The following is a 141,511-nucleotide window of genomic DNA, read 5'->3' on the forward strand; positions in this document are numbered from 1 at the left end:
TGGACTTTCCCCCCACCACACACACGCTGTTTCTGGCGATGCGTAAGCCCGGGGACGGCCATTCGGGGCGGCAGCCCAGGGTCTCCCCCGCCTGCCCTCGCAGCGAGCGCTCCGGTGCGCGGGTCCCCGGGGCGGGCGCTCCGCAGGTGCGGGCCGGGCTGTGCCGGCGCTGGCTCCGCTCAGGAAGTGACAAGCACATTTCCTCCTCCTCCTCCTCCTCCTCCTTCTCCTCCTCCTCCTCGCTCCCTCCCTCCGCCCGCCCCGCCCGCAGCACGGCGGCGGCGGCGGCAGCGGAGCGCGGTCGGAGCGGCGCCCACAGCCGGCCCGGCCGGGCCGCTCCGCCGCCACCGCGGGAAGCGCTCGGTAAGCGATGCCCGGAGCGCAGCGGGGCCGCGCCGCCCCGGGGGGTGCCGGAGGGGAGCGGACAAAGGGCGGCGGTGAGCCCTGCCCGGGGACGGGGCGGCTCGGAGGGGTTGGGGTAGGAGGGTGGTGCCCCCCGCCGCCACCGCATCCCCGCGGAGCGGGCTGGGGATGTCCGCCTTTGTGCCGTCGGGTCTCACCCCGCCCCGGGCTGAGCGGGGGGCACCGCGGAGGAGCCGCCCTGGCGGAGCGGAGAGAGGTGGGATGTGTGGATGTGTGTCCGGAGCGGCGCGGAGGGGGGGGGGGGGTGCGGGATGCTGAGCCCGACGTGCGGGGATGGGCGGCTCTCCGGAGTTTGGCGAGCGGTCCTCACCCGCTCCGAGCCCTCTGCCTTTGCTACTGGAATTATTTCCTGCCAAAGGATCAACACGTGCATTCCTTTCTCCGGGCCGAGAGTGCTGCCCCAGGGGGCTCAAAGTCGGGTGCCGCCGGGCTCGGTGCAGAACGCCCCGGGCTCGGGGTGTCAGGGGGGCTGCAGCCGTGGCTGAGCATCCCCGCAGAGATGCTCTCCAGCTCACCCAGGGCCAGCGCACGCTTCCCACCGTGCCGTGCCTCGGATTTCACTCCTGGCACGTGTGAGGCAGCTCAGGGCGGCAGGAGAGGGGGACAGGCCGCTCCCCGGGTGGGTCTCCAGCGCCCGACGCCGCCGCTGCGGTGGGACACGGCAGCGCCTTGCTGTGTGAAGTGCCCTGGCACTGGGGTTGTCCTAGAAAGCCTGTAAGTCTTGTTTCTCCGTTCAGTGACGTCAGGTTGATCAGGTTCTGAGGTACGTGAAGGTTTCACGTACAGCTCTACGCTGGGATTTCACGGGTAAGGGGTTTTTCCTCAGTAATTTTAATTTACTTGACACAGAGAGAGTTTGCAACAGCGCGGCGCCTGTCACTGAGTTGTGCTGCTGCCTCCCGGTGCCGTGCGGTCTCCACAGACGCTGGTGTACCTTGGCAGCTCATCCCCTCCTTAGGAAATCCTCTGGAGTGAAAAGTAAGCGTAATTTGTTATGAAATAGGCTGATAGACGAAACTTCAGTTGGCGATTGAAACCAGATGTGCATATTTTCCTTTTGAATCCTCGAGCAATACTGAAAGTCTATTTTGACAGATTAAAAACTACTTGCAAATTGCAGAGGTATCAGTGTTTTTTGATAATCCAGTAAAAGCACCGAGGGCTGTGAGCATCTCTGCCCAGTGTTTGGGTACCTCCAAACACAGGAGGTGCTGCTGCCATCACTAAGCCCAGATTCCCTTGGCCTGCCTCTGTCGTGGGCAGAAATATTTACCAGGGCTTGTCTGAGGGCTGGGAGAAGAAATAAAGAAACCCCAAAACGGTGTAGATAATGTTTCTAGAGAAAATATTTGGGGTGGGTCATGAAACAGATTAATTAGAGTGATAGTAAAAAACCTGAATTTCACAGTGGCTTGCTCTGTCCTTACCTCTCGTGGCTCGGTGCAGGTTTGAAGTGAGCTTCTGATTTATTTCTTCATTTTTGAAACTCCTGTGGAGCCTGAGGATGCTTGTGGTGGTGGGTGTGTCACACCCAGCTCTGGCACGGCCCTGCTCAGGGCGGCAGGATAAGGGCTGGAGGCACTTCATCGGGAGAAGCACTCAGCCTCCTTGCTTCCAAAAGCGGGGAGAAAAAAAAAAAAAAACCCAGCCAAAACAACCTGCCGTGGAATTGCTTCCTTCTCTCCACTTCAAGAGGAGGGGAGGACAGCCTGCCAAGCGCAGCCACGTGGAGCACAGCCACGCGTGCCGGAGGTTTTGCTGCTGAATCTCTGCCTCTAGACTTTCTCACTTCCAGCTTCGACCCAGAGCAGGGGGGGGAAACTTCTGCCGCTTCCAGCTCTGCACAGGGCCGAGGTGTCCAGGAAGCACAGTGGTTATAGAAAGCAGATGGCCTTTTGCTGCAAATGCAAAACTTTGCACAGAAAATCTGCGCAAATCGCTTCAGTGGATAATTGATCTGTGCCAGTGGGATCCAGATTTTTGTACACGGAGATCAAGCAGACCGTGGGACAGAGTCAGCACCAATGTAGGTTAATTTTCACCTATGGATACCTGCATAAATAAATACATGTGAATAAATATGCATGCATGCAAATAGGCAAACAAATACCAATATAAATCACCAAATCTGCATTGGTTAATTATATGCAACTTTTTTATTTTTTGTAGTAGTAGTAGCAAAGGCTTGCTTCACTTTCAGCAAAAGTCTAGGCAGAGCAAGATACACAACTTTTTGCCAAAACACCTGTATTTGTGTGCAGAACTGGCACCATGGGCTGTGTCCTGATGGGTGGGGAGGGGAATGAGCTTTGTCCCACTAGTCTGTTTATTATTGCTGGTTGATTTCTGACTTCTCAAATGGCAGCTGCGTGGTTTGAGACTCTTCTTCCTTTTTCCTTTCTCTCTTATAATGTTGCATAGAATTTTTCTTTTATTTGTCAGGATGGAGGGGGTTTGCACTTGCCTTGTAAAATCTCAGATGGAAAAGAGGACAGACAGCCCAAGCTGAAAGGGTGATTTTGGTTTTGTCCCCCTTCCCCCTCCCGTGTCACATGGTTTGTCAAATGATGGTGCTGGGAAATAGTCCTCATGGACATTAATCTGTGGCAGGGCAGACTTTGGACCAACGGGCTGGGACGGGGCGAGGTGCCAGAGATGCTCTTAGCTGTTTGGAGAGCTCAGCCCGGCGGGGTCGAGTCTCCTTCCCACATCCCAGGAGGGGGAGAGGGCAAGCAGAGCCTTCGTGTCACATCTGCACTCACCAAAACTCTCTCCTAGAGTGAAAACACCTTCAGAAAAACAAGTTTTATTCCCGTGGCCGTGGGGGACCAGGGCGGCGGAGGAGCTGGGATGTTGCTCCTGTGCAGCTCCTCCAGCGAGCTCTCTTCTTGGCTGACGTTTTCTGCTCCTTTCTCTCCCAAAACGGGAGGAGGAGGAAGAGGAAGCAAGCCTGCTGACTCGGAGAAACAGAACTAAAAAAAAACAAAGCAGGTCTGCCGAGAAGCAGAGGGCAGTGACTGCCGTGGGTCTCACGTGTGGTGGCAGCCACAGTTCCCATTGCAGGGGTCCCTGCGGGGCTGGGCGAAAAATATCACCAAAACAGCAGTCTGCTCCTCCGAGAGCTAAATATAAACTAATCGGGTGTAGAGGAGGGAATTTTCCACCGTGCTACTCCTCTGTGCCTGCCAGCCTGGCCTGTCATGGAGCCTTTGGGCTGCTCCCCCCTGCTCCCCTCCTGTCCCCGATCCCCAGCCTGTCATGGGATGAGTGCCGCCGCTCTCTTTAGGGATGAGACCTGCTGTAAATTCCTTGGAAGCGGTCAGGACACTGGCAGACCCGAATCCTGGAGCTCTGGTTCTGCCCACAAGTCTCCCTACGAGCAGTGGCCGTGCCGTAGTTGTGGAAAAGGATTTCTCCAAGGTCACACTCCGTGCCAGCCTGGCTGCCTGTGACCCAGCCATTTCTGTAGAGCAGCAATGCAGAACGTGGCTCTGCTGCAGGGAGCTGGAGAGAGCAGATCCACGGGCTGTTTTGTTTTTCCAAACTTTTCTGAGTTGGCTGCCTTTAGAGGGACAAAAATTCTCAAGCAAGAGCCTGTTCCTGAAACCTCGCTGGGATGGTGGATCTCAGTATACAGGCTGTGGATGTGTGGGTCTTTAGTCATCAACAGGTGGGGTGGGGATCGAAAATTGAGAAGTGTGGTGGTGCAGATCACTTCCAGCCCGAATTTCTCCTGGCTTCAGGTGGTTTATCCATGAGTTTTGTAGCCTGTGGCGTTGGGTACGTGTGATACTGCATCTTATGCATCTGACATAGGCTGTGTAAGATAAAAAAGATTTGGTATGTTAGAAGTTCCTTTGAAATGCAGGGAGGAGTAAACTGCTTTAGACTGAGCTGGAGGAGCAGCACCAAACCCTGTGTGCAGCGTGGCTGCTCCCAGCACTGCATGCTGTGGGTCCCTGCATGGATGGGTGGGAAGTACCAGGCGAGTTTGGCTCGGTAATCACTTCATTTGAGTAATATTTTAAGAACTGGTTGAGTGAGTGCAAAAAATCTGTTCTGGTGCATTGAGTTTCTGCACCTCCCTCCCTAAAAGTGTACCCAAGGGAGACTTGGTCATGGTTTTTGCTTTTAGAGGATTAAATATAGCAGCATCATTGGTGTCACTCCTCTGTAGTCCGTTTGAAGCATCCCTTGGGCTACATCATTCCCTATATTTGTGGCTCCTGGCCATGGCTTTTGCTTTCAGCAGCCAGGGCTCAGGGCTGGCTGTGCGGTAGGTACGGGACCGTGGTGAAAGAGGAGTTTGACTCCGCGGCCGCTTCGTGCTTACAAATCCTCACGGTCTCCCAGGGTTTGTAAAAAATGGGATCTGGCAAGCTTTGATCCAGCAGCTGGAAAACCTGCTCTGCCTCTCTCTGCTCGAAACCAGCCCCTGAAAGGAAGGACCAGGAGTCCTTTGCACGGCTGAGGAGAAGCAGGGCTTGGGGAGGTGGTGCAGAAGGATGTGGCTGCTGAGGTGCATCGGTGACTGGCTTTGGTCTCAGCGACTGCCCTGGACAAGGGGGTCAAGAGATTCACCCCTCATCCTGCTCCTAAAGCCAAGGGGATGAGTTAAAAGTGTGTTACTTATTTGTATTTAAGGTATTTTTTTGTCCTTTACCCTATGACCACTCTTGCAGTGACCCCGGACAAGCCTTCGTGTTCGTCTGCCCCAGTTGTACAAGTGCCATCATCACTGCTCTGCACCAATGGGAAATGTTAATTATAAGGAAAAGGAATTAATGCAGACAACTGGTCTTCTCTGCTTAGGACAGCCTGGCAGCACTGTTAGGCCAGGTGGAGCTGGCCATTTCTCGTTTCAAGTGATGTGAGAAAGTCACAATAACTGTGATTTTGTGTTTCAGTGCTTGCCTTAACCTTCCTGAGAACAGCCTTCTGCTGTGCTGGGCAATAGTTGTCAATGCTATGAAATTACTTCAAGTGTATATATTATTATCCCTGTTTCCAAGTGCTTGGGTTTTTGTTTTTTTTTTTGTCCCAGCTGGTACAAATGAATATTGTATAATATTTTTGAAAGGACAAGTTCTAATATTATGAACTAGGTGCCAAAAGCTACAATTGTGTGCCAAAGCTGAAGAGCCATTATAATTAAAAAGATACAGAAAGCATTCAAAATATCCATTTTTGGGTTTGTGGACTCAGAAAAACAGAAAAAAAGAGAAAAGCCTAGAGAAGCTGTGGCTGCCCCAGGATCTCTGGAAATGTTTAAGGCCAGGATGGACAAGGCTTGGAGCAACCTGGTATGGTGGAATGTGTCCCTGCCCATGGCAGGGGGTGGAATGAGATGCTCTTTAAGGTTCCTTCCAGTCCAGGCCATTCTGTGATTACTGGGCTATCAGCTGTGTTATAAATGGAATGCAGTGCAATGGATGGTACTTCTGAGAATGAAAGCATCGTGGTTAAAGAAGACGTGCATTGCCAAAATGGAAATGTTTCATTTAGAAACTCTCACCCACATTTTGGGTTGTTGCATGGTTTGTGTTGTTGGTAGAAATTACTTCTCCCGTGGAGGTTTCGGATGTGCATATTTGAAACTTGATGTGAAGGAAAGGTTGCATCTCTGCAGTGTGATGGGTTGTGCTGTGGATGCCCTCCCTGTGCCTTGTCCTGTGAACCCCACGATACACCACAAAGGTGGCAGCTTCAGGAGGAGCTGGACAAGAGCCAGGCCAGCCTGTGGAGGAGCTGCTCTGTCACTCCACCCTCCTGATCCCTGCACATCCCACGCTGGGGCATGGGGGCTGCTGGGCACAGGGTGCCACAGCTCACCTGGGGTGTAGGGCAGTGAGCCAGGAGAGCCCTGCTTCTGGGACTGCTCTGTGTATCACCATTTTTAGTAATTAATTCTTGCCAGAGCATGGACTCAGGGATCTTAAAGGTCTTTCCCAACCTAATGATTCCATGATTCAGTGTCTGTTAGAAAGGCCCCCAGTGCAGAGATAAAGCTGAGAGCCCCGTGCAGTCATTTGTGGTGCTGGAGTTTATTGCAATGATTATTGTCTGTGTTGTTCAGGAAAAAAAAATTGCACTTTGCCCTTGCTCTGGATCTGCACAGCTCCAGCTTCCTGCCGTGCTGGGAGGTGTCCCACTGCTGGTCTGCTCCCTCCCAGGGACCTGCTCAGCTTCTCCTGCCCTCTCTGAGGCAGCCAGCTCGTGCTCAGCAGTTTCCACTCCACATTCCCACAGTCTTGTACTTGTACCTGTGTCTTGAAGCCCCCCCCAGACCTTGGTCAGAGGTGGGAGGAGGCTCCAGGTGCCCGCAGAGGGCGTGGAGTGCAGAGCACAGAGGCTGTGCCATCCCTTCTCCTCCCGGAGACCCCAAATTTATCCAGCCTGTGGTCATACCTCTGCATGCCTGGGCAATCTTCTGCACCGTGCAGGAGCCTGGGCACATGCCCCTGCCTTTGAGGTGAGTGGCTTTTGAGCAATTTTAGGTTTTTAGGGTGTATCTTAACACCTCTGTAACCAACTGTGCTGGTCGCTTCTCTCTGTTCTGCATGACCACGTTGCTCTCTGTACTTAGCACTTTGCTGGTCTCCAGTCACTTACCGGGCACCGGTTTCCCTGTCTCCTTCCCGATTACTGCCAGAAATATTGCATGGCATGGGGGGGCAGCGTAGTTTCTGTTGCAGCCAGTGTCACCAGTTACTTGCGGGTCTGTTTGAGATGTGCCAGTAAAGCGTTATCAGTAGCTGTCATCCACTGCTGTGCACTTTAATGAGGTGTGTTACACCGGTGTGATACCAGCTCTCCCTTTCACCCGCACAAAGGCTTCAGGTGAGGGGAGAGCTCTTCCCTTGCTGTTGTAATTGTGATTCCTGACTCCCTGACCTTGCACTGAAAGCAGAGCCTTGCTGGGCTCGAGGTCTCACCCACCACATTCACCAGGCTGCCTTGTGCCTGTCTCCAGGGACCATCAGTGGTGATGGCTCGCAAGACTTTTTGGCATGATCTTATAAAATTGAAGGTGTAAATTTATTTGGAGCTGTTGTTTAAGGAGGATCTATATTTAGTGCCTGCTGTTTAATATCATCCCAGGTTACTCCTGACAAATGTGACTCTGTTGTTTTCCTTTCTGCCGAGGACAGTAATGTTTATATTGTCTGTTTCTTCTTTTTCTGCATCCTGACTAATGTTTCCACCATTCTTTCTGTTGCTGTCAGTGTGACTTCTTAGTATCCTTAATATCTATAAAACCCCCTCTCTATCTTGTTTTCTAACAGAACCTGATGTTTAACTCGCAGTCTCATTCATTTAAGGTGCTGGCATTACTTTAGGGACTTCATAATGTTTTACAAATTCCAGCATTCATTAATTCCTTCGCTCATTAGAGTTGCAAGTTGATACATGTTTTTTCCATGTGACGAAGGTGGACGTTTTTGCTGCCCTATTTGTCCTGGGCAATCATTCATGTTTGTGCACTGACAAAATACCTGGCGTGGTTCCCTTCCTGGCAGCTTTGGAGCCAGGATGGGATGCAGCATTTAGGTCACTTCTCCTCGGGATGCTGCTTCAGGAGTGGGCTTTTGTGGTTCACACCATGCTGGTGCTGGGGCCAACCCCTCTGTCCTTTGGGCTTCCTCTTTCTGTGGCACAGGGGAATCTGATTTTCAGGAAAATCCTGATTTGCACCCGTGGCATGAGAGAATGGGATATATGGAGACTCTCCAGAGATGGAGATCTATGGGGTGGAAAACACAGATTTTTAATTTCTTTTTCCCCTTTATTCCTGCTTATTCACACTGTCATAAATGAGCTCGAGGGGTGCAGGGCAGGACTGTGTTCCTGCCAGCCCAAATAAAACCAGGGGCTGTTCCAAATAAACCCAGGGGCTGTTTGCATTTCCACTTGCTTTGTAAAAAATTTTCCTCATCTCCGAGACTGGCTGCAAAATCTGGGCTTTTCTGGCAGCTCAGCTACAGTGGAGCTCATCCTGCCTTGCTCCATGGGAACCAGGGGCATCTCTGGGCACAAGGCATCCCAATTCTGGGAGAATTGTCCTCTGTGGGCATTACCTGTCCTGCTGGGCAATCCCCTGGTGGGGTACCCTGCTTTGGGGCAGTGGTACCTCGGGCTTGCTGGAGCTGCTCCCCATGGGAAGCATCTCACTGCTGGCCCTCAGGGATCCCCTGACGGAGCCAAACCTGCAGAAGGTTTGGGCTCTACGTGCTGCTGACACCTCTCAGGAGCCGGGAGTGTGTTACAGCAACAGATTCTGCATTATTCCAGCCTTGCCAGCGTCTCCCTGCGATATTAAAAACACCAGCTAAAAGCCAAGTCCAAACTCTCCATGAATGACTCTGTGGAAATGCTGTCGGGCACGTTTCAGTGCTGCTTTGGCTTTGATTTAGGCAGGTAAACACGGTGAGTGGGTGTTTGCTTTGACTTCCCTCGTAGCGAAAGACTTCCTTTGAGGGAAGGCGAAGCCTCCAGAGCTGTTCCCCATCGCAGCATCAGCCCGGTCTGCCTGTGGCTGGGTGCTGGCAGTGCCCTCACTGCATGCCTGGGCCAAGCGCTGCCCAGCAGCAGTGGGAACCCCCCAGTTTCCTCAGGATCAGGGATGCCCCATGCCCAGGGCTCTGCTCACGGGTGTGAATAACCCTGGCAGAGCCTGCTTTCTCCATCTGGATGCTGCACATCCACAGCTGGGATGATGCTGCAGGATGACATCCGTGGCTGTTGTAGGCATCTCCTCCTGCTTGTCCCACACTCTGCTCTGTTCCCCTTGGAGCTTCCCAGACTCACCTCCAGGATGGCTCTGACATCAGAGAGAACCTTTGCCACGTGGAGGACGGTGGCTGGGGGAGGCCGGGTGGGTGCAGCCCGTCCTCTCCTTGCCCCGCTGCACCAAGAAGAGCCCCTCCCTCTGCTCCTCACACATTCCCCCATCTCCACCGGAGCCATCAAACCCGGCTCCTTGGCAGCCCCTGCACGTAGGAACCGTCTTCTGGTAACAGATTGTTGTGTATTTAATGAACCCGAGGAAAACAAGAAACGCGAAGGCTGCGGGGCGATGCGAGTTTGCTCTTCAGTCTGCCAAATTCACACTAATTCAGACAACTCACAGATGTTTGGCTGCTCGTTCCTTAGAGAGATTTATGGAAGATGCAGGGCTCGGAAATTCAGGGAGACGCGGAGGTGGCAGTGTGGGCAAAGGTTTCCTGGCCCTGGAGGGCTCCTTCCCTCCCTCCACTGTGCCTTCCCCTTGCCGGTGTTGATGGCAACGGAGGGACAAACAGCAGGGAAAAGTGCCTTTGGGTCGCTAGGAGGATTAATAAAGGCTCCAGGGTCGTCTTTCAGGAGCCCAGGAGCTCTTTGAAAGCCATTTCTCAGCTGAGCAATGAACCCCCAGAGCTTGCCCAAGAGCCAAAGTACTTTGGTCTAACGCAAACAGTGTGGGGGGTGCAGGTGACAGCAGGCACGTGTATCACCCTGTGTGGGCACACGCACTGTCCACTGAAAGCATCTGAAATTCTTTTAGTACTGCCTCCTGAGTTCAGGGAGATCATTTCAATTTTTGGAAGGTTCTAAGTGACCATTTTGCCGGGCTTCACATGAGGGTGGTGCAGACTTATTTCTCCGTAAAGGGGAGGTGGTAGAAGATAATGTGGAGTCTGGCAGTTGATCCATACATCCATACATCCTGCTTTAAATCCAGGCATGGCCATAAGGGCTGTCAGCCTCTACCTGTTCTCCATCTCAGCCTTGCAGAAGGGAGAAGTCTGGCTTACAAGCAGCATCCAAATTGGCTCTGACAGCGATGATGGTGTTGTGGGTCTTGGCAAGTGCTCCCCAATGACGCAGTGAGATGTCCCAGATCCTGCTCCTGCTTCATCTGGGTGGGTTTTCTGTGGTCACTGATGAGCAGCAGCGTTACAGTCGGTGCTGCAGCGCTGAACTTGCTTTGCACCTCCAGGATTTCCTTCTCACAGGGACCCTGAGAGCTCTGGAGCCAGCAAGGAAGCCTGGACTGGCTGAGAATCCCCCTAACTGAAGGTGGGGAGACCCTGGCACAGGCTGCCCAGAGAAGGTGTGGCTGCCCAGTCCCTGAAAGTGTCCAAGGCAAGGTTGGACAGGGCTTGGAGCAACCTGGACACATGTAAGGTGTCCCTGCCCATGGCAGGGGTTTGGAATGAGATGAGATTTACGGTCCCTTCCAACCCAAACCATTCAGTGATTCTGAGCCTGAGAGCATTATTGTGTGTCTGTAAGCACATGGAGGTGGTTTCATACAGACAGGTATTCCGAGGGCTTCATGTGCTATTTGAAGTTGTTTATGCTTGAGAAGTGAGTCAGTAAAAGCAGTGTGGTGGTGCCATTTACTGTCTGCAGCTCAGACATCTCAGGCTGTATGTGGGGAAAGAATACAAGGAAGAAACAAGAATTGGTTTTTTGTGTCTGTTTCCTAGAGCAGCATGCTCTGAGCAGTAATTAAAAGTAAACCCAGACCCTGCTGCCTTGTTCAGCATCCCTAGCTGTTGAGATTAAGCGGCCAAAGCAATTCTCAATTCAGCAATTCCTCAGCTTTTGGGAGCGTGGCCAACACTCACAGCGTCTCACAGACCACTGCAAATTCTTGTAATAAATCTCACAACTGGGGCGGCGGGGGAAACCCACAGAAAGGTGAGATGGTTTGTTGGGCCAGCAGGCGGGACTGCTGCTGCTGCTTCAGCTGCTCTCCTCCAGAGACAACTCTTGGCCCAACACTTCCATGGAGATACTACTCAAAGGTAGAAGCCATCCCCTAATGAGCGGAATAGGCAACGATTACAGGTTTGCTCAGAGAAAACGTGTCATTTCTGTGGTCGTTGGGGCTGGGGTCACGCTGTAGGCTCTGTCTGCACGGCCCACACTTCCAGAGATGGGGCAGCCACAACTTCTCTGGGTAACCTGTGCCAGGGCCTCACCACCCTCACAGGGAAGACTTTTTTCCCAATATCTAATCCAAACCTACTCTCTTTCAGTTTGAGGCCATTCCCCCTTGTCCTGCCTCTTCCCACGGCTCCTCGCTTGCACCTCTCTCTTGCTGGTCGCTGTTTTGCAATGACTAATTTTGCTTTCTTCTTTTCCTTTTCAGTTGCCAGGGAGGAAAAGGCAAAGTCACTGCCAGCACCATTTCCTTCGAGCTAAAGATGTTGAGACAAAGCACCTCTGCCCCTGCCCTGTCCTTTCAGTCCTTCCGCTGCTGGTGTGTACGGGACTCATTCCCCTGCCACTCCCACTCCCTAAGAGCACGGGGGCAATAAACCTTTTACTCAAGTAGATGATGTGTAGTTCTCCTTAATTCCTCTCATTCCTTTCTTTGTGAGAGCTTGCCTGCAGCTGAGGTCCAACCCTGGCATGTAGATCTGGGTATGAGCTTGGACTTTGGGCCCTCCCTAGAGATTGGGGGTGTTTGGATGTGTGGTTTGGGTCTTGGAGGGCAGGGGACCCTCTGCCTCGTGTGACTTTGGTGTCAGGCTGAGGCAGTACCCAGGCATGTGGAGCAGGAGATTGGATTGAAATAACGGAGTTACTTCTAACACTCTATTGAAATGATAGAGTTTTATTGGCTCGGTAATTCATTTGTGGTTGTGGGCAGGACCCTGGTATGCCTGTTGTTCCTGGTAGTGAGGGTTAACCTCAAGGCTCCATGAGCAGGTTGCATGTGGCATTTTTGGTTCCTAACGTGGCCCTGTGGGATGGGGGCTGTCAGGGGAGACCTCGAGCTCCTGCTGGCTGTGGATTTCCTAGCGTGGCTGTAGATGCTGGCTCCATCCAGGCTGTAGATGCTGGCTCCATCCAGGCTGTAGATGCTGGCTCCATCCAGGCTGTAGATGCTGGCTCCATCCAGGCTGTAGATGCTGGCTCCATCCAGGCTGTCCTGCACTGGCAGCACAGGTGTGTTCTGGGCTGTGTTCTGGGTGAGCACCTCTGTTCCTTATGTGTCGGTCATAAGCACTGAGGTGATTTTGGTCCTTGAAGCTGTGCAGACCTAGGGAGCCATGCTCACCTCACACACCTCTTCCCCCTTTGCTGTGTTATGTGCAGGCAAGTCCTTTACTTACTAATTAGTGCTCAAAGTCTGTCTTTGTCCTGTTAGCCCTGGAAAAGTCTAGTCTGGATGCAAGCAGGAGGCAGAGGAAGACATTTCCTTATTCATTTTCTTTGGCTGAGTACCTGGAGCATGGGGCAGCACAAGTTTTTGCCAGGCAGGAGTTGGGCAGGAGTGGAACACTGTGAGAGCCATGGTGTCCTGGATGGTGTTTGCCCTTCCTGCAGCTGGGGGAGAGCCTGTGGAGCAGGAGGAGCTGCCTGCAGGCTCAGGGTGAGATGGGCAGGGCTGCAGCTCTCTCCTCCCAAGGCTGGCCACCCTGGGGCAGCCCATTGCTCTTGACAGAGTCCCAGGGGACAATCCTGAAGCTGCTGCCCCCATGGAAATTTCATCCTTTAAAAGTCACGTGAGCTGACTCACGATCCCGCTTGCTCAGGACTAGTCCATGGGGCATTTCCAGAGTGTAAAGATTTCTTCTCGGGCTCTGAATGGCATCTTTCACATTTATTGGAGGTTTTCACCCCATAAGTAAACTCAGTATTCTCTAATGACATAGACTAATGTTCAAGCAAGGGGAACAAACTGCCCAGAGCTGAGCCTGCTCAGCCCTGTTGCAGAAGAATAATTTTTGCCTAAGTGAGGAAATAACCCCAAACTTAGCTACATGCAAATGGTAGACTTCATGGATTTTTTCTCAATTCATAACACAATAAATCAAGAAATTAAAGATGTATTCCTTGGCATTGTCCAAAGCCCTGAGGGTGAGACAGGCTGTGCAATGGGGAGATTCAGTGTAGCCCCAAATCACTTCTAAGAAGTGGAAGGATGGGGAGAGAGGCATGGTTTTTATTTCAGATGAATATTGCTGAGTTATGCTTGCAGAAAGCCTTAACCACCACAATTTTCAATTACAGTCACCAGTTTTGGCCATTCCCCCAAATTCTTTGCATCCCCCTGTAGGGTTTGGGAGAGGAGGACCAGCTGTGCTGTGCCTGCTCTCCACAGTGGTCTGACTGCACAGAGAAATCAAGATGTGCAGAGTGGAGGGAATTTCTGTCTCGCTGGCAAGAGTGGGATGGTGGTGGAACCCTGGAATCGTGCTCAGAGTTTGGCCCAGAGGGATCAGGTTTGGTTCTTCAGACACAACCTGCATTGAATAACCTCCAGAAATCCCAGTGGCTCCTTGCTCAGCCATTTTCTTCGAGCACAGCACAGGGAATGCTGCTGGGGCAGGGGTAGGGAGTGCGGTCCTGCTTGGGCCATGGCTTCTTCACTTTGACCAGCATTAAAAATCCAGCAGGGGCAGCTGATTTATATTCTGAGAGAATTCACACTGTTCTGCTTGCAAGGTGTATCAGTATGCAAAATACAGCTCCAGCTCCTCGTTCCCATGTGCCCTTTCCACTGTAAACAGGTTTTATGTCAGTGTGAGTGTCTGGAGATGGATTATTGAGCTGGACAGGGGTTGAATGTTTTCTGTGCAGAGGGTGGTGATCCCACAACAATCTGGGTGATGCTGGTCCTCAGTTGTCTTCATGAGGAGTATTTCTGGGGGTCACACCATGGAATTGTGGAGTTGGTAAGGTTGGAAAACACCTCTGAGGTCATGGAGTCCAACTGCTTCCCCATGGGCCAGGGGCAAGGCCCCCACTAAGCCATGTCCCATCCAGAGGGCTTTTAAATCCCTCCAGGGATGGGGACTCCAGGCTTGGTAACCCTTTCTGTGAGGAAGTTTTTCATAACTTGCATGGGGATGTGATACTGGTCACTGCTCATGCTCCCCCCAGCCGTGGCAGAGCATCTGGCAGACAGTTTGCTGAATCTTGAGGTCTTTCCCATGCAGTTCAGTGTAGCAGGTGAGCAGGGCATGGCCGTGAGTGTTACTTGGAGCCTGCTGTGTTAACACCAGTCATGTGTGAGACCTCCCTGCAGGGAAGGGCTGTTTGTCCCCCGTGAGCAGCTCTGAGGCTGTGCTTGTGCCTTGCAAGGAGCAGGTTTGCTCCCCAGAGTTTATCTTCCAAGCCTGTGGATGAGAGCTGGATCATTTCACTTCTTTTTTTTTCCCGAGCCCAACACTCCATAGCTGTGATACCGTCTGGAAAGCAGCTCTGAGAAACCTCTTCCCACCTCTGCCACTGCAAAGATCACATGAGGCTTCTGCTTGGTCTGTTCTGAAGCATGTAGGAAGCAGGGTTTGCTAAAATTTGGGGATTTCTGTGCACTAGAGTTTCTCAGGGGCTTTTCATATAGCTCAGGAGATCGTGTCAATCCCAGTGGCCGCAGCTCGAGTCTAAACTTAACCTTGACATCATGATGAAGATAGTTCCTTTATCTGATTGCAAATGAGGAAATACATTTCTTAAAGTAATTAATGGTCCCCGCAGAGTACCTTTTTATTAGCATGTGAGTGTGTGTGTGAAAGAGTCCAGTCTATAAATACACAGTGGTTTCCTCCTCAGCATCAATAGGGTCCATCCTGGCTCTGCAGTTTGTGTCCCATGGCACTTGTTTGCATGGAGAGGATGTGACAGGGCAGGACTGTGCGTCAGGAGCCCTGAGAGGCAGGATGGGCAGCCAGAGATCACGTTTCACTGGAAAGTTTCCCTTTTTATTGCAGTTTCTCCATGGGGATGGTTCCAAAACCCAGCCAAGCAGTGGGTAAAATTGCTGATAGCGGCAAGTGTGCCTCAGCCCCGACGTCGGGGGGTGGTGGTGGTGGCGGCTGCCAGCTCGCCAGCAGCGTGCTGTGCTGCCTGTCATTAGGGTTGTGTTAATTGCAGGGGATGCAGAGGAGCAGGGAGGTGTGATGGTGTGCCAGGGCAGGGAGCCTCTGCCTGTACTTGCTGCTGCTCCTGCCCGGGTGTGTATCCGAGTCTGCTGCTGCAGCATTAACCATCACCTTAGGGAAGGGTAATTATTCCTGAAGAAATCAGACCCGGTGAGTGTGCTTAGCTGCTTTCATGCTGCTCTGAGCCCTTGTTTGATCTTTGTGGCGGTGTCCTCCCAGCACAGAGAGTTTGTCACTGCAGCAAGCACTCCTATCTCTGTCAGGATCAGGCACAGCTAAGATTGGGATAGATGGAAAGCACAGAATCACAGAATGGTGTGGTTTGGAGTGCACCTTAAAAACCATCTCCTTCCACCCCCTGCCACGGACACCTTCCGCTATCCCAGGCTGCTCCAAGCCCCAGTGTCCAACCTGGCCTTGGACACTGCCGGGGATCCAGGAGCAGCCACAGCCGCTCTGGGCACCCAGTGCCAGGATCTCACCGCCCCTCACAGCCAAGAATTCCTTCCCAGTATCCCATCTAACCCCGCTCACAAATTACGTGTCATTTTGACAGTCTGAGATGTTTACTTTTCTCTTTGACAGTTTTCATTTGGTCACTGGGTTGCCCAGAGGTTTATGATGAAGTTGCCAGTAAAGTGTAAATTATGAGTCCACTGATATCCCACAGAAAGCTGGAGACTGTGCCAGGCACCCTCGGGAACAGTAAATCTTCACAAAATGTATTGATTCCCAATCTTGGCTTTGCACTCTGGATGAACTTTGTCCTCATAAAATAATAGAAGGTGATTTTTCTTTACCAGCCAGCTGGCCTTTAAATGAGCTACTCTTAACACCACTGCAAGCTCTAATCCAAGTAAACACGGACAGGATGGTTTAGGAGCTGGGAAGAGCAGCCGTATCAGTTCAGAATAAGGGTTAATACTCAGTGGAATATTTTCATCTATTGTCATTAAATGTCACAATTGCCTTTGACTGGATGGATGGTACAAGATCAGTGTTTTGTGCTCTCTGGATTGTGCAAGTGGTGGGTTTGGTTGTTTGCATTAACTGCAAAGCAGCGACACAGCGAAACAGGATTAGGGGAGTGATTTGGGGAAAACGCTGATTTCGGTAATCAGATTTGAGTTGCAATCTGTCTGCTTTACAAGGGAATAAGTCTGTTGGGGAGGATGCCAGGAGGTGAGGCAGGGCTGGGCAGTGCTGTGTGAGCTGGCTTGCAGTTTTTGTTTCAAGAGCCTCCTCGTTGTCCAGCCTTAGCTTTCCTTGCCTAAAACTACCTAAGAAATAGGTGAAGATCAAGAGGCAGGGTGTGGCCCTTAGGATTTCAGGGCAAGGAGCTGTCTCTCCTTCCTTGCAGGCAACCTTTTGCCTTGTGCTTTTCCCTAAAGGGCTCTTCATAGATAGGGAATCATGGAGTGACTGGGGTGGGATAGGTGCATGCAGGGGATTTCACAGCCATAATGATGCTGGAGAGGCTTTTTCTGCTGGACATCTGCTCCCAGCTGGTCTGGGGACAAAGGGTTTCTGTGAGATCAACCCTGGAGCTTTAATGAGCTCCTCTTTCAATGTCTTTTGTATCTTCAATATAGGGGATGGGAGTCCCCTTTTCAAACGGAGAATTCAGAGGGAACTTTATAAATTTGACTGAAATACTTGTGTCCCTGTGGATCACCTCGTGTACCTTCCAACAGCTCCCGCGAGTGCCCCATCCTGTGGGGAGCAGAGGGGCACCAACAATGTTTAAGATCCTAAAATAAACGCACCCCTCAAGCAACCATCATCAGGGTTGGTTTTTTTGGGCAGCGCTTGCCCCCCTGCCCAGTGCATCCCCCCTCCAGGGATGTCCCCTGAAGCTGTTCCTCTCTCTCTCTCTTTGTGCAGGGAGCTTTCCACACGCCGAGGCTGTCCCTGCACATCCCCCGAGGAGCCGGCAGGGCCCAGCCTCTCCCGGGGGAACATGGACTGAAAGAGGAGCTTTGCCAGCCCCCAGCTGCCAGCACCCTTTGCCTGGACCCTGATGGACTCCGAGGCAGGACTGCATTACCATGGTGATGATCTTAACCAAAACTCGGGAAAACAAAGGTGCTGACTCCGTAACATGCAGGACTGAGCTGGTAAGCTTTGTGAAACCTCTGTTCAAAACTCTTTTCACCGCCAAGAACTTTGCTGTAGCTCTGTAATCAGGGGTTTCTGTCCTGCAGGGACGGATCTCTAGATGGTTTGTAGCACTGATTTCTACCAAGCTGCATTAATATCCAAGGAGCAGGTGATTAGTAAATGATTGGAGTGCTGTGGCTTTTGCATTTGTAGATTTCAGTGAGCACCCAATGGGATAAACAGTACAAAAACAATCAAATCAATGCTGTGAATAACACAGGTGAGAAGTTGCCTCACCGGCAGCGAACAGATGCTCATCATTAATAGGAGGATGAGCAAGTGGGAAGCAGGATTAAGTGGGAGATGTTGAAGGGCAGTGCTGTGGTACTTAATTTCTCTGGGAGCCTGGAGAGGTGCAAATCCACCACGCTGAACGAGCAGGCAACAACAAAAAAGCAAATGAGGGGTGGCAAACAAATTCAAGGATGCTGCGAGGGCCGAGCGTGCCTTTGGTCGGGGGAAATAAGGGGCAATACAGCTGGAGGCAGGGTCAGAGCAAATGAGGAGGAGGTGCAGGGTGATGGAGAGCCATCAGAGCAGGGTTGTGGTTATTTTCCCCTCTGTTCTCTTGGAGAGATGAGCATGGTCTGAGACGAAACTCCACCAAAAGGCAGGGTGCTCTGAGAGTCTCAGATAAGGGTGTGCAGGGGCACAGCAGGAAGCATCTGGCAGGATGAGCCATAAATGGGCATCGTGAGCATAAAAGAAATACAAACGCCTGAGTTTGCTGAGGATGACAGACCATCCAGCTGGGATCCCCAGGCAGAGAGCACAGTGTGCTGGGGTGAAGGCAGGCTGCCCTGGGAGTGAGAGGAGGAGGAGAAGGTGAGCAAGCCAGAGGCAGTGGAAAATCCTGCCTTAAAAGGGTGAAATTTGGGAAGGATATTGATACATTAAAAAAATACCCTTGCTGTAGTGTTAGCCCCTGCCGGGAAGGCAGCATCTCCCGTGGCTGCTGCTCAGGGTGGGAAGGGGGAAGCCTGAACATTCAGTGCCAGCCGTGCCCTGGGAAGTGTGTGGGGCAGGTGAAGGGGAACCGGCTGCAGAGGGGCAGATGAGAGTTATTTCTTCTACTCCGAAGGGATGGGCTGGGTGCTCAGGGTGTCTGATGGCAGGTGGTAGAGATGCAGAGCTGTAACACAAAACTTTGCCCTCACGTGTTTTCCGAGTGCTCCCCGCAGCTCTGGGGCTGGGTCAGGAGTGCAGGGACAGTCCTGGGCACACAGGGTGAATTGCTGGGTTGCCTGGACTGTTAAATTGGGGCAGGCAATCACAAGAAGGCTGATCCACTAAAGGAAGCGAGAGTTTTTTTGCCGACTTCATGGGGAAAGCCAAAAAGTGAAACCCAAAGGAAATAAATGTCTGAGCACTGGGGCGGTATCACCTGCCAACAGCCAGTGGGCTCCTCTGGTTCATCTCCCAGTTTGGTATAAAGACAAAATTTGTACAAAATGGTAGTTCTACTCGATAAGGGACATACGTCAGACTCCTCTCCCTCCTGCCTTCTCTGGGGCTTGTCCCACTTCCATCTTTGCTCCACTTTGGCTGCTCCTTGGAGACAGCTGCCTGTCCTCTCTACCTCCTCTGATTAATTCTGCTGATGGATCATACGGTGAGGCTTGACAGATGGAGATATCCTTACTTTGCCTAGAAAAGAGGCACATGCTCCAAAGGTGACTGACCCTTATTTACCTTCTCCACATCTACACCCTGCAGTTGTTTTATGCCTCCCTATCCCTCTGTACTCAGTGTTTCCAGCATGCTGTATATGAAGTGGGATCCTTGATTGGATTGCTCAGGTGCCGTCATTTGGTACATTATTGTTGTTGTTATTATTATTGTTGTTGTTGTCCTCATTATGCACTGGAGATGCTGGCACAGAGAAGCTGTGGCTGCCCCATCCCTGGAATTGTCCAAGGCTAGGTTGGACGGGGCTTGGACCAACCTGGACACATGGAATGTGTCCCTGCCCAGGTGGAACTGGATGGCTTTCAGGCTCTTTCCAACCCAAACCACTCTGAGATTCCATAGTTATGTGAGCAGGCAACATGTAAAACATGGATCAGGAAGGAAGGTGTGAGTGCAGTGGCCCAATGCCTGATAAAACACAATTATGGCAGTGCAGATGAACGTGGGGGCCATGCTGGTGCTTCCCTCAGATGATGTAAAGCCTCAGTCAGATGGGATGATGTTGCCAGGATAGACACTTCAGAAGCCAGAATATGGATATTTTTAGGGGTAATAACGGAACAATTAGCATGGAAGTGTGTTTTTGCAGGCATAGCTGAAACGGCATGCAGCTGTGGATAACGTATTGATTTATTATACGTGAACCCATCCATGCTCATTTTTAGAAGTCTGATGGTGTCTCTTACGCTGTCAAGAGGAAAATTCTTGGGAAAAAAAGAGTATGAAAAGCAACCAGGATTATTTTGTACCCATGCAGTGGCATTTCCCCCTATTTTTAGTGCAAATCAGCACAATCTGAGGGCAGACTCCCCAGAAGTGCTGAGGTGTGGACGCCTTGCCTTAGAAACACATTATATGCTTAAAAAAGCTAAATAGCTGCTTTGTACCTAGATGAGAAAGTCTTAATGGACTTGGATGAGGTTCAAGATACCACTTTTGCTCCTTTCTTGCCCAGTCCAGGATTACCACTGAACTGCAGCTCCCATTTTAGTTTTTCCAGGGTTTTGGGTCCCAGGGATGGGGACCTCGCTGCAGCTCTTCCCTGTGGTAAGGGCTGGCTGCAGGACCCTTGATCTGCAAGCTCAGGCCTTGACAAAGACTCTGCACAGAGTTTAATCAAAGTTGATGCCCTTGAGGAAAGGTGACTGGGTCTGTCCCCTGATTCCTGCTGGGACAGGGCCATGGAAAGCTTTGCCCAGGCTGGAGGCAGGGTGGTGTCTGGTGCCCAGGTGGAGTCTGCAAGAAGTGAATAGTTTTTCTGATTGTTTGCAGCACACTCCAAAGATGAGTCAAGGACCTACCCTCTTCTCTTGTGGCGTGATGGGTAAGTAACAGAAACTTCTCTCCGTGTTCCCTCCGCTCCCGCTTCCTCGCAGTGACGGGCGGGAGGATGTCCTGACCTTTAGATGTCTCCAAATCCTCTCCCCTGCAGACTCTGCGGTGGGCCCCCACAGCAGAGGTGGAGGGGCACCCACCCCACCACACCTGGGCCACTCTCCTCCCCAGAGGTGGTTGTTGTGCCCTATTGCCACTGCTGAGTGAACTGCTTATCTCCTTTCCCCTCCCCTTTGATACATCTGCTTATTTTTAGAGCTACTCTTACAGTTGACATTATAAACATTTGGGGTCTGAGGTTGTGTTTGAATGCCCAGCCCAAGATTGCAGTTCTTGACTGTTTGCGTGATGCAGGCAATAAACAACAGCATTATCACTGAGATGTGCTACCACCTGGCACCAAAGTGGTTGGACAGACCTCAAACAATACGGAAAACGTCTCATTTTTGCCGTTGACAGTAACCGTGCTATAATATGTTTGATACCTTTTATGTCAGAGCCTGCTGTCAATTTTTATGCTGAACAGCCACCAAAATGGATGGAGGATTGGTGCCTTGGCCCATGAGCCTGAAAAACTGATAGTGCCAGAGGATGTGCTGTTGTGTTGTGCTGTTTGGCGTTCGTAGCGGGAGGCCAATCACCGGGCAAGGCCTCCAAACCCAATTAAAATTGTAGGTCAAGTTTGAGCCAAGCTCCTTGCTGTGAAAGCCAATCCTCCACAGACAAAGGGGCTGCCCCGTTTCTTCGTGGACACAACTCTCATTAGCGTTAATGAGAGCTGGGCACATGCACTGACAGGAGATGTTTCCCCAGCTCTCTGATAGCTCCAGCCACTGGGAGTGTGGGGACATGGAGAGCATTCATGAGGTTTTTTTCAGATGAAAATCACAAGCTTCAAAGTGAAGAAGGGATAGAGACAGCCCGTTCCCCTCTCTCCTGCCTTTCAAACACGAGTGAGGAACAAAGAACCCAAATCAGATGGTTTTGTCTTGCACTGTGGCACTGGCAGGCTCTTCAGCAGATACGCAGAGTCTCTGCCTAATTGAGGAGCAGCTTGTCTTTAGGAGCCTTTACAGAGCCTTCTGCATTTTCATAGCTCTGCTGGGCTGGTCTTCATGGCTGCCAAATTACCCTCCTTCCGAGGGAACTGAATGTCACCTCCTTGACCTCAGCTTGCCCTGTGGTGGTCTCTGTCACGCCCAGTCAAGAGGAACCCGTCCTTCTCTTGTGTGAGGGCATTGCTTGGCTTGGGTTTCATTTTAGTTATCGTCCCTAAGCGTTCTTCTTGATGTCCCCAAATGCAGGCCACAACCACAGACTAACCCGGCATGAAAACTTGCTTGACTTCTTAAATGAATTACTATTGAAATGTCAAACTTGGGGAATATTCCAGGTCAAAGGGCCAAGTCCCTGTCAGTGGAAAGCACTGAGATAAATAAACACAGTGAAGTTTGGACTGGTAGCACAGACAACATGAGGCAAAGGCTCACAGTCCTAGCTATGCTGGAGGTTTGGAGGAAAATTGGCTGATTTTGGGGGGGGTTAGACAAAAGAGGATCTTAGAAAAGAGTCTTTCTGGAGCCTTTGGGGCAAGTGCCGCTTTGGGCAGGGAGGCAGCTTATTTCTGGACCCCGTGGCCATGGGGCAGCAGGGGAGAGGGAAGCCCAGCCTCTGCCAGGGAGAGCATCATCCAGACCTTGGAGCTTTTTTTGTAAGGTACTGAACACTGCAAGAATCTGAAAATGGATCATAGATTGTAGCCAAACTCAGTATATTGAGTCAACATGATTAAAGTCTTGATATATTGGATGATGCATGGTTAGGTCCAATTCTCAGGGTGACCGAAATAATCTTTTGGGTTTTAGATCTGTGAGAAATATTTCTGCCAGTGAAATAATAATATTAGTAAAAAGATTGGGTTTTATCTTTATATAGCCCTTTGCCTGGAGGAAGATTAAAGGTGAAATGCCTAAAACTATAAATTCAACAACTACTGCTTTCCCTTCTCCTTGATGGGTCCTTGAAACACCCAAGAGTGTAAGAATTGTCCTGTTGATGGATAGTTTCTTGATTTTTTTCCTCCTTTTTTTCCCGTTTTCCTTCCTCAGCAGCCTCTGTGGCTGGTCCCCAGTGAAAATAGCAGGGACTGTGCCAGAAAAAGATGGCATATTAAAAAGTAGTGACATTAGGGGGGTGAGGGCCTGGCACAGAGCAAATGTGACTGCCCTATCCCTGGAAATGTTCAGGATCAGGTGGGATGGGGCTTGGAGCAACCTGGGATAGTGGAAGGTGTCCCTGCCCATGTCTTTTGCTTTCCACCCAAAGACAGAAAAGTTCCAGTATTGGAAGTCAAAAGTAGTAGAATCCCAGAATGGTTTGAATTGAAAGAGACATTAAAGATCATCTCACTCCACCTCCTGCAATGGCAGGGACACCTTCCACTACCCCATGTTGCTCCAAGCCCTGTCCAACCTGGCCCAGTGAGAGAAGCTCAGTAGGTGTGTGCTGACAGCCGTGACCTCCTGTTTTCTGTGTAAGCAAGAAATTATCTCTGAGGGAAGCTGCAGCAGGGTTTTATTGAGGCTGTGACAAGGTGCTTGCGCATGCAGGATCCCAGTCCCGGCCCTGATTGTAAAAGGGAGGAGGAAGAGGAGGAGGATGGCTTTGAGCCCGTCAGGGACAGATCCTGCACTCATTCTCTGGGAAGTACTCTTCTCAAATCAGCCATCATTCCCATTTTTCCCTTGGAGGGCTCTCTCAGAGCTTGTCCTCCTTGAGTGCTGCAGCAGAGCAGGGTGAGGGATGGGGCACACAGGTCAGCTTGTCTGGCCTTTGGCACTCTCACATCACTCCTCCACCACGTTGGGCAACTCCATCACTCCGAGCATGCCAGGGCAGGGTTGCAGCCTTGGGCTCACTGTTGCACAGCTTTTTCTTGGAAGTGGCTTTTCACCATCCTTGGGTGACGGGGGAAAGCCAAGAAACCAGGAGAAAAGCCAGCTCACGGAATCATTAATGTTGGAAAAGACCTTCAAGATCGTCAAGTCCAACCTTGAATCCCTTCATGGGGGTGATGGCCCTTGAGTGCACCCTGAAAGCGCCTTCCAGGCTTGCATGCCTCCTCTTTCTGAGCCAGGGTTTTCTGGAATTACGGGATTCTTTCGGAAAGGCCATTCAGTGTAGGGCATCTTGGTGAACATTCAAACAGTCAAAGAGAAAAAGAGCAAAAGAGCTTCTTGCAAAGAGAAAAAGCTGCTTGGGGAATTCTGGTGAGGTGTGGCTGGAGCAGGGACACCCCATCCAGAGGATCCTGTTGAAGATCTGGGCACGTTTCTCTGTCGAGGTCGGGGATTTCCCTCGCCCATGCAGGCTGTTGGCATAAGGAGCCCACAGCCCACAGGTGTGTTTAATCTCCAGAGCAGATTTTGGGGCTGTTGTTTTTGTTTCCTATTGAAGCATAGCTCTGCCCATCGTATTTTCATCTTATTTCCGCACTAGGAAAGCTCCCTGGCACTGCCATCAGCTAATTACAATCATTAAATATGTTCCACACTTAGAAATTGTCTCCTGAACACGAACAGGGGGCAGTGGAAAATGCAGGCTGCCTTTCCCCCCGTGCACAGGGACTCTGAGACCAAAATTCAACTTGAATAACACGGGACGAAAAAAAGGGAATTGGATGCGCACCTGTGCGCAGACAAATGTTTGGGTTAGGTTCCAAACAGAATTTATCTGCCAAAAAGGATAAGAAAAATTGATTGAAACTCCTAATTGCTTTACAAGTTGCCATAATAAATTATGTATTAATGTAAATTAGTTCATGGGAAAAGAACGTAGAGGAAACTTGAGCAGAAGGATCATGCATTATGTATAAAAAGGAACTGTAAAAATATTATAGCAGCACATTTGTGTCGCTGTAGTTAAAGTTGTGTCAGCGTTTTGGTTTTACACCCTTCTCTGTGGTTATGAGTGGTCATTAAAATTTACTCTGTGTCACCAGAGGAGCACTGCAGTCATTTCCAAAGCCCAGGGCCACCACTGAGCTGCAAAGTGCCTGATGTGTCCCACAAAACCTGGAGCTCAGCCTTTGGACACCTGGCTGTGGTGCTCTGAGGGTGGATCCTGTTCTCCGTGGGGCAGTGCAAAGCTCTCAAGGATGGAGACAACACCCATCTCCTCAACTCTGGGATGTGACTCCAGCCCACGAGCACTACCAGGGATCGTTTGATGTTTTGTGAGAGGACAGCTGGGTTTTGTTAAGGTGTCAGTGTTTCTTTTTGCAGTTTTAAGTCAAAATCCAGAAGTGAGATGCTATTTCGTCCAGGGACACCAACAGCCAAGAAGGACCTGTTTAAGCAGGGCAAGAGCCCTCCAGGCTGCACTTACAGCATGCTCTGGTCGTCCCTTTGTTTTCCAACAGGCAAAGGGGAGTTTTCCTGCCACTTGCAGACCAAGGGGTTCTCGTGGTGGGTTTTATCCTGGAACAAATTTCTGCCTCAGGGTAAACCAGGCTGAGGTTTGCAGCTTAAGAAAATTAATACGTGTTTACCTGCAGCAGAATTAATGGCTCCAGTGCAATTATCGTTATCAATGTGCACAGGATGGGAATCTTAATCTTTAAAAACTGAGCAGAAAACCACCTGCTTTTCCTCAATAAGGCTTTCCAGAGTTCTTTAATTATACCCTTGGCCCTTAGACTACTCCTTTTTCAATTTTTTTCAGGGCAACCTGCTTCCTATTTGCACTGAACGCGCATTTTTTCTGGGCTATCTGGTATTCTGGGACTGGTCAGCGCTGGCTGGGCACTTGGAGGGGCCAGGTTGTGCCAGCTCACATTGTGCAAGGGGAAAAGCAAATCACCCCAAGCTGGGGCTGGGGATAGTGGTGCTTTTACCATTTTCTTTGCCAGGTTTGGAAGATTTATAGCTGTTTGTGCTGAAGCAGGGGTGAAAGAGGAAGGTGTCCCGTATCCTCCTCACCAAGGCCTTTTGTACAGTCTCCGGCCAGAGGATCGTGGCAGCTTGCCATGAAAAATCGGCTTCTATTTCTGTTTCTTTTGTCTGCTGACCTGACCCAAGAAACCTCTCTGCTGGCAGCATAGCACGGAGGAAAAATAATAAAGATCTAAACATAGATGGAGTTGTCTAGCGCAGATTTCTCACTTTTCATTGTGTTTATTAAAATGAGGAGAGCAACAGTTGAAATGCCGTGCGGTTATTGCGGGCAGAGCCAGGCTGTTTGTGGCTGGAGCTGTTATGGCAGCAGCTGGAGGCAGGGAGAAATGGGAAAATCGGCCAGGAGGGGTGCAAGGGGCCCCAAATCTGACCTCCTGACTTGAAACCTTAGTCAGAAGCGTTCTGCACCGTTGCATCTTCCCTACCAGGCTGGTACCTGCAGCTGCGGGCTGGGCACGGCTTTTAATTCATCCTTCAGTTGCCTGAGTGGAAATACCCGAAAAAGCCCCCCAAAATATCGCAGGGTTTAGATACAATCATGTGAAACTTGGCAGCGACGCTTCTCCAGCACGGCTGGGCTCTGTTTGCAGCAGCCAACGACAAAAACAGGCACTGCTGAGAGAGAGGCTGTTGGCTGATGAGTTTTTTCCACTGCAGCAGCCGGTGGGGTTGTCCTGCCATGGTTTTCCTGTTGAGCGTTGAAGGTGTATCTGCAGAGAGCCCCGTCCTTTGCAGGGCAGCCCAGGCCTGAGGGGGCTTTGCTTTCTTCTTTTGCTGTCCGTGGGATGTGTGTGGGAAGGAGATCGCCTTCCTTAATCCTTTCTTCGCTGTCGGTGGGAAGCTGGGGAAGGATCTGGAGCGCAAGGCTGATACAAAAAAACTGAGGGAGCTGAGTGGGCTCAGCCTGGAGAAAAGGAGGCTCAGGGGGCACCTTCTCACTCTCCCCAACTCCCTGACAGGAGGGCGCAGCCAGGTGGGGGTCTCCTTCCAGGTAAAAAAGTAATAAAACAAGAGGAAACTGCCTCAAGTTGCACCAAGGGAGGTTTAGATTAGATTTTAGGGAAAATTTCTTCACGGAAAGGGCTCTCCAGCCCTGGCATAGCAGTCCTAGGGCAGTGGTGGAATCCCCATCCCTGGAGGGATTCAAAAGCCATGTGGATGTGGCCCTTGGGGACACGGGTTAGTGATGGCCTTGGCAGTGCTGGAGGAATGGTTGGACTTGATGACCCAAGAGGGCTCTTCCAGCCTCGGTGATTCTGTGATTTTAAAATGCTTTTTAAATTCAGCTGTAAATTCAGGCAATTGTCAGTTGTGGAGCCCAGGAGAAACCGCACACATCCTGAGACATGATTTAGCACAGAGATAACCAATAGCCACAACATTCTACACCGCCGAATTCCCCTTAGCTAAAGCAACCTGGAATATTCGGAGGCATGTTTTTATCTTCTCCTAGCAGTTTTGCTCCTGCTGGGCCTGTCACTTTGTCTCTCTCTCCATCTCCGCCACACAACCCGCTCTGCTGGCAGTTCAGGAAACCATATTCCAAGAGTTAATTAATTTGTACTGGAAAACGTCCCATATGCTACTCTTTTTTTGTTGTTGTTGTTTACGGACGTAGAAAGCGAGTCGCAGAATTAATTAACGCTAATGCCCGTGCGTGTGCGGTGTCTTTTTTTTTTTTTTTTTTCTTTTTCTCTCTCTCTTTTTTCCCTTTCTCCTTTCTGAACCAGAAAATGACAGATGGAGAGATCTCAGCAGGAAATGTCCGCTGCAGCTCGAGCAGCCGGGCGCCAGCATCTGGGACTGCCTGTCGGACGGGCCCGAGGAGGGCCCGCGCTGGCCGAGGGACGCGGCCGGCACCTGCTCCGTCACCAACCTCATCAAGGAGCTGAGCCTCAGCGACCCGCACGGCCACCCCTCCGCGCCTCCCAGCAAGCGCCAGTGCCGCTCGCTGTCCTTCTCCGACGAGATGTCGGGCTGCGGCACCACCTGGAGACCCCTGGGCTCCAAGGTGTGGACGCCGGTGGAGAAGAGGCGCTGCTACAGCGGCGGCAGCGTCCAGCGCTACTCCAACGGCTTCGCCACCATGCAGAGGAGCTCCAGCTTCAGCCTGCCCGCCCGCTCCAACCCTCTCTGCGGCGAGCACCCCGCCTTGGCCGGCCGTCTGGGGGTGCGGCCCGGGAAATCGGCTGCTGGGGGCCACGGGGGAGACAGGGCGGACATTCAGCGGTCCCTGTCGTGCTCGCAGGAGCGCTTCTCCGAGGGCGGCCCGCCGTCGGCCAGCAGCACGCCCGCCTCCACGCCGGAGCTGGGCCGCCGCGCCGCCGGCCTGTCCCGCAGCCGCTCCCAGCCCTGCGTCCTCAACGACAAAAAGGTCGGCATCAAGCGGAGGAGGCCGGAGGAGGTCCAGGAGCAGCGGCCCTCGCTGGACCTCGCCAAGATGACCCAGGTAAGAGGCGGCGGGGCCGGCGCTGCAAAGGGGCGCGGGTGTTCTCTGCTTTGCTCAAGAGCCTTCGGCCTCCTCCAGGGTGGGTCTGAGGCACGAGGTAATAATAACCCCCATAATGTGGGCGTCATAGGGAGACACATCCTTCTGCCCAGGGAAAAGAACCCATTCCGTTCTAAATGGATTTCTGCGGCAGATTCACGCGTTTCTCTTCCGCGCTGGTTTCTTTGCGCGCCAAGTCCACCGTGTCGTCGTTTCCTTCTGGCGCGGGTTTTGAGCAGGAATGCGTCAAGCCCCACATTTCTGAGCTCGGGGGAGAGGAGCCTTGGGCCTGCCATGGGGAGATGAAGGCAGCACCCCAAGACACCCAGCCCTGGCTCCGTCAGGTGCCGAATTCTTACTGCTACAGGCTTTACTTGCTCTTGGGCTCTGTAATTTTCCACTCTGGAGATGTTATCACGTTTCATTTTCAGTTGCAAACGCAGAGCACAACCTCCCTCTTCGATCTGCTGCACAGAGCCAGATAACAGATCTGGAGCATGAATCAGGGAGGATTTTGCTCCTTGGTCCTCTCCCTGCTGGACCAAGTGGCTGGACATTAGCAAGAGACAGAGCAAGAGGCTGCATTGAAGGACAGCGTTTCCCTTCCACACTCATGAGATTTCCTGCAGTTTCGTGATTTGACATTTCCCACATCAGTAATTTACAGCCACGAAGTCAATGGCACCAGCAGCTCAGTGTGGAATGGAGATAACGGGGGGTGTGAAGGCCCCAGGGCTCTCTCTGTGGGAACAGGGGCACCCTGGCCACCTCCCAGGGTGGGCTGTCACCTGCTGGCCTTCAAATTTCCCCCATGGGAGCCTGCTGTGCTTCATCCCAGAGCCACCTGTGTTGGGAGTGTTTGCCCTAAAGGTTTTTTGTGGTGCTGGGGAAAAGCGAAGCCTGTCTGGTGCAAGGCATCCCCTTGTTGTCTGCAGGGAAACTGCTGGGAGAAATTCACAATATGGGTGAGATCCAACACTGTGTGTGCATTTTCGCCTTACAAGAACATGATATTTTATGGTGTTGTGTGCTTGGCAGTGCAGAGGGTGTTTGAAGGAGTGTAGTGGTATTGGAAGAAAAGATCATCTTCTCCTCCTCCAGAGGAGTTTAGAGGATAAAAAGGGTGAAGGAGTCACATATTTGGGTGAGATCAGGCCAAAAACATGAGGATTGCTCTTGTCTTTCCATAAATCACAGCAACAACGTTTATTATGCCAAGCTTATTTTATTAGATAATAAGCTGGATGGACAGTAAAAACCACGTACGTGCGTTGTTCTATTTTATTAGCCACAGGGCAGAATAGCACAGCCGCCCCGTGATTCCCTCTGTACAAGCAGACAAGCATCATTTCACTTCCCTGGAAGTGTTCAAGGCATGGTTGGATGGGGCTTGGGACAACCCAGTCCAGTGGAAGGTGTCCTGCCCATAGCAGGGGGTGGAATGAGATGGGCTTTAGGGACCCTTTCAGTCCAGATCGTTCTGGGGTTCTCTGGTATGATGGACAGGGAGGGAGGAGACTGTCCAGGCTCTGCCTGGAAAGACCTTTGTTGCCCTCTGAGGTTGTTCTGAGGCAGCTTCTCCATTGCATCAGCCCAAGGTTGGCTGGTTTGAAATAAAGGGCTTGGCCAAGGAGATCCTGAGGGTCAGCAGGAGCTTCCCTTTCCCTCCAGCGGATGCTGAGCCCAGGCACATGTTTATAATTTGGATGGCCATGGCTTTGACATGGGTGGGTGATCCAAATATGACAAAAAAATCTAATCACTTGGATGTCCAAAAGCAGCTCAGTCCATGTTCCTGGAAAACCCTCAGCTTGAGGAATAGTTTTGTTTTCTCTGGCTGCTGTCCCCCACATCAAAACGTCTTCCAGAGTGAGCAAGCAATGCCTGAACCCTCAGCATTGCTCAGTGTTGGGGCGGTTCATCCCCTGGGAGAAGCAATCCCACCAGGAGAGGGTGGGAAGCTCCACACTGTGTGGCACGAGCTCTGTAGGAGTGGGGAAGGGGTTTCCTGGTGTCAGTGGGCACCCCTCTGGCAGCCCCTCCTGTCCCTCTGGCCCAGGCTGGGTGGCCGGAGCTGCTGCACGCCCGGCGGTTGCTACAACCAGCAACCAACAACGGCATCGCTAAGGAACTCCCCAGTGGGATCCAGTCCAAGCAGGTCCCGTGGATATTTTCAGTTTCCAGGCAGCAAACCCAGCCAGGCTCAGGTGCCCGTGGCAGTGGGTGAATTCCCAAGGCAGGGATGTGCTGCTGGGTGTGGGGTGGCAGGCAAGGCTGGAGCAAAGCCCTGCAAGGGCCAGGGTTCCAGAGCTGAAGGGTTGTGGAGAGCAGCGCTGGCAGGCGGCTCTTGGCGTGGGAGGACTGGCACAGAGGGATGAGCAGGATGAGGCAAGTCATGGGGAACATTCTTGCCTTTGGTGGGGCACGGTCAGAGCCCTCCCCGGGACGGGAATGCCAGGAAAACCAAATAATTCCTCGTGGGGAATAAATGTGCTGGAGAAAACCCTGCACGTCCGGGTATCCCCCAGGCTGCTTTTAATGCTCCCAGCCCAGGAGACTGCAAAGTCGGGTGATTTCGGAGGAAGAGCAGAAATAATGGCAAGTGTCTGTGTGGCTGCACATGTGCTCCAGTCTGGGTTTATGTGGGGTAGAAACACCTCGTGTGCAATGGGCAAAGCAGAGGACAGCCAAAGTCTCCAGACTGGACTTTTCCAGTTATCCACAAAAGATTCACTTTTCAGAGGGGGAAACTGAGACATGGGGCTTTCCCTGAGTCCCTGGGTGTCAAAGTGGGAACTGAGCTGTGAGGTGTTGGGTACCGGCTCAGCGTCTGGCTCTGGCAGCAGATCGGTTAATTTTTCACTTGTGCTGGTAACCACATGTGTTTGTAGGCCTGAAACCTGGTACCATAATCAAAATAAAAATAATCTGACCTGAAAGAAATGTTTTCTTCATACCGGGAGGGATATTTAGGCCAGGCAGGAGGGGAGGGAGCCGCTCCTGGAAGCAATTACATGGCTACATAACTGGGCTAATTAAGTGAGAAATCTAAACGTTGAAGTTCGGCCGGGAGTGAAAATACTTAGGAAAATATTGCCTTGCTTTCCTCAAAATCCCGATTGTGTCTCTTCTGTCTGCAACTCCCATAGCCTAGAGAGGGAAGGTGAGCCCATATCCCTCCCTTTATTATTTACTCATATGGCACCAAACCAGACAGGCCTCAGCTCTGGGCAGAAACCAAACCGTGCGCATGGTTGTCATTGAAATAGCAACAATTTTTAAAAGCCACAGGCACCACAACTGTCCTCCTGCTCCTTTTAAGTGCACGTGAACTCTTTGCCTTGTGTCTCTTTGCCTTCAAACTAGGAGTGATCCGGGGGGGCTCAGTCAGGTGAGTGGGTGATGAGGAGGTGTCATTTAATTATCCCGAGTCGTGGAAAGAAGCTGGTTTCTATTCTTCACCCCAGTCAAGGGGAGTTTGGGTACCTGGCCTGGCATCTCTGACCTCCTTAACCCGAGGACATGAACCATTCTCTCATTTCAGTGTAGGGTCTGGGCTTGCTTTCCAGCCTCACCTTTTATTCCTTCTTTCCACGTGAAGCACAAGCCCAAGGAGGACACGTCCCGCCTCCCTGATCCCAGCAGCTGTTCTGCCAGAGTGTTAATGAATCTCCTCACAGCTTTCCATCCCAGGCACAGTGCCCTTGGCCTCACAGCCCCAGGGACTGTGTCTGTACTGGCAGGCCACCATCAGAAATGGCTGGGATCAGATTTTTCCATGAATTGGGAGGCTTTTCAAAGAGCTGGTTTTTCTTTTTCTGATGTGGGTGCATCTAAAATAAATGGGAGATGAGGAGTGTTGCAAAGGTGACAGGAGGTGGCTTAGACCTCAGGAGTCCTTCCAGCTGGGCTGATTTTGGCAGGAATGAGTGGTTTTACCCTTTGGTAGTCACTCGGAGAAGCATCTGTGTGAATTAGGTGAGAACATGGATTTTCTACTATAAAATCACACTCGGCCAGGGATGCTGTGTGGTGGAGAGACACCCGCTGGGTTTTCCTCCCCCGTGGTGTGGTGGATTCTTCTCCAGAGGAACCTGACGTGTTCCACCTCCACATCTGCTGCTCTCTGGCATCCTGGTGTGAACATTTCCTGGGATCTGGGGCGGGGTGTGCCGAAACGTCTCGTGGCAGCACAGACGTTGGGTTTGGTGGCTTGGCTGAGTCACGGACGGGAAGCCGAGCCATAGGCCAGCCCTGATGTTGGTGTGTGCAGATTGCTTTCCTTCACCAGGCTCTGGGCAGCTGCAGGGGACACACGACACGTCCCTCACACCAGTGACTGCCCCCCTCAGTGGGAATTTGCAATAGTCGCCAGCTGTGGCCACGCAAAGCCTCGCTATCTCTTCCCCTTTCTGCTTCCTGCCGTCTGAAATTATGATGTGGTGGTCACTGAGAGATTTCAATTTGTGTTGGGATGGTTCCAAACACAGCTATCCTTTTTACAGACGTGGTTTTTAAATGATTATATATATATATATATATATATGTATGTAAATGTTTAAGGCCAGGTTAGATACACCTTGAAGCAGCCTGGTCTAGTGGGAAGTGTCCCCGCCCAAGTCGCAGGTTGGATCGTGATGGAATTTGAAGTTCCTTCCAACTCAAACCATTCTGTTTTTCTGATTTTTAAGGTATATATGTATTTGTTCAACGCGGCCATGTTCCCTGCAGCGCAAACCCCAAACAGAAGCAGCCCTGGCTAGAAATGGAGGGTGGTCCTGTAGAGTTTGAAAATACAACTTTCCATGAAAAGAAAGGCACGAATATCTCCGTGGCATGTAAGGAATTGTCAGATGTGATGAGGTACTGGTTCCTCCCAGTTGCAGGATCTGCGTGTTGGTAAAATCAAGGCTTGGGGGTGGCTCTTGTGCCCTATTTCTGATGGCTCTTCAAGGTTTTAGTCCCTCTGTGAGCCTTCAGAGAAGTTGCAGTCTGAAGAGCTACGTCTCTCCTAACAAATACTGCACTCCTGGCCTTTTCCTCCTGAGTTTCCTCTAATATCCATTTAATTTTCTACAAAGGTTGTACCTCTGAACACCGAGAATTCCCTGGTAGCTGTCAAAGTATTTCTCCTCTGTGCAGCTCTGTATTATGTCATGTCTTGCAGCATATGAGACAGAGAGTAGCTACTCTAGGATAAATAAAGCAATTAAAATACAATATTCCTCTGCATCTCCATGGCTTATGGAGAGCATCCTGCGGTTATGAGTGGTTATGAGTTCATAAACAGCTTCTTCCCTGTGAGGGATGGGTGCTGGCAGGAATGGGCAGCAGCTGAGGAGGTGCTGAGGGTGAAGCCCTGGGTGTGCCTGATGAGGGTGAGTTATAGAGAGGACTTTGTGCCTGTTGTGGGGAGGGTCTGGGCACAAGGGAACCATTGACGTTGTTCCCTGGCTGCCTGGACAGACGGAGCCTTTCACAGGGTGACTTCACTGCCCTGCGAGGAGCACGTGCCTTCAGAGGATGGGGTCATCTGCACCAGGAGCATCCCCCTGAAATGAAAATGTGTAGTTCTTGTGGTTTTCAGGGTTAAAATCAGCTCCAGCCTGAGCTGGAGATCCAGAGGGTCTGCAGACACAGTGCAGTGTGTAATGCTCATGGTGGTTGGGAGCCTGGCTGGCCCCTCTGCCTTGTTTTCCCTTCCAAACTTAGGGGTAATGGCAGTTTCCAAGAGGATCCATGCACAAAGGAGTCTGTACGCTCCCAGAGCTGAAATAATCAGTCCACCAGTTTGAAATGTTTCAGGTTGGTCTTGGCACTGGGCGGGAAGAAGCTTTAAGCTGCTGGGTGGGAGAAGGGACCTCTCCTCTCTGAACACCCAAGTTTTTCCTTGAGGGGTAAAAGTCTCTAATTTTCTCGTAAGAAAATTTTCTGTTTGAATTTTGGCACCTTTCAGACTTGCTGGAGAGGGCAGGAGAGGTGGCAGTGATCTTGGTTGGCGTCAGCACCCACTTGAGCCCGTGACAAATATTCCTAAACGTAGTGATAGGCAAAAAACTGGAGGTTTTAAATGCCATACGTGTCCCAGGAAATAGTTTGCTATTGATGTAACTTCTGAGAGAGATTCCAGCTTCCAAGCCCCAGTGTTTTTTAAATAAACAGGAATGAGAGTCTGCAAAGGTCAGTTTGTGGCTTGGTGGGAAAGAGCCTTTGGTTGAGGATCAAAAGAAACTGGCTGGTTTGAAGGTGGGAGGGACACCTTCCACTATCCCAGGCTGCTCCAAGCTCCATCCAACCTGGCCTTGGGCACTTCCAGGGATCCAGGGGCAGCCACAGCTTCTTTGGGCACCCTGTGGCACCCTCACCACCCTCCCAGGGAACAACTCCTTCCCAAAATCCCATCTAACTCTGCCCTATGGGAGTATGAAGGCATCCCCCCTTATCCTTGTCTCGAGTCCATCTCCAGCTCTAGTGCAGCACCTTCAGGCACAGGCAGGGGCTCTGAGGTCTCTCCCAGTTCCATCCCATTCCATGCCCTGCTCCGGGCTGTATCTCCTGCTCTTGTGTCCATCCTCCATCCCCTGCTCCCAGCTCCATCCCACCACGAGCCCCAGGGATGCAGGGCTGAGCGTTGCACCCGTTGTTCACACTCACATGGGAGGACAGGGCTGGGAACACAAACAAAGCTTGGCAGTGTCTGTCCCAAACATGGACAAAATCCAATTGTATCCCGAGGATGCACATCTGATTCACCACGTGCTGGTTAACCCTCCTGTCCCCAGCCTTGTATGTTGTGTGACTCTGAAAAAAAAAACCAGCTTTAAAAAGCACAGAGATTCGCCCTTGAAGGAGTCAGCATGCTCAAAAGTGGCATTTTGGCTCAAAAAAAGCCAAAAAGGATTTTTCATGATGGTTTACAAAAAACTCCAGCACTCCAGGAGCTACTGGGTTAGACAGGAGCTACTGGGAGTTACTTGGAACCACTTGCCTTGCAAAAATCTCCCAAAGCAATTCAGGAAGGCAAAGCATTTCAGGAAATGGTGCTTAATTAATAATAAATAGATAAATAAGGGCCCTTCATTTTCCCTTTCCAGAGAAAGCTGCTCAGGGTTAGCCCGAGGTCGAGGCTGTGAAAGGTGAGGTGTATTTCAAGTCTGCATTGGATTTGCAGGAGGTCTTGGTAGGTGGGGGCAGTGGGCGCAGGTGCCACACACTCCGGATTTTTGGTCATCCACAATGTGGTTTTATCCCTTTACTTGCTGGTATTCTCTTTTCAGTGCTGCTGAAACAGTGACATGAGGTTTGGGTTTAATTTTTACAAGGTCCTGCCTTATCATTTAAGGCCTTGAAGTGAGAAGCACAGTGGCTTGACGGAAATGTTACTTCTGTGCTGAAAATGATGAAGTATAGAAATGGAATGGGGCTGAGTAAAAAAGAATAATTCCATATTAGTGATTTCTCATCCTAACTCGGGACAAGTCAAATCACTGAGTTTTCTCAAAGATGAGCAGCTCCAAATCCTGGAGTTTTACCAGCTCTGGGGACGAGCCAGGTTTAGGTTTATCCTAAAAATGGCAAAACCATCAGTGGGAGAGCAGCCCTGCCCCTGTCCCCACTGGGCTCCTGGCAGGGCTGAGTGTGTTGGCATGAGGGCCCTGCAGTGCTCCAGGGATCTGGATCCCAGGAGGATGCAGAGGAGAAGGCAGAGGTGAAAGGCTGGGAAGGACAACCTGTAAATAAATAAACAAATACACAGCGATCACTAATGACCTGTCTGAGCAAATGGATTTTTCCAGCTCATAGCAAAGAGTTCGGTGTCTGTTAGGGAAAATATTTGTTCTTGGCAGGAAATGAGGGTTTCCTCCAGTTATTATTATGAAAAGGAACGGATTGGGAGGCTGTGCTGGGACTGAGTCCCCACGTGTGGAATGTTGCGCTGGGCTGGGACAGTGGAGCCCCAGAGTGGTGTTCACTGCTCTCTGATTCCCTGCCTTGCTGTGCCTGCTGTATTCCTCCATGATTTCTGGGATCCATCTCTGCAGCGTCTCCCTGGGGCTCTGCAGCACCAGAGGGATTCCCACAGGTGGGTCATAAAGAGCTTTTGCACTTGTGGAGTCTCCCTGAACATCCTCACTGTCATTGAGGCAGCTACATACTCCAGGGGCAAGAGCAGAACTGTGAGTAAACCCCAATTATCTCCACAGGCTCCAAAGGCAGCCTCGGTACTAATGACTTAAAGCCTCCTCCTTGCTTTTTTGGTTTTGTTTGTTCAATATTGTGGTGTGAAGTGACTTAGGAGGATAATAGGTATTTCTGAGCCCGCTCATGAAAGCTGGTTTTCACACCAAACAGAATAAAAGCGAAATTGTCTGCTGAAGCTTTTGAATGCACCAAATAAGCACTGGTGCCTGCTGCAAAATGAGGATTGGGAGCTGAGTGAAGGTTGTTCTTCAGGGAGTGAGAAGGGAAAATCTGGGAAGGCAGACCCTGAAGACCAGGGCAGGAATGTGGTACCCCTGGAGCAGGGCGGGGAGCCATCCCCTGCTCTGGGATGCTGCTGCAGGCACGTTCTGCAGCACCTTGGCCTGGTGGAGGCTGTGGGGCTGCCTGTCAACCACTCAATGCCTCCTTAGACAAAATTTTTAAAGGAAATAGGGAGTTTGAGCTCCCTGACATGGCAACGCTGCGTCTAACCCAGCTCTGCCCCGCCCCAGGCACACGGGCCCCTTTTGCTTTTCACACCCCTCCATCACTGCCTCCTGTGTTCTCCTTCCTCGGGTATTCCAGCATTTCTTTCCCAACACTTCATCACTCAGAGGCTCCTTCTGTGGGAGGACAGGGTCGGTGCAAGCCCCCTGACCTTCCCCCAGAGGCAGTGTTGATCTTGGGAGCCACGTGTGGCAGTGGTCACCCGTGCTCCTTGGGGCAGGCTGGCTGTGCCTCCCTCTTTTTGGGAGCAAAGGGGGTGCTGGGGCATCACTGAGCCTGGAATGTGCTTGTGCCAGTGCTGCAGCCTGGACCTGCTGGCAAAGCTGCTGATGCTCCTTTGTTATAAAGAGGAGAATTGGTTATTGGAGGCTCAGGATTAAGCCATGCTCGCTGCAGCTCCCTCCCTGTGTCCCTTCCACTTCCAGGAAACCAGCCTGGACATGGAGCTGGAGAAGATTGTGGGTGCCTTAAAGGCAGTGCAGAGCTTTGAACTCGAGTGATGAGTGTGTGTCTGTGCAGGGCCCAAATCACTGCCGTAATGAAGTTCTGCAGAGCTTAAAAACCAAATCAAACCCATTTTCCAGCCTCAAGCACCCGTCCCTCCTCCTCAGCAGCACGGATGAGCGCTTTCCCTGGCACAAACACCAGGCAGGATTTACCACAATGTGAACAACCGAAGCATTTAGATACAACGATACAAAGACGACAACTCAGGCTGAAGGTGTTTCACGGGAGATGTTTGCCTCGGAGAGTGATTTGAACCTGAGCCAGGCAGAGAATCCCCCAGTGGAGGTGACTTTGCTGGCTCGGGAGGGCTGGCAGAGGCTCACCGTTCCCCCCTTCCCTTCTGGCACCGGCTTATTTTCGGCTTTCTGAAGCAACTGTAGCCCAGTGTGCTAACAGGAGGTGATGACAGCTTGGGAGGTAGGGCCGGCGCTGCCGACAGCTTGTAGCGTTACACCTTTCCCGGGAAAATTGCGGCAATCACCTGGCAGGGTGGAAAAAAAGAAAAAAAAAAAAGGTGTTTGAGCAAAAGCCGTGGTCACCGCAGGGATCCCAGTCCTGCTGATTGTTGTTCTGGTAGAGGCACCGTGTTTGCAGGGAGGTGTTTTGGGGAAGAGCTCGCAGCTGGGTGTTGTACCACGGGAAGAGTCAGACGGAGGAATGCTGCTGAGGGATTTCTCCTGCTCGCTGCCGCCAGCCCCGTCCCTGATGTGCCTAAGGGGAGGGAAAACCTGAGGAAAAGGATGGGTGAGAGGGGTGAGTCAGTTCCTGCCGCCTTCTTCTTCCCTGCACAGTGTGGAGCATCACAAAACCCCGTGGCAAAGAGAAGCAGCCTGAGCTTGGTCACCAGCACGCAAGAAGGGCTTTGCTCTGGAGCAACCCTGCAGCTTATTCCAAGTGACCAAGAATTCCTTATTTATGCATTTTTAGATGATCTTTCAAGTATTTCCATTAGCCATGCCTCGTTTTCTTTCTGAGGGCTTGCTCAGCATGCTGGATTAAGGCAGTTTTGGGGAGGGTTGGGGGAAGAAAAACCAGCACCCCAAATGGTCAAAATGGGTCCTGGTGGTCTGTAAAGGTGGTTTGGGTGTAAGGTGTGTTACAGGTGCTCGCTGGGTGAAGTCAGGATGGCCAGAAACATCTCCCAGAAGCTTTCTGTGTTGGATTCCCACAGTTTCCCTGAGACCAACAGGATTTGAGGTGCCCTTTTTGTCTGGCACTGGAGGCCAAGGTTGTGGAGCATCTCGGAGGGGCCCGGGGCTGCCTGGCCATGGGGAACAAGCAGCACATTGTGCCCCCAAACCTGCTCTTTTCTGACATCAACAGGGGACTTGACTGCCCAGTTTTGCCAGCTCAGCACCTCAGCACGTGCTAAATTCACCCAATAAATTTAAAAAAAATGAGCAAAGAACTCTGGAAGGGCTGCAGACAGACACTGCATTGATGGTGGTGGCTGCTCCACCGCCAGCCCGTGCAATGCTGGCTTGGTGATCGCCGTCCTGGCGGGACCCTCCTGGCCCCAGCCAATGGCAAGGTGAGCTGTGGGATTTTGTGGCAGCCAGTGACTCTGAAAACTTGCTTTCTGAGCTGTCCAACCTGCCTCAGAGGGAGCTCCTCTGCCCAGCACGTGGCCTTCCTCCACCAGCAGCTGCCGCAGCGCCGGCAGAACCGGGACCGTCGGGAGGGGTTTTCCATCCCCTTGCATTCCCTGGAATGACCTAAGGGTTGCAGCGTGTGTGGATTTGAGCAAGGAAAATGAGGCTTGGTTGTCTTGCCAAAGTCCCATCAAACTCAAAATTTCCCTGAAAGTCGAGTAACTTTGTGGCTGTTGCCTGAGACATGTCCGAGCTTGGAAACACTTTTCTTTTGGAAGGGAGGAATGCGCTGTGGACCTGTTGAGTTACTCTGCAGTCTGCATCCTCCTTCGTTCACCACCACAGGTTCACCACCACTCATCTCCTCTGAAGCACTGGAGAGCATCTCCCATCCTCTCAGGATGCTCTACCCCTCCTGTAGCAGCCCAGCATTTCCACACCTGGGTACCAAACCCTGGGAAGTGCCTGATCCACGAGATGAGCTCGATTAAGAAGGAGAAAAAAATTAACATTCCCAAAAATGCCAGAGTTTTGTTTGTGGAAGGGATTTACACTTCTGAGAGGGCTGTTGACTTTCGGGAGACCTAGGCTTTTCAAGTGCCTAAATCACTGTTGGAAATACGCTTGCAAATTTTGTGAAGTGCTTAGAAAATATTTCTGCCATGTCCTGGGGCCTTCTCCAGTGGTAATTACGAGTTGTCCATTAACCACAGTGTGCAGCTCTCTGCTTGGAGCTGGAGCATGCTCAGCACCCAGACGACAGAGGCACGGCTGGGGTGTAAAAAATATGACCAGGATGACGTGAGGACTGGGTGCAGTTGCATAATTAAAGAACAAATGGCCCTTTTTTCACACGGGCTTGGGGCTTGTGGGTTTTTGAAGGTTTCAGAGACTGAAGGCCATGAGAAATGCAGCTTCCCCCAGCTTGGGCAGTGGCCAGCTCCTCCTGGGGCAGCAGAACTTCTCTGTTTAGATAGAACGGCCTCTGCAATGGCTCTTTTTATGGTGTGCATGGGGTGGTGCAGCACCCAAAGCCTCTGAGCAATGGCCCAGGGGTCCAGCTCAGCACAAGGCCCTTTGATTTAAGAGCTGATTGGGGTGTGATACAGAGCCCCTGCATCTCCCTTAGGGGCTGTGTGAACGGGTGAGCTTCCTTCCTTTACAGCCTGGGCTAAGTTATTTTGGTGGAGTTGCCCCCAGTTCACCTGGATTTGAATGGAAAAACCCTCAAGCAAACACGCCTAATTCCCTGGGAATGCCAGTGGGGATGTTTTGGAGCAAGGCTGTGTCTCAGGCTGTGTGTTTGGTCCTGAATTGGGCCAGCCAGAGCAGATACGGGCAGCAGCCCTGTCACTCTGTGTCACCAATGCTCTGTTGGGTGCTGAAGTTCTCCTGGCTCCCTCAGCCACTCCTGGTGCTCCAGACCCATCTCCAGCTCCATTCCTTCCTCTGGACGCTCTCCAGCCCCTCTTTCTTGTCAAGAGGGACCCAAAACTGACCAGTATCAGGTGAACATCTCTAGCTAGGGAGGGGGCTGCCTTCCTCCCAGGTGTTTATTGAATTCCCATTCAGGCCTATCCCGTGGGATATGTCCAGCCCAAATGTCTGAGAAGTGAATGCACCATCACACACTGGCTTGATGAGAGGATCCACAGGCTGCTGAGATCCTCCTCAGTCTCCTCCTGCTCAGAACACACTCTCTGCCACTGGGATGGCCTCGTTATTTCCATTGGCATTCAGTAACGAGGGTTTAATTTGCTCTTTTACAAACCAACCCGGGCTAAAGGCATTCCCTGGCAGGTGAGCACGCTCCTGGGCAGACTGCACCCCTGGGAGGTTCTGCATGCTCTGCTCCTCAGGGTTTGGCGTGCCTGCATGCTCCTTGTCGTTCTCAGAGTTTGAAACTGTTTAGAAGACGTGACAGTACATAAAGTAAATCAAGTTTCTGGCCAAGGTAACCAGGAGTGGAGACTCGGGGGAGAGACAACTGTGCTCGCCTGGTCTTTAGTGAGGGGAACGTGAGCCATCCCAGAGGAGGGTTTAGCAGGACACAAGCTCCAGCTACTGAAAGAAAGGGCTGAAGTTTTTCTTGGCTAATCAAGGGAATTGTTGGAAACGTTCATTTGTTTTTGGTGAGCTCCGTTCTGCCTTACATGTGGAGCTGGGTAGTGCATGGGGTGGAGACAGTGATGGGACTGATCCAGAGCATGGATGGGGGTGGTTTTGATGCCTTTTGCAGGGGACAGGGGGGCCACAGGACCTGCCAGGGATGGAGAGGTGGGGGCTTGCAGCATCTCCTGGGGACCCGCTGAGTGTTCCTACTGCTCCGCTTGTCTTCTGCTGGGCTGGGGGAGCTCAGGTGTGGGCTCGGGAAGACTCCTACCTCACCTGGTGTAACTTCTATCCCAACCTCAGCATTCCCCGCTCAGCTGCCTCTCTCCCCTTGCCTCTGCAGAACCGCCAGACTTTCAACAGCCTCACCTGCCTTAGCAGCACGGCCGAGGACGGCTCGCCGCGGCTCCCGGGGCCCGGGGAGCAGCCGTGGCCCGCGGGCCCGGAGGTGATGCCGGGCAGGACGCCCGCCTGCACCCCGGTGCCGGAGCCGCCCGGGGCCAGGCCCGGGGACCGCCGGCCCAGCAGGGACGACCTGTCCTGCGAGGAGGAGGAGGAGAGCGCCGGCAAGGAGGAGGACAGGGCGGCCTGGCGGAGCGGCGGGCCGGGCACCGAGAGCCTCTTCCAGCTGGACGGCGAGCTAGACATCGAGCAGATCGAAAACAACTGAGGAGGGAGCAGCTCTTCTCGCCCTGGGGCTTGGGGGCTGCCGGCGGAGCCGTGCGGGGCTCCTCGTTGCCAGCGGGTTTGTGGGATTCTGTCACTGCTCCCCTCCTGCCAGCTGGAGGGGACGAAGCAGCTTTGCCAAAATTTCATCAGGTATTTAGAGGAATTCGTGTGCATGCGCGTGTAAATCTTGAAATTCTTTGTAACTGCTGTAGCCAGAGATCAGCCAGTCGGAGGAAAGTGCCTGTCCCACGGGGAAACCAGGCACGGGGGATCGCCAAAAAACTCGGAATCCACGAGTAAACGGCTTTTGCCAGGATAGGGGTGGAGCTGATGTAGCTGGCCATGCTCCCACAGCTGTGCTAGCTCAGAGAGGGGTGCACAAGGAGAAACCAGCACCCCCGGGGCTGGAGGAAGGGAGGCAAAAGCAGAGTATTGAGATTTGCCAAGCGAGCACTGGCTGGTGGCCGCGGTTCCTTCTCTCCGGCCGCATCCCGAGCGGCCCCAGCACCCCCCTCGCTCCCCGTGTCCCTGGCAGGGCCGTGAGAAGGAAATCACAAGTGAAGTGTTTTGCTTAAATTTAATAATGGCAAGAGCTGGATTTTTACTCCTTTTTGTTTTTAGTTTTCCTTTTCCTGGTGAGGAATTAAACAGATCCCCGGCCCACGCGGGGCGGCATCCGCAGCAGCACTTGCTGGGCGCTGCATGGGGATGCTCAAAATGCCTTCCTTCCCTTTTTTTTTTTTTTCTTCCCAGCCCCTTCTCTCAACTCTTTTGGGGAAAAAACCCTACTCAGGCTTGGTGCCACCCTCATTTGGGTTCCCAACACCCTGTTTTGAGCAGGGCTGGGCTGTTTACCCATTTACCAGCAGCTGTGCCCACTTTGCTACCCAGGGCACGGCTGCCACCCTCTTATTTTTGGCTTTACTGTGAAGGGCTGCCTGCCCAAGGCACGTCGTGGAGGGGTTACTTGACAAAGTCAGCTGGCAAAAGGCTGAAAATCCAGGTAGCAGCACTGAAAGCTTTTCCTCTTCCTGTGCCTTTTTTAAGCACAGATAAGGTGGTGACCATTATGTTTGTATGATATGAATTCTCTTAGCTAAAAATAAGCTGTCCACTTGCTAACAGGTTTAGAAGGACACTTTTTTTTTTTTTCCTCCCTCTGGGTTTTGGTTTTTTTTTTTTTTTAATTATTATTTGTTTGTTTGTCTAAAGCTCTAGGAAAACTGTACAAATGGCTTCCAGCATCTTCTGGATTCCTTCTGCTGGTTCCTTCAAGCTCAGGGGTCACTTCCCGAGCTTTGCAAACACGAGAAAGGAAAAAAAATCCACTGATACCGAGGGCAGTTGAAGACAGGACATTTTTAATGGGGTTCAGCACCCCCACTGGCAATGCCTTGAGGGTCCATAGCTCAGAAAGGCTGAGAGCTGCTGGTACAGGTTTCATTGATCATTTCTGGTTATGTTAGTGCACTTTTTTCCGTGGTGGTTTGGGATGCGTGTGGCATCTCCCACCACAGTGGAACCCATCGGTTGTTACCCCTGTCCTGGCACTGCTGAGGTTCTCCTGGTGGCTTGTGGCCATGTCCACTCCCTCCAGACAAGCAGGACGAGCCCCAGATATCCCAGGGGATGACAGGGATGTCTTTTCATTTTGGGGAACCCTCCAGCTCTTATAAAGTGTCGCTTGTTGCATCACTTAGAAGAAAATATATCCTGGGTTGATTTTTATCCCTCCTGTTGCGGAGGCTCCAGCCATGCCAGTGTTTCCCCAGGCTGCTGCCCCTCTGTCCGTGCCCCTGCAGTGGCACCCTCACAGCACAGTTCTTGGCTTTGAGTCTTCCTGATGCTCCATCCATCCCTCCCCACCACTGACACGTCCTGGTCTCGGGGCTCACGGCTCCTGCTGGCCACAGGCACCTCCTCAGCTGAGCAACAAAGGGCATATCCACCCAGACCCAGCTCCGGGTGGGCTCTCACGTGGGCATCCCCAGGGCTGGAATTCCTAAGGGCTTCTGTTTTCTTTCCAAGGGCTGCTCCTGGTGCCATGCTAACCCCCCCCAGAGTGGGAAGGTGGCCAATGGACCATGGCCCAGCTGTCCTGGACCTGGTGGCCAATGGGCCAGCTGTCCTGGACGTAGCCGTAGCATTCAGTTTACATTCAGCACAACCCGTTTGCCTTACTAAAAACGCTTCTCCAATGAGTCATGGCCTTACACTGGGCACGTTGGCGTAGGCACAGACTACAGTTAGCGACAGTTCTGAGGCCACGGTGGTGTTCTGTTGGGTGTTTCTTGTTGGGTTTGTATGATTTCACGTACTTATTCTCAGTTTAAGAAAGCCTTACTTTTAAAATCTCTCTCTCTCTCTCTTTCTCTCTCTCTGTAGAGGTAAAACATTTGTGGATTTATATATATATAAATATATATATAAATAAAGTAATTAAAAATATTAAATATAATATAGTATGTGCCTCAGATTCAGGGGACATCCTGTTGATTGTAAAGTCAGAAGTGGCGTTGCTCCCCTGGTGTCAGGAGATCCATCCCCTTACGCAGTGGGAGAGCAGGGCATCCCCTGGGGGTCTTGCTCTTGGTTTGTAAAGGACTTCACCTATTACACAGATGCTTTGGGATCCCCCCAAATCCCCTGGCAAACTCCTGCCAGCTGCCAGAATGTGATACTGATGTAATATGCAGACAAGGGATGTTATTCCTTGCTAGGTAGCTGAAATAGGTTCATTGTTGTGAAGGGACTCAGTGGCTTGTCCAAGGTGTGACCCAGTCTGGGCAGCAGCCGTTTTGGGATGACACCAAAGCTGGTGGCAGCAGCAATAAAGGTTCTTCATCCTGAAAAAAAAAAATAGGATTTTAACACGGAAAGTCTTAGCAGGCACACAGGAGTTTGCTGTGTGTTGTGCAGATGTAGCTCTTTGAGCCTGTCCTATGAAAAAGTACATTAAGAAAAAAAAAGAAACCAACGAAAAAGAAGCGTTTGTAAAATAGCCTGTAATTTTTCCACGTGCTAGCATAGCCTGTTTGGCCAATAAAGTTGTGTTTCAAGTGCATTGTTTAAAGCTCCTGGCTGCCCAGGCGAGCAGACTGACGTAGGATGTTCTAGGATTGTAGCAGTGCTTTGCGGCGTGTGTGGGTTCGGTGTTCAAGAAAGAAAAAGAAGAGGATGGCCAAATTAAAAAAAAATAAAATAGAATAAAAAATAAATGGGAAGAAGAATTCAAACAAAGCCTTCTGAAGCTATGACCTGTAGTAGCCGAGTCTCGCTGGCAATTGCACAAGCGCCGCGGGCCGTGCGTGTCCCGGGAGGGGCTGCCCGAGGTGTCCCCTCGGCGGGCGGGTGGGCCAGGAGGCTGCTCCTGCCCCCTCCATGACTTGATTGCACTAGAGCAGCTCAATCTCAGGAAATTGCTTGTTACTTTTACTGTGTAAATAAAGCTTCCTGGTTCAATAAACCCCGGCCTGTGTCTCGCCTCTCTGTGCTGTCCCCGGGTGTGTCGGTGGGGTCCGGGCTGGGGGTTTGGGGACATCACTGACCCTCGGGCTTGTGGCACTGGCTGGAGTTTGATGGAGCCCTCTCTCCTCTCCTCTCCTCTCCTCTCCTCTCCTCTCCTCTCCTCTCCTCTCCTCTCCTCTCCTCTCCTCTCCTCTCCTCTCCTCTCCTCTCCTCTCCTCTCCTCTCCTCTCCTCTCCTCTCCTCTCCTCTCCTCTCCTCTCCTCTCCTCTCCTCTCCTCTCCTCTCCTCTCCTCTCCTCTCCTCTCCTCTCCTCTCCTCTCCTCTCTCCTTGACATCCCTATAGGTGCTGGGAAGGGATGTCCCAAAAAATGGGTGGCCGTCAGCAAAGCTCTCAACCAGGACCCTCCCTTGGGGTGTCCCAGCCATGGGCTGCACAAGAAAATGGATTTTGTGACATTCACATGCAGACAGCCACGCTGCAGCCTCCCCGTGGCAGGGGGACACCTCCCATGCCTCCCCCCCTCCAGCCTGTCATTTAGCTGTAACACAGCCAGAGATATAAACAACAAAACGCAAATTGAAGTGCCAAGCAGCACCTCCTTCTTTGTTTTTAAGGACAAACATAATATCCCGCCTCTTAAAACAAAATCTCAACTCAAAGCTGCACTCGGAGCCCACAGCAGGCCGAGGGCACGTGGCGGTGTTAAGTTCTTGGGGAACCAGGGCAGGATCTCCCTGCAGCCTTTGTAACTCGAAAAGGAAAACGGCTGCACTTCCTCCAGCAAGCAAACAGTGTAAAAAGTTTCATGACAGATGGCAGGATGTTTATCTGCCTAAACCTAATCAGATTGAAGTGATAGGCTTAGTATAATAGAACAAAAAAGGAAGAATTAGGGGATAAAAAAGAAATTCTCAGTGATCCATCACAGCCTGAGCGTTCGACCAGGGTTTACAGCATCCTTCCATGTGTGTGGATGCTGACAGCACCATACACTTTGGCTGAACCACTACCCAGAGGATAAAAGATGCAAAAACAGACCGCCAAAAAAATTGCACGAAGGTCATTTTCCCAGATGTAGTTTATTTTATTAGAACTTAATTCCCAGCCCCCTTTCCCCTGCTGTCCCCAAGGCGTGCTATGCAGCTCCAGGGCCAGCTGGTAGCTCTGAAAAACAAGTGTTCCAACACTCCAGAAACAGGCAACATCATTTTGGTGTCCTTCAGTGAAGAGGGGTCATCTTCAGCTGTTGGGACTGCTGGGAACAGAGCTGGAATTATCCTTTACCTCCTGCTTGCAGATGCAGAGAGCAGTGGCTGAGTGCAGACAGTGGTCAGCACATGTATATATTAAATATTTGTAACACAAACATAATTACATATTTCCACGGTCCCTTGGAGATCTGAAGCAGGTTAAAAGCCCAAAGAGTCTTTCCCAAAGCCCAGGAGGGTACAGAGCTGCTGCTATGTTGATTAAAAAGGGACTTTTCCCTCTAAAAGGTGACCCTTGCAAACACTACCACGTGTCAGTGAGGGTGGGCAGAGGACTTGATGGAACAACCCCTCATCTTTTAATTTTCTGACCCATTTTGAGCCCCTTCCATGCTCTTGCCAGGTGCAGCATGGCCAGGTGTTCCCACACACGCTGCAGCAGCTGCACTGCCAAACTGACAGGGAGAGAAACCAAAATCCCCGGGGAAGGGCTGCAATTCCTGGAGGCAGGGAGCAGTTCCTTTTAAAAAATCCTTATTCTGATCAGGAAGGAAAGGCAGATCTCATGCCTGTCCTGGCCCTGGACGTGCTGAGCACTCCTGGCTGAGCTGGTGCAGCAGATTCTCAGCAGGCATGTGGGGCAGGATCAGTCCCAGGGGATGTTCAGTGAGTACAGAATTCTAGAATCCCAGAATGGTTTGGGCTGGAAGGACCTTAAAGCTCATTCTATTCCATCCCTGCTTCCACTATCCCAGGCTGCTCCCAGCCCTGCCCAAGCTGGCCTTGGACACTTCCAGGAATGAAGCAGCTGCAGCTTCTCTGGGCACCCTGTGCCAGGGTCTCCCCACTCTCACAGGGAGGAATTTCTTCCCAAAATCCAATCTAAACCTACCCTTTTGAAGCTATTTCTCCTTGTTCTATCACTACGTGCCCTTGTGAAAAGTTCATTTTCAGCTGGAGCTCTGTCTGACTCAGCCCCACAGCTCCCTGGCACAGGGACTGCACATCCAGGATTTTATTGGGGAGAGGCAGGAATCCCACACCCCCTCCCACACAGCCATGGCTGCTCACAAGACCCCCTTCCCACAGAGGGAAGGCAAAGACCATCAGCGCCCTGGCCTTTTCCAGCTTTTCCAGGTGGGGAAAAGCATTTCAGGCCCTGTAAACATCCCTGCCAGTGCACATCCAACTGAACACAAGGACAAACAGGCCAGATCCAAAGGACAAGGTTTATTGCTGACAGGATGGTGCAGTTATTCCCTAAAGTGTTACTGGATTCCTGTGCGCTCACCCAGGGCTGCTCCAGGTGGGCTGATCCTGGCAGAAGCACAGTTCCTGCCTTGCCAGGCCATGTGGGGCTCTCCCCCTCCCAGGGGCTTTGTGCCACCCGAGGCACACCCAGGAGCTCGGTGGCCTCCATCAGCCCCCAAGGACATCTCCCATCCCATCCCAGGCATCCCAAAAGGCACAGGACATGTGGGTTTAACAGGTAAATCCATTCAGGAGAGGGCGCCCCGATTCCCTGTTTCCCACCCGCAGGCTGGGTCCCCAGTGTGAGCAAAGATCAAAAAGGGGGAACAGCCGCTCAGCATCACGCAGAGGAGGCTGAGGCCCCTCACAGGCACCAAGGGCAGGACATTCCAGACTTGCCAGAGGCCAGCAGGTTTGGTGTTCCTTTGGATGAGAGGTCAGCAGATCATTTTAGTACCATTATGTGAAATATTTCGGAAGGCCGGGTGCCCACCACCCTGGACCAGGCTGGGCTGGGTCTGTTAAGGTGAGATGGAGATGGGAGAGGATAAAATGGTTCCATGGAGGGGCTGCATGTGAGGGTCCATCCCTGCTCCTGCTGGGATTCACAGATGCTGGAGGATGATGTCCACGGCCTCGGCCAGGTTGTTCACGTAGGCATCAGGCTTCACCTCGGGGTGGTTTTCATCGGACGGCCTGGGAGGAGACAGAGGGGGCACAGCTGGGCAAGGGCAGGATCCCAAAGAGGCCCCATGCCCCTGGTCATCCTGTGCCCACAGAGCCCAGGCAGCACCAAGGGAGCACCCCTGAGGTTCACATTCCTCCCTCTCCTGTTCATTTTCCCCCTTTCCCTCTCCCACACCCAGGTCTTTCCCACACGCCCAGGTGGATCCTGTGTCCTTTGTGCAAATGAGCTCAGCAAAACTTTGCAAAGCCTCAACTGGAAGAGAATCTCCACTCAGTTGATTAACTTCTCCAAGTCAATGCGCTGCATTTGACATGGCACTTCTTCATCCAGGCAACGGCAGCACAGAACAGAAACTGCTGTAAGGACACTTCACTCCAAGCCTGGGACTCTACAAAATCACAAATCATTAATTCTCCCACCGTTCTTATCTAGAAATAGGAAAAGAAAAGAACAATTCCCTTTCAGCTCAGAGACACAGAAAGTCTTCACACCACGTCAGTGAAAAGGAAGGTTCTGCCAGGGTTTCATTTTGCAGGACTCTTGCAGACCCACCAGTGGTGGTTTGAAGCACCACCAGCAGAAGGTTCAGTCTCACCCTCCACCAAGTCACCACCCCAAAGCAGAGTGACTCAAAGCCATTTTTTGCCAATACTTAATTAGCAGCACTGGCCTAACGAGGCACAGCTGCACAGTCCCGTTTTGCTGATTCAGCAGCACGGCTGGTGGGGAGGGGGGCAGAAATTTCCCAAAGCTCCTGGTCCTGTTGTGGCTCTTGGGCTGAGAAACCCAACAGCTGCTGAAGGGAAAACATATGTACTTTATACACTTAATGACCTTCCTTTGGGAAAGAGATGGGAGCCCAAACGTCCACCTCCCACCTCTCCTGCTCCCTGGGAAGGGCAAACCTTTATTTTTAGCACAGCCTCTCCGTGGGGAAGATGCTTTTCCCATCAGATGCAGGGGAGGCAGAGAGATGATTATTATTATTATTAATGATGTGCAGGATTTGGTGAGCGCTTGTCTGTACAAGCACCAAATCATTTCTTCAGTCCCAGCACTGAAGCTCCCCAGGGCTGTTTCCTTCCTGCTCTTTTCTCAGCTGTGCTCCTCACATCCAAGCCTCTGAGCTCCTCACAAAGGCATGGCCTCTTTTGGAAGCCCACACTGTGTGCTTGAGGCTTTACTTGCTGCAAAGTTGTGCTAGGAACCAGGAAAAAGAAAATATTTTTATATTTTCAGCTGATACTCATCTTTCCTTGTGTCACCTGCAAAGCCATGCCCAGCATGAGGCTCCATGAAACAGATTCTGTATCTTCTTTAAAGGGTGGATGGGTCTTTCTTTAAATGCTCAAATTCTATCTTGTTACAGGGCCAGGAAGCAATGAGAATAATTATGATGATGTTTTTTGAGGTTTTTGTCAACTGAAAAAGAGTTTGCTGATGGAGAAAAACCTTCACACATAAAGCAAGTAAAAATCCAGCGTGTATCCATCCCTTCAGTGGTAATTATTGCTCACTCCTGATTTAACCAAGTCGCTTTGATGAACACAAAAATAACTTCGGGCACACAGTAAAATATCAATTTCTTGTCACTAATCCTTCATTTGAGTGGAGAACTAAATAAAGCAACGAACAAAACCTCTCCTTGCATTTTACACCCTGAATAACGTTCCTTTCCTCGATTACACATTAGGAGGAAATTTTAAGAACTGCTTGAAACGAACGCTTCTACAAGAAATTTTCAACTGCACAGCACTCTTTGATCTATTAAAAGGATTTTGTGATTAATATCTGTGCTGACTACACAGAAATCCATCTGTAACTCAGCTGCTAAATGCCAGTCATCAAGGAAAAGTCCTGTACACACTTAATGTGTCCTGTGAAAAAGCTGTGTGTGTGTGTATATGTAGATGTATGAAATAAGGTATTTTTACCCATTTGCCTAAATACCACGGGATCACAACGCACTCCTGGCTCCACTCAATATTAAAACACAATAAATAAAGTTGTCCGAACTCTGCAGGAAAGCAGAGAGCTGCAATAAACACACTTCCCTGCCCTCCTGCCTTTTCCTAGGGCTGTGTGTGGAGCTTTTGTCCCTGTCAGTGCCACCACAGTTCCTGTTTCATGTGGCCCCTTCCTTTGTCTCGCAGGCATTTTGTGGCTCACAAAACCAGCCGAGGGATGGGCTTGTTCCCCCTCTGGCTCAGAGCTCCTCTTGAAGCATCCGACGAAAGGGAACTGCAAGCAATAATCCCCAAACTCTAATGCCAAGAAACAAAGCCCCAAATGCAGCAAAACAACTCAGGAGCCCAAATCTGGGTGACAGAAGTGAGGCAAAAGAGAGAGCTGTGCCGTAAAACCTCTGGGCAAACCCGAGATGCTGGAGGATGAGCCCTTATTCTGCTGTCCAGAGGGAGCAGAGACCATGGCTCTACACCAGCCTCTTCTCTGGGGAATTTGGGCTTTCTCCTAAGAGAAACACCAGCCACTGAGAGTTCTAAGGGGCCCTGAGGGGAAGAAGTGCTCTGGAGCTCGGCCCTGATGTCCTGGGCATTGCTTTGATGTGTCACAGCCTCCCTGGACAAGGTCATTGGGTGCAGGTGGAAGCTTGAGCCAAGAGCAGATCTTGGTCTCACGGGTCCTGCTCAGCTTCTCTTGCAGTGACAGCAACCCCACGGCAACTGCAGGTCACAGAACTGACGGTGAAGGTTGCTTTTCAACGCTTTCTTCTTTCATATTCCAGAAAGAAATAAATAAGCATCTAAAAATATCTTTAATTTGCTAGGTCAGTTGAAGAAGTTAGCATGGAGCTAACTTTAGGACAGACTCCTTCCGATTTTTTTTCTCACACGGGACTCTGGTTGCAGGGAAGAGCATAAATCAAAGTGACAGAAAATTATATACTGCAGCTGAACATTGAGCTGTCAGCACTCCTGGCCAGTGTACAAACTTGCTTGTGAAAAATCAACTACAGCCTTGGGAAACCCTCTCTTCTGAAAAGCAGGACTCCTTGGAGTGGCTGAGCACCACGGCCTGGAAATGCACGCAATTTTCCAGCCCAAATTGGCCATGGCACTGTGAAATGTGACACTTTCTGCACTGCCTTTGGTGGCCACCTCGCTGGCGTACAAAGGGGTCAGGGAAAGGAGTGGCTTAGCACAGGATCCCTCTGAAATCCGGGGTGGTCCTTCCTGGTCCTCACGGGGACACAGGGTGACGTCAGGAGAATGTGTTCTTCAAAAGAAAAAGGCGCCCAAAAGCACCAGTTGCATCACAGCACATGAACAATATGGATTATTTTTAACCTGCTGCAACTCAGACAGTGGTCCTGAGGCCCCAGTTACTTGTGTCCATCAGACGCTCCTCAGGAGATCGAACATCCTCCTCTCCCAGGGGTCATTTATCACTGCCAGGCCTGCAGCAGCTGAGCGGCTCTCGTGCTCTGAGCCAGACCCTCAGCCCATACTAAACTGGTTAGTTCAGAGCAGTGCTGCACTTGGAGACATCAGGAAGCAGCAGCGTGCTGCAGGAAACTGGCTCTGCAATTTTAACTCTTCACTTGGGAAGAGAAGCTCCAGCTATCAGGGAAACTCCAGAATCAGAACTGTTAGAAAGTGATGGCTTCCTCCTGCTGAGGCATAAAACCAAACTGTAAGGGGCTGATTTAAAAGATCAGCTTCTGCAAGAGTAAGAAGGTTCACTTACTGGGTGGGTCAGATTTCCGCTTGGATAGCTCTGTTCTGACAGGCTGGATTCCCTGCCTAGACTCAGCTATCAGGAATGGCCTTGAGTTGTTCCAACCTTCGTGCAGTTTTCTGGGATGGTTCGGCCAGATGCAGCTGAACAGCTCTGAGGGATGAAGGGATCTATGCTGGCTTGCCTGGTCCTTTCAGGAACTACCAGGAGTCTTTGAAGCAAATACAGAGGAAAGACGATACCAAGAAAGACGACCCCAAAGCCACAGACTTTGAGTTAATTCTTTTGTTTCCCACAGCAGTTGGGATTCCACGGGTGGTCTGTGGGTTGAGGAGAGGACTGGGTGGTGCTGTCAGCCAGTTCCAAAGGCTGGGAATTCACAGGGAATCACTGCTGGGAAGGGAATTGGGCCTGCAGAACCTGGAATGTGACAGAGTCTCTACGAGCTGGGAGCAAACCATCCCACCAGGAGCTAAGAGGAGGCGTCTGAGCTCCAGGCCTTCCCCTCCTGCTGTCCCAGGAAACTTCACACACGGGCTGGAAGGGCCTTCTCAGCACCTCACTTGTGCTCCCCTCCAACAAAACACATGGGGAACAAAAACCAGCTGGGTTACTGCATGGGCAAAACATTTAACAGATAAAAGCCCAAGGGGAGGTAGCTGACATTGGACAGTCGTGGTCACAGGGATGGAAACAGTGTTGGGATCCAGCTCAGCCTGAGACCTGCTGAAACTTGACTGGAGAGAGAGAGAGAGAGCAGGTGGGGATTGATGGACACCTGATGGGTATCACAGGGTAAAATCAGCTCCTACACAGCCCCTCAGAAATCAGGGCAGGCAGGAAAAACACCAAGCAGGGCGAAAGCAAGGCACCAAAGTGAATTTGAAGAAGACAAACGATCCCACGCTCCAGTGCCACAGAGCTGCAATCGTCTGGCAAACCTGATCCCAGCTCTGCTGTCCCACAGAGCTCCCCAGCAGGGCCACTTTTGTCACACAGCAAACCCCATCTCACCACTCACCCTCTGTTTCACCAAGACATCTCTGTGTCACCATTCAGACTTCCCACCAGCTCCCTGATTAACCAGCACCAACACCTGCTCCATAAAATGAGATAAAAAAGCCTGAGACCATTTCTCCTGATAGCATATTCTCCAGCGGCTCTTACCTTGGCTGTAAAATATTCAAGACTGGGTTTAACAAGGTTTTCTTTGTGAGGAATGCAAACAGACACTGTAACCTTTGCTGGTTGCTTTGGAAAGATGCGATTATTAGACTTGGTGCCATGAGTGAAACTCTCTTTTTTTTTTTTCTTTTCTTTTGTGAAACATGCAATTCAATCAGTTTGGCACTGAAAACCCAGATAAATCACAGTGACTGACAGGTCCCTGATGGACAGCTGAGGGATGGTTGTAAAGCACACTTCCTGAGCGTAAAATTAGAGAAAAAGCTGCACCAAAATCAATAACAGCACCCAAGACTGGAGCAGCTCCCAGAACTCCAGGAAATCCCATACCTGGACCCTCTCATATCATGGACAGATCCCTGGGACGGGAGGAGAGGCTTTTGTGGTTAAACGACTGGATTTTGGAGAGCTCCAAGCAAAGCAAACCTTCGTCAGAGCAAACCAGCATCCTCCACTGCTCTTCTCTTGCCTCCCAGAACTTCACACGCCACTAATTGTGTTTAATTGTGACTCATTTAAATTCAAGCATCCCAAATTACAGCCAAATTGTTTGCTAACACCTGAAGGAAGTCTGTGGGCTTGCGACTTAATTGTTGCCATTCATGTTAAACTGCTGCAGTTTTAACTGAGCAGAATAAACCAGCTGAAGTCCAACACTTCTCCAGGTGATATATCTCCACACGTGGATAATACTAAAGCTGAGGGCATAGGGAGTTATCCTTCTGCATAGTTTACCTAAAAATAAAATGAAATTAAATTGCCAGATGCAAGAAATCACAGAATCATGGAATGGTTTGTGTTAGAAAGGACTTTAAAGATCATCTCATTCCACGGGCAGGGACACCTTCCACCTCCCCACGGTGTTTCAAGCCCTGTCCAGCCTGGCTTTGGACATTTCCAGTCCAGGAGCAGACACAGCTCCTCTGGGCACCCAGTGCCCGGGCCTCCCCACCCTCTCCAGGAACAATTCCTGCCCACTATCCCATCTAACCCTGCCCTCTGGCAGTGGGAAGCAGTTCCCCCTTATCCTGTCACTCCATGCCCCATCCAAATTCCCTCTCCAGGTCTCCTGCAGCCCCTTTAGGCACTGCAAGGTTGCCATTCCCCAGATCCCCAATTTTCTGAATTTCTATACATCTCTTGGGATCAACACTTGTGCTTTTCAAACATACAGGTGCTGAAAATTTAATTGGAAGCGTTTAATTGGAATTTGTTGGAGAATCAGTTGGCTGCATGGAGATGCTCTAACCAAAGATCTCAGATACACAATTCCAGAAATAACTGCTCAGAAGAGGGTGCTGAGAGCACTGGTAGGGCTGGAAGAGGTGCATGAGGAGTGCTTGGTGCCCCTGCTGCACTCTGCTCCATCAGGTTTTCCACCAGGTCTTTTTAAACTGCCAAGATCTGGTGCAGGACATCACTTTGGGAAGCAAGGAAAAGGTTGGAAATGGGGATTGTAACCACAGATATGAAGGGGTTCAGGGAGGGCAAGTGGGGCTTTGTCAAAATGAAGACGTTAAATGACCAGAGGTGAGAGAACAGATCAGGAGCTGGAGGCTGGCAGGAGCAAAATTCCACGGGTTTCACATAAAAAGCTTGGGAGAGAGTCAGCACAAGTATTTCCCATACTCCCAGCACTCCACAGGCGTGACGTTCAGTGGTGGTGATTGCAAATTAACCCTTGAGCAACCCCAGCTCCTGGCATTTCGGCAGCAGGCAGGGCACCCTCCACTCCGAGCACACGGCGCTGAGGAAGCGGATGACGGCAGCTCTTTTCCTCCACCCATCCCTTTTTATTTTCTCTCTCAGGAAACCCAGCACATGTGAACACGCCAGATTAAGAGCTCTGGAGATTAAAAGTCCTGAAAGTCTGTGGAGAGGACATAGACACATCTATACAGTAAGAAACAGGCACGAAGGAAGGCAGGATGGTGATGGGGAGACGTGATGTGAAGCGCTGCTGTCGGGACAGAGGGTACTCCTGGCTAAATGCTCTCATGTCATTACACCAGAGCATGAGATTTTATTAGGACTGACTTCTTTCCCTTACCTCCAAAAATCCCTCATGGAAAAACGCACTGGAAAGTCAAGCTGGTTTGAACAAATATTTAAACAAGCAGAGCACTGGTGTTCCGGCATCTGGGCAGCAATTTTCCTGTCAAAACTGCACAGCTCTCTCATCTTGCACAGCCAGAGCAGTTCAGCAGGGGCCAGGCATTAAAAGTGTGCATACCAGCATTATGGTGGAGGAGAGGGAGCAGCACACATGCCTGATCTGGTTTTGGACTGGTTCCCAGCCAGCTAATCCCAAAACAGCTGCACACGTGTCCTGGGAACAGCTGGTATGGCAGGGAGAGCTGGAACCTGGTGGGCACAGGATGGGGGGACACCCAAACAGTCCCTTCTGCCTCAAGGGGCTCTGGTCCCTTAATCCATAATCCATAATCCAGGTCTCTCGTGGGTTCTGAGCTGCCGTGGTCCCACCCAACCCTGAACCAAAGGTGAAGCCATCACGGCTCGAAAGCCTGGCTCCATGCTGGGTGACGGATGCTGGATTGGACTCCTGAGAAGACACAGGTGGAAGGGAGTTACTGCACCAGGGACTGCCATCCTCAGCCCCATGGAAACCACTTCAATCCATTTTACACTGTGACGGAGTGCACTGGTGAGATTTGTTCAACGTGCTCTGCTGGGCCAAGCAGAACAGCTGGGGGAAGCAACAAACATCTGAGAGCACACAACACTTCTGCTGCTGCAGAGGTGAACATTCACCCTCAGCCACCTGAGGTTTCCCATCAGGCTGGCCCAGACCCTTAACCCAGAGTTGTCTGTTCAAAACCAAGCTGCTCTGCCCGGGCTGGTCACCTGAACCTCCTCAGGAGCCTCCTGCTCAGGACACACAGGTGACAGTACACACACAGCCACAAAATCACAGGCTGAAAAGGCCTCTGAGATCACTGAGTCCAACTGTTCGCCCAGCACTGCCAAGGCCACCAGTGCCCCATGTCCTCAGTAACACATTTCCAGGTCCTTTAAATCCCTCTAGGGATGGGGACTCCACCACTGCCCCGGGCAGCTCTTTTCATGAAGAATTTCCTGCTGATGTTCAATCTGAGCCTCCCCTGTCCCCGTTCCCTGGGAGCAGAGCCCGACCCCCCCCGGCTGTCCCCTCCTGGCAGGGAGCTGTGCAGAGCCACAGGGTCCCCCTGAGCCTCCTCTTCTCCAGGCTCAGCCCCTTTCCCAGCTCTCTCAGCTGCTCCTCATGGGACTCTTGCTCCAGACCGTTCCCCAGCTTTCTTCCCCCTTCTTATTCATCCCATGTTCATCCCAGTTTCTTAGATAACAAGTCTGGATAGGAAATAACCTCTGGAAGAGATGATTCTTTTCCCTACTGACTCTATTTAAACCAGATGACAAGCTCATACCCCAGAGCCAGTTTTTGGACAGCCAGAGTTAGGTGTAAAGAACCTAACTTTTCACAAAGTGTAGATAAAGTTTAGTGAGATAAACCCAAGCCCTTGTGTTGCTGCAGGCTGTGAGGTGGAAATGAGGCACGAATGCCAGGCATGTTGGTGTCAGCGCAATGACCCCCTGGCTGGGCTGGGGTGCACTGGGGGACCAGAAGCTCTGACTGTACATGTGGATGCACCGAGTGCTGCAGTGCAAGCACAGCACAGCTGTTTCCAATAAAAGCAAAGCCTCCCTCTCCCCCCTCCAAAGTTAAACGCACATTTGCTTGTTTTCTGAGAAAATCTGAGAATTGCCCCTGCTCTGCCAAACTATCCAGCCTAACAGGGTGTTTGCAAGCACCCTGAGACTCAGCTCTGCCTGCTTGGATTAATTATTGATGACCTGCCTGGCTTTGCCAGATGACCTTACTCAATTCAGTAGAAAATAATTTTAAACGCCCCTGAGAAAGAATTTGGACATAAATATTTTCTTTGTGCATACACACAAACAGATGTGCATCTTAAGTGGAGCTGATGCATTAGCTATTAATCAGATTTAATATTACACAGGAGTGAGAAAGATTAATTTCAAGGGTTGAATGTAAAGCTCAGTGGGCTCAGACATCTTACTCTGTTAGATACTTTTAAAGACCTTAGCCTAAGAGAATATTTCATTGCTTTCCTTTAATACATCACTTACAAAATCCCTATGAAAGGTGTGAAATGAATTCTGGCTTCTACATTTGCAAAGCATCTCATGGAGACTTAAGTCACAGAACTCTGGTAGATGCAGATTCTACAAGAAAGGAGCTTTGCAGATTATAAAAGAAAGAAGTCTTAATTTAAGGTTTCAAAAGCGCTTTGGAGAAGTTTGACTTAAAAAGTATTAGGCCAGATTGGCACTGATAATGCAACCTTCGAGACAAGACACTCCAAGTCACAGCTTTAAAAGACTGTTTCTCACCAAAGAAGAATTTGAGCTACCCTAAGGAGAACTGTATTTGTCTCCAGATGCCGCACACTGAATCAGCTTTAATTTTAAATGAGAATGAAACCATGAGCTATCTGTGCCACTCCCAGGAAACCCAAGCAGACAGACACGCAGCCAGTTCTCCTTCCAAAGGGCAGGAACAGTCAATGCACACACGTGTTGGGAACCAGCACCACCCTGCTCCAAAACCTTTCTCACGTGGGAAGCAAAAAAAGCACCTACGCTGGAAAATTAAGGCACAGTTTACATTTTTGTCTGCGAAACTGTTCAGCCTGGACAAGGCAATGGCATGGGGTCTGTCTGACTTCTCTTCCCAGACCAGATTCCAGATAGGAATATTACATCCAAGCTCACTCAAGGATGTCAGGAACCCACCTGCTTCTAAATGTGCTCATGCTGAACTGATACAACGAAAGGGAATAAATATTTGGGCTAAACCCCAGGAGTTCTGCCTCAGCTCTGAGTCAGTGCATGATTTATGCCCTCAGGAAGGGCTCAGAGACACCTGAGCATGCAGAGCCACTCAGATAACTCAGCCCTACTCTTCAGAAACTCCTGCCCCTTCTAAAGCAGGACCTTTACTAAAGTTATTCCAAATTATGGATCATTTGTTTAAGCAACTCTGTCAATGAGATCTTCACGATCTTCTCTTTGGAGCTTTGCACGGCCTGAGTGTCTGCCTGCCTTCCCTTCCATGACCACAGTGCCAAGGAAATGAAGCTTCATTTGACTGGGAGATATATTTACCAATACCTGGAAGTGTTCAAGAGGCTTGGATGGGGCATGGAGTAGCCTGGGATAGTGGAAGGTGTCTCTGCCCGTGGCAGGGGGTGGAACAAGATGGCTTTTAAGGTTCCTTCCAATCCAAACCATTCCACAATTCTATGAAGTGATGCAGCTGATCAGGTTTGCTTTTGGCTTTGTTTCACAGATGGAAAAAACCCAGATCTGCTGAGCTGTTGAGCAGGTAATGAAGGAAACTCTGTGCCACGTGCCTGCAGCCTCCAGGACACTGAATGGGGTCGCTGGGGAGGAAGATCCTAAATCCAGCAGAAAACACTACAGTTCCGTCTGGACCAGCAACAGCCAGCCCACACTCCCTTTCATTTTTTTACTTGGTAATGGGGACCTGAGGCCAGGCTGCCTCCCTCCAGAGGAAGGCAGGATGTCCTCTGCAGATGAGGCTCACAAAGGTGGGAAGCTGTTCAGAGGATGAGGACATGCTGCGCTCATGGACCGCGCTGCGTCCAAGGATCCCAGGCTGCTTGGAAGCGCTGCAGGAAACCTGAAACACCAGTGCTGCAGGGATGGCTGTGGCCTCTTCCTCCTCCTCCTCCTCCTCCTGGCTCTCCTCCACCCCAGCAGGATGCAGGAGGGAGTGCTGGGCTGGGGGAAGCCAGCGAGCACATTTTTCAAGGTGTCAAACCACATCTAGGCTCGTGCTTAAGAATGGATTACGGGAAGTGCGCTGGACTAACACTGCTGGTGTAGGGATTAAATCCCCGTGCTCCTGGCACCCAGCCCTCTGCTTGGACAGGGAGAACAGGCCAAGGCTTGTACCTGCTTCCTTCCAGCTCTGAGTTCCAGCTCCTTGGATGGAGGCTGCTCGTGTGTCCTTTGCTGTGTGCTCAGTGCAGAGTCAGAGCCAAGCCCTGGCTGAAGCTTTCCAAGAGTTTTGTCAGACACCGAGTCCCAGTCACATCAACAGGGATTTTGCTGAATGCTGTCGAAGACAAAATCCCAAATTTGCAACACCTGAGTGATGAATACTTGTGTTTGGGCAGTGAAGCATTTGGGATGCTTGGTTTCAGTTCAGGGAGTTGCACGGGTTCAGTCTGTGTCCTGTGCTAACTTGCACATCCTCCAGCATTATTTTCTCTGTCAGTCCCTTCCACTTTCATAAATACAAATGGCTAACAAACACTGTGGCCACCTCCAAACAGCTTTTATAAATTAGTTTGTGTGGGACTAGCTGGACATTTCCCGTGGCAGTTTATTGCTGGCTCTTATCACACGTGCAAACCACAGCCTGGAACCACAAAATCATCCAGCAGGAAGAGTTTGTACCACACCTGGCACACCCAGAACAGCAGCAGGCACCACTGCTGCTTCCAAACCCTGCCACAGTCACCCTCGTAGGGCTGAGATGGTTTCTGAGTCAGCCCCTCATGAGCTCCAAGACCCAGGAGCCAAGGATTGGGCTGTGCAAGGTGCCCGAACGGGCTGGGAATGAAAGGGGTGCCCAGGGGCTTCTCCACCTCCAGTGCAGCTGGCAAGGCTTCCCCATTTCTTCGGATCAGACTGAATTTGGGACATTTCTTAACCACGAAGTCAATAAAAAACACTTAATAGTTTCAGAACAGAGGAGGGAAAAACCCCAAACAAACACGAGCAGTGGCATGGTAACTGCTTCACCTTCTTGGTATCTGCAGTATTTGCTTTTATTCTGAGCATTGTGGTTGAGACCAGTTTCCTCCCTTTGCATCAGCTTCAAGTGAAGACTGATCCTTTGTAGAATGAACAGCCCATAATACTGGTTTTAGCTGTGCTTCTGTAACCCAACCTGGCTTAAATGAAGTTTATTTACATACCGTGCTCGATACCTTTCAGAAAATCTAATACTTAAAATACTTCAAAGGTCTACTTTGTACTGGAGGTGGGACAGCCAAGACTGTGGTCTGCACGTATTGCCACATCCCAAAGGCATTTCAGGGTGGAGATATTTGTCTATGGACTTAAAAACAACCCAACAATAACCCAATCCCCTTCAGACTGCATTCAAAGCAGCACAGAGCAATCTGTGGAGGGCTGATCAATCCTCTGATGTTTTTCCTCAGTCTAAAAGGAAGCAGTGGCTGGGGGGGTGTGTGCTATGTAAGTATAATATAAATATAAATATAAATATAAATATAAATATAAATATAAATATAAATATAAATATAAATATAAATATAAATATAAATATAAATATAAATATAAATATAAATATAAATATAAATATAAATAATGTTTTAATTTTATAATATATAAAAATTCAAGGAATTTTTTGAAACAAACCATCCAAGCCCTTGTGTGGAAAGGGCTTTAGCAGACTTCATCTTCACCAAGTAAAACATTAAAGGAAATGTTCTAACTTACAGCACTATACATTAATGCTCAGCAATGTAAAGAGTTTAATTGCCAGTTGCTTTCCCACCATAAATTACGACCTGCAGCTAATGGAAAACCTTCCTCCAGACCTATTTATGCACCTCACTCTCATTTCATACTCTCACATGGATGGAAAGAACAGCAAGGCAGCCTGGAGTTGTCTGAAGTCCCTGCAAATGGGCATGTCCTGAGAAAGCAATGAACGTTGCAGAATACCACGTGTGTTTGGGACAAGTTGCTCGAGCAGCTCACCACGTATGCAATATACTCTGCAGGTTTTAAGATTGCTTATATTTGAATTTAATAATTAGCCAGTCAATGTTAAACCATGCTGCCACTCTCACACAGCTGTTTCCTCCCCAGGAAAGGGCACCTCCTTCTTCTGGGGGGGAAAAAATGTCACAGAACCATGGAATGGTTTGGGTTGGAAGGGATTTTAAAGCCCATCTAGCTCCATCCCAGAGAAAGGGGCAGGTGGCTTGAAGGAGGAAGAAAAATTACCCATCAGAGGGATGCAGAAATGCAAGGTGACATTTGGACCTGGGTTTCACTGCTCTGCATCTGGGAGATGCTAGTTAGACACAAACCCAGAACAACAAGCCAGGGTCCCAACCACTTTCCCAAAGGATTAATTAAGGAATCCTCCTCCCAGCCCCCATTCAGAAAAAAAAAAATCTGGCTGGAAACTAAGTAATAGCAACTGTTTACCCCATTAGAGCTCTGCAGTAAGAAAGGACAGCCTCGCACAGCTTCCCACAACTTTGGGCAAGAAAAACATCTTCGTTGTCAAGCAAGAGCCTCTCCAGTTTTATTGATGGAGACAGAAAGTGCCAGAGAATGAGAGCTGCTGAATCCAGCCTCTGATTAGCAATTAAGCACTTGGAGAGGGGCAAGGCCCTGGGCACAGCGTCCTCCCCACTGATTCATAGAAAACCTTCTCACATAAATTAGCCATCCCTGTGATTTCAGTGCTTGGGTTTGCTCGTGACAAAGGAGCCTCACGGGGCTCTGTGCGGACACCAGATCCAGCCTTTCCAGCCTGAAAATCCGGGGGAAGGGTTGCAGATAGACCTGCACCTCCCTCACCACGCGTGGACAAGCCCCAGGGTCACAGGGAGCCTCCAGGATGCCACACTGCATTGGGCATGGTCCCTTTGGCCTGGGCTGTCACCAATACCAAGAACAGGATGGGAGACAGGCAGGGTCCGTGCACGGTTCTGTGGAGCTCCCCGACTCCCTGCTCCAGGCCAGAGCAACCTGGGCTAGTGGCAATTGTTGGAATAGGGGGCTGGAATTAGGTGAGCTTTAAGGTCCCTCGCAACCCAAACCATCCTGTGATTCCTCGTGCACCACGGGCTGGGGTCCAGCCTCGTGCAATGCTGTGACATACCGTGGCATGTAGAGGAGAGACCAGATCAGGTATTTTCTCCACAAAAGGAGTTACAAAGAACTCCAAAAGCTCTTCACACCAACAGCCCATGTCCCTGGTTGAAATCTGCGAGGAGGCTGAGCCGATGGATCCTGCCCACACGATGTGCCCAGAGAGGTTTGCAGAACTCATCTGACACTGCCGAGTCCTTGGCTTCCCCTCCACACCTCCTTCCCCCACAAAAAGCTTCAACTGCAAAGTCCTGGTCCTCGGAGGCACCGCTGGCTTTTATCAGATGGCAACAATGAGTACATCATGAAATCATTTAATAGTTCTCATTAAATGCCTTGCTGGAGAGCAGCCCTGATTTATGGACACTACGCCGTGGGTATAAATAAAGCTGCAGTTTGCCAGTAACACAGCTGGTCAAGAAAATTAATGTTTTGTTTTCCATAACCTTTGTACTCTCCCCTTCCTCCGCTACTATGGCAAAGCTCGAGGCGTGTAACTCCATCGCCCCGGGGAAGAGGAGACACATCCAAGGGCTCGCAGGGGCTCAGCCCAGCCTGGAGATGCAGCTCTCCCAAGGGCAGCCCGGCGCTCCGGCCCTCCCGGAGCCACCGCCCTTACACGTGGATGCACCTCCCTGTTCCAAAACAAAACCCTCACAGGCAGCCTTGCCTCTGGTGCTGGACGTGTTGCTGGAACAACACTATCTCGCCTGAGTTCAGCTCCAAGAAACGCCGATATATTTAGCACCGCCGCATAACTTTCCATCCTTAGAAGCCCAGTATTCCTTTTTCTTTCTGTGGCCAAGGGAATAGGACAAAAGCCACTCAAACCAGATGCACATCCGTCTCCAGAGGAGAGGAAATATGAGGCTGCTGTGACACAGGACAGTGGCCAGAGACAGTTTTTAATGCTTATATTAACCACGGCACCTAATCCTAAGCAAACACTTCATCAGTTGCACAGTGGGGTTTTTTTTTTAAAAGACCTTTTAGTCCCAGTACAAGGTGTTCAAGAGCGTGTGACTGAGCACAGGGAAAACTGCACTTCCAGGCCAGGCAGATGTTGAGGAGGCTTTAGGAGAGAGTAATTTTAAACCAGGACGAGGAGCAGGGCTTTGCAATCATATGGTTTGCATCTGGAATTTACAGGCATGATAATTTTATAACCCTCTCCTTGCAGTGTTAGAGAAGTGCAATATTCTTTGCTGCTGCAGGGACAGGCCTGCAGGAAACATCCTCCTACATCTGACACTTTAATGTGGCCCTGAGCCTGCACCCTGTGCTGTAAAAGAGGCAGTGGGGAGCTGGCAGAGCCAGTGGAGTTCAAATGGGCACTCGTATTACACAGCCTTTAAAACATGAAGTCTTAAAACTGACCAGTTTACTTCTGCTCCCAGCCAGGCCTGTCATACCTGCTTGATTTTGTATGAGTATATATGATCTTTTCTTCATAAAAGTCGCTTTCTAGTGACTTCACGTATTTCTTTTCTGGTTGAAACCAAGAAACCTCTTACTCAACCAAACCATTTTTCATGTGTACATAATACGTGAGGCTGCAAAACGATTGCAAGAAGAGACTTTCGGGGCAGGAGGACTCAAAGCACTGAGACAGCTGAGAACGAAACAATGAGAAAATCACCTCAAACCATAGCAGGAAATGTGGGAAAGATTAACTTCTTTTTAAGAGTAATATTTCTACATTTCCACAGACGCAGCCCCAGCACAGTCCCAGCTGTGTGCATATTCCAGGCACTAGCTGTACATGGACTCACAATCTGCCCAAAACCAAACCTCAGCTATCATCAGGCTTAGTTTAGCCACATATTTGGCCTCTAAACACGAAGAAATTAAGAGTTTTTCCTTGGGAGGCAACGCAGATTTTTGCAACCGCTATTAGGTTGCAAACATTTGAAAGTAATTGCTAATGCACAAGGAAGCTGGAATTGAGGAGAATTTTCCCCAGGTTGGAGATCAGTGCTGGTTTCCACTCCAACAGCTATTGAAGTCACTCAGGCTCAGTCCAACATGCCCTACACAGATGTCAGCACTATCCTCAAAACAAGGACACTCACAGACACATACATGCATTTGGATGTCTATTTCTTTGTAGATGGAGAAAATTTAAGTTCAATTACCTTCCTTTAAAATGATACATAAAGCAGGAAGACAATTTGTTTCAATAGGAAAAATTTATCGGACTAGTTTCTAGGGTGTATTTATTCACAATATAATTTTTTTTGCTAGGGGATGGATTTAGATGAATCTGACCTAAAGACCCTGTCTCTTCTCTCCTACTAGTTCATGTCTTGATAATCAATAAAAATTGAATTTTTTTCTTGGAATGTAGTTACGTAAAAGTACATCAGTTTTGCAGAGGTCATTAACTCCAGGGTTGCTACTGAGCCGCAGGGTCTCCATGGTTGATCTTGGGCTGCTGCAGGTTCCAATCCAGTTTTTCTTGCTATGAACCTTTGTTTCAATTTATTGCTCATTTTGGGCTTGGAGAGAGGCTGGGAAGGAACAGAGGACATGGAGAACCTACTTTTGCTTCTGACACCTCGGGTACATCACTTGGCCTTTCTTGGTTTCCACAACTGAAAAATGAGAGTAACAACACCTTGCTCCTTTGTGTGAGCACCACAGATCTTCCTTAGGAGAAAAACAGATACAGAAGAGTGAGGCGTTTCCAAACCCTCCAAGATTAGGCAGGGAGAAGATTCAGAGTGATGAATGAATCTGTGGCCAAAAAGGGAGTGGATCAGCCACAAACTGTTTGGGACGATGCCCTGGCCAGCTGGGAGCCAGAAATGGACTTTGGCATTGACTTCAAGAACTTCAGAGTTTGACCTTCTACATTGCAGGACCTGATGTGTAAACCAGAAATAGCAGGATTTCTATCTTCCCATTCCCTTTCACCAACATGGATTTTGCAGCCCTTAAGGACAGACTGTGTCTTAACCTAAGGTGTTAAACTCAGTTTTGGTAGGAACCTGGAGAAAGGCAGTGAAACAACCTTGCAAGGAACACAACCAGCAATAAGAGGAAGAAGAGTGAGAGAAAATAAGGAGGAGCTGTTTGTGAGTCAGCATTGAGCCCCTCTGGGCTGAAGCAGCCACGGGGTGTGGGCACAGAAATTTCAGTGATAAACTCGTATATAAAGGACGGGATAAAGCCTGGTCACTTCTGAGCAGCTTACTCTGACTTGAGTGGGAATTGCTCCCTTGCAGCTGAGAGCAGGAATTGTCTCTCAGTGTGTAATGATCAACAAGAGGGAGGAAGAGCCTTCTTAGAAGATCATCACAGAAATGATCTTGATAACAGCGGTCCTCAGAATTCAACTGATAAGCCCCACTCGTGATTGCATTTCTGCCAGAATAAATATAGAAATTCAGGTTGTTGGCATGTGTGCAAGAACGTTCACACAAAGTTTCTACTGAATGTATACACAAAAGCAATGGCCCTGACTTCCTTCCATCCATGCCCATGGAATCACAGGATTGTTAAGACTGGAAAAGACCCCAGGCAAACCCCTGGCTCAGCAACACATCAGGTCCTTCCCCCTGGACAAGGGAGATGGCAGCAGCAACTCCTCAGAGCAGGTATTTACAGTCACTGCCCCAAGGAAGGGAACTGCTGCCAGGAACTAAAGGTAGACAGTCATTCCTTGCTTACTGTAAATATTTTGCGGCCAGTAATTACAGCCTGGTTCAATCCTCCACACTGGGAAAAGCTCGCTATTCCCCAGGCAGGGGCAGTCCAACTGTGACTGCTTCTTCCAACACCTCCAGATTCCTTCTGGAGTTCTTCTGGAGTTCTCCAGTTTCCAAGGGACCACGGCCAGCAGTCTGACTGTCCCTGAGGGAGGTGGCTTTGGCCCTGAACAGGCTGAGCACTTCCTGCCCAAACAATAGAATCCCAACAAGGAGCCGCTTCGGGAAGAGTTAAAACGAAGCATCCTGCTAACGCTTCAGTGTTACAAATATTTCCACTTAAAATAAATTATTCAGGAGATGTCAGCCTCCCATCAGCACCATATGAGCTACATTTTTAATAGTTCTGTGCACTGAACACGTTCTGTCATAATATCAGTGATGCTGAGCTGCGAGACGAGGAAGGGGGAAACGCCGTGAACATGAGAGACGGGGCTGCTTCCTCTGCAGGGCCACGAAACACACGTCGCTCCAGGCAGAGTGGAGAGGAGTCAAACAGACAGAAATAATGCACTGACTTCAGGAATCACAGCAGGAGCCTCTTCATTTTCCCTCAAAAGCACTGTCCTACCTGATGGATAATTCACCCGCCACCTTCCACTGTCTTAGATCTTATTTGTTGTGAACGAATCCACTCTGTGCCTCCATCAGATTTTTCCAAACCTAAGCTGGAATCAGCGCCTACCTTGAAGTCTTCCAACTTAACAATGAAGAGTGTTCTGCTCCATGTCTCCAGGTATAATAATAAAAGAAAGGAGCACTTCTCTTTGCCTCAGATGTTAAAATAACCACCTATCTGTCCACTGACCCATGTATTCATTTATTTGTCCAAATCTCAATCCTTCTATCTCCCATCCCTGTTTCTCTTCCCCAGACTGGAAGAGGACCAGACTTCCCACAGGAAAGCTGTTTGGGGTAAGTAACCCAAGAGCAGAGTCTCTTGTTCTGCTCAGGGGAAATGGGCTGTTGAGGAGTGACCCCAAATTCCCACCCCTCTTGCTTCTGAATAGGAAAACAACTTTGCCTTCAGTGCTGCAGCTTCAGCTGGTTCAGCTTTCAACTGAGCAAGGAGACACAACGAGCCACTGCAAGGCTCTTGCAAATCAAATGAGAGAAAAGGGATGGGGATGTGGGAGATCCACAGCCTGTTCCTGCAGCATTGGGAGGCACATCAAATCCCAACTTCTGAGGAGCAAACACCACCTTGTGTCTTTTCTCTTACAAATGACAACAGCTGCTGACACAAGCGGAGCAGCACCTCAGTAGGTCTGGTTTGCTTTTAGGCTGAACCCAGCAAGGTTAATTAAGGATGTTTTACTAACTGGTTCTCCCCAGACAGACTTAGATTAAGAGATGGCTGTTCAGGCCAACAAGGCAGCACATGGAGGATGGGAGAAAGGCCCAAGGTTTGGCAGGAGCCGAGGAGAAAATGCAGCCTCTTGTTCACAGCTCAGAGGTTCCGATGAGCGCGAGGCGTGAAATCCCTCTGGATGCCCTCACACACTCCCACCGCTCACCCCACACCTCCCTGGGACTTGAAAGAATCCTACAAAGCACAAAAATGCTGCGGTCAGTCCTGAGTGGGCCCGATGGCTGAGCAGCCAGCAGAGAAAACCAGAACGTGCCCAGGCTGGAATGAAGAAAATCCAAAAGCAAATATGCCGAAGGATCGCTCGCAAGAGTCGAGTCCCCTGGGGAGTGGCAGGATGAGCCTTTGCCAACACGGTGGTTTTCAGCCCAAAGGAGAGCTGAGTGATGCCACTGACCCACTGAAGGGCACTGAAGCCTGAAGGTGCAATTGAACTACAAGCTTGGAGCAGCAACGCTCCTGCCTGTGTGAAAAAGAGAATAACAGCCGCAGCAACAAGGCCAGAGCCCCATCAATTTCCCCATTTTGATTTATGCCTGCTCCCTCAGCTGTAAAACAGCTTAACTCCACTCACCTAGGGCAGATGGGTTTCCTCTGCCATGGCTTTGTACCTCGTAAACTTGGATGCAAGGAGGATGAGCTGGCCCTGTGGTGAGCAAGAGAATGCTTGGTAAAGGCCCATCTGCATCCTGGAGGGAATCCATCATCCAGGCTGCAGCACACAGGATACAGGAGCGGGCTGGAAGTCAGCTACAGCGTGGATGCACCAAACATTTGGTGGAACAAGGGTAACGAGAGCAGGAAGCCTGAGCCTGCTTGTCCAGACACAGTGATTGTAACAGTGCCTGTCCTTACAGCGTACAATGCACGTTCCTGCAAGACTGTCACGTGCCACGTGAGGAGGGACATCTGAGGGAAATACTTTCCTTTGGATACCTGGGATCCCATCAAGTGTGAGGTGAGCAGAGCACCAGGATGGAGGAGCAGCTGCTGTTTTTTTGGGAGCAATGCTGCCCAAGGTATCAGGGAGGTCCAGTTCCCTTCTGCATCTCCTACTCACCCCATGGAAAAACAGTTTATCTAACGTCCACAGAAGAAACACTGATCTTTCCCAGAAGTACTGAGCAGTGGATCGGTACCAAGATCTACCACAAAGAATTAATTCTGGGCCAGATCCAGTACTGGTTACACTTATGGTACCTCCAGCAGGAATTGCGCTCTTTTAAATGGAATTTCTGGCAAGGATAAAACTGAGCCCCTGCATTACTCATCTCCCTGAGAAAAGCACATTTTTAAGTGCCCTCTGGAAAGATGTTCCTTGTCATGTTACTCTCCATCCACTCCAGCAGTCCCACTCATTCCCTGGGAGGCTGAACAGAGTTCTAGGTATTTCCAGACCTCGTCTGTGTTAACAAGAAGCCAACCACAGCGCAGCAGCCAGAGGTACAAAAATGCAGTGACCTTGGGAATAGCAAAGACAGACCCAAGCCAGAGCAATTTGTGTTGTTTTGAGCCAGCCTGGCAGTGGCTGCACTAAGAATGCACAGACTCGAATGTGCAACATGTGTTTGCTGAGAGTAATAAAGCCTGAGCAGGAAAGCTGGGGCTGTTGAGCCTCCTTCCCTCTCTTGGCAGCCTCAAAACTGCTTCTGGTTTTTGACTTTGGGGGTGAGAGCACGATCAAACAGGTGGGCTGAGAGGTGAGCAAGGGTTTATCCTGCCATCTGTCCCCAGAAACTGGGTGTCAGAAATGTCCGGCAGTGATGGAAGCAGCAGAATTCGGGAACATCAGCAGAGTTGGGGTCAGGTCCAAGCTGCTGCCCGCTCTGGCCAAGCCCTGTTTTTTACTTAAACTCCTAAAATCAGTTGCTACTAACCCCCTGAGCAGCTTTTTTCAACACTGTGAAACACTGATCTGCTCCAAGCATCCATGTGATGGCTGCAGCAGTGGCCAGGAGTGGGGGCCACCGAGGGGCCCAGGCAGAGAGGGCTCCCCTGGAACACCCAGACCTGGGTGAGTGCTCTGCAATCCCAGGAGATTCTGGGGCAAAGCCAGCCTGGCTATACCCCGGGGAGCTAACCCCAGACAAAGCCCTTCTGCTGGGGAGCAGGAGGATGCACAGGTTCAGGTCCTGCCCAGTGCATGGGGCTGGCCATGTGGGAAGGGCTAAGGTAACCACAGTCCCAGGCTTGTTTACCCCAAGCATTAGAGAGGGATAGTTTGCTGTGAACACACTGATCAATATCTCCCAGCTGCCAGTTTAATCAGGATTAAGTGAGCAGCTATTAATTCTGCTCTTTTCCAACAACATTTAGCCACCATGTGAAAACATTTCTTCCATCACAAACAAATTAACCTTGATATCATCTATCCAGGCATCTTAAAGGGACTTAAAAGAGAAAACCCCAAATCAAAACACTAACAACAAGGGCCAAGACCAATAATCTGGCTTTAATTAGAAGTTTTCCATCTCACAGCTCCATGAAGCAGCAGCGGGGGTGCTTGCCCAGAGCCAAGGTGTGCTTGGCCTGGCACACGGAGCTGGGTGTTGAGACAAGGCTGGATGAACACCTGCAAAGTCACTTTATGAAGCGTTTAGAGCCCTAAAACATCGTGGAGGAGCAGGGAGCAGCCACTAGGTCCTCAAAACCCCTTCTGGAGCAATGTCAGAGCAGAGACACCTCCCCGGGACGTGGCCAGACACAGGTGCCCCCACGGCAGGACGGGTTTGACTCCTGGGGCGCCGTTCTACCACTGACAAGGCAAACCCCACAGCCCTGGAGCTCCCAGCCCTCGCAGCAAACTGCAGGAAACGCCTGAACAGCCCGACTGGCACGGTCTGCAGCTCACCCACAGGCACTGAATATTTTTATACGTGCAGGCTGCTCTGAAACACATCCACCTTGGGCGAGGGGTGGCAGGCGGCCACCCGGCACGGCGCGCGGCCGCGCATACAAACACGCCGCAGCCATTCAGCCTCGGGATTGATCTCCCCGGGGCTAAAGATGACAGATGCTCCCAGATCCACGAACAAACGGCCACGGCACAGCCGCTCTGAAGAGCCAGCTTCTGCTGTTTTGTCTCCCTTCTCCCTAAAAAGTCTCTTGTTCTCATCCACGGGGTGACTCATGGAGGAAGAGAAGGCATCTTAGGAAGAAGGGGAGCAGGACACACAGAAGCCCAGCCCCGAGGTTTGTTAAAAGCCCTTTCTCTCAGCTATTCTGCACATGGCAAAGGCACCAGAAGTTCTCTGAAAAAAAAGAAAAAAGGATGACAGACGGGGCTGGACTTTCTTTCCAAGCTTCCTCTGAAATCACACTTGGCACAGCAGCCGCGGCCTGTTGAAAGAGCATGGGAACGTGCGTGGCAAGAGCTGCTCTCAGGTTGGAGCTCTCTGGGCTTTTCTAAGCCATCTGGGCTCTGATTTAGCTTGCAAGTCTGTCAGTCCCAAATGAAAAGTCAGCTCCTAACCCAAGGGTTCAGCTCAGGGTCGACAGCTGAGGAGTGTCTGAAGAACTCACTCTTTAATCCTCCTGGTTAACAGCACTGGGGAAAGGCCTTTGCCACTGCCGAGGAAAACTCACCTGATCCTTTCCCATTTCTCAACTCCACTGCCTCATCTAGCTGGAAAAAATTCTGCTGTTTCCCCTCTGCTGGAAGAGGAGGGGGAGACCAAGTGCAGGCAGAGCTCAGGAGCTGATGATTTTCACAGTGCTGGGTTACACAACCCTTCTTCCAGCCAGCAGAGCAAGGCAGTGCTTGAAAGGCTGATGCTCTCCCTCCAACCCTGAAGTCCCACCTGGATTAAGCCTCCTGCTACTATTCCCAGGTGAAAACCACCATGCCCAGGTGAAAACCACAATGCCCAGGTGAAAACCACCATGGCCAAGTGGTGAGCAGCCTTAGCTCAAACAACTCCAGGGCAAGCCCCATCTGCTGCAGATCCTCATTCTTTACGTTACTCCAAAGCTTTCTGAGATGCAGGGACATGTGTCTCCCTCCTTCCCCAGGTGGATCCAGAGAGGTCCTCGAAGAAGGGCCAAATTTCACCAGGACTCACCAGCTGGTGTGAATTCTGCCCTCTTGTAAGCCACACTGACCCAGCCTTGGGGTGGGGAAGCACGTCACGAGCGGTGACAAGTCTTTTCAGGGCAAACCTCAAAACTCTTTCATTGCAGAGCTCAGTTTCCTTCCACACAAACCATCTCTGAATTGCAAAGTGACACCCAGCCCTGATTAATAGATGTGTGGCTCCGGGCCTCCACCCTCCCCACTTGTGTCAGGAACGACGCTGATATGAATTCAACTGAGGAGCCATTGTTCAGAGCAGGCCACGTTAAACCGTCTTTCATCCAGAAGAGCAGAGATTGGAGGGAGGCTGGCACACGGCAGAGCAGGTTCAGATAGCACTGAAGGTCAAGCCAGCTCCACTGTGGAGGGCTGGAAGCTTTCAGTGCCAGGTAGGATGGTGGATAAAATCGCGCTCTCCAAGGACTGGGTATAATCCGGGTGGCAGCCGTTACCCAGCGCTGCCTCTGGGAATGTTAAAATGAAGCTTTGCAGCGTTTCTTGAAAGATCTTAGAGAGTTTTACAAACATCAGGGAACCAAATCTCTCGGTGCTCCCAGGGTGCAGCACAAACCGGCTGGGATAACCCACCGAGGCAGGTCTGAAAGTGCCAACGACTCTTTCATTTGTTTTACTGAAAGGGAAACTGAGGCCCCGGGGGAGTCGAGTCAACCTTCCCTAATTTGAATGCCTGATGTTAGGCAACTCATCTGCATGAAGAAATAATTTATAATTTCTACTACTACTACTTTTTTTTTTTTTTTTAATCAGATTAAAGTATTACAAGGTTGATCCCCTTCCAGACAGCTTGGTTGGCTGCATTGTGTTTCAACACTTGGATTTTTCCCACAAAAAGACGACCACTATGTTGCAGAAATTTGATCATAGGCCTGCACAGGTTTAAACAGAGAGCCTTGAAAATGGCAACACCAAGTAAGTTTTTCCCACAAAACCAAAAATTTCCCTTGAATATTAGAGCTGATAGATAAAATATACACTTACTACTCCATAATTAAGAAAGCCTCTGCAACTTTAATGCATATAGCCCTTGATCATGTGGAAGCAAGGAAGAACAAAATCATTAGAAGCTGAATTATTCTAAGAGCCTATTATCATGGTGTAATCTTATTAAAGAAAATTCATGCTGGTGTAGCCTCTTACCTTCACCACTTACACAAGAGCCATGTGGTGTAGTTCTGAGTGCACAGAGATAATAAAATTACAGTGAATTATGCGGCCTGTGCACGGCCAAAGGAGCATAATTCCATCCCTTCGAGGAGGGCTGCTGATTTTTCTCAGGGAGGCGACACCAGGACTACTCAGTTACTGTGCATAAAGGGACTATTCATCACTATCTGCAGACAAGCAATTTTGGAGAAGATCTCGGGGCTGCCAGTGCAGAAAGGCACGGCTTGCTGCCACGGCTCGGCCAACAGCCAGCGCTGCCTTCCTCAGCTTCCACGGCCTGGCTGGCTCTGGCTGCCTGGACCTGCCCTCCCAACAGCCCAGTGTCCCCTGGCACAGCCAGCCTGGGCTATGGAAGGTGTGGAATTGGATCATATTTAAGGTCCTTTCCAGCCCAAACCACCTCGGGAGGGAGGACAGTGCCCATTGCTGCGGCTCCCCACGGCTCACTCGTCCCTGGAGCTACGTCAGGAGGCTGCACCCAGGGCAGGGAAATCCCACCTGGACTGGGGTGATAATGGGGCCAGAATAACCCCGGCAGCAGATGTGGGGGAGCTGGACTGGCCCTACAGTTCCACTTTCCACCAAAACACCACCGTGTAAAACTGGGCAGATCTCAGCTGACCCAGCCCACCACAATGCACATCTCCATCCAGCTGAGCCAGCTGTTTGGGGAGAGGATGGGTGGCACCGTGGGGTTTTGGGGCCAGCTGCTGTCTTTCCCAACCAAACTCTACAAAAGGACTTCAGCTGGTCATGAGTTAGGGACACACAGCACAGGACACACGAGGAGAGAGCCCTGCTCACACCTCCCTTCTTGCGTGCGTTGTCAAGTGTGAGAGGTTTGTTGTAAGAGGCTGGGATTATCCTGCTCACTTAACTTTATGTAAACTTTTCAAAACCAGCATTTCATTTCACCCTTTTCCTAAAAGAAACATTGGCTGGCGTTCCTGTTTTGCAGATGATCACACTTGACACTCTTGGGAACGACAAGCTCATTTAGCCTTGTGAGGTGCCTCTTGTTCTTCTGGGTCGGCACAAGTGTCCAGGTTCCGTTTATCTCAGCTAAAGTGGATTTCCTTTGTTTTGTTTTTCTTTTCCTTTTTTATAATATCTGGTTTATGGATCTGTGAAAACAGCCATACGTGGCTGGCTGCAGTTCTGTTAAACACTTGAAGATGTTACTCAGCTCCTCTGTTTTCAGTGGAACTCTAATGCATTTTTTCTGCTTTCACAAAACCCTAATCTTGCCCCTTCCTGAATCTTTGCAGGGTTCAGAGTTCACCATAACTCCCTGAAACAGCCATAACACCAAATAAACTTGCCTGCTCCTGCGGGGCTCTCACCACAAACTGCAATTAGTGAGCAAGGGCTTCACTCAAAATAATTTTTCTCCCATTGTCTGCCCCGAAGCTGGAGCAGAGCAAGAGATTGGAAGAGATTGAGTCTGGCAGCAGTGTAGTTGAAGGCACATCCCTGCTCCCTGCTGTGCTCCTTGAGGATGTGTGTTCAGAAAGCAGGAGGCCTTAGCCACGAGAGCCATGTATTATCACCCTTTGAATAGCCTGCATTGCTGTTCTCCTACAAAAACCCGGGGAAGGCTCTTTATCTGAAACCAGAATTGCATGAAAATTAGCTGGGCTGATGGAGTAGCATCTGTGGTATCTTTTTTTTTTTTTTTTTTTTACCCTGCTTTACCTCTCATCATCTCAACATGTAAATCCTGTCGCTAACGAGATTACTGGCACAGAAACCTCGGGAGCAAAATCTGTGGCTTCTGGAGGAACACAGAGCTGGAGTTTTCTCAGTAAATTGCAGCCAGGCTGTTCAGCTACAGCGTCCTCCTGCTCTCAGGTGCCTGCTAACTACCCCAGTTCTCCCCAGGGTGATATGGCCATGTTTGCATACACACAGACACACACTTACATGCATTTGAGGCTTCTCAAAGTCCTGACTTTATCTTGAATTAGATTGAATCACCTTAGAATCACAGAAGCATTTTTAAGTTGAAAAAAAACCTCAAAGAGTCCAGCCCCAGCAGTGCCGAGCCCCACCTGAACATCTTTTAAATCCCTCCAGGGATGGTGACCCCACCACTGCCCTGGGCAGCCTGTCTCATTCTTCTCCTTAGCTTGTCTTTCTTTCAGGGTGTTGAGTTGTTTGGACGTGGCCTCTTCTGGCTGCAGGCTCTCTCTGTGCTGCCACACATTATCTTAAGCTAATGAGTTCACCTTACAGCATCTTCTGTCCCTGCAGCTCCTGGCAACCTCTTTGGCACACAATTAGATTTACTCACTCAGTGCAACTCCTCCTCTCTGCTCAGTGGGTTGGGTACCTCTCTCTGCAGAGGTGATGGCTGCAATTCAGCCCTCAGTGGGCTCAAACCCTCTCAGCCTGGCTTGTAAGCTCATACCACAGACTCGGACATCAGGCAAGCAGGATTGCTAAATCAACCTCCAAATTCGAGTGTAAAATCTCCTCCCTCTATCAATGCAGGGCACACCCAGGCCTGCACAGTCAAAGACTTGATAAACTGAGTAAACACCAGCTACTGACTGGGTTAACATGGCCAGTTAACCATGGCCAGATAATCTCTAAAATGAGATTATCCTGGAACTGCAAAACTCACAGATGTCGTGCCACCGCCATGGCAGGGCTCAGCAGCTGCAGAGTGGTGTCAGGGGGGTTTGGGATGATCCCAGACTTACCATTCAGGCAGTGATTTGGGTAGAGAGAGGTGACCAGAGTTGCCATAAAAATAGTGACATGCTGCTGTGTCACAGTCTGGGGGAAGCTGTGTGGCCCCAGTTACAGATGTGTCACTGGAGGTGCTGTGGCACCAAGACCAGAAGGGTTTGCACTGTCAGACTCGTTGCAAGAAGTCCCACACCTCAGTCCTGAGTTGGTGTGAGGTGCTGCTGCGTGGCTGCGCTGAGCTTGGTTTGCTCCAAGTGTGACACAGATGAGATGCTCTGAAGACAGGAAGCCTTGACTTCAGGCTGGTCTAAGTGTCACCTCACAAGCTGCTTGGCGACACCCTGACTCATAACCACACGCTCTTCCTGAGCTCACTCATTTTCCTCCCCAGCCCTGCCCTTGAGCAACTGCTGCTCTTACAGAGCCTCTTCCCTGCTCCTCATGGCCAGGAGAGCACAAGGGAGCTGCACATTTCCAGCTCTCCCCATGGATCGCTCTGTGTTTTGGGGGGAAGCCAGGTTAGAGAGCAGATCCCTTCCACCAACTTCTGACCTGTCAGTCTGACCTGACCATACTGGGGGCACCTGGAACATTGACATCTGCTGGGCTGCTCCTCAAAAATCAAGCCCTGGCACCAAATTCATAGAAATGAGGCACCAGCTTGTCAATGCCTTAATTGCCCGTGTCTCATTGGTACTTTTGGGATCCTGTTCCCCTTCAGAGGTGAGTTTGCATTTCCCCTGTGCCCTCCCAAGGACCTCCAGGCAGTTTAGAAACAGCAAGGGTTACTGAAGACAGCTGAAGGTCACAGCTGGGAGAAAAGGGATCACAAGATATTCAAAAATACTTTTTTTGGTGGTTGGAGAGGCCTCAGAAGAAGTGACTTTTTGACTTTGCAAGCATGTCACTTCAGGTAGGAGCTGGGTGGGGACACCACCTACAGCAAATGGCTTTCTCCTGCCCCAGGCAGCATCCAGAGAAAAAGAAAGGGCTGTGTGTTTTGTCTTAAAGAAGTGCAGAAACTGCTGCTGCCAAAAGAGTGGAAGAAATTAAGTCCAGTGCTTTCCAGGGAGAACACCCTGTTTGCAGTCCCTTCTTCATCTGGCATTAAAAAGCTGGACTAAAGTAGGTCAGTTCCTCTAGAGCTGCAGAGGTGAGAGGCAGAGCTGTTGCACAGCCCAGACAAGAGCTGTGAGCCCTTCCTGACCCCCTGGATTCCTGACATTTCAACTTGAGCTCTGCTGCACTTTTCTGATCACAGCTTTCCTTGGCCACTACTGCTGTACCAACACTAAACACCTCTTCCCTGTGGCTGCTGGCAGCAAAGCGTGTTGTTTAATCTCTGTCCATCTATTGCAAGGTAAAAACAACTCCCTGGTTCTACTCTTTGTGCCCAAAGCAAGGCAGAAAATAGTATCTCCTGCTCAGCAATTAGATATGCAAAAGGTTCAGAGTTACAAACATTCCACGGGGTCGGAGGGGGACTGAGGAAGTCAGGATTCAGAACTGGAGGGCAAAGGAGGGGTAGCATGGAAGTAACAATCCGGATCTGAATTCCCTCCATTTCTGAGAGCACAAGAAAATCGTATCTGGATGCATCCTTTGAAGTAACCTGAATTCCACTAATCTAATTAAGTGCTGCAGGCTTTAGACAACACATTAATATTTTCAACAGTTTGATCCCAAACAGCCATTAAAACTCTTTCTGATATGTGCTAATATGTGTTACACGTTTTTGTTTTAATTAGAACAAGATTGTAATCCATACTTCAGTTAAGTTCATTACACTTAGAATCTTAATGCAATCAAAAGACCAATCAGTCATTAGCTAAGTCCATTTTAATTAGCATTTACAGAAAACTTTTAATTGTGTGCCTGTCCTTCACAGCAGGTGATGAGGGGAGTGAAGCCTTTCTCCCTTATCATCTCAAGCTCTGCGTTTTGTGTCCCTAACTCATGAGCAGCTAAACTCAGTTTGTAGGGGTTGTTTAGGACAGACAGCAGCTGGCCCCAAAACCCCAAACCCCGGAGCGTCACCCTTTATTCCCCGAACAGCTCAGCTGGGCTGGACTGACCCAGGCCAGGATGGTGTGGTCAGATCTGGCCAGTTCCATGGTGGTGTTTTGGGGGAAAAGTGGAGCTCCAGGGCCAGGTCAGCTCCCCCACATCTGCTGACAGGTTGTTCTGGCTGCCTGCTGTGCCTGGGCTCCTGTGCTCTGTCCTCACACGTCCTTGTGCTCCTGACACCCCACCATGAACCATCTGGCTCTGAGTCATCACCTGCCCCTCGCTGCACTCCCTGGCACAGCTACAGAGGAAACCTTCACAGAAATCTCTGCAAAATCTGAAATGGAAAGGAGATTGCTCAGGCTGAAAAGCAGCATCTTCTCAATGCCCAGCATCCCAGCCAGGAAATGTGCTGCCTTTGCTGAAACAAGTAGATGAATTTTCCAGACTTCCCCAAAAACCAATGGTCAGATCTGTGAAGCTCAGGATATATACGAATCTGGGAACAGTGTGGAAACTAGACAAGGATAAGTCAAATTGGAGCTGCTGTTGGACGACTTCCACCTGTTTTTTTTTTGTAGAGGACAGGCTTCTTTTATCTTTTCCCCATGTTTGGGACAAGGCTCCCCACAGCAGGGATGGAGAGGATCTCCCTCTCCCCATCCCCACCAGCCCCCAGCTCTCTGAAAACCAGAAAGCAGGATTTCATTGCAGGACTATAAATGGTGAATTGCACAGGCCAGGAAGAATTAATTATTTATTCCTTCATTCCTCAGCGCAGGCAAAGCCAAACTCTCCCTGTCTCCTGGGACTGCACGAGAGAGCCAAGGGCTGTGGACTGATCCCTGGAGTGAAGCCCCCAGGTAATGCTGATCGAGGTGTTGGATGGTGCAAACCTTCCTGAAACTAGAAAAGAGGAGGAATATGTTGGGACAGAGGGTTTGCCATTGCACAGCAGCATTCTGAGAGCACACCCACCTCTGTCCCTTCTCAGCAAAATTACTAATGCTGTATTTTTTGTAGACATCAGGTGCCTGATAAATCTCGAAGTTCTAAAGTGTCACCTGGAGAGGTCCCTCCTACCTCCCCTTTCCCTCTTCTCAGCTTTCCAGCTCTTGTAACCAGGATAACACCTGAATGGCCCCAGGCACTGTGATCCCTTCCTGCAAAGCATCGAGTTGGTTTTCTTTCATTCCTTTAATCCCCCTTCTCCCTATAATGCCTGTTCCTCAGGCTCTGCTCTCTCATTCCCAGGGAACAGGATAACCAGGAACAAAGTGACTGGCACCTTTCATTATTTTTCCTGGGAAGGAATCTTTTCCCTGGCACTGGGAGCACAGTGGTGCATCCCACCTGGAAAGCACAGTCCAGCTTCACCCTGTGAAAGGGATTTAGCTGCTGGTATTGAGAAAATTTGCCAGCATGCTGGGCTAAGTTTGTGCCTTAAAAGCCATGTGCTAAACCTGCAATGACTCCCTCCCTCACCACTCTGCAGTGGGGATGTTTTAAGAGCAGCACTGACAGACTGCTCACCCTGGAGGATGCTGTTCCCACCTGAGGTGGAGGCCAGGGACACAGCTGGAGGCTCCCAGCCGGCCCAGGCCCTGGTGGGCATCAGCCTGACAGCTCCTGGCAGCCTCAGGGGTCCACCAAGGCATCAGCACCCACTGAAACGTGCCACCAGGGCCAACACCACCCACAGCACTGCAATGGGACCACGCCACAGGAGCAGCCACTGGCCCAGCTGAGCTCTCTGTTTGCCACCTCAAAGCCCTCAGGAGGCCTTAATCCTGTTTTCAGATCTAATCCATTCAACAAATGCATTATGCAGATTTGCTTTTCTCCGGCAAAGCTCTGTGTCACATCTCTCTGTCACACAAGACTTTTGCAGTGGCCTTGCTCTGAGCATAGAACATAGAAAAAACCATCCTGCAATTTCACACTCTTCCAGCTGGACCTCCAGCCATGGACACTGCCATGTGCCTGCCACACTCTGCCTCCCTCAAACCTCACCCAACAGCCCAAATCCTGCCTAGCCCAGCCTGACGAAGCCTAAGTCACCTTGAGCAGGTGAAGACTGAAGAGTACAGCCCAAAGTAGATATGGTGTCCATGGCCTAGTAAAGAAAGAAAGGGTTTTTTTTTTTCCTTTTTGAACTTACAAATAGAGCAGTGGGAAGAAATTCCAGCTCTTTCCTTTTAATTCAAAATAGATCCATAAAATCCTGACAGGTCTACTGGCTAATGCAAGCACTGGGAGGCAGCTGGAATACACTTCCCAAGGGCCAGGTATGTTACAATCATTACATTTAAAAATCACAGGGGTCTAAGTTGAAAAGTAAAAACTACACTGAGGTTCCCTCCTCCTGTACTCACTCACCACTCCTGACCTCCTTCTGCTAATGTGGGGAGCCTGATTTTGGAACGCTCCCAAAGAGATCAGAAACAATGGTGAGTCAGTGATCCAGTTTTAAAGACTGTGATGTGGCAGTGACTGGATTTTCCAATGTGATGTGCCAGCTGAAGTCTGGCGGTGTGCTAGATCTGCTGGTCGTGGGAAATCCTACAGGCTGGAGTCAAGAAGAGGGATTTCTTCATGTCTGGAAGATCAATGACCTCCAGCAACTACCAGGTCTCTTCACGGTTTACAAATAAATAAAGAAAAAGGAAGATTTAATCTCCCTACGACGCAGGGCACTGCATATGCAAATATTACACATATGAATATAAAGTAAACTAAATTCAGACATCAAAACCTGCAGCTGAAGGTCCGTAATTAATTTTTCAAGGCGTTTTTCAGGTGAGATTATGGCTGAGTGGCCAAAGGAAAGTGAGCAGAAAGCACCCAGCCCCTACTGCTGGGAGGAAAACTGGGCACCAGGCTGGTGAGTGACACGGGACACATCACTTAACAATGAAGCAAAAGAAAAGCAATGCACAGCTTACATTTTATGAGGAGCTTGCCTTTTTTTTTTTTTTTTTTACAGGAATATCTGCTCCAGAGTTGTTGGGATATGGGACTGTGGGGAGTGGAACTGTGGGAAAAGAGCCCTTGGAGCTGGATCCAACAGAAGAACGGGCTGTCTTTGATGCCATCTACTGGAATGGCGGCTCCAGGGCCTGGGACTTGCTGCTCTGCTGGAGAACACAAAATTAGGGCTTGTTCCCATGTGAAGTTGGATGCTGCATGTGGGATCCAGGCTTGGAAAGGCTGCCAGGACAAAGTGATGCTCTGCAGGAGCCGCGGGTGCAGTGGGAATTCCAGCAGCAGAAGTTTTCAGGGGATTTCCACTCCAGGTGTGCTGGTCCTGTGAGCCCACAGATGTCCAGGAAAAACTGGCCGGGAGGCAGAGCCCAAGGAATGCTGGAAGGCTCGACCTACAGGAGATCATGGCACTCCTGGGAGTGGAGAGGAGGGACACAGCAGCTCTTTAAAGGAGGAAGAGCTTCCTCCATTTCCAGCTACAGCCCAGTGCAGGTACCAGACTGAAATCACACTGGGCTGGTGCCTGGAAATGACAGGAGAAGCCAGATTTGGATGGTTTGTCAGAAATCCCTGGGATTTTCCCATGAGGATGGGCCAATCTTCATCAAGCCAAGCAATCTTCACAGCACCAAACTAAGTCTTCCTCCTCCCCCATGTGCCTTTCAGTGCACCGGACCAGCTTATGACAGGAAAAGCAAGGCTCAGATCTCTGCTTATCTCACTTGTGCTGGTGCTGCTTCCCCTCTGACAGTACCAAAATCCCCAGATTTTGCTTTATGCAGACACTCGGCAAGGCAAAGAGACAACACCTGGGTGCTTTTTGAACCCTAGCTATTTTAGAAAGATGTTAAACGCCGTATTTCACTTCCTGGGGTGGTTATTTACGGGAGGTTGTGCCTTTTCTTTAAGAACCGCAGCAGGTAAGACCAAACACTGTCCCAGGGTTGTTTTTTTACCCTGTCCCAGTAATTATGATTTGCAGATAGGAAATTGCTGACGGGTGTCCCCTTGGATGGCAGACCCAGCAATCTCAGGATAAAGGACATTTCTCCCACACTATCTCCCAAAACAAGCTTGACAACATAGAGACAGCCACGTGGCCTGGCTCCTCCATAAACCTGGGAACTCCAGGGAGTATCAGCCCCGTGCCCAGCCCTCCTGTGGCTTCACAACAGTGCTGGGCCTTTGGAAAGGTCCTCTTTCATTTTGTTGTGCCAAAGATGCAGGAAAACGAAGGGAGGGAAAGAATTGGCTGCCATGGGGAAGAAATAAAAGTGGTGGCAAACAACATGAGGTCGGTGAACAAACTGCAAACTCGGATAATCCACGAGAAGAAACTTTTCTCCTGTAACGACACGGAACTTCCCTGTTATTTGAAAGGACAGCTGGCCCAACCAGATCGAGGAGAAGCCTAAACTAACAGCAGATCTTCATAATTCCATGCTGCCAGTATCTCCAGTCCAATAAATACACAGTCCAACCAGCTGGCCCCTGCATTCCCGTGCCAATAGGTTGCTCTTTATCACTATCTGTTGCTTGTGCACAGCTTGGGCAAGCAGCAGAACTGAGAGTTTTCAAAGGGAACGAAAAACAAGCCTGAGAAAGTCACTTCTCTGGAAATAAAAGCCCTTTAAAACAACACAGATAGTCAGGATATTTGGGATTTGTCTGCAACTCCAAGGACAGGACCCACCTCCCCAGCCCATTGCTGGTGGGGGGCTCATTCTGCAGCATGTCACGTTCTCCTGAAGGGACATCACAGAGCCACAGCACCCCTGGGAACCCAGCAGGACCCCCAACACATTTATCCCGTGTCCCACAGAGAGCAGGGCTGCAGAACATCACATCCACTTGCCTCTGGTGGCCTCCCAGCACACAGTGAGGGAATCAAGGCACGCTTTATAAATAAAGAAACTAATAAATAAAAACAGGAGTCTGAGGCAAAGAGATAGAGAAGGGGAAAAAATGAGGAAAATGACAGGATGAGCGAAGACTGGAGGTGTAATAAGGGGAGGGGTTGACTGAGTCAAAAAAAAAAAAAGGCAAATTCGGTGTATTCTGTTCACAGGGCCACACATAGCCCTGTTTAACAGGTTTTGCTGCCTCCAGCATTTCCTGGGCATCTGCCACGGAGATCTGGGCTGCCTCTCCATCCAAACAAATGGGATTGATTAAATCCTATCACACTCTCAAGGATTTCTACAGGCAGCCTGTTCTGTGCATTTGCAACGCAGCGATCTGACCAAATTCCCCACAGAGCAATTGCTATAGAAAACTGTTGTTTTACTGCCTTGTCAATCCTCTAGGAGTTCCCTTTAAAGACAGCAGCTCCTGGATTTACTTGGCAATCAGCCTCTTTCCCGAGGATGGCCACCTGGGAGGAGTGAGTTTGTAATTCTGTCAGGACAGCACGATGCTCTGTGCCGGGGGCTGAGGGATGGGGTTTGTCTCCAGCCACTCCCCAGGACTGTGGAATTCTCCCTTTGGAAAACACAGGTGCACGTGAGCTGGAACAAGCACCACAGCTTTTTTGGTCTCTTTTTCCTTGAGTGCTGCTCTCTTGGATAACACCTACCTGGCTCCGTGTGTGTGTGTGGGGGTTTGGCTCAGAGCAGGGCCAGCGCTCTGCTTCCCTGGATTCCTCTCCACCTACGGAGCCCAGCAATGCCTCGGTTTGCTTTTCCCCCAAAAGTCTCCCTGCACCTTTCCCAAGAGCTTGCAGTACAGCCACACTGCCCAGGTGAAGTCAGGAGGGTGAGCACAGCCTGTCCCTGAGGCACTGGGGGTTCTGAGAAGAGCCTGGCTTTTCCTGGGAAGTGATGAGGTGACCCCACACCATCCCAAAGGGACTGAGGGGGACCAGCTCAGCCATCAGCAAGGGGACTCCCTCCTCAGCAGTGTCACCCTGTGCAGGAGGTGGTCTGGGAAGGAGGGCAGAAGGGCACAATGCCAGTAGCAGAGAGGGGACCGAGGGAAGATTTTGATTTTCCTGGTTTGCCCAGAGCCACACAGGTGATTTCTGCTCCCAGGAGAAGAGTATAGGAAGTCCAAGAGCAGGCAGCCAGTGTCAGGAGGCAGCTGGAGCTGCTGGCACTGGTGATGTGTCCCTGCACAGCCTCCCTAAACCCAGCAGGAACAGCCCATGCTGGAGATAGGACAGAGAATTCCATCAAGACCCCTCAACAACCAGGATTTGGGCCGCTCCCAAAATCCCCTCCCTGAGCAACCTGCAGCCAGGCAGGGACAGTCACTGGGACAACATCAGGGACCTGAGCTGCAGAAACTGGGAGCTGCAAAGCTGTTTATCCATTCCCATCAGATCCAGTGGCTCCTCGCAATCCAGGAAGCATCTGTCTGTATGGAACAACTCTTTGCATTATTATTATCCAGCCTGGGTAAGGTTTAAATGTTCAGGTGGCAAACTCCACCGCTTCCTTTTAATTGCCCTTTCCTCCTGGTGACAGGCTGTGCTTTGGCAGGGACAAAGCTCCCAGGAATGGCCACACAAGGGTGTGGGAGGAGGGTGCCAGAAGCAGCACTTTGGAGCTAAACGATGCTCACTGCAGCTGGAACTGAGAGTCTGATGGAAGGAAAGGAAGTTACTCCATCCCACCCTCCTCAACCATCTCCTATAATGTACTTCCCAAAACCTTCCAAGAGCAACTTCTAAGACACCCCATGTTTACATGAAAATCCTCTCCCAAGACACAGCACAAAATCTGCCACAGCATTTTGCAGCTGAAAACAATCCCAGGTCAGGATTTCAAGAGCAGCCTTGACTCGTGTGACTGAGGGGTGTGATGTTTTAAAAGTTAAAAAAGAAGAACATTAAGAAAGCGATACATTTAGGAGGTGAAAGAAATTTTCCAGCTTGTCAGGAGTGATGGAAAGGTTCTCACTGGCTTCAGACAGGGAGGGACCAGACCTGCTCATCTCTGGGCTGCCACGTGCAGATGGCAACACTCCCTGGTGCACAGCTGCTGCACAGCTGGCAGCAGGAGCCTCAGCCACTGCCACATCCCTCCCTGGCACCGTTTCTGCCAAGGCTGCAGTAGGAAACCTGTGAGATTAAAAAACCTCAGGAAGTCGCTTTGATTTCCCAACCCTTGGAGCTGCTGTTGGCTCCCAGGATCAGCAATCTGCCTCCAGGAGGGTTAAATGTGGAGCAGAGCTGGCACTGAGGGGACTTGCTCTGCTCTGGACAAAGGGAGGCTCATTTTTTGCCACTGCCCCACCATTTTCCCAAGCACATGCAAAGATTCCTTCCTTTGTCACGCTCAGGCCAGCTGCTTTGGAACTCCCAGGTGACAAAGCACTGATGTTCCCTCATAAACCAGCAGTCCTCCATCACCCAACAGCTCACCCAGGCTTTTCAGGACTTGGGTGCCTACAGAAATGTGAGTCAGGCACCAAAGGGATGGCAGCACAGGAGCTGGGAGCAAAGGACTGTGAAGATGCTGCTTGGGCAACAAGGACATCGAAGCTTCCTGATACAGCCCCAAACACATCCCAACCCTTCCTGTCTCCCTGATTACCTGTCCCATCAGAGCTGGTGGCCTTCCCAGTGACAACACCGCAATGCTGGTGACAATGCTGGTGACAAGGCCCCCTCTGTGCGTTCCCATGGAAGGTGCAGCAGGAAAAAGCCTCCACGCTGGTTCAGGCAAGCAGCCGGAGCTAATTCTGCATTCCACCTTCAACAGTGGCCAGTTTCTGACAGTGGTTTAGGAAAATGTGAGAGATTTTACATTAGAATTCGTGCCCTGAAGGAAAAATGCCTTTTGTATTTTATTAGGGAGAATTTGGTTCATGTCTTGAAGCATCAAGTCCTAAAGTGCTATTGAACCCCTTGGACTAAACCCCTGACTCGGAAGGATGCAAAGGAAATTTTCTTTCTGTCTTCTTTAGACAATCATTTTCATCTCTCGGGGTTTGTTGTTTGGGGTTTTGTGAGTGCTTGCAAAAACTCTAAAATCCCAAACTGCTTTAGAGCTGAACAGGAAATCAAGGCTCTGTGTTTCAGCTCCTGCTGCACTGGAAAGACACTTTCGTGGTAAGAAAAGAGTAAATATTCAGCCAAAAGGCAGCACAGCTCATAAAGCCACAAATGCAGACAGGCCTAAAAGTTATGAACTTATTACAAAAAAGACCAGAAACCATTATTAAAACCCAGCCCAGGCATTTTCCTCTATTATTAAATGATGGCAGCAAATGAAGCTTCCAGGTCCAGAGCTCTGCTCCTTTACCTGCCTTTCACAGGTTCTGGACAACCTCTGTTCTTTAACAAAGCCTCTTTTGTCCCAAAGGGGTTTTCCCTCTTGTGCTGCTATTCCTGCATCTAGCAGAGGTTTTCAGTTTTGGTAAGACTCTGTGAGGGACAGGTGATACCCATGGCTTGGCAAAGGGTAACTGCAGCCAGCTCCAAGTATCTCCAAATATTTGATACTCTGACCTTCCCTGCATGAGGAATTTCTGAATACATCCTGCCTCTCCTTACAGAGAATCACAGAATGGTTTGGGTTGGAAAGGACTTTAAAAACCAGTTCCAATCCCAGACACCAGCAGGGACACCTTCCACTAGACCAGGCTGCTCCAAACCCCATTCAGCCCGGCCTTGGACACTTCCAGGGATGGGAAAAACATGCAGGGGGAAAAAAAAAAAAAACAACTAACAACCAAATATTCAGGAAAGAAAAATGGGCAGGTCCTGAAGAGGGGAAGAAGGAAGGAGCTTTGTTCCCTTCCCAACAGGGAACCTTCCCTTCCCACTCACAGCTGGAGCTGGCCAGGTCTTGCTCACCTGCAGAGCCCAGAGCAAGGAGAGCGTTTTGAGTGACTCCAGCTGATGTTTGGCCTGTGCTCCCATCTGCAATCCCCAGTTCCCACGGCCTCCAACTGATGACAGTGAAAATAACCAGAGCAGCCCCCAGGGCCACGCAGATCTAAACTCCCAAGTGTTTAGATCACCAAACTGCACCTCCATAAATCCATCAGAGATCCCCTGCCCTAGGAAAGGGTCCGGGGTGTTAAACAAACAGGCAATAAATTTCAGAGGGTTTGGTAAAATTAGGATTGTCGTTACTTTTCCATTCCACGAAGACTAATCTGGGTTATAATTATCCCAGCTACATCCAGGCTTTTCAATAGCTCATCCACTGATAAATGAAGCGTTCACTCTCACAAATGCCTCTCCCTCCCCTGACGGATGCAATGTGTTCCAGATGGATGGAGAAACCTTTTTTTTTCCCCCCTTTTACACTTGCTAAGCTATTTCCAGGCATCCAGAGCACCACAGGTGTAAATCAGCAGAGCTCTTCCCTTTTACTCCACTTCTTACAGCAGTTGAGGATGCAGCTCCTTATTTTGAACCTTAAAACCACAGATTACCCATAGGTGATGGTCTCATAAATGAGTGAGGTAAGAAAAAACCCCATCAGACAAACAAAAAAGGCTTTAATTGCACAAATCACTTCGGGCCTGCCAGCCCCTGCAAAAAGCCACTTTAATTAGGCTGATTGAAATGCAGACAGGTTTTTTTTTTTTCCTTTTCCCTTTCTATTGAGGTCTTTGTACCCACTTTGTATGAACAGGAGCCGGCCTCCACATCCTCAGCCAAAACCTGTCCTCTCACTCCTCTCCTAGGAGCCAGGACACTGGGAAGAGCCACCTCAGCAGAGGCTCTGTGAGCCTCCAGAGGAGATCAGCACCTCTGACTGATGCACTGATGGAGGGAGACAGAGATGCTTTTGTGATGAGAAAGGTCAGTGCTGCCCCGCAGAGGAGTGGATTCTCCCTCTGCCCTGCCACGCTGCTGCTCTCTGTGATTCCCAGGCTTTCCTCAGGGCACTGGGATTTTCTGAGTGCCTGCCCAGGGCCAGCTGGGAGTCCATCTGCAGCAGGGCTGAGCCCGCACGATGCCCCTGAGGCGGTCACGAGTGGCATTTCCAACATATGTTTGCACAAAATGCTCGAGTCCTTTCAAAGGGAGCACGTGAGCACCCAACCCTGTGGCCAGTGCCAGTTTTAAGCTGTGCCTCTTGGCCCTGTGTGCACAGGGAAGGATTTCAAAGCTCCCCTCCAGAAATAAATGCATTAATGTTTGTATTTAACGACCAGAAAGACATGGCAGAAAAATACAGAAGGCTGGAGAGGGGAAAATGTTGCTCAGCAAGCCCCCCCTCCAAGTGTGCGATGGGGAGATGAGGATTCAGTAGGGAAGGGGATGCAAGTGTTTCATCAAGCACTGCCCCTCACAGCAAATGCACAATATGGCTCCATTCATGCTGCAATGGTTTCTTAATACGCAGTATTCTTATCTGAATGTTATTTGACAACTCGCGCTACGTGCAGCAGCGCTGGCCAGCGCCGTGTGTCTGCCAACGCCTCTGGCCACTGTCTCACAACCCCAGAACCCTCCTAAGCAACCCCCATCTCCAACTCTCCCTTGAAACCACAGGGCAGACATCGAGGGACGTGTTTTTAAAGAGCTCTAAAAGCTTATGCACATAAAAATACAGCTTTGTACAAAACTACTGTATCACGAAGCTCGGGGCTGTTGAGAACAGAGTGGTCAGCCATGCCAAAAACTGCAGGAAGGGACTTTTCAAAGCAGAAGTCCATTTGCTTGGGTAAAAGGCAACTCCCCACCTCTCCACATAGTTTAAGGATGACAAGGAAGCCGAGTGTTTGCTAGAACATCTCAACCAGGCAAGGAAAAATAAAAGTGCTCCGTCTGCAAGAACGAGAGCTGGCTCAACCAGTGTGTGCTCACTCTCACGTCTGTCAGCTCCACTAATGCTCCCTGAAATGAAGGGTCTGTGCTGGAGCTGCAGCAGGACTGGCATTCACTCCTGGAGTACCAGATTTATCCCAGCTGCTCAGGTTCAGGCCCCTGCCACTCACCCAGCTGCTGCAGTTGGGCTGTACCTCATAAAGAGTGCCAGGGATCAAAAGCTAAGAGGTTTCACAGTCTGGCTGCAAGCAGAGATTTGTCCCTGGCTCAGGGAGGCTTCAAGCTTTCATGCAGAAAAAGGTAAACCATGGACAAAGTGGTCAAGCTCCTGTCTGGGTCATGTACTTGATGCTGGCATGGGAAGTAAAACCCTGACCCTGCCTGGGCCATCATCTGCCTGCCACAGGCTCAGCCAATGCCAACGTGGCACCTTTGCAACTGCGGCCACGTCATTTCCCAGCAGACAACCAGAAATATCCTCGTGCTTACTCAGACAAATCCTACCCAAAGGCTGACAAAGTGAGAAGCAGCTCATCTGTGCCTGCTGCTGTCTACAAAGCAGTTTGTCTGCAGGAGAAGTTTCACTGCTGTGATGATCTAAAGGTACTAAAACCCCAAGAAGGAAGGGCTGCCATGCCTGAAGCCTGTTCTCAGTCTCTAACCAATAAATTGGTTTCCTATCAGATGTCTACGTCGATATGGTAAAACTCTTTCCCTTTTTTCATGATCAGAGTTGGGTGAAAATGCCCAGCAGCACGCATGAAATCAGCTCTTGACTCAGTGTTTACACAGCAACAGCAGCTTTTTTGGCTTCACTGGGGATCCAGAGACCAAACAGTGCCCACGGTTGTGCTCCAGGCATCCTTGCTGTAACAGCATTATAAATACGTAATGAGAATTTAAAAGGCAGAAGGAAAACAGATAAAGGAGACTCCTCGTATCACACTCATCTTTCAGGATCCAGAAAGAGCTACAAATTTCAGCATGTGCTCATCAACACTGAGGGGAAGGTGTCCTCGTTAGAGGATGAGCACAGGAGCTGCCTGGCAGCATCCAGAGGGAAAAGACGTCAAGTTTCAGAGGAGAGCTGCCACCGCATTTTATACACGCTGTCACTTTTAAAGAAGAAAAAGCAGCTTAGCACAGAAGCATGAGGAGCTGTGTTCAAGCACAGAACAACAACAGCAAGGTCATCTGTGCCGCATGAGCACAGATTTGGATCAAACCCCTGAAGGTTAGCCTGGGGAAAGCTGCTTCAAATATCAGAGAGCCGAACCCAAGGGAGTCAGTCAGTCCCCGGCCATCTCAGATGCTTCCACGGCCACCCCCAGCAGTATCCACGCTCTTGCAAGTCCAGATCATGCAGACTCAAACCACAGCTGTGGCCAGTATCACCAGATACCACTGGGTGGGTTCACAGTCAGAACCTTGAGAGCAGCACGGTACCTTTTAGCACACTTCAAAGGAAAGAAAAATGTCATTTTTACAGGACCGATTCAGCCTGAATGGGACCTTATCATCCATCCTCGAGTTATACACAGACAACAACCCCAAAACTCCTTCCCAACAGGCAGCTCCAACCCTGTTCCTCCCCCTTCAGGTCCTTCCTTCCCTATTCCCTCTCTCCCCTGATTCATGGCCACAGCAAATGTGCTGCTTGATTATCTGCTGACACACACATTTAGCACTTCTCCACAGAAAGAAACGAATTTGGAAGCTTTTCCAACTTCCCCTCTGGATGATGTCACCCTGGGCGGGCGCCAGGCTGAGTTTCAAGTGAAAATCCTTCACTTCAGGGTCAGATATCCTCCTATTTTTAGGCCTGAACTCAGCGTTGTGCAGCCAACAGCTGAGCTGGACAGTTCTTGTTATTCCACGAGTCCGCTGGCTGCGTCCTGCTCCACAGAGCCCTTTGGAAATTCACACCGTGAGAAATGTGTCCCCTCCGGTCTGCACTGGGAATGGGGATGGAGAAGGGCCCTGTGGCTGCAGCCTGTGAGCTCCCACCCACCCACCTGGCTCTGACAGCTCCATCACCCCACCCTGCCTCCCTAAATCCTTGTTAGTGCCACTGACCCACATCCCGAAGTCCCACACCCACATGGCTTTTAAATCACTCCAGGGATGGGGACTCCACCATTGCTCTGGGCAGCTGTGTCACAGCTGGACAAACCTTTTCGTGCAGAAATTTTCCCTAATATCCAATCTAAGCCTCCCCTGGCACAGCTTGAGGCCATTTCCTCTTGTCCTGTTGTTACCTGGGAGAAGAGACTGACACTCACCTGGCTGCACCCTCCTTTCAAGCAATTATAGAGTAAGAAGGTCTCCCTGAGCTTCCTTTTCTCATGAGCTGAGCCCCCCAAGTCGCTCCTCATCAGACTCTTTGCACTAATTTCCCTAATTGCAACATCTGATCAGCCATTGCCTGGGCATTTAAGCAAGCGATGTGTTGTCGTGCACACAAAGCAGTTAAGTAAGGAAAAGCTTTTGAGACGAGCTGCAGATCCACACAAAGTGCAGCCAGGCTCTCCCTCTGCTCCTCACAGACACACATCCCTGTTTTTTAGGGATGGCTGCAGTTCAAAGGCCCCATGGGATGCAGACCCCACACACCAGCCCCAGCCCCGTGTGCTGACTGAGCTCATCTCAGCAGGGCTGAGGTGTGACCATACCCGCTGCTGACAGCCACTGAAAACCACAGACAAGTGACAACTGGGGAGGTTTTGGGGCAAAGTGTGAATGTGAGTCACGTCCCAGGCCAGCTGCAGGCTGTCTGCACCCAGCCAGGAGCAGGGGCAGCGCTGGCAGCCCAGCTGGGAGCTGCCCTGCACCCAAAGCCCTTCTCTCACACTGCACTTGTGCTCCTGCTGCAGCACATGAACACTCACACAGACACATCCCAGCCTGCAGCAGACCCAAAGCTGGCACCGCTGGGTGTTTTATTTTTAACTCTGGGTGAGTCTCATCACACCTCCCAAAGGGGATGGAACCCAGCCAGCAGCAGTTCCTGTGTCTTGGGGCTGTTCCCTTGTCCTGAGCAGGCTGGCAGCCCCTGTCCCCTGCGCCCCAACAAAACCTCTCCGCGTCCCCTCTGCAGCTGCTGGAATCACAGGATGGTTTGGGTTGGAAAGGACCTTTAAAGCCCATCCAGTTCCACCTTCTGCCATGGCAGGGACACCTTCCGCTATCCCAGGTGGCTCCAAGCCCTGTCCAGCCTGGCCCTGGACATTTCCAGGGATGGAAGGCAGCCACACTGGGTTTGTTGGTTGAACCCAGTCATAGAAAAAAAAAATAAATGTCACTGGCAAAGCTTGCAGGGGCACTCCAGCATCCATGGGCACACAGAACAGCATTAAAAGAGGAATGCTCAGGCGTTTTGTGCTTGCAGGGTGCCAGCACAAGGCATTGTTCTGGCACTGCTGCTCCTCAGCACGTTTACAGCACGAGCAAGGGCCAAGCCAGATTAAATTTCAGATATTGAACCATTTGCTTCAAGGGAGTTCCATCAGCAGCTGACTAGGCCAGCCTCTTATTTGCTTCTCTCTGCCTTTGAAAACAACACTCTGCCTCAGTTTTATCAATCAGACCAACTTGAGAAGACCCCACACACCAAAGAGCCTGGAGGATATTTAGCTACACAAGAAAGATAAGCAGAGAAGAGGAACCTGTGCTTTAAAAAAAGGAAATCTCCAGTGAAACCCAAACTGTGCAGCTGTCCCAGCTGTGCCCTTCCCACGGCACATTTCAGCACTCTCATCTGCATTCTCATGGAAATAAAGAAAGTGGTTTTCCATTGGTATGGAATTCATCAATGCTGTCAAAGGCTGGACAAGCCGCTACAGCTCAGCGTTCTGCAAGGGACAAGTGTTGAGAAAGGCTCCTTCCCTGGGGAATGTTCCACTGCAGCCCCGTGCAGGTGCTGAGAAAAGGCCTCCAGGGATAAAAAACAGGGATAAAAACAAGTGAGGAGCATCTCCCGGCTCACGGGTGCTGGTGCTGTGCAGATGAACACACCCTGTGGAAAGCCCTGGAAAACCCCTGAGCTGCCACCACCACCACCTCAGCTCGGGAATTGTGTGTCTGCAGGGAGCAGGGAGAGGCAAACCCTTTGGACAAGCGGCTGCCAGGGGCTCTGGTGTTGCTCAGGCAGGGCAGGAGCGCACGTGGCCGTGGAGGGAGGGTGGCTGCCAGCCCAGGCTGGAAGAGCACGTCCTGCCAAGACATCCAGGCACCAGAGCAAAAGGGAATGAAAGAAGAAAGGCCATTAGCTTTGCATGCTGTCAGAGAGGGCCTGGAAGTGGTCTAGCCCCATACATCAAGAGCAGCTGAGCCACGTGTCCCCCCAGCTCCTGCTGCCTCTGGCTTTGGGCAGCAGATCCTGGCACCAGCTCCTCCTCTTCCAACCCTTTATCAGCCTCAGAAGAGGAGAAATGGAAACCTGCTGCTGCATGAGCTGAGTGGATGTGAGGCAAGAGCGGAAGCAAAATTGCAGCTGATGTGGTCACCGCCACCCTGCTTTGCCAAGTGCACATCGCCTCCCCTCCTAAGGGCTGCAGGTGAGAGGTGACTGCAGTGGGGCTGCTGGGGAAAAGTCAGAGCAGAATTGTCAGACTCCAGAGTAATATTGCTTTTCTTCACTCACCTGATCCATTCCTCCTTTATTTATCCTACTCTCATTGCAGATTGGTCTCTTTTCTGATACTCAGACTCATTTTTTTTTTTTTTTTCAGAACAGCACATCAGAACACAGCACGGTTTTGTCCTGAGCACACACTGCTCCCTCGAGGTTTATTATGCTTCCAATAAATAAATTACCAGCTAATAAACCCCCCTCAAACTCACACTTCTCTCTTTTAGACTGAAGATAATTAAATTTATGCATTAGTTACTAATTTCTGTCACTGGACACTGGAATATACTGGGAAGATGAAAGGCTGTGATCAGACGTGCACACTAAGGCACTGCAGGATTTACTCTGAGCTTCCTCTACAAAGCTGATTCAAATATTATGGTAACCAAATTGTGGTCAAGCAATTGATAAAAGCATGTGAAGATCCTCTCACGGACAGAGCAAACCATAATTTGAATTTGCAATAAAGGGTGATAAGGCCATGCCTTGGGAGTGCCTGCAAGCAGCTATCACAATCAACTCGCTGACACCAGCTTTAATAAACATTGTCAAAGACATTAACCAACATGAATTATAATACAGCTTCTCACAGTGCAAATATGGGTTGGAACTCTTTCCATTTAATACTTGAAACAGGCTTAATTATCAGGATGTGAGGCCCCAAGAATGCCTCTGGTTGTGTTTCTGCACAAAGGGAGTGCCTCTGCCTGCTCGTTCTCATTACACACTGCTGGTACCCAGGAGATGGGAAAGAACTCATAAAATCCTTCATCTTGGCTGGGTTGGTAACACAGGGAGCAAGAAAGGGAGGGTGGAGGGATGCTCCTCTGCAGAGCAGCAAGAGGTGACTGTCTCTTCACAGTTGTCATGAGCTTTCACTGAATTACACAGTGACAGCAGTGAATTTATCTCTGTGTGGATTTTTTTTTAAGAATACTTTTATAACTTCATTTAATGACACAACCTCTTTTTCCCAATCCTTGGTCAGCTGATGATGGCAGCCTAAAAGGCTGTCCCAACTTTTGTCTTGGTCACGTTCTGATTTCTCTCCTGGCAAGCCAATGTACTACAAATTCTGTGTGTTTTCTTTAATCAGGCAAGAGGAACAGATCACAAGCCAGACATTAAGGATGTCAGGATAATTATTCTCAGAGGATAATTAAAAAGTAGGGATACACGAAGTAACTTGACCCAGTTCTCCTGCAGAACAGTGGCAGAGCTGGCAGGAGATGGCAGCTCCCAAGGGCCTCCATCCTTTCATCCTCCATCCCTGGAGAATCCTTGATGTCTGTAATGAGGCAGCTCAGGGATGTTGACTCTGATGTCACTATCAGCCATGGCCATGAGATAAATCCCTAATCAAAGGAAGGAAACCCCAGGTGGGCACTGAGAGGGGATGAATCCACACTGCCACATCCCAAAGCCAGCCCAGAGCTCAGAGGTCACCAGGGGCACCACTGTCATGAACATTCCTGGCTACTGCCACATACCAGCAATGGAAAGTTCACTATTGACAAATCAAGATCTGTAAATAACAACGAGAAGAAGGGGGGATGCAATTCTTACACTCTGCCAAGATCCATCTGTGATCTGACACACCTGGAACTGTTTCCAGAGGTACAGGGAGACACTTGGAAAAGCCTCAAAGTCATTTTTCTCTGCTGTAACTTGCAGGCTGCAAGGAGGAACGAGGATATTACACAGCATTGCAGAATCAATAGTTATTGTGGGAATCATTGGTTTGATGTCAAGGCCAATTAGCTGCAAGTGGAATTAGCACATACCCCGAGCGGGGAGACAGGAACATGTTCTTCCCTGGATGGGAAAGATGTTGGCCAGGTGTGCACAGAAACCCTGGAACTGGCATCACATTTCCCAATACTGACAAATCCCACAGCCCTCAGGAGCCTGCAGCAATGGCCTGATCTGTCCTGGACATGAGACAAACTGAGAGAGGAGAAACCTGCAGCCCAGACTGACCCTTTGCATCTGGAATTTGCACCTAGGGAAGGCTGGACTTGGCCGACAACTATTCACCCTTTGTCAGGTCACCCCAACACACCAATCTCATCCCCTCACCTTCCCACTTCTGCCCTGACTTGTGCCAGCAGAAGTTTTACTCCATGTTGCAGGCAGGATTTGTAGCATTTTTATGTCATGCCTGCTTTGGCCACTGAGAAAGAGTTCAACACTTGAAATCCAGGAGGAACAGGCAAAGTGTGTCATACTAAAGGAAACAGGCTGCAGAGATTTTAATTAACTTTAAAGATCCAAGGGAAGCAAGAGAAAGGAGCCAAGTTGCAGGACTCCGTGCAAGGTGGTGCAAAACTGAATGTTTTTGCAGCAGCTTAATCCACATTTTGAATCTCACCCTGGGAGCAGCCAGCAGTGGAGAAGACTTTGCAGAGGTCAGGAGGGTGAGAGCCCAGGGAGGAGGCAACCTCAGGGCACATCCCTGCATAACCTGGCTGGGCACTGGGAGGGCAGCAGACCTTAAAAACCACCGAACTGTAGAATCACAGAGTAACCTGAGCTGGAAGTGTGCCACAGGGATCATCAGTCCAGCCCCTGGCACTGCACAGACACCCCAACAATCCCACCCTGGACATCCCTGGGAGTGCTGTCCAAACCCTCCTGGAGCTGTGGCAGCCTCGGGGCTGTGCCCATTCCCTGGGGAACCTGGGCAGAGCCCAGCACCCTCTGGGGGAAGAACCTTTTCCTAAAATGTTCATGCAAACTGCACTGAGCCCTGAAAGCAGCAGAGCTGCCCCAAGCACTGGAGGTGACAATGCCAGCTGGGGACACCCTCTGGGTGAGGAAGGAGTGGGGACAACAGGGTCCCTTGAAACCTGTGGCAATCCCACCACACCAGCACTCCACCCACACCTGCAGCAAAACTCTGTCACCTTTGTGCATTAAAAGGCTTTTGGACAAACAGCCCTGGATGGTGGGGAAGCCACAGGCTGTGGCTGACAGGGATGGTGCACGAGCCAACGATGCCATCCAGAGGTGCTCGGGTGCAGCACAGAACTCCGTGTCATCAAAAGCTAAAGGGAAAGACAGGACCTTTGTATATCTTATAGATGGGATTTTAAACTAACCCCACCATCAAATAATGACGTTTTATTTATTTTTAATTTATCCTGCTCATGGCTTGTTTATTTTCTGTCTCCCCTCACTGTGTGCCTTGATTTTCCGAATATACTAAATAAGTCATTCTTAAAAATACGGATACACCTCTGACCCCTCCTGGCAAACAGGAGTTATTTCATTTTACTCCCAGCTGCTGCCAGCAGGCCTGGCACGACATGGGGAATTGAGAGAGGCACTCATCCGTATTTCTCTGCTCTGCAATAGTGCCTGAGTTGAGAAAACACCAACCACACACTGAAAGAGGAAACATAATCTTTGTTCCCCGTCTAGAACAGCTGGCGAATCCCATTCAGCTGTGAAATCATGACTCAAACTTGATACCAGAAAATGTTTTTCCAGCATATGATTACACATATTTATGTGTGTTTTTGTACACAGAGTTTATGTCAGCTGCCTGGACAGTGTGGATGCAACATCACCTGGGGCATGTTTTATGATGGGCAAAGAACGGAACAGGAGAGATCTGGCAAAGACCTAATTCACCTTTGTGTGCAAAGACACCTTCTTCACTGCCACCTGTATCTGTGTGGCAACAAAATGTGGATTTGCAGAGTGATCCCATTAATATCAGAATAAAATCAACCACTGAATCCTTATTTTCTCCATCAGGAACCTAACGGGATTAGAACCATAGAAAGTCCTGAGTCAGAAGGGACCTGCATGGATCATCAAGTCCAGCTCCTGGGACTGCAAAGATTACAGATAAATAATCCCAAAAGCACAAACTATACAATTACTTTTTTAATCTTTGGGATTTCCCAAGTTTTATTCAGATACATATCTGATTTTTGGACGTACTATCTTAAAATTATAGAAAATACAATACACCTGTACCTGACTTTTTTTTTCCTCAGAAACCATCACTTACTGGTCTGTTAGAATTAAGGTACAGGGTAGGTGTTATTTCATCCCCTTACACAAACTAAAAAGGAAAACTGAGGAACAGATTGACTTGAAAATGAACAAAATAACTTTTCAGACCGTTTATGGCAAGCATGATTTTCATGTGCTGTATCCCCCCCCAAAGGAGCATCCTTCTTTTACAGTCTCAGTATTTGAAAGTGGAGAAGAACTGTGAAAATACAGATGACACCAGATGACAAAGGATGTGGCTGAACCCTACTATAAGGAGGCACGGTTCTGGGTAAGAGGAGTTGGTTAAAATAAGATTTTGAGTGTTGGGATCAGAGTGTCAAATGGAGGGACAGATCACTGCACTGCATTTGGAGTCACTTTGGGCTGACCTCAAACCTAACCTGGGCCCAGGCACCTGCTCACGTGTTTAGAGGTGCAGTCATGGCCCCCCCCTCAGCAGCTGGGCTTGTGACAGCTCAGTGAGAGCACAGGATCATGGGGACACCTGCACAAGGAGGGGTTTTTGCAGGACCACTTGGAGCCATGAGCCACCCTGCAGGATGATCCTGCACTCCACTCTGGGAAGGTGAGAGCTGCAGAGGATGCTCTCGTGTTTCAGACACCTCGGTGCTGAATGTGTGTCTGGAGGGAAGGGCAGACATATGGAGCCCTTCCTAGAGCTGTGAGAGATAACCCACAGGGATGGCTGAGTCAACAGTCTGATTTTATAATCCTAACCCTGCCACGGGTTTCAGACACATCTTACATCAAGTGTACAACACTTTCATGCAGCAGCCGGAAAAAAACAAGCAAACCCCAGGAAATACACCAGTTCTACATGCTGGAATGAAAAAATACAGCAGGCATTTAGCAGGAAGTATTTCTTCAAAAGATCAAAGACACCCTGTCCTTCCCTTCCTGCTGCTTTCACGTAGTGTTTTCCTAAAAGAAAACACCACCATCCACCCAAGTCTCTGCTGCACAAGGAGGTGCTTGGGCAGACAACAAATGCAAGCCCACATTGACACCAAGGGGAAAGGAGGTGCAAAAGGCATGGAAAAAACCCGGCCTTGTGGCTGTGACCTGGATGTGCAGGGTGTGCACTGACCTGTACTTGCCCGTCCGCACCTGCAGCGCTCTCATCCCGCACTGCTGCGCTCCCCCGACATCACTCACGATGTCATCCCCGATCATGATGGCCTGTCAGGGCAGTGAAATACAGGGAAAGTTCATTTCTGCCATTTGTCACCCTCCCCTGACATAACAAACAGCTTGATTTGAGGTCTAATGCTGCCATCGGACAAATTAAACACGATAATATTGTCATGGTATTGATTAAAAGTCATCCTACCCCGAGGGTAATTCATGCCAGAGCTCCTCCAGCAATGTACTGGCACAGCACACACCTGCACAATTTGTAATCAATCACAGGAATCAAAGGGATTTGGGGCACAGTTGAAAGAAAATGGTGAGTTTTATGAAGTCAGGCTTCTTCTGTTCCTAACAATCTGTCCCTGCTACGCTCCAAGCAGCTTAAATTAAGCTTAACTTCTTAAATCTGGTGTTCTACAGGCTGGTCAAAAGCTTAAGCTTGTAATCACTGAGAGCTTGATCCCAACCTGTTCCCAGGTTGATAGAGAAATTTAGGAAATCACTGTGAAATGGAATTTATTCATTTTTGCACAGTATGACACGATGCGTACGGGCCTGGCACCGTTTGTGTTACCATCATTTAAGTATATGCCAATATTAATAAACAAGAGTGAACAGATTGCCAAAAAAGTAACTCATTGTGCTAAGATTCGTCTGCTGTTCGATGAAAGAGTGCACAGAGCACCCTCCTGCCTCTGTTAAAGATATTTATTAGATCAGAGTGTTTCAACCAAGGGATCCTTTCTGTTGATAATCACATCTACAAAATTTCCAGTGTTTATCATCCTGCATTACAAATTACTAATGTTTATTCTATTCTTCAAATTTAAAACTTTGGGGGATGCCATATTATAGTTTCAACAAAACCCAGTATGTACATATATATATATATATATATATATATATATATAAAAAACAAAACTGTAATTTTCCATTAATGATCAAAAAAATCAGCTTAACACTTCCCAAAAGTATTCTGGATTATTCTGCAGAGAACAGAGGCAGCACCTAAAACTGGGCAAGCTCAGATTTGAAAGTCTGTAATGTGGTTGATCAATCAGATTTTTTCACCTCTTGCATTAAAGCTGAATTTTGTCTAATACAGAGTTAGCTGCATCTTTAACCATTTTATTTCCATCTTTTAAAGCAGCCTTTTGCTTTATAAATTTAACTGCCTGGCTTCCACCACCACGGTACCCTCCAACTCCAGACATTCCTGCCCGAATTTCCAACCCTTCCCCAGCTCTGTTTTGCTTGAGAAAGAATAAAAATACTAAACCTCCAGAGCCTTTTTTATGAATTATTTAATTGCAACAGGATCTTCTCCCATGTATTACATTGCATGTAAAAGAAATCTCAGGATATACCTAAATTTTCTGAGAGCATTTATAAACCAAACTGAGCTATAAATGTGTAGATCTGGGACAGCTTCTCCTGTAAATAGTTCACCTTTCCTTAGTACCCTTCCAAACCAGCAATTCAGCAGGAAATGGGAAGAAAATGATGGGTTAGATTTAAGTAATTAGTCAATAAAGTATGTAAACGTGGATAAGGAAAAGACAATAATGCCACTGTTGGATGCAGAGCTGCAAGAACCTGGCAACACCATCTCCAGCCAACCACCAACACCAATTCCCCCCCAAGCTGCTCCAGGATATTTAATCATTAATTAACCATTAAGCAATTAATCAACCATTGGCTTTAAGAGTCTTTAATTCCTCTTTCTCACAAAATTCCTTCCAACACCTCCCTGAGGGTGACAGGGAACGGACCTGCATGCCCCTGCTCAGCCCAAATCCCGACATTCAGGCTGTAAAGACAATTTCAGTCCCGTGCCCCAAGAACCCTAAAAAGAATTTCCTCTGGCAAAGGAGAAGGGCAGAGCAGGGCAGCCCACCTCTTCTGCTGTATTTTACCCCACCCGGGGAAGTTTTCCTGCAAGACTCTGGCAGCTCTGGAAGTGCAGCTGCAGCTGAGCAGCGATGCCTGTCCAGGCCAGCTTGTGGCACACGCATACAAAAATGTGCTCCAGCCCCCGGGGGATTTCACAGATTTACTATCGGTGAAGGGCAATAATCACTAAAGGAGGAGCAATTATTCCCAAATCATTTAGGATTTAAAAAATCATTGGCAAGAAGATAGAGGTCAAAAGGTGCACTGTCAAGGGAAATAAAAAAAACTCTACCTGTCAAACCTGGGTTTAACTTCCTCTCTGACTGCAATATGGTAAGAAGAGAGAGAAAGATATAAAACTGAAAGGTCACATACCCACTGAAGGCAGGAATTAAAAGATCTCCATTCGTGTTCACATTTTACACAGGGATCACACCTTTAATCTGCTCAATCCTTCTGCAAAAGTTACTCTTTTTTAGATTGGCTACAAATTAACTAAAAAGAAGAGGGAAACTGCAGCGAGCCTCTCTGGGTTTTAAGACAAATCCTCAAAGAAGGAGGATAGGTGTAATTTTTATTTCCCTAAGATGGTGAGAGGTGCTGAGTGGTTGTACACACACAGTAAATAAAGCAGATGTGCCAAAAGCTGAGGGAAAACACCACCCTCAAAGGGTTCCCATCACACTCAGCCCCACAGGGGCAGTGAGAACAGAGGAGGTCAACATGACCCCCAGGAATTTAGGGTGGAAAGGCAAAATATAACCCCCACAGTCAGCAATGCCACTGGGGCCGCCTGTGCTGAATGCAGGTGAGCAGCCAAAACTAACAAATCTTTAGAGATGCTGATGGGGCGGCGAGCGGGAATCTCAGGTAGATTTTGCCTGCAAACAGAGTTTCAGCATTCATTAACCGATCACAGAAAAATGTCCGATCAGAATAGGAATCACAGAGTGAAGGAGGCAGAAAGATGAGAATATCCTGATTTACCCAGCCCTGCTCGTGTTGCAGGCAGTGTTTACCAGGATGAGCTCAGATGGGGGATTTTGGAGGCTGGAGCCTATGCAGGATGCAAACCGAGATGCACAGAAGGCAGTGTGCTAGCTCCACCAGAACATGAGCACAGAGAATGCTTCTAGAGTCAGACATATTTATACCTAAACAGATTTCCTGCTATGGATTTAATAACCTTAATCAAGCTAAATGTGCCAGGACCATAAAGAAATAAAGCTTACACACAAACCTTGATGTATTAAATCCCTTTACACAAGAAATACAACACATTAACTTTTCTCCCTGTTCTCCTTTGCCCAAGGAATAATGTCTCAGGCTTCAGGATCCCACTGTTAATTTTGTTTCTATCTTAGAACTCCAAAGGTGCGGGGCCAGACAGTTCTCACTAAGCTTTCAGTTGGACTGAAGCCTGAAACTTCCCTTGGCCACTTTTATTTTGGGATGGAAGATCTTGGCCCTGTTGTGGGGACTGAAGCTCAAAACTTCCCTTGGCCACTTTTATTTTGGGATGGAAGATCTTGCCCCGTTGTGGGGACTGAAGCCTGAAACTTCCCTTGGCCACTTTTATTTTGGGATGGAAGATCTTGCCCTGTTGTGGCTCGTGAGCATGGAGGGGATGTTGGCCCAGGAGCAGGTCCCCTGTGCCACCCCTGGGTGACCTCTCCCTGCTCTCATGCACCACTAACTCCCACCTGAGGCTTGCAGGTGGCAGGAATGGGAATTGCTTAACTACCAGTAGTTTATGGACTCCAGCACGACCCGCCATAACTCCCATTAAAGCAGGATAATTTGCTACAGAGAGAACTTTTTATGATTCTATGAAACTACCAGAACCTTAACATTATTTAGGTTTTATTGTAAAGCTGTAAAAATCATCCACTGTTACAGCCACCTTAAAACACATGAATTAGGCATTTCAGTAACCTTTAAGATGTGTTATTCTTTGTCATAGTACTGAATTGTAAGATAGGTCTGGTTACCTCTAAGAGGTTTAAATTTCCAATCTATTAGAGTAATACTGGCAATCTGTTATTTCTAGGCCATTGAGGAAAGGTTAAAATGAAAATTGGACTTTAGGGAGCTCCTCTTATTCTAAGTGCAGGCTGAAAACATCTCAGCAGCAGAAGGCAGAGTCAGGGTCTCAGTAAGAAGCAGTTATCAAGGGAAACGACTGGTGATAACTTTATTGATTAAAGCAGCTTGAGGAATTTCAGAATTGCCACTGTCTCAAATTACTGTGGTGAGACAGCTTTATTAAAAAGGTATTTTTCATTAAAAGCCGAGTGAAAGAAAATTGTAGTACGTTTTCCAAAGCACAGCTCATCTCAAACGGTTTAACGATGGAATGGATTGAATGCATTCCACAGGTGGAATAAATTATTGGAATAAACATTTTGCAAAAGCAAAGGCAAGTAAAACCAGCCCCTGTCATGTCACTACAAATGCAGAGTTCATTCAGGACACAGATTAAAATGTAATGCAGTGCATTACAGGAACTTACTGAAGTGACTGTAGTGAGGTCTTAAACTGAAAACACTGAGGTTTAATTATTGTGTACCACGAGCTAAACCAACCTGCAAATCCTTCTCCAAAAGTACATTGAAGGTCAAGCACTCCAGAGTTAGGAAAAGATGTCAGAATTAAGGCAGTTTGTTTGCCAAACTCTGACAAAATATAAAGTTAGGCATGAGTAGCAGACATGGCAAACAGCAGAGAATGAGTAAATAATCTTTGCTGGGGACTATTCCTGCTTTTCTCTACCCAAAACAAATACTCCTGAAGCCGATGGGAATCACTCTGCCAGGGCTCATCCTATGGGACCATCTTTGCCAGCCTGGTGATGCATTAAATCAGGTTTGTTCCCTGGGGCAAGGGTTTAGAGACAGGAGTTCTGCACCTGGGATATCCCAGGGATAATCCAGACTGGGCTATCTTCTTGCTGGGAAGATATGGACAGACTGAAAGGAGCACAGAAAAAAGCAGGGGGGCTGAATGGAGGGAAGCAGCAGAACTAAACCACACAGCTTTAGTAAAAAAAACAACTCCTGCAATGATAACAAGTCTAGAGATAACTGGACGGAGAAAATATCCAGGAAGGCAAGCAGTTCTTTTGGTTGTTTTAACTAGAGTAAAACTAGAGATAGGGGGATGCAGTTTAAAAGGGAAATATCCTGATAAATCTCAGGAAAAGCTGCCTCCCCACAAGACCCGCTGGGCTGAACACGATCCCCAGGGTACTGACAGTTGTTTGCCTCTCTGAAAACTACTGTGGGCAAAACATTAATAACTGTGGAGCAGGGAACATTCCTGCATGGGGAAGGAGATGGATTAGATGGCCCACTAGGTCTTTTCCATCTCCCCACTCTATAATAAAGCAAAACCCAAGCATACACTGAATTACAGGGCCATAATTTCATCTCCAGGCTCCAGGGACCTACAAGCCACCCCAAACTTCCCTCCTGTTGTTTATAATGTCACCCAAACCCCCCTGATGGAATTATTGTGCTGTAATTCACTGCTGTTTGTGAGACTTCTCATACTCATCCTTACATCCTGCGTGACAGAACAACAAATCAAGAAAGAGGAGCTGGGAACAACTACAAAGAGGGGGGAAATAGGCTGTACTGAGGAAGCACAGCACATTCAGCATGTTTCTGGAGAGCCAGAAATACAGGAGGAGGTTTTGGCGGTCAGTCAGTGCTTCCTATTCACCAAAATTATAAAATATTTTACTCCTGCTTTTCCCTTTTACTAAAAATAAAAGGTAGTCAGTGTGGCAGCACAGGAAATAAATGACATTTTGGGATCAATTCCTGCAGCCTGCAGTCTCCAAGCAGACTGCCAGGCATTAGGGCACCTCTTCTGTCTCTGCAGAAGTCCTGGTCACATTCTCCTTCAGCCCCTTTTGTAACTTTTCAAAGCTATAGCAAAGCAGGAGAAAAAGCACCAGTGGGCACAAATATCTAGCACAGCCCGTGGTCATGGCACCCCAACCTTACCTGCTCTGCTGGAACTCCCAGCTCTGCCAGGGCTGACTCAAAAAAGCTTTTTGCTGGTTTCCCCACCACCTCAGCCTGGACATCACAAGCATACTGGGAAAAAAGAGAGAGAGAAACACAAAAAAAACGCTGATTGTAAAAGGATTCCTTCAACTCTGTAACTCCAGTTATAAAACCTTTGTGATTATTGATTTTTGCCCTCTAAATAACACAGTGGATTAGCAGGTGAAGGTGCATATCAGAGAATTTGGATAACAGAGGTTTATAAAGTTCTCTGGCAGGAGAGAAAATGCTCTTGAAACACCTCAAGGTACAAATCTTTCACATTCTCCATCACTGAGTAATCTTCAAACTCAGTTCCAGTACTGCTCATTTTGTTAGGAGCATCACTCTTAGAAATACAACAAATATCCTTTATATGGAACTATCAAAAGTACTGGAGGGCCTTAAAAGATATAGAGGATTTCTTCAACCACCTGACATAATTTAAATGATTCAAGTGAAAAATCGAGTTTCAATTCAGGGTTTTGAAAAGTTACATTTGAAAAAGCAGATTTTAGAAGTTACATTTTCCTGCAACTAAACATCAGTGCTATGCTGAAAAAAATTGTTTCTTGCCTGTTCCTAGACAAATAAAAGCCTAACAGCCAACAGGGACCTTTAGGTTTTCCTGGGTATCTTGCACACAATATTCAACTTTTTGCTTGTCTGACTCGTCCTTTCAAGGGCCTCACTTGCAATAAAGGCACCACAACAGAAAAAGTTGACAGTTTAAGTAAAACAAATTTTTAAAAAAAAAAGGCAGAAAAGAAATGAATCCACCCATCTTTAGAATGCACCAAACGAATTTCAGTGTGTGAGAACTCCCTCCCATAAGGTAATTACAGAAGATGACCCATATTTATCCCAGTCACTCTTTTAACAAGTTGCACAGGGCGAGTAAGCATAATTCCAGCTATAAAATACCTCTAATGCCTTCATATATGCTCCAACATCAAGTTTCAGGCCATCAGTTTCTTTATAGTAGCGTCTGGAAATGAAAGTGATAAAGTTCCCATGAAATGAAAACGTTGGCAGTTAAAGACAAAGAAACCACATTTTATTATTTCTGGGCCTTTATAGATGTCCATATGGCTGCATAAAAAAGTCCTGTAATCAGAAAATCCCAGGCCTTGCTCTAACCCCGGGAGTTAAGGAAAGGACAGGCTCAGGATCATGCAATGCTCAGGGAAAGGATCCCAGATGCCCATCTGGGAACAACTTCCCTGGTTCCAAGGGATTTCAGTGTGCTTAGACCAGGATGGACTGGGCTGTGTGTTATTGCAGAGACACCTGGCAGGTAAAAGATGACAGCTGGCCCCAAGCAGCAGCTGTGACCCCTCCTCAGCGTGTCTGCAAGGAGACCCCACACAGGACCATCATTGCCGTCTCAGCCTCCCACACCAGGAAACTCTGTCTATCAGCTAAGAAAACCCTGCAAGCTGAATTTTTTGTTCCTTCTAAAAATGCTCCCACTGCCACGAAGCTCATGGAATGAGAAGGTGCCTTTAGAGAGTTTTTCTGGACCAGCAATTCACATTCATGCAGGTCTTCCAAGCTCTGGGCAGAGCCAAGACAGGTTTCTACAGACAGGAAAAAAGGTAGGATGAGCAGTCAGCTAAGATTTTATGCCTTATCCTTCTGCCATTTTCGATTACTCAGCATAGCCTTCCTTTAAAATGGCCACTTGACCTTTGCTAGAACAGCCATTAACCTTCTATAGTCTGGCGTAAACAGCTTAATTTTCTGACAGTGGCATGACAGAAGAAATTACAAAGCCAATTCCCACTCTCAGCCCAAAAGAGATGCTAAATGTAAATCACTCCATTTCCAGGAGCAGGGCATTCTGCTTCAGTGACTCCGACACTTTTGTTTTCTAGGGAATGAACTAAAACTTCTACCAAAACCAACCCGCTGGCCCAAGGCACGCACCTTGCTAATCTCCACCCAGCTGTGCAGGTTAAAAATGAAGCTGGGTTTTGTATATGGCCCTTTGCATCAAAGAGGCTTCTCCAGTCAGGAGAAGAGTTCTTATAATTTATAATCTTCCTCTTTCGAGTCAGAGAACTCACCAGAGAACTTGGATTCACATTACCTCAATGATCAGCCATTACAAAGAAATATGCTCTTGGTGAAACCTGAGCTCTGAATATCCCAAAATCTTTATTTTTTAACAAAAAGGGCATATTTTTAATATTACAAAGAAGTAACAAGAAAGAACTGTTTCTATCAATGACAGACCAAATAAATACTTTTACACGCACTGGGTACAAAGCATTTTTGCATTGATGACAACACAGTTCCTAAGCAAAGGCTGATCCTATATTTAATTTTGAAATACAGCATTAAATAACACAAAATTTGATTGTTTTATCTACATCAACCGTTCTGCTGTTGGCTCAACGTTTTCTCCTTATCCTTCTGAGAAACAGTAAGGATTTTTCACCCCTGTTGGAGGATTAGAGCGTGAGTGTCAGGGAAGGCAACACAATGAATTTAACTGCTCCTTCCCACTGATAAGTTCTCCCCAGCTGGATCAATAACCCACAAACTACGAAGGATTTTCATGCCCATTACAGTCTATTGAACCACTGAGCAAAGTTGTCACTGCACTTTCCCCAAGACAAACAGGCACAGTCCCTTTTAAACCCACGCATCACACAACAGATAAGAATAACTCATTGGGATTTGTCATTATTCAACACAGGAATTAATAACGTCCTGTTTAAAATCTCAGAATACATCTGAATCAATTATTTTCAGGAAAACATTCAAACTCCCTGACTGGATTTTTTCCTGTGTGTGAAAGCAGGAGGTCAAAATTCACCTTTAATGGGTAAAGAACGATTAAAAATGCTGTCTGACATTAAAACTACCAAAACAATTGATCTGCCACTTCAAAAGCACCCAACTGCATCACAGATCTATACCAACAGCTCTTTACCCAAGCATGGCCTGTGGAAATTTCAGGTTTCTCTCACTATGAAAAATCATTTATATTCAGTTAGGAGAGGAACACGTGGCTACAGGCAGCAGTTAAACCAACAGTTCTTACCTCTGAGATACTAAATACTCACTCACTTGGGGGTCACGCACATCAAAATCCAAACTCTCCATGATTCCTAAGAGGTTTTGAGGCTCTCTTCAAGCACAGAAGTCTTCTTCATTGATCAGATCAGGCTCTCGGCCCAGGCACACAGCTTAAAATCTGAAAAGTTGGTACTGGGAGTGCCCACACTGATTTCTGGCCTCCACTAAGGATATTATTAAAAAATGCAGAGACTTGAGGAAAAAAACAGAGCTTAACTCACCCTTTTCCAAGGGAGATCAAAACAGGCTTCTCCATCCCAACCAGAAGTCGGAAAGCCTCGTTAAGGTTTGCATAGGTGAAGTTTTCTGCTGCATCTCCAAGAACCACACAGTTTGGGTTCGTCTTATCGACCTCGGCAAACTCAGGGATGAGATCTACAGGAGGAGGAAAAAACCCAGAAAAATCACAAACCCCTCCTGATTTCAGACCCCACGGAAGCGACCCAGATCCGCGCCTCCCTTCATCCACGGCAACGCGTGAAAAAATAAATAAATCCCCGTCTGAGTCAAGCGCTCATCAGACACCTACTCGTCTGTCCTAAAACAAAGAGGAAACCAGAGCATTCCACCCCCTCCCCGTGTCCCCAGGGCTGTCCCACCGTCGTGCACCAGCAGGTGAGGCCTCAGGCCACGCTCCCTCAGGAGGCGGCAGGCGGCCGGCGCCGGCGCCGTCACTTCGCCCACCGAGACGTCGAAGCCCAAGGCACGCAGCTTCCTCACGAAATTCTCCCGGGTCGCCTGGGTCTCGTTGGTGCAGAGCTGCAGCTTCAGCCCAGAGGCTTTGATCCTGTGGGGGGAAGGCAGCAGAGGGGTTAGCTAGATGAAGGAAATGAGACAGGAGTGCCAGCTCTGCTACAAAGGTGACGGTGATGTTCCAAAGCAGGAGCAGGGTCCTTGGCTGTGACCGGACGCACCTGAAATCCTGACCCTGGGCACTGCAGCTGCCAGTTAGTTCAGTGATGATTCATCAACACTGGGGAGGATCCAGTCACATTCATCATTAAATCTCTCATAAAACACCCCTGCTGTTACCTGGTGCATAATCCCAAAAAATCTGGCACTGATTAACTGATTCATTAATGAATGTTTACAGGTAAATGGCTTCTCAGGGGAAGAAAACACGGCCACGAGTGTCCAGAGCCAAGGGAATGGCTCCTGTGGATTGGTACTCTGCAGAAGTTGTGCTGTTGCCCCATTCCTGAAGTGTCCAAGGCCAGGCTGGACAGGGCTTGGAGCAGCCTGGGATAGTGGGATGGGGTCTTAAAGGTCCCCTCCAACCCAAACCATTCTGTGACTCTGTGAATCCCCTGCAAGCCCTCTGCCTCTGAGCAGCTGTTTCCCAAGCTGGGGACCTGCTGTGGATGTCCCCAAAAAGCCTCTTCCCCAAGGATGAGCTGTCAGCTGTTTGGAGACGCAAAGTATTTCAAAGTGACCACAGAAAATGGGAAGCACTGAAAATGTACCACAATTTAAAAAAAAAAACCCAAACATTTGTCTAAGGGAGTTTCACTTAGCTCCTCTAATATGTGAAAACGCCTACTTCTTGTCAGTTTTCAAGTGAATTTGTGCTTAATTATCTTCGAGGACCTGAGCACACGCAGATTCAGATACTTAGTCTGGAAGCAGGCTTATAAATTCTTATAAAAATATTATGACTCTTCTTTGTATTAAAATGAAAAATGACTTATCTGCACTGATTCTGAAGACCACAAAACATGCTGGGTCCATTTTGTAGGGAAGATGATCTCAACTGATTGGTGCAAACACCAACGCCACCTCAAGACAACAGGTCTGATGACGAACCTTCCATCAAAGGATTCTTGGAAATCTGGTCCTGACCCAGAGAGCCCCTTCTGCTCATCAAAACTGCACGCCAGTGTCTTCTTCCATAATGCTGGTGATTCATTTCTTTCTTATTATTTGTCTTTCCTAATCATAGATATGTGAATTATCAATTACACTTAGTGGTTAATTGCCCTTCATAAAGATAGCTTTTCTCTTTTAAATTAGGCAGTTAATATATTGTAACTAATAGCATCCACTTGTACATTATAAATATATCTTCATTGATTGGAGCACTGAATGTGAGATTCACTCTCAAGTTAATGAAGCAATTGAGTGAAGAAGTGCAGGGTGTACCCAGGGAATAATTATTGTTAATGAATTATGATGTGACCTTCTCAGAACAATGAACAATTGGTGTGACAGTGGGATGACAATATTCCACATCTGTTATTCGAGACACAGTTTCAGCTGGAGTTAAAAAGCAAAGCAGTGTAATTTGGATACACAGCAAACTTTAATAGAGTGTGCTGTGGTGAAAAAAAAAAATATTCTAAATGCAGAGCCTCCCTGCATACTCTGAGGGGGACAAAAAATCCCACGATTCACAACTGCCTGGAAGCAGACATTTGCTGAATTAGAATCTGCTTTTCCTATTCCTCAAAGGTCAACATAATGAATCCATGGACAACACCAACCACAGACCTGCAGAGACAAACCAGCACCTTCACAGGGTGAAAGCAGAGATTCAGCTTTCTTGCACTACAAACCTCACTTCCCTCTCAGCATTTTGGATGAAAACCAGAGTGACACTTCTGAAAGGACTGAACAAAGCAAGAGTCTGGACACATCCCAGACTGCTTCATGCCTTCGTGGCCACCAGCAATCAACACCCCAACAGGTGAGCTCAGGAAATGCTTAGGTCGGGTCAATGAAGAGTTAGGCCAAGCTGGACAAAAAGATGGGGCACACGAAAAAGACTTTTAAAAATATCCTGGAACACTAGATGAAACAAAAACCCACAAAACTCTAGAGAAGATTTATTTCTACAAAAATACCTTTCCAATGGAAAGTCACCTTTCCCTTCCCAATTAGCATCCCTGAAAAGACCCCTGTAAACTCTGCCAAATCCTGCACAGAACAGCCAAACTCACCTGTACATTCAGTGTCACACACACACTGGGATGAATTGATCCCTGGATGCTCAGCACAGGGATGGTGAGCAGAGCCTGCAGGCCAGCAAACAACTGCTACCTCAGAGCTTAAATAATTAGGGAGAGCTTTTACCAACAGCTCTTCATGGTGGAAAACCTGGCTCCAATCATGTTTACAGCAAAACCCTCTTTCAGTTTCCCTGGTCTGGCAGGTCTTGCATGTGGAGAGACTAAAAGAAGTTGCCTGAAGGTCTGCATCTCACAGGTGTGAGGCTTTGCTCAGTGAGTCTACAGGGCTGCAAAGCTTCCAGGGAAACCTCCAGCCTCTGAACTGAGCCCACTGCTCACACTGCCCGGCAAAGCAAGGCAAGGTACTGCAATTTCCACCGCTGGCAAGTGTGGGGATGTCAGGAGAAGAATAAAGAACAAGATTTGTAATGTGATGTCTTGTAAGATAAAGAGCAAGGGATTAGGTACCTGCAAGTGCAGAAGAATGAGGCAGCAGGAGATGAAATACACGACACACGTTTTATCGAGATCCCCAGCGTGTTGCAGATTTATCAGCAGGTCCATTACAGAAGCACAGGCACACCCAGGAAACCCAGTCAATCAGGCCCTCAGCTGACTTCCACACATCGTGGCCGTGATAAAGATCCCACTCAAACTCTGTGAGCACCAGGAAAATCGATCCTGATTAGAGCACAAGGTGAGCACACAGACAGGCAGCACCGCTCTCCATGCTGCATGGTCCAGGTAGCTGTGGACATCCCAAGGCTGCCTCTCCCTCCCTGTTTGGGGCCATCAGCAGGCTCAGCATCAGCCAAATCCACTCCATTTCCAATATCACTGCTCCCAGCACTCCTAATGCCCAAGAGCAGGAACAGGGGAGCTTCACCTGAGTGAGGCAGAGCAGCTTCTGACCTTTCAGGGTGTGACAAATGCCAAACTCAGCCAAAGCAGCAAAAGAAACTTGTCAGAGCCCTTCTTGGAGGGGATGGCAGAACAGAGATGGCAGCAGGGAGCAGATGGAAAGGCCACTGTCCCCTGCAGCTGTGTGTCACACAGGCTGTGCTGCCAGCACCTGCTCTGATGGGGAGCTGCCACAGCACACAGGCACTGAAGGTAAAAGTCACAAAAAAACCCAAACTACCAAGCCCCAAATTAAAAGTGGACAGATGAGCACTGAGCTCCCACGGCAGCCTTACCAGAGGAGGGATTTAAGCCCATTCCACATCCAAACATCCACTCGGTCACCCAAATGATCCCTAAATCTACACCTGGGGCACCCCCCTGGCCCTGGGCACACCGTGAGCACCTGCCCGGGGGGACGTGGATGTGAGGGGTTTAATTTCAGCCCTGAGCTGCCCCTGATGCCTCGGCAGCTCTTTGAACTGACCTTTACCTCGTTCTGCTGGAGCAGGACACGGGGCTGAGTGACAATGTCCCACAATGCAATTACCATGCGTCAGATGAGCCAGTCCCTTACAAATCACCTCGAACTTTACACATCTGCTGGCTGTCAGCATCTGCCAGGCTCACTCACCCGAAAATAATGAAAAAAACTCTCATTATTGCTCCATAACAGGTAAAGTGTTAGGACAATTATTGGACATCCTCACTGACCTTGTGCAGACTTAGCCAACTGCCCTTGCCAACCTTTATGGGCAGCCTTTGGGCACATAAAACACAAAACCTGTTCTTTCAGATGATGTAAAGGTTGTGACACCCGTAGGAGAAGCAATGGTCCTGGAATCTGGACTGGGAATCATCAAACTTGAATTCACACTACCCTGCACATGGCTGAAGCAACTAAGGAAAAGGTATAAGGCTAAACTTCACATTTCCCATCTTTTCCCACTGTCTTTCGCAGTCAAGTTTTTTTCCTAAGACGGGAATAGGGGAAAGTCCAGCCCACAGCCAGAGGTCCTGTGCAGATGGGCAGTGGGGCAGAAAACCCTTTTGAGGCAACAAACCTGAGCTTGGAGACTGCCCAACATCAACTTCAAAGGGGTTTGGAAATGTACTACATGAGATTTCCAGAACTGGCTTTTTATCCTGCTTTTGGTTTTTCAGAGTGCTTTGGGGTGTTTTTTTTCCTAATTTAAAAGAAAGCATGCTGGGCACTTCAGCTATTTGACTCTTTTGCATCAATGGACAAACATGAGTGTGCTTCAGTGTAAACCTCTCAGCACTCTGATACCTTGTCTGAAACGCAGGGAGGCAACAGCACCTGCAAACAAACCTGAAAGTAAAAGCAGGACCTGGGCAGCAAGACCATCCTCCCACCTGGGCAGGGCTAATGTTAGTGCCCCCTGCAAGAGCCAGGGTGCTGATGCTCCAGGTAAAACCTCTCCTGACCTTGCAGGTTTTTCCCAGGAGAACCTCTCCCGGAGCACCACACCCACCTGAGGATCCAGAAGGGTTTTCTGGCTCAGAGCAATAACCCCTTCTGGGGTCCAGCTGTGGAAATGCCTGGTGAGAGGAAAGCACATTTGCTCTGCTTAAGAACTGTATCTTTGGCAAAAATGTGCTGTATTTTGTCTGCAAATGTGTATTCCTGCCATTCCAGAGGCTATTTCAGCTTCAGCAATAACAACAAGCAAAGTCATTATTTCAGAAGCCTGAAGGAGGCTGCAAGTGTCTTTGCCAATCCTTACACAGTACAAGCTCCTCCTAATCCCATGAAAACACTGAATTCCTCGGTGTTTTTTAACCTGGTGGGTTCAGAATGGAATGGAATCACCCAAGACTTTCTGTTCCCCTGATTTCTGCCATCACAGCACACCCAAACTGCCTCAATCCTGCTGTCACATCTCTGATGCCACTTTTGTCCCCTGACCTCCTGGTGTCTGCCTTCACTGATGTCCTGTCGTTGGTCCTGAGGACAGCCAGGCTTATTAAAGCCCTGCTTCTCTGGTGATCCAAACTCTCTGCTCCACGTAGCGAGGCTGCCCTGACAAATCCTTACACACAGCACTTCTTGGCCCCAGTCCCTCTTGCATTCCTGTGCCTGAAACTCATCTCTGCATCTGCGATCTCCCGAGCACAATTTCCTCTCCAGCCCCATATGGCTCACCTCTCTCTAAATATAGAAGGGGATAATTTGGAGGCAGTCCAAAGGAGGGATTGCAAAAGGGATTAAAAAAATAGGAGGGCATTACCTTTGCACATGAATAAAAGCAGGTTAATAGGCGCACATGAAGGAGACACAAGAAGAGGCCAAGTGTTACTTTAAAGTGACATAAGGAAGGGTACAATTATAAAAGTAAAGACGCTGGAAACACCACTTTGAGACAGTGTTTGACAGTAAAAAGTGGAAAAAAATCACTAAATTGTAGCTCAAAGCAAACTTTAAAAACCCACCAATGCCTTTATTTAGGCACGTTGATAATTTAGTATTTTTCAAAGGTAGAAAGAAATCCTGGAAGTTGCACACTAAAACAAACACAAAGTCCCATCTTGTCCTGAATTCTCTACAAAGGCCATTGAATACAGCTGGATACCAGAATTACTGCACAAATTATCCAACACCATAAATCACAGTACACCTCCCTGAACAGCAGGGAAGACAACAGATTTGTAGGCAACAATATGCCACAACAGCGAAATCTAGAATTCAGTATTTAATAAAAATAACATGTGCTTCTGAAGGAAACCTGCAGAAAGGAAGCACAAAGCAGAATATAAGAAAAAAAAATATATCTCTGGTCCATTAAGTTCAGTAACAAGATGAATTTAAGGCTGTAGATTACCAAATCAGCTTAATGTATCACACCTAAAAGACTTTTAACCACACTGCAAGTGGTTCAATAAGTAAACTCTGGCAGACCTTAAATAGCTGGTAAATCTTCACTTTGGGAGCTGTCAAGAAAAAAAAAAATCAGATCTCTGGGGATTCAGTTAGCATGAAGAGGTCTGGGATATATTTATTTGCATTAAGCAAAATATTTTTATGGACAACATAGTGAATTATATCTCAATAGCTTTTATTCTGTGCAAAAAGGGGGGGTGCATGATCTTCAAGGTTGCTTCCAGCCCAAACTAATCTATGGTTCTATAAAACTGCTAATTATTTCATTAAAAATTCATTCAAAAACAAGTTATCTTCGACAGGGTTGAATTCTCACTTTGTAACCAAACAGAACCTGTTTGTATAGACGGAATTCTGAGACCCTAAAGGTTCATGATGTGTAAACTCCAAAAATTCAAGCACTTACTCATGCAATTCGTGCAGACAGCAGGTGAGCACCCACAACTTCAGGCATGCAAATCTTTTAAAATAAATTATAAACACTGCCGATTGGGAAAGCAAATATGGGTTAAGTACACCCACTGCCCTCACAGAACTGAGACCACAGCTGATGTTACAGACTGGAGTGCAGCTGAGACAACTCTGCACCCACTGAGGATCAAATCCTGGATCCCCATCTGGCTCTGCCAGGGAACTGCTCCATGACAATACAGAAGTGCCTCGTTTTTCGTGTGTCTGCTGCTTCAGGAGGGCAGTGACACCTGGGTCACTGGATTTCTTCAGGTAGAAAGTGCAAAGAGAGTCAAGTACAAAACCAAATCAGCAGATATTTACACAAGGGTCTGTATACTTTACTTGAAAGTCTCTTTCTAGGAGGAACAACTCCTTTTCTATCAAACGTCCCAAAGGCACAGCAAGCCTTGGAACTCTGAACATGTGCACAGCCTGTGCTAAGCCACCTTATCTGCTGTGACAACAAAGATTCCCTCCTCCTCGTGGCACACACACTTCCAAAAGGCTCCTTTGTGAGCTCCCAGCTCGACTGAACCCCCACACCCAGAATTGTTTTACAATCCCAGTTCCGCTCGTTCTCCTCACAATCTTCCTCTTGTTAGACTCTCCAGGTATTTTATTTTAACAGGGCTGCCCAGCTGCTCCCCAGCCTCCCTGCTCCCCCAGATTTCCGCTGCCCTTTTCAAGGGCTCTGTAGAAAGCTGTACTAACAGATGCACCCTCCAAGCCCAACAACAGGATGTTGTAAACGTCCAACCACTGTGTGCTTTTCATATGGATATGCTAATGGACACACTATCAGCACACAGCTGTAAATGCAAATGCCAGAGCACAGCCTGAGCATCTTTTATGGGTGTTTAACCACCTTCTGTCTTGTAAGGGAGCAGCTCCCTGCTATTTGTGAGATAAAAAGCAGCTAGCTCACCTCGTGTCAATGCTGTGTAAATCGATTAAGACAATGACAGCACGGCACTGAGGCTCTGTTAGGGCCGGCTCCAGGAGAAGCCTTTAAGTCACCGATGGCCTTTTCTCATCTTGTCCATGGGCTTTCTGATCTGCTCCAAAGCATCTGCCAGTGAACTGCACACGCTGGGAAGAGATGGGTGGGGTTTACATAACTCTTTCAAAGAAACAATGATACGCCACGGTAAGTTAAACAATCGAGAAACATTATGTCTTCAAAGTTTTAAAGGGATAAATTATCTTGTCGAGCCACTTTGGGCTTTTTTAGCTATCCACTGCTCTAATACTCCACCTAAAGATAACGACAACAGTGCCTGGAGAATTTCGAGACATTCCTGGCTCCAGGGGTTAAACCAGGGATGCCAACACCCTTTGGCACACGGGTGCCTGGCTGCCACAGTCTGGATGAGTAACGAGGATCCAGATCCACCTTATCCCTTGACAAGCTCTGCTCAACAAACACTCCTGTGGTTCATCCTCTCAGCCTCCAACCCACCAACCCCCTCTCAGTGCACACTGAATCCTTCCATATTTCACGGGTAAGATTCATCAGGGCTGTAGGTACATCAGCAATAAACAAAGCATTCCCAGCTGTCACACTCTGTGTTTCACCACAGGTTATACCAACTACTGATGCCTTGCTCAGGAGGGTCTCTACAGCACTGAGAGGTTACTGAATGTCACCTTGCTCAGGGTGTTCCAGTGTCCATCAGCTTCTCTGGCCGTGTTTCTGCTCCATCTGACTGTACTGTTGGCTAAAAACAAACAAACAAGAGGGAAGCACCCCTCTGCAGCCATCACAAACAGAAACCAGGCCAAATTCTGCTGGCAGAAATCACGCTGCTGCCCTCGCAGACACCAACTCAAATAACTGCACAGCAGAACTCGGCTGAAATCAAGAGAAATAATGCAGCAAACGTAGTTTGAGGAGGTCAGGACAGCTCCAGTCACGTGAAACCAATGACAAATTAGTATGTTTGCTTATCATTTTTACTGGAGTGTGCTATATGTTGTTACACTAAGTTAATTGCTGTAATGGGGGAGATGATGTAGCAAGACAGTCTGAAAAGAGCAGGTCAGCTGTCCTGTTGTAAGGGTCCTTATCTGTAGTCTGAGTTATCAAAATGATATTTAAGGTTTCTGTTGGACATATATATGCACTGAAAGATGTTAGACAGCTCCTTTAGCAGAGGACCACAACAATTTGAATTAGTTACAAGGTTCCTTGTTATCAGCAATTATGGTTCTTTAATTGATTTAAAAAAAAAAGGAATTAATTTTAAAAAGAGCTCCTTTTGGCTTTGATCCACCTGCTTGAAACCACCCATCTGTACCGTGACACAGACACAAATATTAATGACCAACTGGCAATAGCATAATGAGTCAATAAAGAGTTTAAATGGTGTGAGCCAGAACAATTACTAACCTAATAGGCAGATAAATAAGGCTACTTGACTTTACCCAAGGAAAATGATTATTCTTCACCACTTACATTGAATTACCTGAACAAAGTGGTTCGGTGGGGGTTTTTTTTCCCTTCCTGGCACTTTTCCATTCTGCAGTTCCCAGTTCCCACAGCTAAGACCACTGCTTCTCCACTGCTCACCAAATCCTGCCCAAACGAGATCAGCTTTCCCTGCACAGCATTCCAGAGCCTGTTGCTGGATTGGATCTCCAAATCCTCCTCAAAGACCCCTGCAGCCCCTTCCAGACAGGCAGACAGGGCAGGTTAGCTGCCGAGGGCTTCCTGTGACTAACAGGCAAAAAAGGGCTTAGACATTCCCTGGATTTCCAAAGAAAGCATATAATTTCCTACATTTAGCCCAAGGCCAGAGTTTTACTGTTGTTTCATCAGCGTATTTCTGACGTCAGTGTAAGTTAGACTGAAGTTTACGTTGCCTCCATGCAGGAGATTTCAGCAAACGCAGGGACAAAAGTTATTAAATAACAGCCCGCAAGCTGACAGAAAATGAAGTTTAAAATCTAGGAGCAAAAAAACAACGTCAAAAGCATCTGGTGAACCACAACACAGGTATTATCGAACATGCCCTGGTTTCTAAAGGAATGATCTGATCTCTGGCAGTATTTCTGCAGTTGTTGTTATTTATGCTTGGTTTGGCTGTGCCTGGAGGCCTTGGCTACGATCTGGGCTGTCCCAGGCTGTGCTCTGCATATGCACAATCCCCTGGAAGAACCACAGGATTTCTATAGAAATTCCCTCTGCCTAGAATTTCGTGGGAATGCTGCTCTCCCCTTGGCTGTCCTGGCAGCTGCAGCTTCTCCTGGCTAGGTGAGCACCATAAACCAGCCAAGAGCTTCAATAAGCCTTAAACTTACTTCAAATATTGCTCTCTGACAGCACTGGGAACTGTGATCCATCTGATAACATCTTCTGTGCATCCTACACGTGTTTCATGAAATATGAACAAAGACATAATTATGCGGAAAAAAAAAAGCAACCAGCAAAGAGTTCTGTTATTACCACTTCATTTGGATCTTCTCCAGTTCTGCCTTCCCACCAAATGTTGGTGGTGCCACATTTAGGGGATGTCCTCAACATTTAGGCACGTGTTTAACTAAGCCTAAGTTTAACTAATTATGATTAATTTTACTGAATTCAGTATTTCTTCCTGCATATTTTCCTGCTCAATAATGCACTCGTCCCAAGTGTGTCTGTGCTGAGTGGTCCCAGAAGACAGAAGCTGCGGAGGTGCTCACCAAAAAACGCCGTCAGTGTTTCACAGGAATTCAGAATTTGGACATTTAAAACATTTCAAGTGGGGTACACTGGAAGGAACACTAAAGTTCCAACCCCCTAAAATGGGCAGGGACACCTTCCACTATCCCAAGCTGCTCCAAGCCCCATCCAGCACTCGCCAGGCGAAACTGATCTGGATTTTCCACATGGGTGGGTGAAACATCACAGAGAGCCAAAAGGCTCTTCCAGAAATTCACAACCACACGATCAATACCTGTCTTTAAACAAAGTTATCCCTGTGGCCACTGCTCTCCCCTGGCCCCATCCTGCTCCTCTGGTCAAGCAAGGCCAATACAGACACATCGTCAAGTCAACCGAATTAATTAAAGTTAGTTAAGTTAAAGTTACTCAGCTCGTGTTACCTGGACAGCGTCACCCTGCTAAAAGTGAAGGATTTCCCTACCTGTGGGCACTGGGAGTAGCTCACCAAGGCCACACTTTGCTTTGGAGTCACCTCCAAGCTGGACAATCATTAACCCCGCACAGAGATTCTCCATTTCTGGGTGGCAAGGTCCCTGAAGCTCCGGCTAATGTGACAGCAAAGTTGGTCAATTTACAGAAACGCCAGCGCGGGTAACGTTTTAAAAATGATTACCGGGGGACAGTGCCACCTCTCGTACATACTGCCGGCACCAGCCGATGCCTCGAGTTTTAGCTTTCGTGTTTTTCAGATGCCGTGCTGCCGGGGGGTGCGGTTCCGAGCCTCACACGGAGGCACCGCCGCCACACGTGCAGCCACAACAGCAAACACAGCACCACGCGGGCCGCGCCTGCCCCAGACCCCTCTCCCCACCAGCCCGGGCTCTGCGGGATCTCTTCTCTTAAACAACCCTCAATGGCACCACGCTGACCCGAAAATCTCCCGTTTCCTGTGCGGGACTGACACAGCACGGCGGGGGCTGGAGTCAACCCCCCCCTGTGCTGCCCCGACCCCGCGCTGCGCCTTGCGGACCCCCCTCACACACCCACCCACCTGCGCACGGCCTCGGCCGAGCCGGCGATGGGGACGCCGCCGTCGGCGCCGCTGTCGTAGAGGACCCCGCTGACATCGAGCAGCAGCCCCCGCACGGCCCGGGCCCAGGCGCAGCTCGCCATGGCCGTGCCCGCCCCGCTCCGTGCCCGGCGCTGCCGGGAAATGCAGTCCCGGGCCCCGCTCCGCCCCGAGCCCGCCCCGCCGCATCGCCCCGGGAAGGCGCGGAGACGCTGCTGCTGCCCCAGCCCTGCCAGCGCTCAAGGCCAAGCGACCTGCCCCGAGTGGGTGGCATCCTCACCCATGCAAGTACGGTGAAATTATTATCGCGATTTTTATCGTCCCTTCCAACCCAAGCCATTCTGGGATCCGTATGACAACCAAGAAAAAAAGAAAAAAAACAACCCCCACTGATTCGTCATATAAAGAATTTTACAGTCGCGGATAAGATGTTATCAGCTGTATTCCAGCTTTACAGATAGGATTATTTTCCCGCAAATATCCTCTCGTCACTAATGCCATCAATAGCACGGCACGACTCCCAGAATGTATAAGGAGCTGTGGTGGAATTATAGTGCATTTTGTTTTAAGGAAATCAGAGGAGCCTTGGCAGCATTGATTTGCATCGCTGCTCCTGGAATAGCCTCTGGCTTCTCCCTAAAGATAATATCTAAACTGTGAAATTCATTAAATAGACTCAGAAATGGATCAGGTTATTTAAAACAACATTACTAATGGCACAATATCTCAGCTGTCTGCAGTGATAGTGAACATTGTCTTGGATAGTGTTATCAGTCCAGGACACCCGCTATGAATATTGATCCACAGCTTGTTACAGCCATCACTTGCCGTCAGGACAGGTCAGGGTTGAAACCCACCTAGCATCAAAGCAATTTAAAGACAGCACTTGGGCTGAATTTTAATGCCTGAGCTGGGAAACGGACCAACTTCAGAGTGCTGGAACTAATCCGTGAGTATGTGCCTTCCCACATGCATGTGTGTTTCTAGGTTGTTGTGTATATACATGTGAAACGGACGATATTTGAAAATGTCTTGTAGCTCACAGATTCATTTCAATGCTGCAATTTACATTTTCAGCTCCTGCAGACCCAACAACTCGAACAGAAGTATTTGTAGGCTCACACATACCAGATTTTTTCCCCAGTTCACCACCTCACACAGCCCCCAAACCAAGCTTTAGCCACCTGTAGCTTGTGGGTGTGAACCCCTCAGGTCTGAGCTCCCTTCTCTTCTACATTCTTGTGGTATTTTACCCCAGAGGCTCATGCCAAATGGGCTCTTGGATAATGAACAGTAACAGTTACTTTTAGTCACATCCCCCTCGCACATAATCATCTCATCTTCTTGCTCTCCCCTTATCTTAAGGCCTATGCCAAGAACTATTTGTGAGCCCATTCTGCTGAGGCTGAGACGGCTATGAAGAGAAGGAGGGCTGTGCTCTGCACCTCTCCATTGGAATAGAAGCAGGTGGAATAGTGGATTCCTACCGAGGGCTGCCATCCCTGGCTGAAGAGTGCCTTTCTCCAATCTATCTGATGATTTGTGGCACCAACAAATGCTGAAATGCCAAGGAGCGGGAAAAGCATCCCCCTGAACAGATACAAGTGTGCAGAAATACACTGCAAGCACGTTTTCAATGAGCGGGACTGGTTAGGAGTGGCCAGGGGCTGGTGCAGAGTGGGGAGGCTTGGCCTGCTGTCCCCTACCTGTCCCAGCTATAGGTGTGAACAGACAACAAAGTGTTTTCCCCCAAGGCAAGGAGGGTTGTTAGGGGGTTGCTCAGTGGGTAGGAGCTGCTCCAGCACAGACAGGCCTCAGTTTCCCTGCCTACTAACTGGGAACGGTGTGAACACCACGGGAGAGTTGCAGGAGTGGCCTGCAGTCTGAACGACACTGATCCCAAGCTGCTCCCAAACGAAAAGCTGTTCCTTTCTCCCTGAGGACCGGGCAGTAGCTTCACATCTCAAGCAGTGGCTGCTGGCACAGGCAGCGCTTGGAGCTTGGATCCTGCCCAGCGCAGGAGAGGGATGCAGGAGCCATCCCTCCTCTCTGGGTCCCTCTGAACACGGGGCTCACCCCGCTGGACCCGCACTGACCGGGAGAGCCGCAGGTGGCTCAGCAGAGGGCGGGGGGACAGGTGCAGCAGCCGGTGGCTCTCAGAGCCCCGGGGGGACACCAGCTGTCGTCGGGCTGCCGGGTGCAGCCGCATCCCTGCTCCGGCGGAGGTGCAGGGGACTCGTGGCCACCCCTTGCTCATCTCTCTGTACGTCCCCCCGCCCATCCCGGGGTAAGTAACGGGAAAGCCCCGTCGGGGAGAGGTTGGGATGGAGGGAGGCGCCCGCTGCGCCCCCGCGGAGCCGGCGCGGCGGGGAGGGGGCGCGGGGGCGGCGTGCCAATGGCTGCGCTGCCCCCTCCTCTGCCCCCACCCCGCCGCCGGCCCCTCCGCCTCCCCGGCCGACCCTCCTCCCCGCCGCTCACTCCGCGCCGCCAGCGCCGAGCGTGCGGCTCGGGAGCGGCCCGGCTCCGCGCCCGGCGCTGCGCTCCGCCGGCTCCGCGCTGGGAGCCAGCAGGTCTCCGGGAAGCGCGGAGGGTGGGGTGGGATGCCGGAATGCCCGGACCGCGGGGCCAAGGCGGCCCCCATCCATCATAAAATCTCCTTCTCCATCTTAGACATCCTGGATCCCCAGAAATTCAGCAGAAGACGCGAACCGGCCTCGGGGAGCTGGGGCAGCGCCCCCCGCTCGGGCGAGCGGGAGAAAAGTTTGGGAAGAGTTGAAGTAGGAAAGGACGCTGCTGCTCCCGGCAGCGGGAGGAATAAACTAGAGGCACATGGTAGGAACGCGCTCGAGTTTCTCCGGCCGGCGCTGGCGGGGCGCGCAGGTGGAGGCGCCGGCAGACGGGGACCCTCGGCCCCAAGCCCGGCGGGACGCGCTCCCCGCGCGGGGTCCCGCAGGAGCGAGGGAAGGGGGGCTGGAACTGGATTTTAAATCTTGGTGTTGCAAAAGGGAAAAGTTCTCGATATCCGTGTGCCCTGCCCGTCTCCCGGCGTGCGGAGCATCCTCTGCCGCCCGAGTGGGAGGGCGCACATCAGGGCGCGCCGCCGCCCCATCCCGGCGCCGGACGGGCCGCGGCTCTTACCGAGGCACCGCACGGGTTTCTTTGCCCCAGCAAGGGCGGCCCCCGGGCGCTCCTTTCCCCGGGGCGGCAGCGGTCGGATGCCCCGGCCCGCGGGACGGCCGGCTGGGTAATTGCTCAGCCCGTCCCCACCGGAGGATGCCTTAGCTCCCGGTGATCGATATCCTATTACCGACTCCCGCCTATCTCCTGCCCGCAGCTTGCAGGTGCCCACTTCAAACCTCCTTCCCCCGGCCTGATCCTAATATTGTTCGATTAAAACTTACCTTTAATAGATGACATCTATCGATCTGGCCCTCGCAAATCTGAAACTCCATTAGCGCAGGGATGGGGAGGGGAGGAGGGGATTTATTTCGCTTCAGAAGGGGACTTTAATAACTTCTTTTTTAATTGGTAAGAAATCCATATCGACGGCTCCCCCCTGCCCACCGCGGATGCGGTGGCACAGTGAGGGACGCAGGGTGGGGGTGGGGGTCTCGCACGACGGGAGGAATTTTTCCCCCCTTTATTGTATTTTTAATGATTGCCCTTACGTTGGGGGGTCGGAGGGCTGTCGGAGCAGGAGCGCGGGGTTCGGAGGGGGAACGGGAGGAGGCTGCGCTATCCTCTGACGAGCCCCGCGATCTCCCCTAGATGCGCACGCCCCGGCGGAGAGCGGCGCCGAGGACGCGGGGCAGGAACGCGACGAGGAGGACCCGAGCGGGGACGGGACCGGGACCACGAGCCCGCCCGGGCCGGAGGAGCCGGGCTCGCCGCGGAGCGCCCGGCGGCGGCGGGCAGAGCCGGGCTGCGGGAAGCCGCGGCGGGCGCGCACCGCCTTCACCTACGAGCAGCTGGTGGCCCTGGAGAACAAGTTCCGAGCCACGCGGTACCTGTCGGTCTGCGAGCGCCTCAGCCTGGCGCTGTCCCTCAGCCTCACCGAGACGCAGGTGAAGATCTGGTTCCAGAACCGTCGGACCAAGTGGAAGAAGCAGCACCCGGGCGCCGACGGGGCGGCCCCCGCAGCGTCCCCCGCGGCGGCGGCGGCGGCGGCGGGCGGCGGCAGCCCCAGCCCGCCCGGCCCCGCCGCTCTGCCCTTCCAGACTTTCCCTTCCTACGCCGCCGCCAACGTGCTGGTGCCGCCGGCCGCCCCCTTCCCGCTGGGCGCCGGGCCCTTCGCACCCTTCCTGGGCCCCGCGTACCTCGGCCCCTTCTACGCCCCGCACCTCTGAGGCGGCAGGGCCGGGGCAGCCCGCCGGAGGCAGAAGCGCACCTCAGCCCTTCTGACCCAGCGGGGAACACCGTCATCACTTCTGCTGGTTGCGTGGCGATTTGAAGTGTAAGAAAGTTGATTTTTTCCTGGGCATCACGGCAGCATGCTTAACTTTGACACACAGAGAAAAAAAAACCCCACTGTAACCACTGGATTTTATTAGCACCTTTGAGATGTAATTATAGGTGTCGGAGATGGGAAAAGTAACCTTCTTTACACATGCCTGACACTAATTCCCTGCAGATTCTTCTCCAAGTTCATTGTTAAGATGCTCCTCGTTGCCGTTCGGCTTGCCAGCACACGTCTGAAGCCTCGAGGGCTCGGGAGCTGCGGCACTCGTTAGCACTGCTGTGATCCTGATGCTGATGAGGGTGCAGGCGGCCGTGTCGAATCCCAGGGATGCTCGCCAGTGAAGACGTCCCCAGGCTCTGACTGTGCTCGTGGGACTCTACTGAGCCCTGTTTGACCCACGGTTCGTTATCGTTTCTGAAAACTGCCTGCCGCGTTCTTGACACCCTGCCTGGAGGAGAGCTTTGTTTGGGAAGGTGCAGGAAAATGCAGCTCCGTGTCATCGGGAGACAAGAAGGAAATCTGCCTGGTCAGTGGGAAAGCGTTCAACTGCTGCTGATGTCCATGGCCTCTCTGCCTTTCTCTGCAGTTTATTCCCAGTGACTTCACAGGTTTTGGATAAGAAATCTAAAGATCTTTCGTTTCGCAGAGAACAGTTGTTCCTGTAATAACACAGCATTAGTGTCAAATGAGGCAGAAAAGAAAGCATAAATCAGAGAAAATTATTACATTATTCATTTCTTTAAAAATGGGGCATTTGTGGTAGAAAGTAAGTAAAACACAGAATTTCCAGCATGCTGAGACCTATTTTCCATAACAGAGGAACACATGCTTTTTCTGGTTTTGCTTTTTTGGAGCATTTGTTAGAAGGAAAATCACATTTCATCTTCATCGTTACAAGCACCGGAATGAAAAGGAATTTTAGCTGGGGGCTCATCTGTCCCTGAACGGACGGGAAGTAATTGGTTTAAAAAAAATCTGTCTCATGCAGTTTTACAGATTATTACAACACAGTATTCCAGACTGTATCTCTCTTTCTCTGGCAATGCTTTAAAGTACACACTGGCTTTCCAACCAAAAAACTTAGATCATAAATCCTATCTAGCTCTTGTGTTGGTCTAAATAAAAGGGTTTTTAAATTATTCCCTGTTTATTGCTTTTAATTGTATTTGGATGAAGCACTGCCTGCTTTGTGGACTATTGGCCTACCTGGTGTGGATTTGATGTCCCCCTGTTGCATATCAATGACTGAGGGGATACCTCATCTCCTCCAGGGCTGGCTGTGAGATGACTGATGGGACAGCCCTCTCTTGTAAAAACCACCCTGGTGACTTCCAGCTTTGCAGGGATCAAGGGGGTGAGAGCCCCAAACCTGAGCCTGGGCCAGCTGAAATGACCTGAGGTTGTCTTCCCACAGGGAGAGGAAGTACCCAGTGTCTTCTCAGAGTTAACAGATCACAAAGTTCACCTCAGGTCACAGGTTCGGAAGTCATGGCTGCTGTATGAATGAGTTTTCTTGGAGGTTAATTAAAGTAACTTTTTAACCCAAATTTAAGTTAGAGCTACAAAAGATGGGGTCATTTCAGCTGCTTGGGGCACATGCAGAGCTGCCTTCCTTTCCAGCCAGGCAATCAGCAGTTCCGAGAGCCTGAGCCATCAGGTCCCACCACTGCTGACGAACTGTGTGCCCACTTCTGGCCACTCACGGGTAGTTAAGAGCTCAAGCCCTGCAGGGAGGGAAAGGCATTCCTGCAGGCTGCTCTAGTCCATTTTCTCTGCCTCAAGTTAGGACTAACTAGACCTAAACCCTCTTGACTATTCATGGCCTCCTACTTGTGATTGTCATGACTGTCCATGCAAAACCCAGGTCTTGATACCACCTTGCTGTCACTCCAAAAGGCTCCCGGAGCATGATAGGGTTGGTTACCCACAGTGTACCCAGATCCCTGGTAAAAGACAGGCTTGTGCCCTGGTATGGTCACATGGTTACTTCTTTTCCTTGAAAAGTGTAAATCATAGCAAAAAACCAGGGATTGTTACAAGTCAAAATAAATAGAATAAATTGTCTCTTCCTTCAAGATGTGGTTTTTGCTGTTCATAAACCTTTCAAGGCTCTGCTTTGCCAGCAATTTTACCCTTGCCAAAACTGTATTAACTTTAGAGGAAATATTGATTCCTATGCAAGATACTCTAGCCTTTCTTTTTTCCTATCACTCTATGAAGTCACTTCTAGCCCAGATTCCCAAAAGATGTTTTACAGTTACTTCCAGAGAATACAGCAGTCATGGTCCCCACTTTGCATGACTTGCACATCTGCATGGCACTGGAAGGGAGGGACACACATCAGTGGGAATGCAGATTTTGTGGCTCTGATCCCAGGCCACCAAAGTTTTCCTGGCTAAATACTTCCAAGTCCTTTGGACAGACCCTTCCCTCCCTGCTTTGTTGAGCAGGGGCTGCTTGGGTGGGTGATTCTCATTAAGGATGTGGTGATTGGACACTTATTCCAGCTGAGGTTCCAAGCAGTCCTGGGAACAGGAACAGCAATTGCAGTCAAACTTTGCGTTGCCCAGATGAGGCCATTTGCACTGGTAACACTTCCAGAAATGCCCCACTGAGTATCCATTATCTCTAACAATTCTAAATAAAGATTTGTGCAATATTTTCAGGCTCAGACAGAAATTGACTTTACTCACAGCTGAATATAGATGTTAAAGGGAATCACAAGTAAGTCCTATGTGTAAAAAGTAAAAAATGCATCGATATTAAATTAAAAGAGCTTTGAATTCAAACACTCCAGAGAGAACAGGAAAGTTCGGAGCCTCCCTCATTCCTGGGCAACCTGATGTAGTGGGTGGCATCTCTGCCCATGGCAGGGAGTTGGAACTTGGTGATCTTTAAGACCCCTTCCAACCCAAACAATTCTGTGATTCAGCACCTGACAGTGTCTGCAGTGAACAGTCAGCAGCAGCTGGATGTCAAACTGCCCAAACTATAGCAAATTCTGAGTCCAAAAACCACAAAATCACTTTGGAACAGACTTAATTTAACCTGATAATGAAACAAGTACAAGGAGGCCCACTGTGACATCACAGTCAGGGAAACGTTAGTAATGTCAATTTAACCAGACTTTCAGGTCTGTACTTGAGAAAAAATATCCACAACAATTCATGCAGTTGAGTTTGCAAAGTTGGAAGAATACAATGAAAAATTAAATACATGGAGGAACAAAAGATAAAATGTATTTATTGACATGTCAGTGACCAAGCATTTTTCTTGAAGGAAATCAATGTTATTTGTTGTGTAATACATGACTGGGAAATTAAACTAAAGTCTATTTCCTTCCTAGCAATCTCTCTCTCATTATTATTAGAACATGTGTAATAAGATTTGTACTACCTACACAGATATTCTAGAGGTGAGAACAGACTCCCCTGTTTTCCACCTGCAGATTTTTCCTCACTGACATCAAGTAGGACCATGGAGAGAGAGGCGAAGATGACCCAAGACAAGGAACAGAGAGAGTTCAGAGATCTCCTACTCCCCCTGCTTCTGGCAGAACAGTTCCTTCAGGAGAGACGTGACCACTGATTTTTGTGGTCACTGTGGAGCATGTGAGTCTCACCTCCTGGTGGCAGCAGAGGTTGGGAGGTACATGGCAGTGTTCTCTGGTGACTCAGGAATGAATGAGAAGTGTTGCTGTGCTCCCAAATACCTCTCAAAAATGGGAGCAAAGTCTGATTTTCAGCAGCTTTACAACTCACAGGCAGACGAGATGTCTAGCAAAATATTTGGTGGGTGAGGTCCTCCTGGAGAAAAATTGATAATAATGTTCTTGCATCACTAGGCCTGAACACTGTTTTTGTTTCCCAGTATGACCCTGTATCAGCTGAAGTCACCTTGATCTTTACAGCACTTTGTTGTCATGGCAAACTCATGTTGTGGGCCCCATTTCTGGTAGTGTACTCAGTAAAAGTTTCTGGGAAGATAATGATGTGTACATTTAATTTATGAGCTGCTTGTTACAGGTTTGCTTTATCCTCTTACCTGGCATCTTTACCATGTTGTTCATAGGAGCTGTTCTGTGGTGGCTGTGATTCATGGAGCCTGTAGCAACACTACCACTGCTTTCTACTGTAGCTCAAATATTAAACTCCATTTCTCTCAGATTTTCCCCTTCAAACCCTGAAGAGTTCCCAAGCTGGCTTCTTTCTCAAGCTGATCATCGCTTTTTCTGTGCTCTTCATAATGCCGCAGGAAAAATGTAATTAAAAATGTGGCATTCCATGGGGCTTAGGCAGGACTGCAAAGGGATTTTAGCTGTATTCAAGATCTGTGCTTTTCCACTGAGCAGCCTCTGACAGACTGGAAACACTTTGAGTAATACCAGATCTATGTACAAGATCAATATGAATAAAAGTTTTCTCCTTTCTACACTCTCTGATTTATTATAGTAGCTTTGATCATAAACAACTGCTATTGTTTAAAGAAAGATGCGTTAAACATTCATTTTAAAAAAAGAGAATATATGAATTACATCAACTTTGCAAAATGGGAACCTTCAAAGATGTCAGGTTTCTGATCTCTGGGTGTTTAAGAACCTGACAGAACAGAGCTGGGCGAGTTGAAAGCTTGTCCTCTCAGGTGAGGTCAGTTCTGTGATGATGTCCCAACATCTGACACCTCCCGTGGTGTTTGTGGGTAGTAATTGGACTGACAGCTTTCCTTATCATCCAGCCCCTTCCATGGAATTACCCTGTAAAGCACAAGCATTAGTGAATTCGAGATTTGCTGCATTTCACTGAAATTGCTCCAGAAGAGCAACTGATGAATCCTAGAACAGTTTGGGTGGGAAAGGACCTCAAAGACCGTCTGGTTCCAACTCCCCTGTCAAGGGCAGGGAACTCTGATAGACAAGCTGCAGAGAGCAAAGCATGAATTAAATTCTTTATCAGTTCATTTGTCCCTTCTAAGGAACAGGCACTTGATAGTTTAATAATAGGCAATTTCTGTAGAGGTCTTTCTGAAGACTCCTTCCTTTTGGCAATATGCTTTCCATATTTCCATATCTCAAGGCATGTGATTTTTGAAAACATTTATGATGAAAGAATTTGTCTTGAAACAATGGGTTGAAAGCAAATTCCTTTGTCCTAAGACATATCAAAAAAACCCTTTAATTTTCTGAATTAACTAATATTCTAGAAAAATCCAACAATCATTTAAGGTGCTGATTTGGGAAGTGCAGGAAGTGCCAGCACATCCAGGGGTAATGACAAGTGACAGGTGATGCAATAGGTCACCTTGCTGATCTTTTCACCTCAGTGATGCCCAGTTAAAGCCTGACCTGCTGCATTATGTAACTCGACCACTGTCTGACCACAGCAGCCCTGAGGTCAGAGCTGAGTGCTCACCATTTAGCAAGGTTGGCAATCCTGGTGGCAGCAACGTCAAACTCTGCAACAGCAGGGCCGGTGGGGACGCGTCATGCTGGAATTTTGAGAAGTTTCCCAGCTCCTGAGATAGAGCATATCCAGATGTTCAGTGCTCCATCCTGAGATTAACCAAATTGACAAGGTATTTATTCTTATTACCCAGTTGGAAGTATTTATGTTCGTTTTCTGTGTGCTCTCAGAGCTGCCATCTGGGTCAGATTTTCAAAGTCAGGAGAGCATGTAAATGAGTTTTTCCAGAAATCATTGTCCTGATCAAATCCAAGAACAAAGATTGGAAGTTAGGAAGCACCAGGTCCTCAGGATCCAGATCAAAATACATTTGTTCAAGGAAGAAGCAAGGTCACATCCATGGCACTTGAAAGCCTGAAATTTAATCCAAGTCTCACTCCAGTTTTCCTTGGATTTTATTTTAACATTTGTGAGTTTTACGCTACAAAATGCCAGTTATAAAGCTCTTTTAATCTGTCTTGGGAAAGCCAAAAAAAAGGTTGTTTTTCCCAAGCTCTCTCCAATTTGTGTCTTTTTGCTAGTATGATTCCAAGGAATGTGATGCTCACCAGAAATGTGTGTAAAAAGGCTCATTAAATTAACTACAAGTCCAAGAAATGAAAGAGCTTATAATTCACCTTTAGGTTTCACACGGAAATAAAATGTCTCACCTCATTTGTGGAAGGCTCTGGATGTAGGTATTGTTGAGCTCCAGAGGAAAATAACAGTGTAAGTTCAAACATGGGGAATAAAGCCTGAGAGAAGACAGCAATTTAAATTCCTTTGATTCTGGAATTCAGTTATCCACGCTGTCATCTAACAGAGTATCATGGAAATCTTTGTAAAATAAGCCAACATACAAATCAGGGAAGATAAGTATGAACTGTAGCTCAAGGTTGATATTGCAAAAGGAATATCAGCTCTAAGGGTTGTTTGTGGTGCTTTAAGCTGGGTTAACGAACACCCATCCAATAAAACAGCATTATTTCGCGGGGGCTGTGCTATGCTGTGCCAAACTATCTCAAAAGATATGAGCTAAAAGAGAAATCTCTAAGTGGACTTGAGAGGCAGATCTGCTTTGCATGCATTACAATTTGTTGCTGCACTGTTCTGACACACTGCACTGTGAAATATTCTAGCTGTGCTGCAGGAAAGGCTAAGGTTTCTTGTCCTGCAAGATATACCTTAATGTAGAGTTGTACTGTCAGAAAATAACCAGAATAACACAATCATGGGCCATGGAAAGCCATTTTTCTATATAAGGCACTATGAACAATCCAGTAATCCCACCCTGTGCCTAAGAGCATTGTCCAAATGCTCCTTGAGCTCTGTCAGGCTGGGGGCTCTGCCCAGTGCCCTGGGGAGCCTGTTCAGGGCCTGACCACCCTCTGGGGTGAAAAAAGGGGAAACCTTTTCCTGATATCCAGTGTAAACCTCCCCTGCCACAGCCCCAGCCGTTCCCCTGTTCCCATCCCTAGTTACAGAGAGCAGGGATCTGTGCTGCTTGTCCACTGCCCGTCATGAGGAAGCTGTAGGGTGCTATGAGGTGTCCCCGCAGTGTCCTCTCCTCCAGACTGAACAAACCAAGTGACCTCAGCTGCCACTCGTACGGTTTCCCATGCAGACCCTTCACCATCCTCGTAGCTCCTTTTGGTCACTTTTCAGTAGCTCTGTGTCCTTCATTGTCTGACTGGGACTGAAGGTTGAGTTCCCCAGGGCAATGCTGAGTGTGAGTTTTGCCTTCAAAACCTGCCTTTGGCTCAGCAAAGTGCCTGTTTTTCATTTTTGCTGAGCGGCAGCAGAGTTCCAACGGGAGGAGAAAGGGTGAAGCCTATCCTTGTGGCTTTGCTACGGGTGGGAAGAGAGGTGGGACTGTCCTTGTGCCAGCTCTGTAGATGTGTGCTGGTTTTAGGTAATGATGAACTTGCACCTTGAGCCTTCTGGCTTGGGTGAACTCCACATCCAGCCTGTGCTCTGAGGTGAGGAACTGTCCCATGCCATTGAAGAATTGAACACTGATGCCAAGGGGCAAAACATCAGCTCTTGAGGAATGCTGCATTCCTAAGTCAGTGTTAAACTCGAGTGAGGGTCCTGCAATCCTGCCTTGGCACCAGTGCTTGAGCTGCTCCCACGAGCACACACACTGAGCTTCTGCAGCCAAACCAACACACAATTCCCTGCTATTTACTCTCCCTCCAAATAACCACAATAAGTGGGATACAATTCCTCAGTCTCTTCACATGCCTAATTCCCAACGACTTCAATGAGCATTCCTGCCAGAGACAGAGCTGTGGAATTACTTCTAACAACTGGCATGACTTAACTTGTTCCTTCTTATAACTTTATGGTTTACTTACATGTCAAATTCTATTTTCTGGATTAGCAGAATGAATATAATAACCCTCTTTCTTCAAGTAGGTCAGAGTTTTCCCCTTTTCTGCAGGGCAAATTACTGTAAAATGTGAACATATCATGGATTGCCTTTTCCATATTTTGGTTCCTGTCATGTGGAGTCTTTTAGGTATCCACAGGTAAGTAAATAGTACACACTAAGCTTCTGCTTTCCCTTTTTTATTCACATAAAATACTTCATCTAGCTAAGAGCAATTCCTCCAAGATCTACAATAGTAGCTGCTACTGTGCACAATGTGCATGGTTTAAAATTCCAACTTGATAGTGTTTAAAGAAGAAAAGTGGATATTTTCTGTGTCTTGATAATAAATACCAAAAACAAAGGAGAAAAGAGAGCCATGACATTGATCCTACATAAAACTGAGCAGGTTTAAATTAAACAGAGCTTTGAAGGTGGTTTCTCTCAGGCCTTGATCAACTAGATTCCAGTTTGAGAGTTATTTCATATTTATAATTTTTAACCTCAGAAACAATTTGTATCAGCTTTTAAAAATACATTTACATATAGTATCTGTGCATTTCACATTATGTCTGTATTTCTTCTTTCAGATCTTAGAGAATCCAAAAGCAAGCAAGCCTTTTCTTGCTTGAGGGTTGCTTGTTTGTTTATTTGCTTGTTTTTGAATCTCTGCCTTCCAGACAGGAATCTGCTGTTTTCCTGCATGTCTGCCTTCTGAAATCACCTCTTGGGGCAGTTTGCCTCCATCTCCATGAGGCAGAGTTGAACGCAAGATTCAGAACTTCAATTGATCTTGGTTGCCTTTAGTTTGCACTCTTTACATTTTCAGATGTGTATTTCCCTTATATGATAGGTGCTACTTAATCCTTTGGACAAGTTTTGTTCTTTCTATACTTTTCTGCTTCTTGTGAAAGAACGTGGTTGGATGAATCTAAACCAAATTGGAGGTGAGCTTAAGAATAAGAGCATTTAAAGGCAGGTAAAAGGCAGCTCTTGAGTTGAGTCTATAAAAGATGAAAGGGATGTAGCTCCCAGCATGTTATTTTTGTGGCTAAATAGGTATAAGGCATCATTAGCAAGACCTGAGGTAACAGTTAAGCGATCTGCCATGCTAATGCAATGTCAAGGTAAGAAACAATCTACCCTTAAACCAACATTTCTTACCTGGAGAAATCCCATTGATCTCATGGATTGCAAATCCTGGACCATGTCCTATAAGGCTACTTAAGAAACGTGAGTATGCAATCAACAAAATGATGTGATTTTTTCCTTACACCAGAGATCATAGAATCATGGTTTGAGCTGGAAGCGACATTAAAGATCATCCAGTCCCAAACTCCCCTGCCATTGGCAGGGACACCTTCCACTATCCCAGATTGCTCCAAGCCCCATCCAACCTGGCCTTGGACACTTCCAGGGATGGGGCCACCATCTGGGCAGTTTCTCTGGGCATCCTGTGCCAGGGCCTCACCACCCTCATAGGGAGGAATTTCTTCCTAATATCCAATCTACACCTACTCTCTGGCACTGGTAAGCCATTGCCTTGTCCTGTCACTCCAGGCGCTTGTCCAAAGTCTCTCTCCATCTTTCTTGTCAGCCCCCTTCAGGTACTGGAAGGCCGCAGTTAGGTCACCCCAAAACTTTTCCAGGATGAACAATCCCAATTCCCTCAGCCTTTCCTCACAGCAGAGCTGCTCCATCCCTCTGATCAGCTCAGTGGCCTCCTCTGGACTTGTTCTAGCAGGTTCTTGTCCTTCCCATGCTGGAGACCCCAAAGCTGGATGCAGAACTCCAGGTAGGATCTCATCAGAGTGGAGCAGAGAGGCAGAATGAACTGGGACAATGTGTAATACTCAAAGCAGAGAGGTCATTGCTTATTCTCAGCCCTAAAATTTTAGCCTTTTCACAAAAAATCATAACTTCAACTAGAAATAAAGGGGTTTCAATAGCTCTTAGATAATAACTGCCTCTGGACTTAAGAAACTGGCCATGGTACAACTGTGGATTCATTCAGCAGTCATGACTCTGAAATGTATTTTGCAATTTAGCACCTAAGGCACAACCTTTTGATGCTTTATGAACTCATCTTTGGCAGCAGATGCAGGGCACTGCTTGCCAGCAGAATTGGGCTAGTAGGAGACACAAACATATTAGCAAATTGAGCCTAACTCTTTGTGTGTTTATAAAGAGCTCAGCATCGTCTGTTCTCCTCCCAGCCCTCGCTGCATCAAGCTGACTGCACATTGGGAAAATTTTCTCCGAGGGCGTTGTTCTCCAAAGGCGCAAGTGGTGCTGCTCCCTGACAGCCAAGGTTTGAGCAATTTGGTTAGAAGATATGACAAGGTTCAGGAATATTTTCAAACGGCTGGCTTTGGTGGGGGGAAGCTATGAAAATTCTCTGTGTGTCAACTAGGATAGCATGTTTTCTTTGCAGAAGAAAGAAACTATTTTCCAGCATTGATAAATTTGACAGGGTGATTTATGGATAAAGAGCAAGAGGCACCCAGAAGTTACCACTGCTAAGACTGAGGGAGTTTTCAGTTTCCCTTTTTTCTTTTTTTTTTTTTTTCTTTTTTTTTTTTGTGTTTTTTTTTTTTCTTTTTGTTGTTGTTGTTGTTGTTGCTCTTCCTAGTGAGATGGATACGATAAAAAAGTGAAATACTGTCTGTTTTCTTCTGTACTCTGCTCCTGTGAGATCGCACCTGAGTAAAGGCTAAGAGAATTCGAATTGTTCAGCCCGGAGAAGAGAAGGCTCCGAGGAGACCTCAGAGCCCCTTCCAGTGCCTAAAGGAGCTCCAAGAGAGCTGGAGAGGGACTTGGAACAAGGACATGGAGAGGCAGGACACAGGGAACAGCTTCCCACTGCCAAAGGGCGGGGTTAGATGGGATATTGGGAAGGAATTTTTCCCTGGGAAGGTGGGGAGGCCCTGGCACAGGGTGCCCTGAGAAGCTGTGGCTGCCCCTGGATCCCTGGAAGTGTCCAAGGCCAGGTTGGATGGGGCTTGGAGCAACCTGGGATAGTGGAAGGTGTCCCTGCCCAGGGTAGCAGATGAAACTGGATGAGTTTTAAGGTCCTTTCCAACCCAAACCAGTCTATGATATTTTTTTTTATCAAACCAGAACGTATTTATGCAACACATCTCCCAACACAGTCCCCCTTAACCGTACAGATCTTCTGGTTACAACGTGCTCTCCAGGTGTTATTTAGCTCGGGGAAAGGTCAGGGTTTTGCTGGCTCATTCCAGCCCGTCCCTGCTGACCTGCTGGTCCCAGCTCAAAGCTCCTGCTCAGAGCACACTTGGACCTCATTCTCCGCACGTTCCCTGCCTCTCTCCCAAGGCAGCAGAGCCTGAAGTTGGGGGTTCCATCAGTGCCCTTCCATGTGGAGAAGGGCAGGGCATGGGTGCGCTGAATGGACCGTGACGGACTGGGGAAGAGATTGGTGCGTGTAGGCAAAAACACCTGGCACAGGAGCTCCACGAGGAGTTCCTCAGCACAATTAGTGAATCCCTGGCTGTTATTTTAAATTATTTTCTGTTACCTATATATTATCGGCTATATATGTTACATATTTTTCCCGATATAGATGAGGAAAAAGCTCATGCACATCTTTTGGCAAGAGAAAGGGTCAGGGCTGAGCACACACAGAGCACTTGCCATCACATCCCTGGGGATGTGCAGCCGCCAGCGGAGTTACCACCACGATCCCACACACTTCCCGTTCCCAGGAATGTTTTCCCAATTCCTCTCAATTTTTTTTTTTTGTCAATGCTCGCCCTTTTCTACAGACTTCCTCGAGGGCTCAAGCGCGGCTGAGGGGTGACAGCGGCGGGAGGGTGCTGGGGCGGAGCCGGGGGGTTCATCCCGCCAGGGTGCGGAGGGTTCTGTGGCTACAAAGATCGTTCCCAAGGTTAATTCGGCAGGGAGCCGAGCCCCCAGTCTGAGGGCCGGGGCTGCCGGTGCGAGGGAAGGGGGATGGCAGCCCCCGCTCTGAGGGCCGGGGGTGCCGGTGCGAGGGAAGGGGGATGGCAGCCCCCGCTCTGAGGGCCGGGGGTGCCGGTGCGAGGGAAGGGGGATGGCAGCCCCCGCTCTGAGGGCCGGGGCTGCCGGTGCGAGGGAAGGGGGATGGCAGCCCTCGCTCTGAGGGCCGGGGGTGACGGTGCGAGGGACGGGGGATGGCAGCCCTCGCTCGGAGGGCCGGGGGTGCCGGTGCGAGGGAAGGGGGATGGCAGCCCTCGCTCGGAGGGCCGGGGGTGCCGGTGCGAGGGAAGGGGGATGGCAGCCCTCGCTCGGAGGGCCGGGGGTGCCGGTGCGAGGGAAGGGGGATGGCAGCCCTCGCTCGGAGGGCCGGGGGTGCCGGTGCGAGGGAAGGGGGATGGCAGCCCTCGCTCGGAGGGCCGGGGGTGCCGGTGCGAGGGAAGGGGGATGGCAGCCCTCGCTCGGAGGGCCGGGGGTGCCGGTGCGAGGGAAGGGGGATGGCAGCCCTCGCTCGGAGGGCCGGGGGTGCCGGTGCGAGGGAAGGGGGATGGCAGCCCTCGCTCGGAGGGCCGGGGGTGCCGGTGCGAGGGAAGGGCGATGGCAGCCCTCGCTCGGAGGGCCGGGGGTGCCGGTGCGAGGGACGGGGGATGGCAGCCCTCGCTCTGAGGGCCGGGGGGATGCGGCGGGCGGGGCCCGCGGGCACCGCCCCTGAGGACCGGGGGTGGGCGGGGCCCCGGCTTGCCGGCGCCCGCCAATGGGGAGCCCCCGCGCCAAGGGGAGGTGCCGCAGCGCGTGGGCGGTGGCTGCCATTCAGCCCCGATAGCCAATCGGCTGGTGCGGTTCGGTGACGTCAGCATGGAGGGGCGGGGCGGGGAGCGGTGACAGTGGCCCGCGGCCGCATCCGCCTCTCATCCGCGGGCCCCGGCACCGGCAGCACCTCCGGCACCGGCAGCACCTCCGGCACCTCCAGCACCTCCGGCACCTCCAGCAGCACCAGGTAGGGCCCGTCCGGCCCTCGGGAGCCGTTCCTGCCTCTCTCCGGGCCACCGTGCCCCGGTTCTGTCCCGCCGCAGCCGGCCCCGTCGGCAAGGCCCCGGGAGCGCTGTCGCTGTGCGGGCAGCGGGGGAGGTGACAGCCCGTCCTCTCCTCTGTGCCTGTGTCAGCCCCGCTCGGCGATGCCACATCCTTGTCTCTGAAGTGTCTTTGACCGTGGTCTTGGCGGGGATCTGGTATTTCACCACTGGGTTTATTGTCTTTTTTTTTTTTTTTTTTTTTTTTTTTTTGAGAAAAGAAGGCTCAGAGGGGACCTTATCCCTTTTTAGAGCTCCCTGAAAGGGGACTGTAGCCAGGTAGGGATCGGGCTCTTCTCGCAGGTGACAAGTGACAGGACGTGACGAAACGTGCTCAGTCTGTGCCAGAGGAGGTTCAGGTTTGACATCAGGAGGAAATTCTTCACTGAAAGGGTGATGTGACATTGGAAGGGGCTGCTCAGAGCGGTGGTGGAGTTCTCGTCCCTGGAGGCATCTAAAGAAGGTCTGGATGTGGCATTCAGTGCTCTGGGCTGGGGACAAGGTGGGGATTGGGCACAGGGTTGGACTCGGTGATCTCAGAGGTCTTTTCCAGCCTCAGTGATTCTGTGATCCCGCAATTCTTGTCTGCCAGCCTAATCCTGAGCTGTTCCTGCTGTGGTGCTGGTCTGCAGAGGCAGCTTGGCTTGTCCACACTGATGTCCCCCCAGCTTGTCCCCTTGAGTGTTCACCCATTTGGTTCAGCTGGTAGAGGCTGCAGGGTGGCCCTGATTCCTCTCTGCTCTATCAACGTGAACCTGAGTGTTTTCATGTGTCCAACAACATCCCCCACTTACCTTGGGGTGTTTTTCAGTGTCAGGTACATACAGCCATTCAAATTACCTGTGCAATCTGCAGGCTCCTGTCTGTGTGATCTTGCTCAACAGCTGAGCAAAGCTGTTCAAGTGATTTACAGCTGTGTTTTGAGTGGCTTTTCTATTCTGATGCAAGACTTCTTCCAGTTGGTGTAATGATTCCTGTACTGCCTGCTACAGTGCACCATCATATTTCTCACAGTGGTAGTGAGTTTATTTCATTTTGTTTGCTTGGGTTTTTTTTTCCTTATTATGCCCCTCCTCTTTCCTGAAAGTTCTGTTCACCTTGTGTTGCTGATCATCAACCCCAAATTTTCCCCCTCCTTTTAACTCCAGATTTATCTGTAATTCTCAGCTCTTCTCCATGTAATCTTCCACATCTTGGCTAAAGTGATGTGGCCTCACTAGCACAGTTTGCAGGGCAATTCCCTTCATGGAGGAAAAAGCCCCTTGAAAAAAATCTGATTAATATTTTCCAATATGCAGGAAGTAAAACAAGAACCTCAAACTGGGGACCTGTGATCCTTCATGCAGAGAGGTAACTCTGATACAGGGCAGATAAAGAGTTTAACTTCTTTGTACCTTTCATTTCAGCAATGTCTGGAAAATCTCCAAAATACAGAAGCTTGTGATAGGATTAGCTGCTCTGCCATGGAGGTGTGCCAGGGGCCAGGATGTCACAGACCAATTACATTTTAGGGGTTGAGCAGATTGAAATTTTGAGTCATCAATTTTTTTTTTCTTGCACAGAGAAGTATTTGTCTTTTTTGTTTGCAAAATCCTTGAGTAACAATCTTCAAAAGTATTAACACAAAGGGCTAATCTTTAACAACTGGAAACATGCCCTGAGTTGTGCAGCATTCATCTCTTGCTGGAATGGAGAACACTGACTCTTCCTGAACACTTGGATTTTGGTGGATGGAGAAAAAAAACCTTGGCTTGGGTTAGAAGTGAGGAGCAGCAAAGTAATACCTGAGGAGTCTGCTGAAAGAAATACCTCTTTGTTCAAGGCAACACATCAAGGGTGTGGATTTTTCCAAAATAAATTAGGGATAAATCCATGACTTAATACTTCTGTCTTCTGCAAGCAGCCTGAAATAACAGCACCCTTGTGTAAGCCATCCTTGCACCCTCCTGTTGGTATTCAATACCTGCATTTTGGGTAGGTTTTGCAGTCTGCTCCTGTTGGGTGGTGCAGCAGTGTCCAGGCTGCTCAGCTCTTCACTTTGCTGTGGAGTTTGTTACAGGGAAGCTGCATTTGGTAAGCAGAGCACTTCTTGTGATCTGTGATCCTCCTCTGGGGTTTAATCCTTTTGCCAGTCTGTAAGTGTGATGTTCTGTGAGGCCAGAAACCTGAGCTTTGGGAACTCTTGGCTCTCTGCTGTTGCCTGCTGTGGGAGGAACTTCCTCAAACAGCTTTCCAAGTGCCAACTCACGTCCTCTTCTCTGGGAAGCACTTTATATTGACTGAGGTGGCAGCATGGAGAAGGCATCAAAGTGCATTTGCCTCATGAAATCCTACCCTCAGGTTATCCCTAAGTGGTGAAAATACAAGGTTGTGTATTTGGGGGAAATTGCTGGGAAAATCCAGAGTGCTCTAATGATCATTAATAACTGTCATACTCTTACTTTCCATCTATTTTTTTGATCACAGAATCCCAGAAAAGGATTGGAAGGGACCTTAAAGCTCATCCTGTGCCACCCCCTGCCATGGGCAGGAACACCTTCCACTCTCTCATGTTGCTCCAAGTCCCATCCAACCTGGCCTTGGGCACTTTCCATGATATAGTCAATATCATGGAAGTTTGTGACATGATTTGTCTGATTTTCTACCAGCCTGGTAGAAAATGGGCATTTCAATAGAACAAGAAATTTGATTAACTTCCTTACTGTAGTTTATATGAGTAAATCAGAATTTAAGGCGCAGTGAAAAAGGAACACTTACAGGAAAAATGATGTAACTAGTTCCTAGACTTGCTGAGTCACAGACTTTAGTTCTCTTTCTCTTTCTGTAAGTGTAGAGAATAGAAAAAATGACTTCTGATGTTAATCCCACGTTAATTTATACTTCATATAACCTTTCTTGGCCGGATTGCAAAATTGTTGAGGAACCTGTAATCCTGGCAGTAAAACCACTTCAATTGTGTCAGACATTTCTTCTGAAGTATTCTTAGTGCTAATTATTAACTTTCTTTTTTTCCCCTCCAGATCTGTGTCAGAATTCCTGAAGTTCATCATGCTTTCCAAGCTCACCCGCTCCCAGAGCCTTGCTGTCCTCTGCCGAGGCCTCCACTCCTCTCTGAGCTCTGCCACCTCAGTTGCTCCTAAAAAAACCATCCAGGGGCCTCCTTCCTCTGAGTTAATCTTTGAACGTGAGGCCAAATATGGTGCCCACAACTATCACCCACTGCTTGTTGCTCTGGAAAGAGGAAAAGGTATTTTATTCCGGTTTTTCCTGGAGGTGTGTCTGTGTAGGTGAATGAGATCGTGGCAGAATGATTCAGACCTGATTGATTTCTGAATCTTTGTTGGTTTGTTGTTTTTTTTGGGTTTTTTTTTGGGGTGGGATTGAGATCATTGATGAAATAAAGTCAGCTAATTGTTTATTAGAGAGCTGGATCATTATGCATAAGGGCACCTGAAAAAATTGTGGTGTCTCTAAAATGATTTGAAGTGTTGATAATTTCCAGAAGAACTCAGCAAGAAAATTTCCAAGCAACTTAATTTCTTCTGTTACCTTGTGTGGAGAGGTTTAACAACAATGTGAACATGAAAAAGTGCATTGGAACCCTGTCTAAGTCCTTGTGGGCTGTTCATGTATTATCACTTAATTTAAATTTACTCTGGTCTTTAATTATGTTTGAGGAACCATTTTTGTTTTGTTTTGTGTCTTCTTTAATTTTGTTTACTGACTACAGGTTTGTTTTCCCAGGTGTTTACGTGTGGGATGTTGAAGGTAGGAAGTATTTTGACTTTCTGAGTGCTTACAGTGCAGTCAACCAAGGCCACTGTCACCCAAAAATCGTGGATGCTCTGAAAGCCCAGTCTGAAAAACTGACCCTGACATCCAGGGCATTCTACAATGATGTCCTTGGGGAATATGAGGAGCTGGTCACCAAAATGTTCAATTACAACAAAGTTCTTCCAATGAACACAGGTAAAGAAATGCTTTGTTTCCATTTTAGTTCTTCTCTCTGAGATTCAAGGCTTGTGTAACATTTTCTGCTGCACTGATGGCCTGTTTCATGGGTAAGACTGATAATGATACTGCTTTATCTTTTAGGAGTGGAAGCTGGAGAAACTGCCTGTAAACTGGCTCGGAAATGGGCCTACACCGTGAAAGGAATTCCAAAATACAAAGCCAAAATCATTTTTGCAGGTATGTAAAGTGTGTGCTATGAGTTGAGGATGTGGACATTGGGTTTACTGGGAGGCAGCCTGAAGTCACAGGGAAAGCACATCCAGTCCTCTACGCTCTTCTAATCACTTAAAGTGCAGTACTTTTTATTCCTCAGTTGTTGTTCCTGCATGACTTTTTTTATGGATTAATTCCTCAGATTGGTGTCACACCTCTCACAGATTGCACAACAGTGTTAATCTTCCCTCTTGGCTTCGCCTCCCAGGGCTTTTTCCTGCATTCTCCATGTCTTCCAGAAATTGGCATTAACCCAGTAAAGCCACACTGGAGCCTTCATCATATAATGAAAGTAAAAGCAGCATTGCTAAAGTAAATAATGAACCCTGATTCTCTGTTGGGATGTTTCCTCCCTTTACCTGCCTGCCCTGCTTGACTCTGTAACAGGGAGCAGGTACCAGGCCCTGAAGAGACTTCTGATTTTTTTAAACAAAAAATTTAAAAACTCATATACAAAAAAAAAATCTCTTATATTTAGTATTCTTTGGTTACAGATAAAAGCAATTTTGTCAATACTGGTTTTGTTTAATGGTTCTGTATTTTAGAAAACCTGCCAGAATAAAGTTTACTATTTAAATATGGCCTTTTTTTTTTCTTTTTGTAGCTGCAAATACTATTTTTAACTTTTGGTACATATAGTAGCCATAAATGTCATTAGGGAGCATTTATAAATTGCAGTACATAGCGGAATTTTGGTTTATGGTTTCTGGAAATGAAATGAGATTTTTTATCTTTTTTTTTTTCATATCTTCTGGAAATTCCTTGAAAAAAATATTTCTCCTTTTTTCTCTTCTCAATATATTTAATTTTGCTCTTCAGACAATTTTTAGTAAGTGTTTTCTCATTTTGACAAAGGGGATGTGCTCCCCATTTTGGCAGAAGAAAGCTCTTTTGGAGAGCTAAGAAATGATTTTGAACATCAGTTTAAAAAGAAGTTGACACAGACTCTTTGCTGGATAGTGAGCTGTGAAGGCACTGAACCCTTCATCTTCCTTAGTCTTATTAGCACCTTATTATTGATTAATGAGAATCTCTTGCTTCAACTGAATATTAAAATGAGGACATGATTGTCTTGGTAATGGACATGTTGGCTCCTGGACAATTTAACTGATGTTTCTGAATAAAATAGTGCAAATCACAATATTTTTAGATATGTAAATAGGTTCTTCTGGACCTTTGAAATGCACAGAAATGCATTTTCTGATTTGGGCTTACTGACAGCTTTATTTGTAGGACTTAAATTATTAATGATGTTTATTTTCCTCCCTACATTTTATAAGAAATAATTGCATTAAAGCTGAACATTATCAATAAAAAGATGTTACTGGAGTTATCTTCAGTTTTCCAGACTACCAACGAAACTTAAGGAAATGATTTTGTATAGTTGTCAGGTTTTAGGATGTAATTTCCTTTTGGTTTTTGATATATGCTTTTGAAATAGCAACAAGAGTGTATTTATGGCATCAATACAAAATAGCAACAATTA

General features: G+C 49.1%; 4 protein-coding genes across 11 annotated transcripts in view; 3 read left to right on the forward strand and 1 right to left on the reverse strand.

Annotated features, from left to right (window-relative positions):
* The first annotated feature begins 267 nt into the window (after nucleotides 1–267).
* FAM53B (family with sequence similarity 53 member B) lies at nucleotides 268–44,990 on the forward strand. 2 transcript variants are annotated; one of them, XM_066190752.1, is made up of 5 exons: nucleotides 268–363; nucleotides 17,193–17,425; nucleotides 20,430–20,481; nucleotides 27,178–27,896; nucleotides 41,199–44,990. In XM_066190752.1, exons 2-5 carry the CDS (start codon nucleotides 17,357–17,359, stop codon nucleotides 41,523–41,525), a joined length of 1,167 nt encoding a protein of 388 aa, XP_066046849.1. In that variant the 5' UTR covers nucleotides 268–363; nucleotides 17,193–17,356; the 3' UTR covers nucleotides 41,526–44,990. The 2 variants fall into 2 exon arrangements, with proteins under 2 accessions (XP_066046849.1, XP_066046850.1); XM_066190753.1 differs by lacking the exon at nucleotides 268–363 and adding an exon at nucleotides 1,179–1,401.
* Nucleotides 44,991–47,411: 2,421 nt separating this feature from the next.
* Nucleotides 47,412–118,601, reverse strand: LHPP (phospholysine phosphohistidine inorganic pyrophosphate phosphatase). Of its 7 annotated transcripts, none has more exons than XM_066190754.1 (9): nucleotides 118,465–118,601; nucleotides 107,170–107,357; nucleotides 106,792–106,945; nucleotides 104,408–104,471; nucleotides 103,442–103,534; nucleotides 97,495–97,586; nucleotides 93,945–94,053; nucleotides 93,555–93,733; nucleotides 92,023–92,911 (listed from the first exon to the last, which is right to left on the reverse strand). In XM_066190754.1, exons 1-9 carry the CDS (start codon nucleotides 118,584–118,586, stop codon nucleotides 92,755–92,757), a joined length of 1,158 nt encoding a protein of 385 aa, XP_066046851.1. In that variant the 5' UTR covers nucleotides 118,587–118,601; the 3' UTR covers nucleotides 92,023–92,754. The 7 variants fall into 7 exon arrangements, with proteins under 7 accessions (XP_066046855.1, XP_066046856.1, XP_066046854.1 ...); XM_066190755.1 differs by having other exon boundaries at nucleotides 92,024–92,911; nucleotides 93,978–94,053; XM_066190758.1 differs by lacking the exons at nucleotides 92,023–92,911; nucleotides 93,555–93,733; nucleotides 93,945–94,053 and adding exons at nucleotides 47,412–48,148; nucleotides 67,648–67,719.
* Nucleotides 118,602–120,877: 2,276 nt separating this feature from the next.
* Nucleotides 120,878–122,828, forward strand: NKX1-2 (NK1 homeobox 2). Its single transcript, XM_066190552.1, is given in 5 exon segments — nucleotides 120,878–120,923; nucleotides 120,926–120,969; nucleotides 120,971–121,052; nucleotides 121,153–121,314; nucleotides 122,251–122,828. Coding segments are annotated over 5 exon segments (912 nt in total).
* Nucleotides 122,829–135,605: 12,777 nt separating this feature from the next.
* OAT (ornithine aminotransferase) overlaps nucleotides 135,606–141,511 on the forward strand; it is an 11,813-nt gene continuing 5,907 nt past the window's right edge. The window contains exons 1-4 of the mRNA XM_066190761.1: nucleotides 135,606–135,725; nucleotides 138,819–139,045; nucleotides 139,543–139,767; nucleotides 139,894–139,989. Of these exons, the coding sequence (XP_066046858.1) occupies nucleotides 138,847–139,045; nucleotides 139,543–139,767; nucleotides 139,894–139,989 (520 nt within the window). The 5' untranslated portion in view covers nucleotides 135,606–135,725; nucleotides 138,819–138,846. The remainder of the gene's footprint in view (nucleotides 135,726–138,818; nucleotides 139,046–139,542; nucleotides 139,768–139,893; nucleotides 139,990–141,511) is intronic.

The sequence above is a fragment of the Chamaea fasciata genome, unplaced genomic scaffold, assembly GCF_029207755.1.
Source record: "Chamaea fasciata isolate MVZ Bird 193981 ecotype frontalis unplaced genomic scaffold, bChaFas1.0.hap1 SCAF_9, whole genome shotgun sequence".
Lineage (NCBI taxonomy): Eukaryota > Metazoa > Chordata > Aves > Passeriformes > Sylviidae > Chamaea > Chamaea fasciata.

What these genes read in the sequence shown, in the direction of transcription:
- FAM53B (XM_066190752.1), top strand. Translation starts at nt 17,357, where the DNA reads ATGGTGATGATCTTAACCAAAACTCGGGAAAACAAAGGTGCTGACTCC. An exon ending in TAACATGCAGGACTGAGCTG is followed by an intron (nt 17,426 to 20,429) that starts GTAAGCTTTGTG and finishes GATTGTTTGCAG; the next exon opens with CACACTCCAAAGATGAGTCA. An exon ending in CTTCTCTTGTGGCGTGATGG is followed by an intron (nt 20,482 to 27,177) that starts GTAAGTAACAGA and finishes TTTCTGAACCAG; the next exon opens with AAAATGACAGATGGAGAGAT.
- LHPP (XM_066190754.1), bottom strand. Translation starts at nt 118,586, where the DNA reads ATGGCGAGCTGCGCCTGGGCCCGGGCCGTGCGGGGGCTGCTGCTCGAT. An exon ending in TCACCTGCTGGTGCACGACG is followed by an intron (nt 106,946 to 107,169) that starts GTGGGACAGCCC and finishes CTCCTCCTGTAG; the next exon opens with ATCTCATCCCTGAGTTTGCC. An exon ending in TTGATCTCCCTTGGAAAAGG is followed by an intron (nt 104,472 to 106,791) that starts GTGAGTTAAGCT and finishes TTTCATTTCCAG; the next exon opens with ACGCTACTATAAAGAAACTG.